The following is a 134,078-nucleotide window of genomic DNA, read 5'->3' on the forward strand; positions in this document are numbered from 1 at the left end:
TACAGCATCTGATGGACAATGGAAGAGGGAAGCAAGACTCTCCGAGTGAGGAGACCTCAGGCCCCCATGTCTCCTCCAAGGGGAGTGAAACAAGGACACCTCCTCCCCTGATCCTCCCACACTTACCACCTTGCCTCCTTGCTCTGTCTCCAGACCACCAGAACTAATTGCATGAAGCCCTTTAACCCTGACATGTGAGTCACTTTAAGAAGTCCCAGATTCCCAGCCCCAGCCCCATCTTGCCCAACTCCTGAAACCAGTGCAGGGTGCCCTGGGGAGCTCATAGACCACTGGGAGCAAATGTTCCTCTTCTCCCAGTACTCTCTCTCCTGCTGCTCTCACCTGGATCACCTCCGAGGACAAGCCTCCCTCATAATCTTCTCAGGAGGCTGTGCATGTCTCCCCCACAGCCCTGGAGGTGGAACAGATACCCTTTTCGATTCATGTCACCACTTCCACACAATTCTCCTTCTTTCCGCCCTAAAATCCTCCAGCTTTGAACATCCCCTCATCAAACTATAGCACCTGCTGCCCATCCATGGATCGCCATCTATTGCCCTGGGTCATCCATCCCCATTTCCAGAACATTGTTACGCCCTAGCTCACTGGCTCTCTCCCCCAAATGACTTTGCTATTAATTCTTAGAGATTTCAATGCCACATAGATGATCCTCCCCCCCCCCCCCGCCTCTCTGTTCCTTGAACTTCTCACTTCCCATGATTTTGCTTGACCTGAACTACTATCCCCACGATGATACACTAAACCAACACCGATAGTAGAGATATGATGCAATCCACATATGTAATTTTAAAAGAAACAGGTGCCATTCATTTTAATAATACGCTTGAACCCACTATATCCAAAATATTATCATTTCAACATGTAATCAGTAGCATTTTGAAAGATAAAGTGTCCAACTCCAGCCCCCATCAGAGAATGCAGAATTTGCTTGCACCCCCTCCCTCAACATAGCTTTCCACCATCAGTAATAACATTCAACTCTTCTCCCTGTAGCCATCTCATTGTATGTGTCTGAGTTTTTGTCTGTCTGCATTTTTAAAATTTTCTTAAGTGGGTTTTATTACTTGAAAGCAACACGTACACACCACCTGAAGGTAAAAGTTCCCAGTCTCTTTTGGGTTTTGCCATCTGGGTGGGGTGCCCACCCATTGGCAGAACAATCATGATCGACTCAGTGAGTCAACACCCCTCAAGTGGCTGGCTGACCAGCACCCAGGAGAGTAAAAGCTTTGTCCCCTGTCAGCTTATCACTATGAAAATAGTTTAACCAAAGAATGACCTGGACATATACTCGAGGCTTAGCATCACACACCCACTCTTAAACACAAAGAGTCAGGGAACAGTTATCTCCGGAACGCCTAGGTTAGAACAGTGCTCTTTTCTTTTAAATTTTATTGTGGTAAGAACACTTAACATGCAATGTGGCCACTTAGAACAAAGCTCTTTTTGCCTCATTTTATACAAAAGAAACAAAAGGAATATGGGGACTGATGATCATATTTCAACAGTATTAATAAAGCATTATTAAAATAAAACAGTATTAAAATAAAACTCAGAAAATAATCCAACATAGATTTAGGAGTGTGGGGACTAGTGAGCATATTTCAACAATATTTAGTATTATAATAAAGCTCAGGAAAATAACCAGACAGAGACTTAGGGAAGCATCCTAGGGTAGGGAAGAAAATGCTAGAAATGAGTTAGAAGACCTGAATGTTGGTTCCAGTTCAGCCACTTGCTAGCTGTGTGACTGTAAAAATCTGAGAGACGAATGTCCTTTGTGAAAGTAGAGCGCCGGCCTCAGCTTCTGAGTTTCCCCGCAGCTCTAACGCTCGGTGGTCTGCACTTAGTGCCCCGCACATCCTCTGCTCTCTCACTGTCAGGAAAACACTTAGCATGAGGACCAGTTGCAGGAAAGCAGAAAAGGTCCCCGGCAGTTCAGCTCTGCAGCAAAAACAGAGCCTCATCCAAGAAGGCACTTGCAAAGGGAATCCAAGCTGAGGTTGCAAGATATCCAAAAGCGAGGGGAGACCCGGGGATGGGGACCCCAGCGTGGAGGTGTATTCAGGAATTTGAGAGGTAGGCTGTCAGCCATCACCTGGTGACAGAGAAGTCGGGCAGGTGCTAACAGCATCAGCCACCAGGCTGGGATTCGGAGGCAGGACCAGGGGAGGATGCCTTACGAGCACAAGGCAGCAGATCTCCGCTGGAGGAACTGGGCATAAAGGCGGGGTTCAGGGGTCCCATCAGGGGAGGTAAAAAAGCTCCAGAACCACGATGTGACATCAGCTGCCCCTCAACCCTGACTTCATAAATACCAGCCAGGCAGCTACCTGGATGCTCAGGGACAAGCCTTCCAAGCCCAGGCTGTCACTGGTCCTGGACAGTATAAATTGACAGGTAAGGTCACTGAGGCTCGAAGAAGCACCCGCCTGATATTCCTGATACGATTCCTCCCTTTCTCCTTCAGTGGCTCTGGGGCTTGTGAGTGCTGAGTGCTCGCTTGACCTCGGCCGCTCCTGTCTGCTCCGGCTGCCGGGATTGATGAACTCCGCTTTTATTGCTCACCTGGCCTCCGACTCATGGTTGCTGGGGCTGCTTCCCTGGTCCTGGCATCCTGCCTGGTCAGCTGCTGCCTGTGACCTGGACGTAATGATGGCACCCCGAGGCCCTGAGGATGCTTTGGGGCCTCACTAGGACATTGCTCCAGGCCCTCTGGACCCAACCCTCCCTTCTCTGAGAAGAATGTGGAATCCCATTAGCCCAGAACCCCTAGCCTCACCTTCTGCATCAGATATTTGGGTGGATCCCCCAAATCTGAAGTGACTCTCTTCCAGGCTTGCCCACAGACTTGCTTTTCAAAGACAAGACAAATGCACTCCCTCGATAATCTAAACAACAGACTCTATTAGAGTCACCAGGGAGACATTTATTTGGGCACCCTCCCCTGTTGAATGGAGCTGCAGGGTGCTACGAACTATGGATTCAGTGATGCTAACCTGCCCCTGTGTCTCTGGGGACTGCACCCCGGGGGGGGGGGGGAGGAGGTCACCACCAGGGCCCATGTTGCCAAGCTTATCTCACTACGCTTTGCAATGAGCTCACCTTCGATCCCTAAACGTTTTGCAAACGTTTCAGACTTCATCTAAAAGTCAAATGAGCATTGGCCCACGTTGGCCTAAACCTTTTTTTATCTTCCAGAGTCCAAGAGATCAGAGATTGGTCAAAGGAAGCCTTTTTGTCCCCACCGCCAACCCTGGAACCAGAGAACTTCTGCTGTGGAACGTGCCTCCTTTTATAACCAGCTGTCCCTAGATGTCCTTTCTTCCTGCAAACTTGCTCTGCCCAGGAAAGGCCCTGCCTCAGCACGAAGGCCGGGAGCCTCATCTATTGATTACTCGGGGAACCCTGCTGAAGGTGGGGGGTGGGGCAGCGTGAGGTAGAGAACTCCACAGACCAGCCCAGATCCCGCGGCGCTTCCTCTGTGGAAATACAATTTACACACTGCCAGCACCCCGGCCCGGCCATGACTTAGCTCTCCGTCTGTCCCATGTCAGCAACCTAACCCCCAAGCTCTGTTCTTTGACTTGTTTCCTGGCTGCTAAGGAAATGATCCCGGCGAAGGCATACGGGCCTCCATCACTGCTTGTTCTCGACTCTTCTGACTTCCACCCAGACCTCCATGCCATTCCAGGTAGGCCTCCAGCCCTTCCCCAGGGTTCCCTGGTATCAGCATATCTACGCCGGGTGCCTTAAGCAAGCAGTGCCTCCGGTGAACTCCGAAGAGCAGCCCCAAAGCGGACTGAATGGGGAGCAGCCTGAGGCCCCCAGACACAGAGATTCTGATGCAATGCCTCGTCTTTGACGAGCAGGAGGTGAGACGCTCCTGTCCTCGGTGCTTCGTGACGGTGCCCAAGACCTAGGGCAGGGCTGGAAGTCACGCCTGGGAAAGGTCCTCACTTGTCCATTTCAAAATTTAGGAATGTAGGCAGGGTCGTCTCTCTCTTGGGCTTGTGGGCCCACCCTGAAGAAGGCGAGAGGAGAGAATGTGTACCACATAAAATGTCCCGGACCAAGTAACCCTAATATTTAAAAAACAAATGAGCGCACGCATAAGTAAAGCTTTTTCCCACAGCATCCAGGAGGAACTTTCCATTTGAGGGGCTGAGTTGAAGTTCTAGCTGCTTCTGTTTCCAACTGGGTAATTTTGGGAAAAGGAAAGTTAACCAGCTTTAAACCCAGGTTTTCTCAACTGCAATGCAAAGATAATGACCTCATTATTGGGTCGTTGTAAGAAGAGACTGAAAATTCTTTGCCAACTGTAAAGGGATATTGGCATATTATTTATTATTTTATTCTCTATCTTCCCCAGTCCCGGACTCTTAGATGATCTCACCTCCTACTTCTCAAAGAAAAGAGATGCCATCAGACAGGAATCCCATCTTCCCGACACCAAATGTGCAACCTACTGGCATCTGCTCCATCCTTGTTTCTGCTCAACTGTGTGTGTGCGTGATTTTTAAACAAAAATCGATATACTACAATTCTTATGTTATTACCTGCTTTTTGAATAATGTCACATCACGAATAATTTTCTGTCAAAAAATACAGCTATAAAATACTATTAATGGCTCCATAGAATTCTATTATAGACATATACCATAACTTATTCAATGAATCCCCAGGTTTGAACACGCGGCTGGTGTGCAATCTTTCCTTATTACGTAGTTAGTGCTCTGGTGGATGCTGCGGATGAAATCTTTGCCCACATTATTTTTATTTCCTTAAAATATTTCTATAAATGGAACAGCTGTGTCACAACTTAGTCACAACAACAACATCGACGCATATTTTAATGGCGTTTTTCATCGGTGCTGTCAAATTGTCCTCCGGAAAGGTTGTTCCTGTTCATATCAGAACTGGAACCTTTGACCTTGACTCAGAAGATGGCAAAGACGCTGGGAGAATGCCCCCAAATGGCGAAAAGTCAGGGAGGGGATCAGGCACAAGAAGCAGGGAGGAAGCTGGCCAAGGTCGTGCCCATGATATTCTACTTTCCTATGGTGCAAAAAATACAGGGATATCTTAAGACAGAGTGTGGGATGGGACCGAGTCTTCAAGACCTGGAATCCCTCGTGTTGATTTAAATCATTTGGCTAAATCCAGCCTCATACCGCTGTGCTAAGGGGACTGTGGGAAGGGCTTACATCTATGTTTGGACCAGTGGGAATAGTGGAATCAGAGCACCCCGAGGGGAGAGCTAAGTCAGGTGGGAAAGCATGAGCAGAACTGGCCACTGGGCCATTACCCCAGACCTGGAAGCTCCCCTGGCAGCGCCTTCTCCGCTCCAACCATAACGTTTGGGTGGTGCTGACGCAGGAACAGAGGTGGTTTCTTCTCTTTTTACCATCTTTCCTTTGCAGCTAGACAATACATTCCAGGAGGCCAGAATCCTGATACATCTTTTGTATAACCAACAACACTGGAAATGGGGAAAATACTTTCTAATTCTCTCCACCGTCAAAAGGAGATATCTGATCCTGCCACAAATTATACCGGACAATCAAAATCTAACCAGATATACAGTGGACTATTCTGCCTTCTCTCTCATGGTTTGATAGATGTAGATTTGGCTAATTTCTTCATGCACAGAGACCAACGATCATTCTCTCTCCATAATCCCATCTCCCAGACCTGCAATTAGATTACTAACATCGTCTCCCATCATCTCCCATGGGGGGTTCCACCAGATGTAATGGTTGTCACCCTAACACTTGGCTCTCCATCCATAACCTGAAGGTTAAAAGTTGCGTCCATAAGACCTGGTCTCTCTCCCTGTGTTACATGCCCACACTGGGGCACCCTAGGCCACAGCCCCACTGCTTGTTCAACCTCAGAAGGGACATGCAAGAAGGTAGGGAGCAAAGAGACCCTGGTTTAGGTCATTGGTGCTGAAACTCTGCCTTCTCACATTTGGGTTTTCTGGGTACCGCTTAGACAAGTCTCCTTGCCCTTTCTCATGAGACTTTTCTGAACTCCACCTCTTGTCTGCTGTAAATAGCTGCCCACTTGACCCTTGCCACTTAGATTTCTTGCGCAATCTCTTACCCAGGAGGCCCTTGGCACCTACCTGCCCCTCCCCACTAGCCTGAGGGCAATCCACCCCCCCTTTCTTTAAAAATATGTTTTGATTTCAGAGAGAGGAAGGGAGAGGGAGAGATGGAAACATCACAGACATCCACAGGCTGTCTCCTGCAACCTGGGCAAGATGTCCTTACCGGAATCAAACCCTGACCTCCTGGTTCATGGGTCCACGCGCAACCGCTGGACCATGCTGGCCCGCCGGGCCCTCCCTTCCTCGAATTGCACTGCTTCCTGCGGTCCAGGCTTTCATTTGCCAGAGAAGACCAAGGCTCAGAAAAGTTAAACTAGATTCCAAACGATGCCTCCTAGTCGGCCTGGGTCCTGACATTTTTGTTTCTCTCGGGATGACAATGGATGAGCTTCACTCTGCTCCCCCGTCCCCAGGCGGGCCTGGAGTCACGTTTCCCGCAGGGTACGTTCGTCCCCACACCCATCCCCGAATCCCAGCGAGCGCCCAGCCCCGGGAAGAGGCTGCCCGGTCCCCCAGCAGAGGCTTCGCGGTCTGTGCGTGGACGCACCGGGCGCAGGAAACCCAGCGGGCACCCCAGCCCCGCAAGAAAGCGAGTGTTCGGGGGATAAGGCCCTTCCTCCAGGCTCCACTCTCTCCGCCACCCCACTTTCTCCCTGGGCATCGATCCGCAGACTCCCAGGGTGGGCCCGGGGCTCTGTGCCCGGCCCCTGGGCCCCCAGGCGGGCGCTCTCCCGCGCTCCACCCGTCCCCAGGCGCGAGCCCAGCGGGGACCCGCGGGGAGCCCCAGGTGGGCCGGGGAAGGGCGCGGCTGAGGCCGGCCGACCGCCCGGCCCCGGGGGAGCGCGGCGCGGCGCGCGGTGCGCGGGGAGCGCGGCGGCGGGTCGGGGACGGGGGAGGCGCCGGGCGCAGCCAATCCCCGGGCCACCCCCTCCCCGGCCGCGAGCAGAGCCGGGGCGGGGGAGCCAGGCGGCGGCGGCGGCGGCGGCAGCGGCGGCGGCCGCGGGGAGGGATGGAGAGGGGCGGGGGGAGCGGAGCCGAGCGGAGACAGCCGCGGCGCTGCAGACAGGCTGGGGCGGCGGCGCGGCTCCCGGTGCTCCCCCCGCGCCCGCCCCGCGTCGGCGAGGGTCCGGCCCCGGAGGCCCCGCGCCATGGGCTGCATCGGCTCCCGGACCGTGGGTGGGTACCGCGGCGGCGGCGCGGGCTGGCTCTCCGGGCCCGCCCCTCCCCCACCCTCCCCGCGCCCCTCCGGGCACCGCGCGCCCGGCCCGGCCCGGCCGCCGCACTTTCCCCCGCCCCCCTCGCGCGCCCTCCGGGCCCCCGCGGTCTCCTCTCCGCCTCCCCCGCCTCCCCCGTCCCCGGCCCCCGGCGCGGCCCCTTCCATCCTCCCCATCAGCCTTCCCTCTCCCCCGCGCCCTCCCGCCTCCGCTCAGCCTCCCTCGGCGCCCCGCGCCCCGTCTCCATTCCTGGAGTAGCCCTCTCCCGAAGCCCGAAGCCCCGGCTCTCTTCCCGCACGCGCCCCCCCCGCACCCCGCCTCCATCGGCCCCCGTCTTTGCCTCTCCGTCGCCTTTTCCCGTCGTTCCTGCCTCCCGGGATTTGCTTTGTTCACGTGCGTCCTCCCTGCGGGGCGGGGGCGGGATGCGCCGCGGGGAGGGCGCGGGTTCCACGCCCGCGGGGGGTGAGCTCGGGCGGGCTCCTGGAGGGGGTGCGGCGTTACAGCCGGCGGACCCCGAGGCGGCGGGGGCTGGAGGGGCGGCTGCACCCCGAGCCAGCGCCCAGCAGGGTGGGGCCGGCGCGGGGAGGATCCCGGGGACTGGACCGCACCTGTCGGCGGGGGCGCGGGGCGCGGGGGCGGGGCCCGCGCTTTATTTACCTTTGACTGCGGGAGGCAGGAGGGCGCCTCTGACTTCTTCTAACCCCCTCAACCTTTGCCTTGCCATCGCCCCCCGCCCCCCCCCCGGCTCCCCCAGCCCCTGCACACTCCACTATCCTCTCCCTAACCCCCCCCCCCCCAGTTTTTCACGTTCCAACTCCCCATTTCTCCCGCCTACACGCCCCAGTGACCTCAGGCCGGGAGAATAATTCGTGTTATTATTACAAACAAACTGACTCTCCGGAAGCCTGATTTCTCTGAGACCTGATGTATTTCCATGGATACCCCCCTCCTCCGGTGCCTTCACCTCTCCTCCGGGCTCTCCGCCTCCCCTCCCTGCCCCCCGCGGCTCTGACTCAGCTCTCCCTCCTCTGCAAAGGCCCCCTCCCCCTCCCCTCCCCCCCTGCCTGCCCCATTCCCGCGCGCTCTGCCCAGATGCCCATCTTTCCTGGCCACCCCACCCCCCCCAGCCACGGCCCCAGGTCTGACCTGCCAGCCCCAAGGCACAGCGACCCACTTTGGAGGGGTCCTGCCTCCCTCCGACCCCTTCCCCAGGAGCCTTGCCTTTTGCACCAGCAATGCCCTTGCATGCTGGCTGCCTCCGCAGGCCCAAGACCCCACTCCATTCGCCCCCTTCTCCAGAGTGGACCCCTAACCCGAAATTCAGGACCATACAACTTCCTGGTAGGAAGGAACTATGAGGCGAGGCGGTTCACAGCCACCTGACTTGCGTCTCTACAACTCTCCAGGTGGTTCTTCCCCGGAGCCTTCCAGGAGGCACCCCCTGCCCTCTGTCTCAGTCTCCCTTCACCTGGAGCTCCGGCCTCACCTTAGCAGTGACCATCCTCTCCCCCTAGGCCCTCAAACCCCTCCCATCGTCTTCTGTCTTCCCTTTGACTTAAATTCCTATTTTTTGGTTCCTATTCTTAAAAGTCCCCTTCTCTCCTCCCTCGGTCCCCTTCCACGCCTCTTTAATCCATCAACAGTCAGGTAGGACGGCTCCATCCCACACTTGGCTTTCTTTGCTCTCACTGTTTCTGGGTGAACACACACCCAACTCCCAGCTCTGTCCCCTCCAAATTCACCTGTCAGACAAGTTCACCGACTCCTACGAGGGTCCCCGACCTCCCAACAGCTCACAAATAATAAAGCCCACACATGGAGACCTTAACCCCTAGAGAAGCCCCACCCTTGTTTGTGGAAAGCACTAGGTGAAAACCACAGCTCCCGAACTCCTACACAGAAACCCCGGCCGGCCCCTCAGGTCAGGAGGGACAGCAGCTTCCCTGCTAAAACCCAACCGCCGACCCTCCCATTTAAACAACAACAATAAGGAAGGTCATACCCCGCTTTTTCTGAGTGTGCTATTCTTGGTTGAGCTCAGACGGGATATTTTGGGTCAGTATTATGATTTCTTCTACCAAAAATGTGAGGAGAGTAGGGGCGTAAAAGGAGTGGGCAATGGGAAGGAGTGGTAGCTGAGGGTAGGGAGGGGTCCGGAGGGGATGCCTCGTGTGTGGCCCGGGCATCTGAGACCGGGAGGGGCTTTTTGGGTGGGGCACAGAGGGGTGAGGTGGAGCAGCTAACCCTCCGGCCTTTTCAGGGAATGAGGTGATTGCGGTGGACTGGAAGGGCCTGAAGGATGTGGACCAGATTAACATGGACAGCACCAGCTCGCTGCACGGAAGCAGCCTCCACCGGCCGTCCACGGAGGTGAGGCCCGGGCCCAGCTGCCCCTCACCAGAGGATCTCCAAAAGATCCCAGGGCCGTCCCGAACAAAGCCTCCCAGCCGCCCGATCCGATCCTTGAAATCTCTTCCTAAAGTCCAAGTCAACATCCCAAACACTCATTCAATCGCTCCTTCAATCGTCTCTCCTACATTCCTCAAGATAGGAGCCAAGCCTTTCGCCTTGACATCCTAATTTCCTATGCTAATCTCAGGAAATCCCTCCCTCCGAGGAAGGGGGTGGGGCTCCTTGCGTTTCTGGAAGTGCCTGGAATACCCACTCCCTTTTCTGTGTCCTCACAGCAAACCCGAACTGATTTCTCCTGGGACGGCATCAATGTGAGTGCGCCCCCCCACCTTCCCCAGACCACCCTAACTCCTTTCCTTTGTAGTCTCCCGGAACACAGCGCTCCCTCACTCCAGCAGGCACTGGGGGCCCCTCCCGTGCTTTACCTACCCCCCAAATTTTCAACGATGCTTGCTTGGGACCCTGGGTGTAAGGGTTTCCCCTATCTCCTGCCCTAGCTCAGATCCTTCCTCCTGGAAACCATGAACTTTCCCCCACACATAAAGCACCCCCAGGCCCTCTAATTCCTCGCCCCCTCCTCCCACTCTCCCGATTCCAGCTCTCCATGGAGGACACCACTTCCATTCTTCCGAAGCTTAAGCGAAACTCTAACGCCTATGGCATCGGGGCCCTGGCCAAGTCGTCATTCTCAGGTGAGCCTCCCTACCTGGGGTGCAGCCAGACGGGACATACTTACAGGCTCCTGGTCTCAGCCTCCCTGCTCCTTGAGCCTGAAGAGGGCCTCATCTTCCTACCCCTGACCTATTTGTCCTTTCTGTAAGCCTCTCCTATCGTCTGGGCTGCCCTCATATATGGAGACCTAGGGGAGCCTGCCCCCCACGGGATGGAGTCCCCTGGGACTGGGGTGGGGATATTGGGGAGACCCTGTTATGGGTATTGTGTGGTATTCTGGAGGATGTGTGCCCCCTCAGGGATTTCGAGAAGCATGAAGGACCATGTGACGAAGCCCACAGCCATGGGGCAAGGCCGGGTGGCCCACATGATCGAGTGGCAGGGCTGGGGGAAGGCACCAGCCATTCAGCCGCAACACAGCCACGAGGCCGTACGCAGGGATACGGATGCCTACTCGGACCTCAGCGATGGCGAGAAGGAGGCACGTTTCCTAGCAGGTACTTGCCCCCGAACCCTCAAGAGGCACATTTCCACATTTCGGGATGGCCAGAGACTGACCCTCCAACCCCAGCCCCTGTGGCAAGGTTGGCTCTGCCCATAGGATAACCATCAGATTTCATTTCAAGTACTTTGACTTGTTAATTCTGACAAGTGCCCTCAAACTTACTTTATTTTTAAATACGTCTTTATTGATTTCAGAGAGAGGAAGGGGGGGAGAGAGAGAGACATCAATGATGAGTCACTGATCCACTGCCTCCTGCACGCCCCCTGCTGAGGATCGAGCCCGAAACCCCGGGCATGTGCCCTGACCGGGAATCAGCCCTTCATCTCCTGGATCCTAGGTTGATGCTCAACCTCTCAACCAGGCTGGGCGAGCTATCATCTCAGAAGCTGAAAATTAACAGGGTATTGTGGGTCCACCTGATGCCATTTCTCTTACATGGTGGGACTATCCAATCCCTGGACTCCCTCAGTACAGGAACAAACAGCCAGGGGCTGTGGGCTTGAAAAAAGCTCTGTTCTCCTGTTTCTTGAGGAAAAAGAAAGGAAGGGCCTTGGAGATCTTTTCTAGCCTTAGCCCATCAGCACGCTGCAGTCATGGATCCCCACACTGGGCTCATTACTTGTGACAACCACTGGCTGAGGAGAGGGTGGTACATGGAGAGGTTTCCTTCCAGAAAGCGGTGTAGCTACGAGACAGGCATAGGCACCTACCACGGTGGCCCGATCCTAATGGCAGGTCTCGGAAGGAAGAGTGATAGATCTGGAAGAGAAGGGAGGTATCTTTGTACTGATTGTTGGTGTTCTCTTGGGGAGTCTCTGTTAATCTTGAGGCACTACCCACCTCCTCCTCTAGATATCTGGATTCCTCTGTCCTTGACTACCTAATACTAGCTACCATTCCTAAAAACTTCCAAAGATAAATTTCTGGAAGTCCCAGATTTCAATACCTTAGGATATCTCACCAGAAGACCCCTCAACTCTTTCCCCTAGGAATCCTAAATCTGATCTTCTGGGAAGTCCCCAATGATTTTGCCTTGTTTCGGGGCATGTTCAAAGGCTGTGCTGTCCCATACAGTAGCCACTGGCCACATGTGGCTATCGAGAACTTGACATGTGGCTGGTCGGAGTGGAGATGTGCTGTAAGTGTAAATATCAACTGGATTTCAAAGACTTCCTATGAATAAAAGAATGTAAACTATCTCGGTAATTTTTATGTGGATTAGATGTTGAAATGACCATCTTTTATACATATTGGGTTAAGTAAGATGTAGTAGTAAAATTAATTTCACCTGTTTCTTTTACTTTACTATGGCTACTAGGAATTTTCAGATCGTGCAAGTGGCTTGCATTGAATTTCTATCAGACGGTGCTGCTCTGATGTCCTCTCCCCGATGCACGTATCTCAGGGTTCTCAGAGGTATCTTGTGCTTACTGCATGTCTTCTCCCAGGCGTCATGGAGCAGTTTGCCATTTCTGAGGCCACACTCATGGCCTGGTCTTCCATGGATGGTGAGGACATGAGTGTCAACTCTGCCCAGGAGCCATTGGGCTGCAACTACAGTGACAACTATCAGGAGTTGATGGAGAGTCAAGGTGAGGGATGGTTCCAGAATCCAACCCCTGAGGCCTAAGAGGCCTCCCCAACTCTCTTCTCCACCTCTGTTCATCTCCGTGCTTCTGAGACTTTCTGTTCACGTCAGCTCCCCACTCCCCTCCTTACCCAGTGTCTCACCCTCAGTTCTCTGTGCTGTTGTTACTGCCTTTGATAGTTTGTGCCCCCACCGACCGCCACGACTCTCTTTACAGATGCCCTCACTCAAGCCCCCATGGATGGATGGCCTCACTCCTATGTGTCCCAGGGCATGTACTGTCTGGGGTCATCGGATGCCTGGGAAGCAAGTGACCAGTCCCTCATTGCCTCTCCGGCCACCGGATCCTATCTTGGCCCTGCTTTTGATGACTCACAGCCAAGCTTGCATGAAATGGGGCCTCCCCAGCCTGCTTCGGGATACTCGGCTCAGGAGCCTCCACCTTTGCTGGGGGGAGACACTGACTGGGCTCCAGGGGTGGGCGGGGTGGACCTGGCAAGGGGCCCTGCAGAGGAGGAGAAGAGGCCGTTGGCCCCCGAGGAGGAAGACGATGCCGGATGCCGGGACCTGGAGTCACTTTCCCCACGAGAAGACCCCGAGATGTCCACTGCCCTCAGCCGGAAGGTGTCTGACGTCACATCCTCAGGTGTGCAGTCCTTTGATGAGGAGGAGGGTGAGGCCAACAACTAGCTTCCTCCCACTCTGCGCCCTACCTTCCACTCCCACCTGAGGGGCTTGGCTGCAACAATACCCTCCCTTCCCCCAGCAGCACCGCTGAGGCCCGGGCAGAAGACGGCGAGGAACCCAGGAGCTGCCAGTCCTCGCCAGGAAAACGGAGGGCCGGGCTGGGACTCCATCCAGGCCTGTGCTGTAGGAACCACAGGCCCGGGGCCTGAGGCCCAGGCAACCAGATGGCCGTGAACTTGACTTGGCTGCGGGCTTCTGGGTCTGTCATGGTGAGGCTCCAGTTTGTATCCTGGGGACAGGAGCCACCGACTAGATCTGTTTTTCGCTCCCTGACTCGTCTTCCAGGAGCCTGGACTGTGGCCGCCTGAACACCTCCTTTCTCATGTCACTCTCGCTTTTTCCGACTCTGTGTTTTCTCTGGCTGTGGTCCCAGCTTGACCCTACCGTGAAGAACAGACCTCAGGGGCTGCCGGGCGAGGCTTGATGGGAGTGGGGGAGCCTGTCTCCTCGGTGGATGGACAGTCTGCCCCCAGGGGGTAGCTTGGCTTCTGAGATCAGGAGTCACGGGGTGGGGGGTGGGGAGTCGTGGCAGCCTGGGGGCACCGGGGCACAAACAGGATTCTTTCTATAAAGCCCACCCAGAGACCAGAGAGTCTCTGACGGGACCAAGGGCAAACAGGGCCACCTGTTCTGGGATCTTGAATATCCCGAGACTGACGGGTGGGTCCTAAGGGTCTGGGAAAGGACCCAGCGGGCTGGCTGCTCCAGCTCTTGCTTCCTTCGTCTGCCTTCTACCATCCCCTGCCCCAGGAGCCCCGCCCAGGGCGGGTGACAGAGTGCAGATGTCCTGCCAGGCGGGGAAGCGTGAGGACTATGCCTCCCTCCATCCACCCCCAAATTCTCTGGAGCTGTTTACACTTTTCTCTTTGCCTTTTCTACATTTTTATAACTTCTTGGGGACTCAGGTTGAGCGCGGTGGAGGGAGGAGCCTGGTGCTGTCAGGCCCCGCCCGGTGGGTGGTTTGCTGAGAAGTGAGGGCGCTCAGCTCCCTGCAGCTCCTCCCGGCTCCTGCCGAGAGGGCAGCGAGCCTTCTTCCTCCCAGGGCTGGCGGACAGTGAGCAGAAGCCCCTGAAACTCTTGCCCTCCCACCCCCCGTCCCCACCTCAGTGGGGACTTCAGTCTGCAGCACACGATGCCCCACACTTCTGTGAGTGATCCTGACGGCAGGGCCAGGCTGGAGCGAAGGAGTGGCTGCTGGGGCACACAGTAGGACCCCATTCCCTAGCCCCTGGCAGAGGGGGAATCTGGGCAGGACGGAGAAGCTAAGAGGTCCATTGCCTCCCTTTCCTCTTTCCTCTTCTAAGGCTCCAGCCCCGAGGCCTCATGTCCTACCCAAACTTTGTCAGGGGTCCTATTGCTTTTGCCCTTTAGCAGGAAGGGAGCACTGTCACCTCTCTCAGACCCTGGGCACAAACTACCCCATCCCCACCCTCATCTCCCAATGTCTCTTTCTTTGGAATGAGGAGGTTGAGAGTTGGGGGGGGGTCCCATGTCTTCGGGGGAGGGGAGGAAACCTCAAGTACGCCTGGTGGTGAGCACAGGTGGGGGAAGAGTTGCTTACCTCGTCTAAGACTGTTGCTTGTGTTTGATCGTGTGACCTGACTCCGGAGGCCCCAGGACCTTGAGCCCGGGAGCTCTGGGCAGTGGCCTTGTGCCCTCACCCTGCACTCCTGTGGCAGGTCTTGGGGTTTTGCATGCTCACGGTCCCCTCCTCCCAGGGGGCCCCTGTTACCTCGCCTTGTGCAGCCTGCTCTCCAGACGCATCATCTCCTAGTCTCACCCTCTTCCTGCCCCCTGTTCTGTCCCCAGACCGCAGTGGACACCCACTCGCGGGAGTGGGCGCATTCATTCCAGTTCCTTTTCGCTCAGGGCCCTGGGGAGCTAGGGAAGGTAGACGGAAGCAGCACTCTTGCCTCCCTCCCTACCTCGAGGAAGCCTTTCGGTCCCTGCCGAAAGATGACTGAATTGCCAAGGAATCTAGCGGATTTCAGACTCCAGCGGGGCCCAGGACCCTGTGCTGGCGGCTGGCACATGCGCAGACCAGAGGTCGGCTGGGGGTCTGCATTTGCAAGGAGCTTCCCTCCCACTTTGAAGAGGGAGAAGACCTGGGGGGCTGGCCTGGGACCCTCTTCTGGAGGGAGGAACTGCCTCTATGGTGCTGGGGGCAGGGTGCATGGGGTTTGCTTATAGCCTATTTGGGGGGAGGGGAGGGGCATGTGCTGGAAGAGGCTGTTGGGGGTGAGGGAGGGTTGCTTTTCCTCCGGGGTTCAAGGCTGTGCAGCACGATTTCCAACAGTCCTGGAACAGGGCTGTTTTTATATTATTGTGAATGAAACTGCTCTTGCTAAATGATTTTCTTTTGGTGGGGGGTGCACTTTTATTTTCAATTCATCTTATGAAAGGAAAACCCAAATCTTCCATTCCTCCCCTTCCTTCTTATCCTTGTGTGAAGGAGGGAATTTTGGTGAATGTGTTTTTGACCTTTCCCCGGCCCCAATTCATACAGCCCAGCCCCCTTCGTCTTCCAGGTCTGGGGAGTATCCATTGTTGTGCCAGTCTTAGCATGTTTTCTTAATGTGACATCCCCACCCCAGGCCCAAGAGAGATTCTATGACATATACTACAGAGAGAATTATATATAAATATATATAAATATTATAGATTATATACACGTGGGCATTGGGCTTGAGTGCCCACTGCCAGCCCCCTTCCTAGGCTACAGCCCCTCTCTTGGCCTGGGGAGGGGGCAGGGATGTGACGCTGGAGAGGGCTCCAGGCTGTGTTCATTGGCACTAAACAGAACGTGGTGGCATCCTCTGACTATGAGTGTCTTATTTGAGGGATGGAGGAGACCAGGCCCAAGGGAGGGGAAGGGGGAGAGGGGACACAATTGGAGGGCATAAAGGAGGGAGGGGAAAAGCTTGGAGTGTGGATGCAAGGGGTTTGGACGCTCAGAGCCCCTGGGACCGCTTACAGAAACGGCAGGCTCCCTGTTGCTGATTTGGGGAGTATACGGTTCTAACCTCCCAAGTACAGGAGCATGAAAGAGGTCTGCCATCTTGACATTGAAACCCCAGCTCTCTGCCCCAAGAACACAAAGAACCAGTCTAAGGGCTGGTGTCTGAGTGACCCAGTGGAAGGCCTGGCTGCCCCGAGCTTTTGGTTCGTGGCAGGAGAGGCCGCAGCCAGAGCAGCTTGAGGGCAGAGCTGACCCTTGGGAAGGACAGATCAACGACCACAGTGGGAAGAGGGGGGACGAATCTGCTAGGAAGCTGTGACATGGGATAGGGAGGGTTTCTGCTGGAAGGAGTTGGATGGGGCAGCATGACCGGTTGGCGAAAGGTGCCTGCCCCGTCCACATAGAGCCTCCTGTGACATTTTCTCTTCCAGGCTGCTCCCTGATTGGCTCTTTGTCCACATTTCACTGCTTACATCAGGGACAAAGGAGGGGGAAATGGGATTGGCCTTTCACTGTCCTAGTAGTAGCCCTTGCTTGGGGACAGATAGTGGGAGGCAGATGGAGTCTGGAGGCAAATTTTGGGAAGCGGGGAGACCACAGGGTGGGGGACTCTGAGAGAAGGGGCTGTGGACGGTCTGGGTATATTCTGGGGCCATCAGACCATGAGACCATGCGATGGCCCCATCTCTTCCTCTAGTGTGGCATTTGCAGGGCCACAGACGTCCTGGGCCTCCCGTCACCCACCCCTGTGGACACTGAAGGACAGTGTGGCAAGGCCAGGAAGGTGACAAGAAGGGACAAGAACCCTGGGGAATTGTGGGGGAGGCAGGGACAGGCAGGGCTCCCCACCTACACGGGCGGGGGCGGGGAACATTCCGGAAGCTCCACAGAACATAAAGGCCCTTCACTGGGGCATCTGGAAATAGGGAAACGGCCTAAAAAAATAATTGACCAAATTCTGACTCCTGGTCCAAGACTACCCTTGTCACATTTAAAAATTCCCAGGAGGACCCAGGATATTGGCGTGATCTCTCCAACCGTAGGACAGACCATCTGCCCCGCAAACCCACCATGGGACTGGGGCCTCTGGGCAGCCTGAGGAGGGTCCTGGCGGTGCTCAGAGGATCAGTTCATCCTCATCATCTTCCTCATCGGTGGAGCGCAGGCTGGGGCCCTGCAGGATGTCAGCCAGCTCCTCTTCCAGCCCCGGGCTGTCCACCAGCTCCAGCTCCTCCAGCTCGCCTTCCGCCCTGGCTGGAGCCAGGGAGAGGGGGGGCTCTGGGGTGGCAGGAGCCACATCTTCTGGCTCTGGGGAGGCAGGAGCCACATCCCCAGTTCCATCCTCAGGCAGGCTCCATCCCTCCGCGGGAGGGAGCGGGCCCCCGGGAGCCTTTCGGGTGGAAGTCGTGCTCCGGAAGCTGGCCAGGGGAGGGCGGAGCTGCACCCCAGCCTTGGTGTGCCCCTCGATGGCCTTCTGCAGCTGGGAGCAGAGGGAAAGGGGGTACAGAATTGGGAAGAGAAAGAAGATGGGACGGTGTGAGAGGAACAGACACAGGAACAGACACATACAATAAAAGGAAGAAGGAATGGGAAAGCCATAGTGGCAAGAAAGATGGATTCTGTGGCGAGATCAAAGACAGAAACAGAAAAGAAAGGGGCATAGCCAGCAGAGCAGTGAATCTCCAGCCCCCTACCCCAGGTCCTCCTTGGGCCCCTTCCTAGTGAGAGACCTTTGGGCCCCCTAAGCCACATCCTATCTCTTCCCTCTTTCCATGGCCCTCCCCATAGAGCATCCCTATGAAACCATGAGTTGTGTTCTGAACCCCAATTCCAAACCCACACCAGCTATGGAAGATCACAAGGGCTACATCTGGGGTAAAGATCTAGGTCCCCTTCAGAGCTTTGCAGCCCTGTCTACTTGCACCCCGATTGCTGCACCCTTCCCTCTCCTCCAATCTCTGCATGAGAAATAGAGAGGAAAATGGGGGGTGTGTGTGTAAAACAATCCCTCCCGCAGCCCCAGCCCCACACCCTTCGCCCACCCCTTCCTCCTGCCTCTCAAATGGGATGTGCTGCTGTTACCTCCTCCAGTGCCAGCACACCCCGGAGCTTCCCCATGCTGGTCACATAGGCGAGGTGGAGGCCGAGGAGCGAGAACAGCGTGTGAATCTGCAGGGAAAGAGAAGCAGGTCAGCGTGCCCAGCGGGCCCCGCGCCTCCCCTGACCTCCCAGCAGCCCTGAGTGGTGGGCAAGGACTAGCCTTGTGCAGCGACGTCTGCTCCACCAGCTGGAAAGGGGACTGGTCAATACAGCAGCAGTCAAAGCAGACGGGCTGGCTCAGCTGCTCCTGCTCCCAGGCCTCAATCTGTCGGGCGGAGGAGAGCAGTCACCCAATACCACGGAGTCCCCTTCAGCCTCCGGTACAAGGCCTTGACCCCAAGCAGCCCTCCTAGCTGGGAATCCTGAAATATGCGACTGAAATGCTCAAGGAACGAGCACAGACCTTCCAGATCACTAAACCACTCCTTTCTTCCCAAGGGACAGCTCCCCCTCTCTCATCAGGCCCCCAAATCAACCTTCAGCCTCAGGCATTGGTGGGATGCTCCCTCCTCCATCCCCCCACAGTGCCCCAAACACTTGTTATTTCCAACCTATCTTTCCAGTCTTTCCCCCCCTCCTGTCATTCCCCCTGCTCCAGTGAAACCCAACTGCTTGCCACTCCTCTCACACGTCTTCTGTGTTGGCCAGGCTGTACTTCCCTTACCTGCCCCCCCTGTACCCACTCTGCTCTCTATTTTTATTTTTATTGAGCTTAGAGAGAGAGGGGAAGGAAGAGGGAGAGAGAGAAACATGGTGAGAGAGAACCATCCAACAGCGGCCTCCTGCACGCCCCCAGCTGGGGATCGAGCCTGCAGCCCAGGCATGTGCTCGGACTGGGAACTGAACTGAGGACCTCTTGGTACATGGGACAGCGCTCAACCAACTGAGCCACACCAGCCAGGGCCCACTTTGCACTCTTGACGCTCCCAGGCGTTGTCCCCTTTTCAATCCCTGCAGCACCTGGCTGGCCTCTCCTTTCCAGAAAAGGCATGGACTCCTTGAGAGCGTTAATGGCATCGATGGCCACCTCTTAGGAAGGTACTAGCACATTTTCCTTCTACACTGTAGATCGTGGAGAATATTTGTTGGATTTAAAGCTCTGAGCTGGGTCACGTGGCGCTTAGTGGATCTGAGCAAAGCCATCTTTTTGTTTTGTTTGGTTTATGACAGAAGCCTTACAACACCAAGGCGAGCTCTGCTCTTGATTTAGATACGATGCTTGAGCCCTCAGGCTTCCATAGAATCCAGGCCGGCTCTGGCTTTCATAAAGGAATCTAACATTTTCTGAAACTCTCCTCCTCCCTGACTGAAGGTTCGCACAGGGACTGACCTGCTCTCACAGAACAGGATGGTGACCACCTCACAGGTATGTCATAGAGACAATTTATTTATGGCAGGCGGCTACCTTGCCAACCCCGGTTTGGCTGGTCCTGCCCCCGGGACCTTCCTATGATCATCAGGCCCTCCCTACTTCCATTTTTGCCTTCCCTTCGGGAACGAAAACGGAGCCTGTACCAAGCACGTCCTCTGTGCCAGACATCATTCCAATTGCAGGAGTGGAGCTGGGCTTTTGACCTTGACTGCTGGTGGCGTTCCAGGTACCCCCAGCTCCTGCCCAAGGGGAGGAGCGTGTCTGCCCTTGAGTTTGAACCTGAAAAAGCTCAGCCCCAGTTACAAACCGGGCCTCTAACTGCGTGTACTGACAGTGTAGCAGAATTAAGTCATAGCAGGGACTTCTGGAGACCTATAACTGGATTCTTTCAATATTCCCGTAGGTGTCATCTTGATACATCTTGTATTGCCACGGGTGTCACCTTGATCTAGTCTGAAAACCACGTTCAAAATAAGCTGAATTCTGACTCCAATTGGACCTCATTCCTCCAAAATGTTAGTGAGTCGAATGGTAGCTGGGAGCTGCCTAACGTCTCCTTCGGGAAAGATATAAACGAAAATGTAGACCTACTGTCTTTTTGTCCCTGGCGGCACTTTATTTTCTGTGGTCATCAAATAGCCTCATTGATCAACTACCTGTTTTTCTCTCTTTGGTGTGTTAACAACAACAACAACAAGGGCATCATTCTTGGTTTTAGCACCCTAGCACGGCACTCCTTAATTGCAGATATGACCCATCTGATTCCTGCTGTGGACAGAGGAATGATTCTTCTCCTGCTGTGATCATCTATTTGACTTTTCCATAAGTCATTTATCAGAAGCATATGTCTTTTGAGGGGTGGCAGGGGGACAGTGAGGTTTCCTTTCTCTCTTGTCACTCCCCAGCCCTCCCTCTAACCCTGGGGTACTTTTAATTTTCAGCACATATTTATTCTGGACGTCCAATAAGATGGTCATTCTAAAATAATATGCCTTATGGTCTTGTCAGCCCAGAGCTCGAGTCTGCATTCTCACGTACCGAGTGGAGGGGCTGCTGATGGATTTTGTCATTTCTGCACACCCTCTAGGGCGTGTCCCCACCACCACTGCTCCCAATCACTGTTCCACGTTCTGTTACTGCTCCCAACCAAGGCCATTTAGTGTGCTAGACTTTCTCGCTCATGGACTTGACAGCTAGCTCTTTTGGGAAACGGGTGTTTTTCCTGAGAGGCAGCACTGTGAACACTTGTCCTCGAGGCTGTGGTTCGGCCCGGCCTTGCTTCCTGGCATCTCCTAGTTGTCCGCGGTCCCAGGGCCCTGATGGGTCAGCAGAGTAACCTCGCCCGGGTGCTGATCTCACCGTCACTGCTCCGGTAATGTTTCTCCACATTAGTTTATGTAAGTGCTGGTGTCCGGGGCTATTTTGCTGCAGGTAAAGCTCAGCCTTCCTGCATAGCCCCTGCGTGTCCACAACGTCCCCAGTGTCTAAAAGACCTGAGGCTCATCTTAGCACCACAGGGCCCATCTACGCTTGGAGACTCCGAGCATCCCTCTTCCAAACGACCATGGGAAGACCATCAGCATCGCCACCTCTGCGCAGCGTGCCCGTCACTGTCTCTCCACAATCACACCTCCCGCCCAGCCTCTCAGATGCTTTCCCGCCTCGGCTCGCATGTTATTCTTACAACAGCACAAAGAAGGGGACAGGAAAGGATGAGCCCTGTCTTCCTTTGACAGAACCACCCGCCCAGGGGCTGTTTCCCTTCCTTACCTCTTCAGGCGACATGGTATCCACTAAATCCGCTGGATCCTGGAGAAGAAAGACAGAGGTCCCAGCTCTTGCCTAAGAGGGCCGCGGCCGCCCGCCTTCCAGCTCCTTGTCCCTTCCATGTGATGGCGCTGCTCCTGGTCTAAGGACCATGGGTTTCTCACTCTTTAAACACAGGTTCCCCCCTGTCCCCCCTCACCTGGCTTGTTTTCTTCTTTGTGGGGCGAGTTTTGCCCAGCAAGCAGCACAACAGAGACTGAAAGATGGAGCGTCTTTGACCTGAGAGGAGGGGGGAGAAGATGGAAACAGAAAGAAAGCAACTGCGAGGAAATAGCCAGGGGCTCCCAAGGGGCCCCCTGACACGAGCCACCATGTAGACACCCTCTCTACTACCCTCCTAAAGCAGCCCTTGTCCCACTCCCTGGGGCAGCAATGCGGAGACCCAGTGAACCCGAGCCCTCTCCCGCCGCCCCCCCTCCGCTCCCGTCTGAGCAGCCCTTAGGCCGAGCCAACTGCATGATGGGAGAATCTTCACCTGCAGGTTCCGGTGCTTCTGGCTGCTGCTTGGGGCTGGGCAGGGGTCCATTGGGCTCTTCAGGGGGCAGCGGAACAGTGGGAAGGGGGTGAGGAGGGGGCAGCTGTAAGAAGCAGAAAAAATTCTCAGTCCCAGAGAAGCGGCCTGCCTTTACCAGCTGGTGTCCTGGCAAATCCCTCTAATTCTGCTCTTCTTCCCCAGTCCAGAACTCCTACGTCCCTTTGAATGGTCATCGCACCGTCACCCGCAGCCTTATCGCCTTCCGTCCTTTGGACCTGGGGGCACTGACCGCTGACTTTCTCAGTGACCAGCATCCCCACTCCTCTTGCTACTCCCCCCCCCCCCAATCTCCCCTGCTCCCGGCCCTTCCCAGCCCAATCACCTCTTGTCTCCCAGAGAGGTCTTCATCTTCACCTTCGTCCACAAAGGCGAAGGACTCGGGGCGGCCCCGGGGTGAGGGGCCCTGGCGCCCGTCCCCCGCCTGCCGGGCCCTCCCGTCAAAAGGCAGCTCTGACAGCTTCCTGGCCAGGTCCTGGGCCTCCCGCAGCCTCCGCTCGGGACACAGGTGGCGCTGGAGGAGGGCTTGGAGCTCGGACCGCTCCACCGAGCCCAGCAGGATCATGGACTCTGGGGGCGATGCAAGCTCAGCCTGAGCACCTGCTCACCACCAGCCCCCCACTCCGCCCGGCTCTGCAGGACGGGGGCAGGGACGGAAAACCAGCGCCCCCACTTTTTTCTTCAGCTTTTACCCTCTCTTCCTAAAAACTCATTTCACAAATCATGCAGGGTTGACCTCACTCAATCCCTTTTATTTCACCCCTTTAGCACTTAGAGGCCCAACTGACAGTACACCAATTGGTGCTAATTTGTACTTATTTTGATATTGCCTGTTTGCGAATAGGTGAACTTGGTATTAAAATAGGCTAATCAACCCTGTCTCCAAAAAAGGAACACACAAAGCCATTCATATAGGCCGAGATATGAGTATACTTTGAAAGAAGTCTATGAGGATGTCTGATGTTTAATTATTTAAAAAGTCTAGGTCCTTCTAGGATATAAACAGCACGCCTACTTTTCCTGGGAAGGTTGAAATTCTGCTACTGTAATTAACATTTTCATTAAGTTTTTTTAAAAAAATATGTTTTTATAGGTTTTTAGAGAGAGAGAGAAACATCAATTGGCTGCCTTTTACATGCCTCCTATTGGGAATCGGGCTGGGGAATCAAACCAGCAACCTCTTGATGCATGGGACAGTGCTCAACCAACCGAGCCACACTGGCCAGGATGACATTTTTATTCAGTTTTAAGGACATAAAATTGCAGCAGTGTTATTGAGGTAAATCTTACTGTTCAGTCTTAGTCGTTATTGTGAAAACCTCGGTGGCTATACCCGTGTCCAGTGAAGAGCCCCTGATGTAGAAGCCACTTAGAAAGCATTTGGAATTTGGGAAAATATTAAAACTAACCTAACTTGAGCAATTTGGATACTCTGATCATCTGAAGTCAGGACTAACAATTTTAATGGCTCCAAATGGCCCGCCATGATTCTTCTCAATGACACTAATTCAAATATTAGGCAAGTATTTATTTAATATCTAGTAAATATCTGCAAGGAGGCAGTCTGACAGAGATCGAAGTTATAGTCTCTACCCTCAAGGACTACCCAGTCTAGGGAGGAAGACCGGACATAGACATATACACCACAGTAGGAAATAACCCAGGGCAGGATTAGTGCCAACGGAGGGCAGAAAGGGTGGCGAAGGAAGTGACGTGAGATCAGAGCTTACCAAAACCATTCACTCCTCTATATGCAAGTTCCATCTGCTCCTCAAGCTGATATTAAAGAGCCGCTATTATTTAGCTAAGTAGCACAGAGAACTATGCAAGGGGCTGTAAGACTTACAACTGAGCTCCATTATTCGTGGATTCCCTATTTGCGAATTCGTCCATTTGTAACCTAAAATCAACACTCACGATGCTTCCCCCGTCATTCACAGACATGTGCAGAGCAGCAAAACATCTGGGTCGCCCCACACACACATTCCTAGCTGAGGCTGAACAAAGTGATGCTATCCCTTCACCTCCCCACCCCAGCCCTCATAGTGCAAACAAGTGTCCTTTTCGTGGTCCATTTACTGCTACGTTTACCACATTTTTGTGTTCTGTGCCGGTCATATGGCTGGTTCAAATTGCCCCCGAGCATAAAGGCTGTGACGGGCCTCGTGGAGAACATAAGTGACTTAGGTAAGCTCTGTCTAGGCGCAGGCTAGCACGCTGTTGGCTGTAAGTTCAACGTGAATGAATTGACACTATCCAGTCAATAAGGCGCCTTTAAAGAGAGACAGGCACAAGACGAGCTTATGCATTGATTAGTGGAGAGACTGTTGTGACCAGAGGCTTGCAGGAACCTAACCTTGTATGTCTTCTAGGAGCACTGGTTCAGTGTGGTGCCCCTGATTCAGTGTCCGTGTGACTTTATAGAGCACAACTACAGTGAATGATGAGAATTGACTGTATTTCTTTACCTGGTTTTTAACTGTCTTGTGCCTGCGTTAGGCCTGTATTTTACCTTCCTCAGGGTGGTCATGTTCCCTGCAGCACAGGCTGGGTGTCCTGCAGCAGAGTGAGCGGCCCCTGCGGACAGGCCGGCACCGCGGTGCCTCGCCCACCTCTACGGAGCCCAAGTTCAGGCCACTGATTCAGCAGTCGGCTTCCTTCCTTCCCACTGACCTTTTGAATCAACCAGTGGTAGAGTCTTGACTGTGGTGGTCTGGAGCAGGGTTTGCAACTCCCCGTATGTGCAAGAAGCGGAAACAAACTTCACGTCGCGTACCATGATGTCTTCAACAAAGATTGTAAATTTGCTATGGAGGGAGAAAGCATGGGGGGGGGAGGTTAGCCCCACCATATGCTTGTCCCTTTGCTGGCCCTTCCTTCCCCCCCTCCATGAGGTTTGCCATTTGGTCATTCCCAATATTTATTAAGTACATGGGAATATAAAAAGACGTCAAAAGCAGTGCTTGCAGACATTGGCCCTACCTTCCATCTCAGCCTCAGAGTCGCCCACCCCCACCCCATCGAAGCTGAACTAATTCCAGCTGGTGCCCCTGACCTGAACTGGTTCCAACCAAGGTCAGGCAAGTAGGGTAGCTTCTTGACCTGGATGATGCTGTCATAGAGGGAGGGCTGCAGGCTCTGAGCTACCATGTTGGCCAAGATAACAGCCACCATCATGGGTAGAATGTGAGCGATCTGACCCGTTAACTCGAAGCAAATCACAGCTGTGGAGACAGTGTGGGACACTGCACCGGTCAGCGCTGCCGCTCCTGGAATGAGACGAGGAATGTCCTGCTGGATTAGAGCTGCAGTTCTTGGCACGCAGGGCTCATGGGACGTGATGAGAGTAACACAGAGTTGGTCAGTGGCAGCACGCCCAAGACAACCATTTGTCAAGAGTAGGAGCGTCACAAGAGTAGGAATTTTATCTAACCTCTTCTCTGATACATTCACTAGCCCCTAGAACACTGTTTGACACTTTGCACTCACTCAACAAATAAGTGAGGGGAAAAAGAGTAGGGGTTAGGATGCCGAACTGTTAGAAAGTCATCATTCTGATCTCATTCCATGACCTCTGGCAAGCTATGAAATCCTTGTGCGTGCCCAATATGCATTTATAAAATGAAGGTAGCGATGTCCTATCCATTCCTGGTTTTTGAAAGTTTGTATCATCTTTAACTGAGCATTTAAAAACCTAGTTACGGCATTCTACTCTGGACCTCAGGTTTTGAGCCAACAATTTATGAGAGAGTAAGGCCATCATCTGATCATTAAAGCTGGTTAGTGCTCCTAGATCTAGGAGAGGCCTGGCCTTACCTGCTATGGGATTTCGGTGAGGAGAGAAAGGAAGGAGGAGGTATAATAATTCTGTGGATTTATATTGGTTACTGTGTTAGACATGGGTTTTGGTTGGACGGGAGAATAGATTTAATGGAAAAACTAAACAGAGATTCATAGAATGTTAGGGCTGTAAAGTATCCCAGAAGTCACTTCTGAAGAAACTAAGGCTCAGAAAGGCAGCTAACTTGTCCATGACCATCCAAGGGACAAGTGGCAGGGATAGGTCCAGAGCCCATGTTTTTTAGCTTAGTCATGTGCTCTTAAGTCCCATCAATACTGGAATATCTGCAAGGTGAAAGTAGCTGGGCCAGTCACCTGCACTGTTGTTTCCATGATTCTTTGGGAGAAACAAAAAATCCTTACCAAACATTCAGACACAGTCCTAGGTGCTCTTATCCCTATTATCTCATTTAATCCCAATAATCTCTTTTCTACATGAAGAAACTAAGTCTCATAGACATTCAATAAATGTCAATGAGAGTCAAAACCAAGGGTTGATTATTTGGATACAAGTAGAATTAAATAGCATTAAATTAAAACCATATTGTATAGGCTCGAATGAAGATGTCATGGGAGAGTTGGAGTGTGGGCATTTGAGGGATTCAATATTTCTTTACAGGAGGGTGGAATGTATCTCACCAATTACTGCGTAGCCCCCAGGAAGGATCTTGTAGATGATGCCATCAAATAAGATACCATCAGGGAATATCATGGCCATGATCTCCCCTACCAGCCTTCCAAATGCAGCTCCTAGAGCAAAGACAAAAGGAAGGAAGGTGTGAAGAGATCCAAGTTCCTTATCCTCTGTATTTTCAGAGCCAATCCCTCCTTGGGTGCTAAGACCAAATGCAAGCCCCCAGCATTCCAGGCCTTTCCTTATTTTCCCAGTACCCTAGATTGCAGCTATCAGTACGATCCCAGGCTCCCCATCAGAACTCACCTAGCACAAATACAGGCATGAAGCCTCCGCAGGGTATGGGCATAGTGGTGGACACGATGGACATCCAGAACTAGGGTAAACAGAGGCATCAGGACACCCTCTCAGCTCTGCCCAACACACACACACACTCAACCCCCTTCCTACTATCCTCCTTCCTGCTTTAAGAGCCGCAGAAATGCTGGATGACTCATGCTCCTGAAAGCCATCATGTCTGCCCCTCTTCCTCTAGAACCAAAACACATGGAGTTCTCAGGCTAAGAGATCACCAAAGACAACACTATGAGAGAGTTCTTCCAGGTGGTTAACCCCAAACCCTCCGGAACAAGGAGTGGGGCCTCAGAGGGCCTCTGTCACTGCCCCCAAAGGGCCCCAGCCCACTGTAGCCTCTTGGCTTCGAATGGTCACCCCAGCAGAACAGCCTGAAACTCTTGAAGCTGAAAGATATCTTTTCCTGGTCAGATTATGTTTCTGAATACAGTCCCTCGTTGGAAGTGGCAGACACCTTAAAGTCTTAGTGAATTACTGTGTTGACTGAGCTTTAATGGAGTTATTTACAAAGCCATTTATAGGGTGAACCTCACAGGGGAAACTGAAGCAACTATCCTGCCTGAGCCATTTCCTGTGACATCAAATCACTTTAAACAAATGATCAAAGAATCAGATCCGTCCTAGCCACACAGGAAGGGCACCTTGAGAGAGCCAGGTGAGTCAGCCAGTGTAATAGGAAGGATCTTCAAGGCCACATTTGGCAGGTAGTATTCCAATAGAAACTGGGATAATTTTAGAAAAAGCAGTTTTGTGCCAAAGAATGCAGAAGAATTGAGAAACAGAGTAAAAAAAGGAGTAGTGCTTGAGCTTTTATGAGACATAGTATGTAAATTAAGCAATAGATTTGCATATCACTTCCAAAATAAGGAAGCCAATCTTGGAAAAAGGTTGGAAACTAACATGGTGAAAGATGGTAGCAACCAAAGATCAGAACTGCCAGGATCAAAATATTTACAATTTAAAAACCGCACCAATTGTATTTTCAAGTATTGGGAAATAAATGTCTTAATTTCCTGAACCTTAGAATTCCCTTGAGCCAGAGCTGACCTCAAGAGGAAGTGGCCAAGGCTCTAAGAAGGTTTCATCCCAGAAACTCTGAGATGAGGCAAAATGCATAGTTCTTCATGTCAGAATATGGCTGTTTAAGACAGTTGAAAACTGAGAAGTTAAATGTATACAGGGAGAGAATAAAGCCTGAGAAGTCCTTGAGTGTAAAGTATGAGTGTATCTTGTTATCTCTGCTTTCTCTCTGTCCTGGAACAGTGCTCAGTAAATGTAGGTAGGATGTAGGTAGGTAGGTAAGTAGGTCACTAGGAAGGAAGGAAGGAAGGAAGGGAGGGAGGGAGGGAGGGAGGAAAGATGAGAGCTTGGTCAAATAGTATTCGTGCAAAACAGAAAACACTTCTCGGAGCTGGTATTTGCTAAAATACCCAACAGGAATGTTCATGGAGAACTTGAGGTTAAAGTACAGATGATCAGACACCATCAGAGGCCACCATTTCAGACTGTCTGGAGACAGAGTTCTCGGCACCTGTAGTTTAAGCTTCTGTTTCATTGATTTTTTATTTTTATTTATTTTTTGAGTGAGAGAGGGAGGGAGAGAGAGAGAGAAACTTTGATGTGAGAGAGAAACATCGATCTGCTGCCTCCCACCCCCCACCCCCGACCGGGGATCAGTCCTGCAACCCCAGGCACGTGCCCTGAACTGGAACCAAACCAGCAACCTTTTGGTGCACAGGCTCACACCCAACCAACTGAGCCACACCGGCTACGGTTAGTTTAAGCTTCTTAAGTGACTCTGATCTGTGCCAGTTTGAGATCCCTTGAACTATCCTGTCCCATATCTTTGGAAGAAGTACATCAGGGATTTGGCAAAGCCATAGGGATTTGTAGGCTCAGAGCAGTCTGAAAGCTTCAGTAATACAGATAATAGGTGGCCGGCAGGTCTGATTTCAGAGGAAGAACTTTAGATTAGCCTCCAAAATGTGCGTAAGAACAGGATCAGGGTCAGAGGACACTGGAGTATCAACTCCTATAGCGTGAAGAATGACACATGAGATTAGCCAAACTTTGAGCTATTAGCACACGAAGGGGAAGGTGCAGAAGCAATGTAAGTGATTTGGAACACAGTGAACTCCCAAGATTTTAAATTCTAGGGAGCTGGGAAACGAGAGAGCCATAATCACAGATTCCACTTTAGTTAGACCTGTCACATGAAGGAGCGATGTTAAGATCAGGCCAAAAAGAATTCCACAGAGCCTTGGGCTGGGCTATGACTCCATGGTACTCGGTAATCATGTTAGACTTACCGAAAGGGAAACTGAGACGTAGTCATTATATTCACACTCATTGTGAAACCTCCTGACTTACAACATAATGACACTTTCCATGTCTTAAGATTGAGGAAGATGGAAGTTCACTTGGTCAACATTATAACCGAGAATCTTATCAGCCTGCACTGGGGCTGCCAGAGGACCACGTAAGTTTTAGATCAGACTGTGGAAAATAGTTCTAGTCACTTTTATATTTTGATTTGGCTATGTAGTCAATTGCCCACACTCCGGAAAAAATAAAGATATGCTTATGTGTCCAATGGTAGGACAGTGAAAAAGGCAGTGATAACTAAGTAACATCGTGGATTTATAGCCAGGAGTGGCTTTATGTTTATAAACATAGAAAATCATAGGCCTGATGCAAACTGTTGGGCTTGAAAAATAGCCCAGGAAGTGTGTGGATTCCTTTTCCTGATACGCCAATGACACAAACATTTTCAAGGATGTAATTCAGTGAGAAATGAATAATAGTGACATACAGTTGAGTCTATATAATCCAGTACATTTCTCAGAATAAATTTTAACCCGTGATGTGATATCCAGATATATACTTGGGAATCCTGGGAGGGGAGGTGACTTGTGGGAGAAATGTTGAAAAACATACAACATTTTGCTTCTCTGAAACATTTCAAAAGCTTGACATTTTAAAAGCATGTATGTCCCCAGCATTACCATATAGCTCAGTCTAGAGATATACCAGAAAAAAAACACTTACTATCATTGAACAATAATTTTTGAGATGCCATCTAAACTTGGACTTGGTTATGGCAGATGGGTTTGTATATCAACAACAATGACAGGAAGCTGAGATTTATAAATTAGAGAAGATGAAGTCTATAAAGAAAGTCCGCCCCCCCAAAAAAAATCCCTAACAAGACAGAGAGTTGTTTTATGATAAAAATGTCAAATATTTTGAAGGCAGGAACAAAAAATTGAATAAAGCTCGTATGCAAAATGCAGAAGCCATAAACTCAGTTAACCCATCTGAAGTGAAATAAGGAAGGGAACATACAAACACGGCTTCTAGAAACCAGAACAAATCCTGAGAGTGTAAGCCACAGAGTTGGAACCTGGTGTGAAGTGCCTGGTATCTCTAATCATAAGACCACTGACAAGTACATCAAATGAGCAGCAACAAACAAAGAAGGAAATTTTAAAAACTGTTTTTCAACCATAAGCATAAGATTTGTCAAAGATCAGTAATCAAGTATTATATACTTGGCACGTAGAAGGTATATAATAGCATTTGTTGAATCAGTGAACAAAGGGACCCACTATGGCTACTACAATATAAGTATTACTTAGTGGCTCATATCCTGGGGAAATACCGATTCATAAAAAGTATCATGAGTAAGTCGATAACAAGGTGTTCAAAAGCATGAAAGTTCAGTGTGGACAGACTCTTAAATGAGAGACCTAATATACAGAAGAAAATGTTGGACTATTTGGGCAAGACATACTATTAGTAATAAGGCAGCCGGGCCTGTGTGGCTCAGTGGTTGAGTATCAGCCCATGAACCAGCAGGTCACTGTTCGATCCCCAGTAGGGCGTGTGCAGGAGGCAGCCGATCAATGACTCTCTCTCATCATTGATGTTTCTATTTCCCTCTCCTTCTCCCTCTGCCTTCCTTTTTTTGAAATAAATAAAAACATATTTAAAAAGTAATAAGGCGCCCGGCCAGGCTTGTCTCAGTGGTTGAGCATCGACCTAGGATCCAAGAGATCGCGGTTTGATTCCTGGTCAGGGCACGTGCCCAGGTTGTGGGCTTGATCCCCAGCAGGGGGCGTGCAGGAGGCAGCCGATCAATGACTCTCTCATCATTGATGTTTCTCTCTCTCTCTCTCTCTCCCTTCCTCCCTCTGAAATCAATAAAGATATATTAAAAAAAAGTAATAAGGCAATCATCAATAAAGAAAATATATGCAATTGGCAATAGTAATAGATGTCACAACCAGGGTGGAAATGAAAATATCTTTGTCTAAGGCAGTAATTGAGATGTCTGTAAATACATGATCCTTGATGGGTAGGTATGAAAAAGAACTGAGATAAAAAGACATCGGCTTTTGTTTCCTAACTGGAGTTAGAAGAAAGTGGTTTGAGAATCGCAAAACCCTTGAAGCCTCACTACCTAACAGAGAATGGCAACATTTATAGAAATTGTTTATAGTCATTAATAAAATTGATTTAAATATTTTGTCTCTTTTCAATTCTAGAAAAGAGATTACGCACTAAACTGGGGGAAATGGGTATGTAAAATCAGGTAAAAATGGATCATCAGGTACACGGAGAATGGGAAGCCTAATTACCTAATATGTGGGGGGCTTTGGTTAATTGGCCTGTGCTTTTCACCCAGTCGTCTATTTTGCTGAACTCGATCTCGCCTTTGTTTATTTGGCTGCGGTGATGTCATAATAATTTAGCGAGTGGAATCTTTGGAAAGGTTGTAAGACTTACGGCAACATCATTAAGTTGCCACGAATGGAACAATTAAGCTACATAATTGTTCTAGATAATCGTTCTAGGTTCACCTACACACACGAGCAGCTTGTGGATGGTCCCCAAGCTAATCCTCGTTCGCCCGGTGAAGTTTCACGCTCTCCTGCCCCGCGCAAAGCCAAGCCTGGGTTCCTGGGCGAAACCGAATGGAAACGTGGGGAGTCAGGCGTGTGGGGGAGGTACCTTCATAACGAAGAACAGTAAAATGATGATGACGACGTTGACCTGGGGGTGGATCCACACGGCTGACCGGCCCAGGCTCGCGGGCTCCCCCACGTGTTTCACCCACGTGTTGTTATCAAACAGGGTGCTGATGGCTTCGCGAGGCATCAGCTGTGAGAGAGGAAACCAAACGGGGCAGTGCTCCAGGGGTGCTCGCTCCCCCCTCTTTCCAGGGAACCGACTCCCAGGCTCACTTTTCGGGGGGTCACATCTGCTCTTTTCTCAGGGACAGAGTCTACCCTTGGCCAAAAGTACATACGCTCAGAAGCCTGAGGGACATCTGCGCTGCCCCCCCTTTCCTCGTGGCCCAGTCTTGCCTTCGTCCCTGTCTTGAGCTCGGTGACCTGACCCCACCCTCAGGCTCCCCGGCAGCTGACCTCTCCGGCCATGAATTGACCCATTCCCGGTGGGAAGGTGAACGAGGCGATGACAAAGGTGACGATTCCAGGGTACAGCAGGCGGCTGAAAGGAAACAGAATGAGCCCTGGGGAGCTGAAGTTCCCCGTGGTCCGCTGTGTTCTTTATACACAGAGCATTCTCTCCGCCAAAAGGCCACCTTTAAAGGGGAAACCGCACCACTCGCCCCCTCCATAGAGCATCAGAGCTTCTGCATTTTATCACAAGCCACCGAAGGGCACTTGAGGCCTTCCTCAAAGATTTAAAAAGAGGAACTAACTGGTGGGGAAACCAGAAAGTAAGCGGGGAGGGCTAAGGAAGGGCAGTGACTCACTGCTTAGCGAGGAACTGGCTGAGGGCCTTGTGCTTTCGGACGCCCAGCATGACTTGGCGATGCAGATACACAAATACAGCTCCCAGGAACCCGCAGCAAATCCTGGGGGCGTCAATTATACAGAAATGAAACCCTCATCCCCGGGCCCTAGCCGTGGGGGAACCAATACCAGCACCTGCCTTCCCTTTCTACCCAGCTTCCCCCAACAATTTACGCTTCACCCGTGCACACCCTGCCTTCTTCTTCCCAGCTTGGGCCCCTTCCAATCCAAAGCCACCCCTGCCCCCAGCTCGCCACTCCCTGGGCAGGTGACCCACTGACCCGATGACAGCAAAGGCCGGCAGTTCCTGCAGGTCAAAGGGGAAGTCCATTCGGAAATTGGTTCTGAAGAGAGCGGTGATGGTGTCTATAGGATGGAGGGGCCAAGGGTGACGGTGGGAGCAACGCAGAAACACAGAGAGGGAACCCAGGGGTCATCAGCTCCGGGATCGACTCCTTCCTCCAAGCCCAACATCTCTTCTAATTTCTCTTTTCCGCGCACTCCCAGGACTCCCCTCCTCCATGGCCCATCTCCTTGTCCTGTATCCTCGGGTCTTGGTCCCACTTCCCATATAAAGCCATCGGCTCCTTTTCTGCCTCCCCGCAGAGCTCCCCTCCGCGCCCCACTCGGAGCCCCCACCCCAGGGCCCGCCGTTACCAGCATCCTTGTTCCACACGGCCAGCACTCGGAACACAAAGGCACTGAACGTGGCTGCAAAGAACCCTCGCCAGTAGTTGTGCACAGCGAAGTAGGTAGAAGTGACCTCGATGCTGAACAGCACCCCTGTAGGGGCGAGAACGTAGGGTCAGAGCAGGCCGACAGTGCAAGTCTCTCTCCCACGCTCCCACCCTGGGGACCCGCGCTGTCCCCGCTCGGTCCATGCTCTCTTGGAGCCCATGCCCTCAACCATATACCTAATCGTGGTAGCAGCATTTTGCAGGCCAGTGACGTGGTTCAATAAGATACAGAGAGGGCAAACCATGAGGGTGGGGTGGCCATGCTCTCTCCACCCCTGAGAAAGGGTTGGGTGAGCTTCACAGCATCAGATGGCCACAGGGGTTTAAGGGTCACTGGGAATTTTCTGAAGAAAAGTTATGAGGGAGAAATCGTCCACAGCGGGGGCTCACCAGGGTTGCCAAGCAGAACTCCAGATTACAGGGACTCTCCGTAACATCCCACCCATCTTTCCTCCCTCCTCCCATGTACCATGTACCTTAGAGCAACTTTATGAGGAAGAAATAAGAAAAATAAATAGGCAAGGTCTTCACAAAAACTGGCAGTGCTCAATATTCCAAGAAAAGAAAGTAGCCTGGCTGGCGTGGCTCAGTGGTTGAGCATCGACCTAGGATCCAAGAGATCCTGGTTCAATTCCCGGTCAGGGCACATGCCCAGGCTGTGGGCTCGATCCCTTTAGGGGCGTGCAGGAGGCAGCCGATCAATGACTCTCTCTCATTATTGATGTTTCTGTCTCTTTCTCTCCCTCTCCCTTCCTCTCTCTGAAATCAATAAAGATATACTATAAAAAATAAAATAAAGTAGAGGATTCGTCCACTTTTTAAAAAAATTAATAACTTGACTTAAAGGACCAAGACAAGGGGAAAAACTAAGAGGCTAGAAGAAGTTAAAAATAATTGTGCTTACAGAGGATGGCTGAGGTAGAAGGAAAGAGAATTAATCGTCCTAAGTAGTACTATTTCTGAGAGCAGACTCTGGAGCAGAAAATTAAGAGGTGGATACATAGAAAAATAGCAAGGGTTGGTAAGGACCAAGTCAGGAGCACTAATGAGAGCACATTCAGGCGACATGGAGAAAATGATCTTTAAACATATTAAGTATAAGGGAGTGGACTTTGATTAGATGCAAAGTAAAACTCAATAACAAAATTACCTAAAACCTAGCTAAGCCTCACCTTTATCTAAAACAAAGAAGGGAACCAGGGAAATGTGGCCCACAGTTAGACAAATGCAGAAGGGGCCTCGCCCCAAGAAAGACCATGAAATAGGTGAGGCTGGTCTCCTCCTTTCTCTCCACGGCGACCAATGGTTGATGTCCTATAAAGACAAACCCCCCCACACCTGCTTCCCTCTTCAGGTGGCATCTCACATCCTAGCCAGTTTCTTCCCCCTGTTCTACCTTCAAAGCCCCATCCCTTGAATCCCTCAGGACCCGTGCCCCTCTCTGCCAGTGGTGGAAGAGTCAGTAAGTCGCTTGCACCAGGAGGAAGGTGGTCTGATGGTTACTCCCTGGTGGAGTGGCCACAGCATTTTGGCAGAGGGCTCCTAGAGGTCCGCTCAAATGGCACCTTCTCTGGGAAGCCGCCCCCCATCTCCCTCCTCAGGTGGAAACAGTCCCTCCCTCACCTGGTTCTCTCAGGGTTTTGAACTATCAGCACCACGGGCAGATGCAGTCACTAGTTTACATCTCTGAGCTTCCTCTAGGACTGAAAGTGCCTTGGACCCCAACACCTAATGCAGTGCCTGGTACATAATCAGGGCTCAGTACCTGTTCTATGGATGAACAGAAGGGGGGAGGGAGGGCAGGGGAGGGCAGACGGAAGGAAGAAAAAGGACAGAAGAGAAAGGCATGGGTGGAATTTCAGCAAACTGAGTGAGGGAATGGGGAATCTGGGGCAGTCAGAGCTTTGCCAACCACCCTTCTGCCCTGCTCCTCAAATCACATCAGGTAAGGCAGCTGCCTTCTTGCCCTAAAAGGGGCATTCGACACAGTAGAGAATCAGGTGGAGAAGGCCTCTCTCCTTTACCAGTAACAGAACCAGCATGGGCTTTGATTTGTCTGGGTATAAATTCTCCAACTTAAGAATATTTTACAACAGTTTCTTAAAATCCTAGGCTGGATTTTCTTTCCCACGATGTGGTTCTGGGACGCTTCCCCTAACCGTCTGTCACTGCAGACTCAGGAATGAGAGCTAATTTTAATATTAGCCTGAGCCAGACACAAAATGCGCTACGGAAAGGAAACAAGGCAGTAAAAACACAAACAGCCTTCTGGAAACGCTCTGATCTCTTAGGTTCTGTGACATCCCTCTCTTTCCCTACCCTGGATGCTCCTCTTGTGTCTCCTCTCCCGACCAGGGCCTTGGCTTTGGTCTCCTTTTTTATTTTTTCAATCCTGACCCGAGGACATTTTTTCCATTGCTTTTCAGAGAGAGTGGAAAGGAGAGAGAGAGAAAAAAAAACCCAGAGATGTGAGAGAGACACATCGATTGATTGCCTTCTGCTTGCACCCCAACCGGGGCTGGGAATCAAACTTGCATCTGACGGCACGTGCCCTTGGAAGAGTCGAACCCAGGACCCTTCCGTCCACGAGCCAATGCTCTAACCCCGGAGCCAAACTGTCTAGGGCTTGGTCTCCTACTCTTGCTACTCACAGATACACTTTGTCTCTCAAGTTCATTTATGCCCATAGACTCAACCAGCACCTACAGGCTCCCGGTTAACAAAGCTATGGTTTCAGCCCAGTTCCCGAGCTTCAGGCTTCCCGACCTGGCTGCCTATTTGATATCACTTGGATATGCCACAGGAACTTCAAATTCCACACATGCAAAGTGAAAATGACCATCTCCCCGGACCTGTTTTCCTTCCTGCATTCCCCACCTTGGTTGCCACCGTTGGCCACCCAGTTTCCTTGTTGTAAACTTGAGAGTTAGCCTAGATTCCTCCTTCTGTCTTATCCTTCGTATCCGCACATAAAATCAACCACCGGGTCGCATGAATTTTACTTCTTATAGCCCATTTATACCATCTTCGTCTCTGTCTCTTCCGCCTCTGCCCAGTTCAGCCTCTCGTCACCTAGCATCACGACAGTGACAGTCGTCTTCCTGTTCATCTTGGATGAAACCTGTTAACCCACAGGCCAGTTCTAGCCTGCACACATATGTCAGAGGGACTGGATCGCCCTGCAGAGCTGGCCAAGTCACTTCCCTGTTCGAAATTCTTCCATGGCTCCCTTCACTCGGGACAGCATTTCCCAAAGTCAAGTCCTTTTGATGCTATGAGCCCCGTGAGAAGGTCCTTGCAGATGGGATTCCATGGGGTTGCCAGGCTCCCGGGAGGGGGGGTTGGGGGACTGGGTGGAAAAGGGGAAGGGGTTAAGAAGTACAGGTTGGCAGTTATAGAACAGTCTTGGGGATGTGAAATACAGCATAGAGAACATAGTGAATAATATTGTAATGACTACATATGGTGCCAGGTGGGTACTAGACTTATGGGGGGGAGGGGGGAATCACTTCATAAGTTATATAAATGTCTAACCACTATGCTGAACATCTGAAACAAATATAACATTGAATTTTAACTGTAATTGAAACATAAAAAATGTTAAGAAAAGTAAATTTAAAAAGGGATTCCGTGGGAAATGCTGAAGTCGAGCCACATTTTGGATATTCATGCTGCATGTCAGCATAGCAAACATTCTGGTGATTTTTCCAGTTTAAAAAACACAGCATTTTCCAGCGTATTTGACCTCAGAACCCCCTTTACACGTTCCATCTATTAACACTATGAACGTTGTGTTCTGTAAAAACACATCTGGGCAAATTCTAGCCTAGGGGATAAATAAAACCCACTTTCTTGTGCAAGGCCTACAAGGACCTGCATGAGTTAGCCCCCGTTTACCAGTCCAGACTCGTTTCCCATCGTTCCTCCCCCTGCACCTTCTGGCAATACTCACCGACTGCCATTTCAGCCCCCAGAGCTTGACTTTGCAATGCTGTTGCTTCTGTCCAGAATACCCTGTCCCCACTGTCTCCCTTAAGTGTCAGACCAAACACCATCTCCTTTGTAAAGCTCCATTGCCAATCCCCCAACCCCTCCCACGCGGCTGAGCAGAAGGTGCCCCCTGTATGGGCCCAGGCTGCCATGGAGACACTTCTGTGAGCGATGCCCTGCCTGCCCGTCTACCCTTTCAAGGTGAGCTCCTTGAGAGCACAGGACCCAGCCCAGTGCCCAGAGCACATGGAACGGAAGCAAAAAGCTGTCTGTCATTTTGGTAGAATGTTGAAGTCTATTTCTTTCATCGGTGTAAGCCTGTAAAAAATTAACAGCTGACTAGACAGTGAATACATTATCTTAATACTCATTTTTTCTTTCAGAGTTAGACTATGTTCATGAAATGAAACCAGCCAAGTAATGTTATCTGCAAGTCCACGTGATATTTGCCACTTCATACAAACATTCTGAAAACGGCACCTTCACTTTTCAATGCTGAACCTTTTCTTGTGTCAAGAGCCACATTTTGTTGGTTTATTTCTGTGGGCTTTAGAGCTACATTTTGTCTGGAACTTTCCTATGGTCTTTCCCATCCTCTACATAGGGCTGAGAAAAACCGTCTTCATTCCTCGCAGAAATTCCAAGTTTATGTAGAAGATTCAGATTCTCTTCACTTTAAAAGAATCTTACTTTTAAAAAAACTTTTTTTTTTTTTTTACCTGTCTAAAAATCTTCCTTAGATCTTCTGGATTTGTGAGGCAAAAGAGTAAATAAAGGCAAAAGTGGGTATAAACGTTAAGCGTGAAATTTAGCGTGTGCAGAAATTCCAGCACACTGCCCTGCACGGATGGGTCCAGTGACTCTGCTGACAAGAGCTGACAAGAGCAGGGCAAGCAGGGTGCCAGCTGAGGCGTCTGCTGCCCTCACCTCTTGCGCCCACTGGCACGGTGTCAGACAAGGGAACACGATACATTTTCATTAACTCTGAACGCTGATCCATATATCATTCCTGGGCCAGGCCGTTTTAGCCACCGGAAGACTCCTCTATGGAAGGCCTGATGGCATTTTCGTCATTGAAAAGCCACCTGTAACGGCTGGTACGTTCAGGAAGCATGTGCATTTCCTGCAACTTTGTTTTTCCAATTGTCAACTTGGTGTCCTTTCTGTCACCGGCGAATCCAATGACTGCTCGGCATAATCCCTGGCCTGTGGGTCTGGTTACAACGGATACTGGTGAGTAAACAAACACATACACCTGCTTTCTCTGACCATGCCTACTTGTTACTCACCCCAGACAAGGAAAGTAGCCTGTTCTCTCCTCTCTCCCCTATAGTCTCAGCCTCCTGCAGCTCTGGGCAGGAACACGCGTCCAATGCTCAGAACTCTGCCTGCACACAGTAGATGCTCACTAAAACTTAGCTATTCTTGTTATACGCTTGTTTTAACTAGCAATACTCGTATTTTGGACGCTGACCACTGCTTGGGGAGCAGGGTCAGGCACGCGGACCGGTGTAGGAGGGATGAGTCACTTGCCTCCAAGTGGGGTCCCAAAGCAACAGCCGACGCCCACGGCACAGCCCACCGTCAGCATATCCGTGTAATAGTACGGCTGCTACTAGGGGACAGACAGACCAAGAGCGAGAAGGGAGGGGCGAGGAAGGGAAGGGGGGCAGAGAGAGGAGAGGAGAACAAACAAGGGTGGGAATAAGGCAGGAGGAGAGGCTTAAGTCACGGGGAATCATAGTGGTCCCATGGCCCCCCCGCAATGCCCAGGCCGAGACAGGAAGTGGCCTCATGGCGCAAGGCCCAAAACACAGAAAATGAAATAAAAGTTAGGTAAATACATGGTGAGCGGGGAAGCCAATTAGTGATCGCCAGAGAGAGGCTGGAGGTGGGGACAGGCAGGGAGAGGAGTGTCAACAGCAAGAGAGACAGGAGAGGACTTCAGACAACGGCACTAGCAATCAGGCCTGCATGACACAGCGCCGGCCTCGAAGGAACACACAGACCTTCGGTAGAAAAGTGTGGGTGCCTGGAGACCAGGGGCTGCGGGCCCACCCGCCAGTCCGTTCAGCCAGCACCCACGTCCACCCCAAAGCTCTGGCAGCCACCCAGGCCCCCCTTCCAAGTCATGCTCAGGACACAGGTGGGGAGGAAGAGGGACTTGCCTCCGACAGGGGCTGCAAAGCAGCATCCCACGCCCGTGGCGCAGGCCGACACCGCGAAGTCAAGCTGCTCAGGCACGGTCTGCAACAGAGAAGCGCGCGGGACAAGGGGGGCAGGGCGCTGGGGGGCGGGCGGTCATAGGAGAGCCGGGGTGGGGAACCAGGAACCACAGAGGGACAGGGGCGGCACAGGAGGGGACCGGGGAGGGACACTGACACGGGGGGCGGTGGACTGGCAGGTTTGCAGGGAGCGGGCCATGTGCAGGCTCTGAGGCGGGGGTGCAGAGCAAGAAGGAGGGGACGTTACTGGACAGACACGAGCTAAACAGAGGCGTCAGGTGGCGAGGACAGGCGGTGGGGGGGGGGTGGGGAACAGGGGAGCCTGGATTAGCGCCGAGCCCCGTTTCAGCATCAAGGCCAGCCCGGAGCGAAGGCAGCCCTCCTGCCACCCTGAACACACACCGCCCGCCCTCATTTGACTTTCCCAGCCTTACCTCGTACACCCCCGAGAACACGGACATGAACTTGCTGAGGACAGCGGCACAGATGCTGGCGATGTGGACGAAGGGGCCCTGGGAGAGAGACGGGGAGGGGTCAGGAGCAGGGGTCCCGGAGGGGGCTCCGTAGCATCCACTCACTAGCATGCATTGCTCCAGGCGCTGTGCCAGGTGCTGGAAACCCAGGTGTGAGTGGCAGGGAGTTCTGCCCTCGTGGAGCTTCATCCCAGAGAGGGAGGTGAGATGCTGGCGTGTTGACATTTCAGAAACTTCTAAGGGCCAGGGAGAAATTGAGGGAGGGCAAGGGGACAGAGAGAGATGGAATAGACAGCCGGGGGCGCAGCAGGTGCAGGAGCCCTGAGAGGGGGACAAGCTTGCGTGGTGGAGGGACAGGAAGAAGGCCTTGTCACCCCGAAACAGTGAGTGAGGAGCAGCCTGAGGGGACAGAACAGGGACAGAGGGGAGCCAGGTCACCACAGGCCTCCGAGGCCCAGCGAAAACTTCGGGTTTTATTTTAAGAATGGAAAGCCATTGGGAGTTCTCGGGCAGAGGTCAGACATCACTGATTCCACTTTGAAAAGACGACTCTGGCTGCCGTGTGGATTATCGACTGGAGCAGGACACGAGTGCGCATGAGCATAACCTTGAAGCAAGCACAGCCTCTCTCCAGGTCTCGGTTTCCGCATATTAAAACAAGGGCATTGGGCGAGTGTCGCTCAGGCAGTGGTCTTCAAGTGGGGAAGATTCCCCCCACCCAGGGGACGTTTGACAATGTCTGGGGACGTCCTGGTTGTCACAACTGGGGGCTGCTATTGGCATCGAGGGGGTAGAGGCCAGGGATGCTGCTAAACGTCCTACTACGCACAGGATGGCCTCCCAGGACCAATATTATCCAGCCCAAAGCGTCAACAGTGCCCAGGTTGGGAGACTGCTCTGAGGCCCTCCCAGCTCTGACGCTTCTGTTACTCTGCCCCAGGACGGGGACCTCCCCATGTATTCCCGCCCCTCCTCCACCCCGTCTCCCCTTGTCCTCTTGGGCCTGGCTCCCGTCCCCGTCCCGTGTCCACGCCTGCCCCCAGAGCCGCCCTCTGCCCAGCTCGCACCTCAGGGACTGCCACCTACCTCCTTCCCCACAGGGATGCCACTGCCCAGCCCCGCAGTCAGGGCCACGACCTTGGCTACGAAGGCCTTGAGGGTGAGATATTCCTTCAAGACAACCCCCCGAAGTATTGTCTTCATCTCAGGGATCCCAGAGCCTAGAGGGGTCGCGAAATGATTGTGTGCGGGTTCAAGCTGGAGGTTACAGGGGTCCTGGGGGGGGGGCAGGGGGGGGGGGCAGGGGCTGTGAGTGGGGCGGGAGGAGGGAGGAAGTGGGGCGGGAGGTCAGGAAGGATGGGGCAGTTCTCACCGACCGCCTGGGGAGAGATGAGGTGGCAGAAGAGGGCACTGAACAGGATCAGGACGAGCGGGAAGGTGACCCAGACGAGGAACTGCAGAGGCAGGCTGGGCTGCACCTGGGAGTAGGTCCACTTGTAGGCTGCAGGGAAGGCCCGCGCTCAGCCCCGCGCCCACGGCGGTGCAGCCACCCCACCCGGTCCAGGCCCGCAGGGAGGAGCAGGGTCCCTGGGGCTGTCCCGCCGAATCTCGCGAGATGCCGCTATAAACCCGCGTGGCTGGAGATGCCCTGTCCCGTTCCAGCTCCCAGCGCTCCTAGGAGCTGGGGTCTCTGCGCAGACCACACCGGAGCTGGGACTGCGGCCACCACATGACAGGCCCCGGGGGTGACCGGCCACCCCGGTTTGCCCAGAACCGAGGTGCTCCTGGGTCTCAGGATGTTCGGTGCTCAATCGCAGGAAAGTCCTGGGAAAACTGGGGTGAGTATCAGAGGGGCTGGTGGCAGGTGGAAGGGGCAGGAGAGACGGGTCTGGGTCTGGTCTGGTCTGGTCTTGCCCTGGGCCTGATCTCCTCTGTGCAATGCCCCCTTCCACCACACACCCAGCGTATCCTAGGTAGAAACTAGGCACGGGGAGAGGCCGAGTGGCCAGGGCCAGGTGACACCTACCCTGGAGGGTTTTGGCGCTAACGTAATCCATGCACCAGCTAACCAGAGCCATCAGCAGTCCCAGGAGCACCAGGAAGATCCAGTCTTCCCCCAACTTCCTTCTCACCACGCGCCCCAGGCGGTACACACAGTCTAGGAAGAGAAAGGGTTAAGAAGGGTGGTGACTTGCCACTGCTCAGCCCAGGACTGAGGCCCAGAGGGGAGGTCTTTTACGTCTTGTCTCAGTCACTGAGGGTCTGGTGTATGGGTCTCATTCACTGAGTCTCTCTTCACTCCTCTGCCAGCTGCTGCCCCGCCCCTGCCCCTTCCAGGCACTAACGTGGTTCCCTACTGGATCCTTGAATTCCCTTCTAAAACCCATTTCTTGGGGCTGAGCGGGACAGAAAGTGGGGAAAAGGCAAGCGAGAAGGAAGCGGGGAGAGATGCCTCTCCTTAATGCTGGGAGGAGGGCTTTGGGGTGCACTCGGGGAGGCAGAGCAGGGATATACGCAATGGGACACCCAAGTTATTGTCCTAAGGCCTGTCGCTCCTCCTGTTCCAGATTCCTTTCCTTCTCAGTCCCCATCACCTTGACATTTAGAATAGTGGTCCTCATCTGTGCTGTCCATGGTCGCCCTGGAGCCCATCTTCTTGAGCATCCCCGCGTCCTGCTCCTTGTCTGAGAATTGCTCTTTGCGGTGGCCATAAATCTGGACAGAGGAGAATGGGAAATGTCTGTCTTGCGGAAAAGTTAGCGGAATAGACAGAGGGAAGCACATAGGCCCGCAGGAGCAGACAAACAAACAGCCTTTAAAATCCTGGGTGTTGAGGTCCTCGCGTAGGGTCACTCCACCGGTGCTCCCTGCCCTCAGCTCCCCACTCCCACCCACATATTCCCTACTTGTCACCCTTGTCTGTCCCTCTCACCCTCTCTCCATCTGTGCTCATCTTGGTCCATAGCAGCCTTCATCAAGAGGCCAGTTTCTACTCTGACGTAGAGCTAGGACTGTGCATCTGTCAATTAGTAGTTTTTCGTGTCACTCTGCTTGCTGTATCTCAGCCTGTCCCTCTAATATCCCCAGACCCTCCCCCTACCCGACTTCCCTCCTAGGAATCCTCACGCGGATGGGTAAGGATAGGCCAGCAGGTGACTCTTGCTTGCACTGTGCCTTGGTGTGTCTGGCCTTACTGGAGGCCCCTCAGATGCTCGGCCAAGCTTAGAGAACACCCACCCCTCCCTCCCTGGGGTGCACAGTCCTGAGAAGACAAGCCAATCCACTTCTTCCCAGAGCAGGGTAATTAGATGCTCCCCCAAATGTCTAGAGGGCAGAGGAACCCCTCAGGTCTGGTAGCCCTCGGCTCTCATCCCCAGGTAGCCTGCCCCACTCCCACCGCGCTAACTCCCTCCTCTGGGGCCAGGTCAGGCCGGGCCATGCTGCTGGTTCTGGGAGAGCCTGGGTGGAAGAGATCTGATTTCACAATATGAGCAGCGGAGTCGAAGCGGGAGTAGTGGGCAGGCACGCACAAATTGCCCTGCTCGTGGCTGTTCCATCTTCTGGAAGGAGGTTAGTGATCGAGGGAGGTAGTGTTTCTGTCCACGCCCCACGTGGGACACAGCGAGAAGACACTACCTACCAGTGGCGCTCAGTGCACACCCTTCCACAGACTGTCTCACTCCCTTGGGTCCCAGGTTGGTGGAGATGAAAAAGACGGGTGCTCCATACCAAACCTGGGAACACTGAAGGAGCCAGATCTGTGGGGGCTGGTGCAGGGCTAAGCACCACAGCAGAGCAGCACTGGGGAGGGGGCTGCGGCTGGGCTTGGCTGAGGTGGCGGATGCCGCCTGGGGGGTGCTGCGTGTGGGTGAGGGTGTGAGGGAGCTCTCTCGTGCACAGACGTGGGCTCCTGGGCCAGTCTCTCGTGTGGCTTATGTAAGCAGGATCTCGTCATGCATATGTGGCTTTGCTGTCCCCATAGGGTTCCTGAGATCTGCTGGGAGAGGTTATATAAAAGGACTTGTTTCTACTGAGCTGGGCCCAGGCCTTTGCAGGATCGTCATATTTTGAACACATTGCCATGTAATTTTTAAGCTAAAAAAAATAACCCTGCTCCTTCGTTTCACCCAATTCCTAATTTCCCCCAATCTGTCTCACCACCGGCTCCTCCAACCCACCGCCCCTCCCCTTAGGACTTTACCTGTGTGGGGTGGGAGTTGGGCCGGGCCCCTGCATCCCTCCGGGGCCTGTGCTGGAGGCCCCCATTCTCCGAGGGCAGTCCGTAGCTGGTGCAGTGTTCGAAGGGCATGTACTGGTACTGGGGGGCAGTACCCCACCAGGTTTTTTCCCCTCCACGCCGCTGGGACTCAGATGGCTTCATGCTCCCTCCCCTAGCCAGGCCTTGGCCTGCTTGCCCCAGTCCAACCCCCAGGACAGCTCCTTAAGCCTGTCCTCTTGTCTGTCCCCAAGGCGTCTGGGGCAGCATGCCCACCCCCAGCTATTTATAGCCATCTCTCCATCACATGACCCCCCCACTGCCACATCTGATCTGCTTGGGGTCGAAGCAGGTGTGAGAGCAGTGTGGGGGAGGGGTTGGGGTGAGAACCTGAGGGACAGCCCCACAGGGAATTCCCTCAGCTGGGCAGCAGCCCTGGCCCCCTCCTTAGTCACTAGGAGGCTTCCAGCCCCAAGCCACTGGTCCCTCTATAAATATTGCCCAGACCAGGACGGAATAGTGCTTAGCATGGTCTCAAACCTGTGTGCTCCCAGAGCATGTTCAACCTACACCATCCTAGTGTCTCATCTCTGTTCAGCACGGGGGAGGCGAGGCTGCGGTGCTGGACCGAGTGATTCCAAGGTCTGCAAACCCTGGGGAGTAACTCACCCGGGGGAGTAGCTGGTGCCTCTCTGCCATCTTTCCCTGCTGGGTTGTCCCCAGCTCCGTATCTTCCCAAGGTCTAGTCCTCACTGCCCGACCGCCTCTCCCAACCCATCCAGTCTTCAATTTGCTCCTGGAGCTCTGCCTTTTCTGTCTGCCAGGGGCTGCTAATAACGCTTCGGTGCCACCCCTTGACCCCACCTTATCTGTTACCCACTGGGCATGGGGCGCTGTGGGAAGCAGGGCGAGAGCCTTGGCTTCTGCCATGTCCCCCACTTCCCAGAAAGATGCATGTCCGCCTCACCAGCGGCCTGGATTTATGGGGGGGGGACTGGGCTTCCATGTGGACTGAGCACCCGCCTGTCTATCCAGTGGGTTAGATAACAGGGGGGAAGGGAACTGGGCCAGGGGCAGAGGCGCAGAGGGGAGAAGGGAGTGAGTGTTCCCATGAGAGCTCACAGATATAAGCGACGGTGGGGAAGTATTCTGCCATCCTTCCCTTTTTCAGGTCAATAAATTACTTTCTGCCAGGGACAAACTCCTCTATCTGGCATCCTTTTATGTTCTTTTGCCAATTTTCCTAGGGCATTCTTTCTCCTGTGAACTCCTCACTGTAGAGGACAAGTGATAAACATGAGCCAATGTGTTGCTTAGGGTCCATCACCAAGTGAGGTGGGTCCCAGGACAGTCCAAGTTCAGGAACCAGGGGGAGGGACACAAAACATCTGGTCTACAAGTAAATTTGGATCTAGGCTAAATGGAAATGTCCAAAGCAGGTGGGACGGTGGACACCATCAAAAGCACCTTTTCTAACATAAGTCCTCCAAGCCCAAAGGCATATAATCCCCCCCACAAAGTAAACCTGTGCCCGTCTGAGGGACTGAAGGTTCTGCAACACCCACCATCTCCGCAGGCAGAAAATAAGGAAAGAGTTCCAAGGGGTTGGCGTGAGATGAAAGGAATACTGTCTTAAAGAAAATACAGTGTCTAAGTGAAAATATTTTGTGGGGAGGGCATTTCAGAAACGGGAGAGATTTTCAACTGCTTGTGGAAGACGGCTGTCCTGAAGGTAGCCAGTTTCTGTAAGGTCTTGCGAGTCCCAGGACACAAATATCTAAAGCAATTCCTGTTTCCCCACTATTCTGGAGAAAGTCAGGGCCTGGTGATGGATTCCAGGATTTGAAGGCAGGACTGGGGAAGCCCTCGCACTGGACCGAGCCGAGCAGGAGCACTGGCCGCAGTTCTGAAGACCAGATTCTCAAACAAGGAGGGTCCAGGAAACGTACAGCTGCTAGTGCAGGATGTGAGCAGAACCACCTTGAGTTTGCGATGATGAATAGCTGAGATCTCATGGGCTATCATCCTGCAGAACAAGAGAATAAAATATAGACTATGCCCACCTTCTGCCCCTCCCTCCCCCTCGTGGGTAGTGAGCTTAGGTTCTTATTTGGACGGCCCAAGATGGATTTCTAGGGAGTTCTGTGAAAAGCTCCTAAATTTGGAAACAAATTCATCAGCATGCATGCATTCTACAGGGTATGTATACTATGTAAGATATATATTCTTCTGAGGTTTTAAATAGATTTTCTTAAGGCCCGTGACACTAAAAGGTTAAAACCTATAGGCTATGGAATTGCTGTTTGAAGGAAGGTTGCCAAGTGGCCAAATGGTGATCATTTCTCTTCTACCTACTCCTTGTTGGACTTGCCTCCCAGATCCTTTAAAAATCCCTGGTTCCTTCCCGTGTCCCCGCAGGAGGCCCTCCCGATAGCACTGGACAGGTCTCTTCCTCCCTCTTCTGGTTTCTCAAGCATGATACACTTTCTCCCCTATTCGCTACCTAACTAGGAATAACGTCTTTGGTCTCAGGTTTAGTCCCCCAGTGGGAAAGATCTAGAGCCCCCCAAAGTGAGGAGGGAGAATATCTCACGCTAGGAAAACAGTCACAGATGCAATATTGTTAGTTAAGGGCGCACACTCGAGGTGAGACTATTTCACATGCTGGCTTCAGAAAGGCAGGGACTTAGAGGGTTATGGAGATAAAAGAATGCGTGCAAAAAAATCACCATGGTGGCCCTGGTGGGGTGGCTCAGTTGGTTGAGCACTGTCCCACGTACAAAGAGATCACTGGTTCAATTCCCTGCCAGGGCACAAGCCTGGGTTGTGGGCTTGATCCCCAGTAGGGGGTGTGCAGGAGGCAGCCGATCAATGTTTCTCTCTCACATTGATGCTTCTCTGCCCCCACCTCTCAAATCAATAAAAACATAACCTCAGGTGAGGATTTTAAAAAAGTTACCACGGTGTTTGCTCCCCAGTAAGCACTGAATGTGAATTCATATTATTAAACTGAAGCTCATTTTGCGAGACAGTTCATGCGTCAGCACCAGGCGCTTTGCCTACACACATCGTCACGTCTGATCCTCACGGGGACCTTTGAATGTAGAGATAATTTTTCTCATTTTTAGATACGGGAGACTGATGTTCTGTGAGGTTAGGTACCTTAGCCAAGGTCTCTAGTAAAGACTGAGCCAGCATTCAGAATCTTTTTTTGTTTCAAGCCCATGCCCTTCAAGTTGTATTTCTTCCTTTTTTTGTATGATCGGAGTCTCTGAGCCTCATTGTGCTCTTCTGTAAAATGGGAAAGTGACTGCCTCGTGGGACGGTGGGAAGATGGGAAGCTCCCGCCTGGGACACAGCGTCAATTGTAGCTGTTATGAATAACTTCCTCCCCAGGTTAGAGGCCTTCCCCCAGGCTTCATGCCTTCCCCACTGGAGGAAGCAGGCTGGAGGGGGGCAGCCCCCAGCTCAGGAAGGAGATAATTTTAGAAGAGAATCCCCTGGCAGAGGTCAGCACGGGGGAAGGGAATGGACTGAAATTCAACCTGATGCCCTATTTAAGGGTGAGGGTGGGAAGGGCATGGAACCGGGCTGACACAGGTGCTGCTCTATAATCGCATTTTTAAAAAAATCTTTAAAATTTTAATTTTAATATGTCTTTATTGATTTCAGAGAGGAAAGGAGAGGGAGAGAGATAGAAATATCAATGATGAGAGAGTCACTGATCGGCTGCCTCCTGCACACCCCCAACTGGAGATCAAGCCTGCAACCCAGCATGTGCCCTGACTGAGAATCAAACCGCCATCTCCTGGATCCTAGGTTGGTGCCCAACCGCTCAGCCATGCCCAGCTGGGCTGTAATCCCCCAATTTATCACACCCCCTAAAAGCCTTCCTATCCTGAAAATGGGTATGTTATTCCCGCTTCAACAGTACTGTCTCAACCTCCTAGACTTTGTATCCCTCCCTTGAGGATATCCCACTGTTCCTTACAGTACAGCCAACCAGCTCCAGTCCACTCCTCTCGCCTTTGCCCCCAGTGCTCTCCTCCAGCCAGGTCTCCCTCCGTCTGGTGATGTGCTTCAGCGTGACTTGGTCCCTCTCTGCTCTTCCTCCCCTACACCCAGCCTCCCCCCGTCCCCCAGCTGCTTCCCACCACGATGCTCCCCCAGAACTTCCCGTCTCTTGCTGAATCTTCATAGCCTGTGTGCCTGGCGCACTTGCCTGGCCAGGTCTGCCCTTCAGGTGCATCACACCCCAAGAACTCCCCAATTTACACACAGCCCACTGCCTAGATCCCACCCTGGCTGCCCTAGAATTCTCTTCGAACCTACACCCACTCTAGGAAACCTGAATCCAAACTGGACAGCGTGGGCTAAGGAAATCTCCACGCCTCACGGCCCTCCAGTTCCAGCCCAGTCTATTTCTCCAGCCTTCACCCCATACTTGCAATAACCCAGAAACAACACTACTTACTAATGACTCTTCTGTCTCCTGACATGAGAAATCCAGTGCTGGCCGTATTTTGGGCAGCTGCCTGTAGTCATGACAACTAAGATAGGCTCATCTCAGGTGTGGACCTGTTCATATAAAAAAAGATCTGGCAGCAAAATAAGAAAGGGTATGCTGTGAGGTGGAGAGGGATGCTGTAAGGGGCTAAGAAAAATATGCGGGCATCACAGGATTATCCATAGGCACAGAGAAGTCAGTCACACATCAGTAATAAATACAAGCATTTATTTGGCACCTGATGGCGATACAACATCCTGGCAGTGGGCACTGGAAAGGTTTCATCACCCAAATATTCCAAACAATACTGACCCAGGGGCAGGGAGGACTTGGCCACAAGTCTCGGAACCACCTGGCTCACAGAACGAGCATTTATTGAGCACCTGATCTGTTCTATAGGCCGAGCTCTGTGCCAGGCTCCATGGGAGATGTGGAGGAAGTTGTCCCAATGAGACATCTTCAGGGGTTAATACCAGTGGATAAAACAAAACACATGAAAGAACACAGAGTACAAACACCAAACCGTGTATACTGTCAAAAAGTAAGATTCTAGCTAGGGTTGCTGCCTTCAACTTTTACTGAAGCCCTAACGTGTGCCAGGCACTGGGTACAAATTGGTCAACATAAAAGATTTTGCCCTCATGGAGCTTACAACCTCGCAGAGGAGACAGAAATGATCAAGGGAAGCAAGTTAATACATTACAAGTTGTGAAAAGCACAATGAAAGGATTAAACAGGACACAGTAATAAACACAGACCACTTAGAGAGAGAACGGCCTGAGAAACCTCCACAAGGAAGTGGGATTTAAGCTGAGACTTGAATAAACCACCGATCAGGAGGTGAAGAGTGGCGCTCAGATCCCAAGTGTCTGTGACGGTTCAGGACAGGAAAGAGCTCAGAACGTGTGAAACTGAGCAAGCCACTAGGGCTGTTGCTTAGAGAAAAAGCAGCACTTAATGGAATTTAAGGGGAAGGTGGAGCCCAGTAGGCCAAGGTAAGGAGTTTAGATTTTTTTAAAAAATATTTTTACTTATTTTTAGAGAGAAAGAGAAGGGGATAGAGAGAGAGAAGCATCAATGATGAGAGAGAAACATCGATGGGCTGCCTCCTGCACACCCCCTACTGGGGATCAAGCCTGCACCCTGGGCATGCGCCCTGATGGGGAACCGAACCACGACCTCTTGGTTCCTGAGCCGATGCTCAACCACTGAGCCACACTAGACAGGCAGGAGTATGGATTTTACTTGAGGTGTAATAAACCAAAGGGCTTCAAGAAGGGCAGCAACATGATCATATGTATATTTAAAAACCAAAAGCTGTCATATAGACATCAACTGGCGGGGACCAGAATGGAAGTCAAAGAGGCCTTCGAGAACAGGCAGGTTTCCTGTAAACACAGATAAAGACTGCTCCTGGGTAAACAACATATATAATCATATAGCAAAGGCCTCCCTGAAATAGACGGGGAAAGGGAACTAGGCCACATAAAATCAAAAGGGGATTTAACACTGAAACAGAAAGCAGGAACAGGTACTACATTACTTCCCTGAACAGCCAAATGATCCCACTAAGTAGTATGTCAGACAGATTTGGAGGCAGCAGTAACCAGGACGACATGAGGGAGGGGAGAAACAGGAAGCAGGGAGCTAACAACTAGGAAGCTCTATACAAAGGGACATTTCACAGGAAGAAAAGATAATGTGACAGGTTCCAGAGTATGAGTAAGCACCTCACCCTTACCCACCTCTGCTGACTGTGCCAGGCTCATTCCAGTGACAATCAGAGAAAATATCCTGGGAACCTCCCTGTGCAAAGATCATCGAGTCCCAGATACAAGGCATCAGACCCCAGCCTCTGTGGGAAGCTTGGATTACTGCTGGGGAAGCTTGGATTACTGAGTCCAAGGAGCCAGAGGGGGCACTAAGACTGTCCTTCCAGGGATGGCCGTGACGCACTGAAGGGACACACAGGTCATTCCATGCACATAGCAGCAGAGCATGTCTCTAGTCCTGTGTGTCCTTCCACAGACACAGGAAAAATGCCTATATTAATGAGGACACCATCCAAACTCACTCGGGGACAAATGGGCTGGGATACGAAAGAGGAGATAATCTCTGAGACATCTTAACTGATGTAATAAATCAATGACCATAGTGCTACCTACAGAAGCTCGGGCAGGAAGTGAGCACACATGTCGAGGAGACCTGCATGCCTCTCCCCATGAAGACCACGTGCTCACATCACCATGTGCCAGGTTCCTCGGTGGCAGCCAAACGCTGCTGGCCCCCAGGGAAAGCCTCCCGCGGGAGGAGCCAGCCTGCGGTCCCGGCTTAGCAGTGAGGACAGATGGTAGGCTGGGAAGCCAGCCGGGGAACTCCCAGTCCCTGAGGGGAAGAGCCGAAACCGTGACCCTGCAAAGGCCCCGACGTGCTGCCTGTGGTCCTCAGCCCGCCGTGGTCCTGAGGCCGGCCTGGGCGTCACGTGGGAGGGAGCCCTGGGAACAGGTAGAGGTGGCGGCACAGGGTGCTGCAGTACTCAGACATCTCCTTGCAGCGGTGGAACTCTGTGCCCGGGGCGTAGCCTTCGCGCTCCTTGATAAGGCCGTTCACCTGGAGAGGCCAAAACCAAGGGTGCAAAGTCTAAGGCTCTGGTGTTTTCGTAGGAAGGGTGGAGGCTGTGGCAACAAGGCAAGGGGGGGACAACACTGTGGAGCAAAAGGTCCACGGCCCCAGACTGGGCGACTTACCTTGACGAGCATGTCGGCCACGTGCATGTCACAAGCCCTCTCTGAGAAGACCTGAGCGAGGGCCTCGATGTACCAGGAGCCCCGCTTGGTGTTGCGCATGGCGGCCGTCCCTGCAGTGAGGACAGCAGTCACCCCAGTGTGGTCACGGGATACCCTTGCACACAGACTGCTCGTCTACGGCACCTTGTTCCCGCCCCTGTGTGCGTCCTCCATGAAAAAGTGCGAGTCTCTAAGAGTGTCATCGTTGGGACTGTTCTGGAACTCACAGTACCTCTGAGGCAGGCATAGCCACATATCATGTCCGAGCGGGTGGGCAGTCGCATCTTCAGCAACTCCTGTCTCCCAGCATCACCGTCCTCGCACTCAGGGGCCCGGGCGTGGCCCTTCCCATCCTGCTGGTCGACCCCACGGTCTGTTTCGTCTGTAGGGAGGCACACAGAGTGAACAAGGACGTTATTTCCTCCCATCACTCTTCGGCCTGTCACAGGCAAGCCCAAGGTCCCTACCACCTTGACTGGGAAGAGCCATTTCCAGCTGTTGCCTCCAACCTAAGGCTGATGAATAAAAACACAAAACAGTCAGTCCCACTCCTCTCTGTGCCGCATCCATCCCTCAGGGGGTCGCCCAGCTCAGAGTCGGAGCTTTCTGCCCTGTGCCAGGCAGGGAGGGTGCTGAATCCCACACGCCTGGTAAATCATGAACCAAAGCCCGTCTATGTTCACGATTCACTTGCTCACTCAACAAAGTACTGGAAGGTCAAAGTACTGGAAGGTTTTTTTATTGTAACTAATAGAATATTGATATATTTAATATACTGCAAAAAGAAAAAACAAGTTAATAAACCAAAAATGTGATTACTACATGCATGCCACATAAAAGTCACAACCTGAAATCTACGTATCAATAAAAAGATTATAAAGCTAAGCATGACCAGCTGCTTCCAAGGCATTTTTAGTATTTTTAAATCACTTATTACTTGTTTATTAATTCCATAAGCCAAATTGTACCAGGCATCCAAGGTTTAAGAGCAATGTAAAAGAGGGAAAACTTAAATCGACACTATATATTCAATAGTTTTAGCAGTAGTTTCTCAACCTGCCCTGGGCACGTGCCCAACCTCTTGACCAAGGCCTTACCTACTCCCAGACATAACATTATTTTGATGCTGTTTCATTTTGGGGGTGGGAGGAGGGGGGTGTTGATAGGAAAGAGAGACAGGGAAGACACACACCTCATCACACAAGATAAAAAGTATCTCTCACAACACTGCCTGCTCCATGCAACAGTCAAGGAAGCCTAGAAGGAAAGAGAAGCTTGAAGAACTGTGGGAAAACAGCCAAGATTCACCGATCCAATAGAAATTTATTGGGCAACTGCCGTGTGCCATGTACTGTTTTTTTCAGCCCTAGGGTATAGTGAAGAGAGTCTCTGCCCTCATAGAGCTGACACCTCAGTTTAGGAGCCAGTCAACCGCAGAGGGGGTGGTACTTTGGACAGACATCGATTGTATCAACTAAATACAGCAGAAGACAGGTGAGCACAAGTTTTCAAAGGAACAGCTGACTGCTGGTCATCCCTGAAATATTTAATTTTAGAGAGAAGATTCAGATTTAGAGCGATGTCTCCCTATCCAGGTCTAGTAGTGCATGTGACTCTGAATATAGGAGGAAATGATCATGAATGTATTTATTCATTTTATTTTGCTGGTGATACCTCCTGAAGGAACTAGGCCAAGCTGATTATGTCCCTCAGGAGAAAGGAAACTCTCCTCTCTTGCCTTCATGTCTCAGATCTATTAATCAATAAATGTTACTGGTTCTTTCCAACACCCTCATCTCTGTTTTCTGTAACAGTGCTAGAATCTCCATCCATTCTTTCACTATTTAGTAAGTGCTACCATGTATCTATCGGGCAGTGCTCTGGACCTAGAATACAACAGGTGAGTAAAAAAGTTAAGTTCCTGCCCTGGCTGGTTTGGCTCAGTGGTTAAAGCATCGGCCCGTGGACTGAAGGGTCCCAGGTTCAATTCCAGCCAAGGGCATGTACTTCGGTTGGAGGCTTGATTCCCAGCCCCAGTCGGGGCATGTGCAGGAGGCAACCAATTGATGTGTCTCTCTCACATTGGTGTTTCTCTCCCCCCGCCCCTCTCTGAAAAGCAATAGAAAAAATATCCTGGGGTGAGGATTTGAAAAAAAAAAGTTTACGTTCCAGCCCTCACATACTCTTTCCTTATTGCAGCTTCCTGCCAGTGATCGTCCTGGAAAAGAAATCACATAATTTCTTTCTTAAGCTCCTCCAAGCTCTGTACTATTCTCTGCTGAAGCCCCAAATCTCAGCCATGACCAAAAGTTTATAACCAGCTGGCTCTACCTCACGTGGCCAGCCACTTCCCAATATATACTCGCAGACGCTCGGTTTTTAAATGAGGTCCGGGCACACTTCTGACTCAGTGCACCACTTTTTTGGGGAAGGAGCAGGGTCCTTTTAATCTTGCTGTGCTTGTCACATATATTCCCCCTTTTCCCCTGAAAGGCTCTACCTGCTACTCCACACCTCTGTAAATCTTATCATTCTAGGTCAAAATGAAGCCTCACCCTACCCGCAAAACCTCTACAAGCGAAGCTGACCTAGAACGAGCGGTCCTTACAGCCTGTGTCTCCACATGTGCGCATCTCACTACTTCCACCCTGGCTTACTCGAGGCCTCTGAACTGTTCAAACAACTTTCTGTACGTTTGCTGTGTTGTCCTGGTAATTAGCAGGTGCTCTGGAGACACCACATTTTCTCTTGCTTTTGTGATAACACCTAGCGTAGTCCTAGTCATGTTGTAGGGCCTTAATAAATTATATTCTTTGGTGCTATTAGGGGAATAAAAACAGTATTAATCATTTACATGTGTTGAACACACAACAGATAAAAATTATTTGAATATTTGGACAAAGTCGCCTTTAAACCAACCTGAAAGCCCCTTGAAGGCACTGGTCAGGTTACAGCAGGCACGGCTGGCATTTTTGGTGGATTTACTAGGAGCCAGACACTGGGCTAAGCAGGCCCTTCATATATATTATTTCACTTAATCATCGCAACAACCCTATGGAATAGGCCTGGTGATTATCTGCATTTTATATCAAGGAAATGAAGATGGAGGGTCACCAACGAACGTCTCTAACTTGACCTAACCAGTCAGTGGTAGAGGCGGATGTGACCGCAGTTAGTTTTTGTTATTTCTGGCTCTTCCTGGTGGAGCCCAGTCCCGGAGTCCTGGGATGGGACAGCTGCATGCGAGAGAGAGGAGGGAGGGAAGCAGCTCCGGAACGGGCAGCGCCAGGGCTGACCTGGCACCTGCGGTCCTGCGTGGCACAGGATGACGAAGAGAAGGAGGGGGCAAGGATGGCAGGGAAGGCGGAGAGATGGAGGGAGGAAAAGAGGAAGGGGTAAAGCTCAAGGGACAGGAAGAAGAGACAGAAATCCCTTAACTGGAAGGAGTAACAAAAAAGCACATCAGCGTTTCTGATAAGCACAGGAAAAAGCCCAGAGTCCTCGTAAAAGAAGGCAAAGACACCAATAAAGAGTCCTGAGAAGGGCACGGCGGTGCAGAGCGCTGGCGGCCCCGGGAGCCACGGGCTGCGCAGGTCCCAGCACACCCATGCATCGGGGACACTTACAGAGCAAGAGAGGCGGTGGCAGCAGTGAACAGAAGGAGGTGCCCAAGGGATCCGATAGCACCTGAGAGGAGCAAATAGGAAAGTGAGAGCCAGGGGGAGGCTGCCCAGGAGCCACCACCCAGTGCTGTCTTCTGGGCACTCACCCCCACGGCAGGCCTGGATGAAGAACATCTTTGGCTTGTTCTGCAGGCTCGGGCAGTTGGCATTGTCAAAGAGCCGGAACACCTCCTGGAGCTGCCAGGGAGAAGCAAGGGAGAAGGGGGAGGTAAGTGGCCAGTAGGACCTCCTGAGTCTCATACACACAGCAGTAGCCAGCGCTGAACAGACGGCAGGCTGAGGGTGACAGACACGACCTGGTCTCAAGAGCATCATCTGCAGACAGCACCCACCTGAAGCACCTTGCCGTCCACACCATAGACACCACCCTCCACGCCGTGGGAGAGGAGGGCCACGATGCAGGAGTCAGTGACGCGGTGAGCGGGCAACTGGGCAAAATTCTGGAGTTTCTCTTGCATTTCCTAGAAGAAACACACCTTTTAGTGCTGTTCACTGTAGTCAGCACCAGTAGAAGCTTTTCTGTGGTGTCTGAAACCTTAAGTCACCAGAAGATAAAATGTTTTCTGCGGTTAATGATAAGTGAGGTCAGAGACCCTTTGAGAGGCTAGAAAAGGCATGGGCTCACCAGAAAATGCCCAACTTCAGACACAGAATTCTGAATATAATTGCACAAAATTCACAGACTGAGATATGCTAAGAACTCCTGGATTAAAGAAAGTAGCTAATGAAGCTAATCAAGAGCTAGTTAACTTTATCCACCTCCTATCACCAACCAGATCTTTCTTTAGAGCAAATGGCCTTGTACATAAATGGCACAGGGGGACCACCTGCTGAGCTGTGAATGAGTATCACCTATGGGGCCACAAGAAAATAAACTGCTCCATGACAAAGGGCTAACAGGACCATGATGCCAGAGAACAGCAGCCCTTCTATGCTGTTTTCTGTCTGGGATCTGAAATGCCCAGAGACGGTGATAATGTCTGTATAAAATGACTGTTCAGGGAGGAGCACACTGTCTGGAAGATTCTGTCTGGGCCACGACTACATGCATAGGCCACGGGATCAGACAGACCAAGTTTGACCCCTGGATTCAAAACTGGTACAGGCTATTAAGCCCCTCAAGGTTCTAATTCCCATTCTGAGAAAATAAAGGACTTATAGCTGTGTCTGGCACATCCTGCAAAGCCCTGCTATGATTATTCTGTGTGTGTCTAATGAAGGGTAACAATATTATCATTTTTTTACTTTTTAAAATGTTTTTATTAATTTTAGAGAGAGGACAGGAGAGGGAGAGAGAGGAAGATTGATGAGAGAGAAACATCAATTGGCTGCCTCCTGCACGCCCCCTACTGGGGATCCAGCCCACAACTCAGGCATATGCCCTGATCAGGAATTGAACTGATGACCTCTAGGTGCATGGGACGACCCTCAACCAACTAAGCCACATTGGATAGGCAATACTTTTTTGTTTTTTTAAAAAAACAACCTATTACTGGTCAACCTTGTAGTCCAACTTAAGAATCTTGCTTACCTAGCACCGAGTTGCCATACATGAGTACCTCTCTACCTTAGGCACCGGGCCCATCAATGGAAAGTTACACTATACTATAATAATCTGATACTGGCTGTTAAACCTACACCTCCCTCTACAACTCAAGATGCTTGAGCCATCTCTCCTATCAGAAATGAGCAGAGAGATGTTACTTTATAATGAATCCGAATAAACTGTTATCCAGGCAGAATAAGTCGCCATATACAGCCCCCTACAAAGAGCAGGCACTTGTGTAATATGTTGCTGTGGTTCTCAAAGTGTGGTTCCCTAAAACAACAACATCAGCATTGCCTGGGAACTTGTGACAAATGCAAAGTCTTGGACCCTAGCAATTGTTTTAACAAGCCCTTGGGGGATTCTGATATGTGTAGTTTGAGAACTACCAATCTATTTGTTTGCAATATAGTTGACCCTTGAACAATGCGAGGTTAGGGACGCTGACACCCCCCCAGTCAAAAATCCATGTGTACTTTTGACTCCCCCAAAAGTTAACCAGTCATCCTTCGGTATCTGTGTGGGATTGGTTCCACAAGCCCCCAAAGATAACATAATCCACAGATGCTCAAGTCCCTTATAACATGGTAGAGACATGGCATATAGCTGGCACATGCATCTTTGGATTCCCAATAGGGGATCGAAAATACTGTTTTTGATCTGAGGTTGGATGAATCCGGGATGCAAAACCTGGTGATTTGAAGGGCCTACTATATAAAAATCTGCATGTCACCCAGCTGGGCGTGGCTCAGTGGTTGAGTGTCAACCTAGGATCCAGGTGACTGGGGTTCGATTTCCGGTCAGGGCACATGCCCAGGGTCGAGGGCTTGATCCCTAGTCGGGGGCGTGCAGGAGGCGGCCGATCAGCGACTCTCATCATTGATGTTTCTCTCTCTCTCTTCCTCTCCTTTCCTCTCTCTGGAATCAATAAAGATATATTTAAAAAAACAGAAATAAAATAAAATAAAAATCTGCATGTAAGTGGCCCTGCGCAGTTTAAACCCGTGTTGCTCAAGGGTCAACGGTACTTCTGTCTGCACATAATTGAGACTTCACTATACAAGACTTGAAGATCTGCAATGTAACTGGAGTAAGTGGCTCTGTTGCAAAAGTATGTATATTTACTGGGCAAGCAGAAGCCAACCAGAATATTGGAAATCTTAAGGTAATAAAAGATATCCAAAATTAATTTGTTTCAAGACTATATAATCTCAAGAGATGATCGTACAGAATTTAACAAGTAGTAGCTGAAGTTAAGTTTGCTCATGGAAGGGAATAAAAATGTATGCGTGGTACCCACTCACGAACATTTTGAACTTCAGTGATACTATTAGGTCAGTAAACAGAGGATGGAGAAAGCCCAAAGTAACAATACACAATTTGTAACTGAACTGATACGACTAAGCCATTTGATAAATCGGGGTTAGTCATTTGGCGGAATTTTCCAAAAAGTAGCAAGCTTAAAAGTAGGATCTGCAGCTTTATTTCTGATAAAATTACAGTACTTCTCTAAAGAGCAGTCTTACCTTGCCTATGTTTTTGGCTGGGGGGTGGGGGATACAGGAGCAGAGATAACCTGCAAACCCTCTGAAATTATATGCAAAATTCTGTGGGGAGCTTCATGTTCCTGGAATGACCCGCAGCTGTCCCTATATTCTCACAGCATTCTGCAACCTGACTGCAAGTTAGAAACCAATACCACACATCAAAAGAAAACCTGCCACTTCAAAAGTTTGTCATTTCCTCATATATGATGAGCTGTAATTCTAGAACTAGCAGCCTCATGAGGGAGACACAATGAGAACAGACTTTCATGACAAAGAAAAAAACACGAGCAGTGAGAAGACCAGCAAGCACTCCAGTAGTGTCAAGGAAGGAGGATTCTTTAAGACTATATACTACTTCCAATTTTTAAATGGAAGTATCTCTAAAGTCAAAAAGGTATAATAGAAGGAAAAATGAGAAGATCTTAATTTTGGGGGTTCTGTTTCTTTGCTCACCAAATAATTATATAGTAAGAGTTGCGTTTCTTGAGAAGTCCACATTTTAAAATCTCTGGTACCTAACACTGTGCCCCATTCTAAGGTACTCAAAATTTGATGCTATTGCCATTGCAGTTGCAGAAGAAGGTAACCAGAGAATGAGAATCTGGCAGGTCCTTGAGTCTGCACCAGGTTGAACACAAACAGGAATGGTGTTTGTGAAGCGGGCCCATGGGTCCCCACCCATTCTGGTTGTCTCTGAAAGTAACAGTATACAGCTGACTCGGTGACTCAGGGCTGCATCTTTCACGATGCATGGAAGATCCCCACCGACTATACGTGATCTGGAAACCCAGGACATCATAAATTCCTAGGAAAAGGAACAACCAGAGCAAAACCTATACAGAAGCCTGGAAAGCATTCGTTTTGCAAAGTGACTTTCTAACAGCATTCCCCCTGTAGGTATCACGGCTCATGTCCCAGCCTTGCTCCCTTCCTGCCCGGCAGACCTCTCAGGAAAGTGGGTAACCTACTTGAACACTTGATGACTGAAGCAGCTGCTCAGCCACGGCTTGGAGCAAGGGTGGCTTCACTTCTCTGCATGGGCTCTTACTGGAAAGCTGGCAAGAATAACTGCAAAGGACACCTGACTACCTGCTGATGACACTGGCCTTACCAAGTACAGCAGATACATCCCCTTTCTCCCAGAAGCCGAGAAACAGAAACGGAGACCGCAGACAACGCTGAAGACAAAACGAAGGGCCCCACCTCAGCAGACCAGAGTGATCTTCCAGAAACTTTAATCTCACCACCGCCCTTTCCAGAGGCAAGTTTAGGAAAGTGCTACTATTCTGGAATCAAAATGAAGAATTAGTATTAATTCACCAATAGACTATTAATCAATTTCAGAACAGAAATAGCCAAAGGTGACAAACTTGGAAGTGCAGCTGGTAACTGAGGTTAACGAGGAATAACCCATAATGAAAATGCTCGTGATCTGCAGGAACCTGATCGAGAACTCATCTACCCTAAGGTCTGCCTTGTGGCCACACAACTGATAAAAACAAGGAATCTTTCCATGTTAATTCATTAAACTGCCACAAAATGGTATTTACAAGGGCAATTCCAGCAAACTTTCCTTTGTAAGAATTTTATCTGCCAAAGTAATCTTTGCAACAATAACTAGACTCCTGTCACAATTCACCAAGAAGTAAACGTCCTATGTAGCCCTTGGCTTAGAAGTATCTTCCTGAGCTGGTTGGGTGCAGCTCAGTGTCTCATCACTTCCCAAGTGACTGGGAATTAATTTGTTGAGCGTGAAAAAATGAGAACCCAACTGTGGACTTTTATTACTCAGCAGGGGGAGCACAGCCACCCAGAGAAGTCAACATTGACGCAGCTGGCTGACCTTCATTCTTTTTCTTTTACTAAACTGCAAGGTGAGAGGCAGAACAGAGCGAGCAAATAGGTGCGGAGTAAAGTAACTAGTAAGACACAGCCAGCAGGCAGGGGAGCAGCAGCGGTTTCTGGCCCCAGATGCTGCATCGGGTACCTGTGCAGTCTGGTCCAGTAGAACATGGACTTTGTAGCCCAAGAGCTTGAAGAGGGTGACTAGGCTGCTGTGGTCCACATCCCCTCCGGAGCGGAAGTCCAGGTCCTTCTCTCCGGTGAAGTACACGTTGCTCAGGACCAGGGCCAGGCCACGAGGCCGAGACTGCAACCTATAGGCCTGGGGAGGGGGTGCCAGTTAGACCTCGAGCTTCTTGAGGACAGAAACTATACACCCCCCCCCAACCCCCCGGTGAGACGTTTCCAGAAAACAAAGGCATCATACTCTTGAACCTACCAGGTCAAGACAGCAACGTGCCCACAAAAGACATCCCATCAGCAAAGACTTTCTGACTGATAAGCAGGGAGAGTGTGCATGCAAACTAAGTTCACATGCCCAGGAAGGGGTCTCACTGCCCAACTCCCCCCTCATGCCATTTTGCCAGACTCACCAGCTGGTAGTGGGCTTGATAGAACTCAGGGGTGCAAGGCTTCACCTGAAGGCACGGTGGGCCATCTCTATTGTCCAGGGAGTGCTCCACAGTATCTGTGGCACAGAAAGTCACAAAAGCTAGCACATGGTCTATGCATTAATCCTAGCACTTGTAACTCCAGGCACCCTTTGAACTGGGCTTTTAATAATTACTGGTCTTGTTTACTCCATTACTGTAAGATCCATGAGTGCAGAGACCTGTTTACTTAGCCTGCACATAGCAGGTGCTCAATTCACTGAATAATGGAATGTTCTAATCACAAAGCAACTCAATCAGCAGGCTAGTGGCCCACAACCTCATTCTACAATAACTTGGCTTCATAGAGGAGACAGGCCAATCATATACAGGAATTTCCTACCTACACAAGTTGCTCCAAAGGCCAATTACCATAAAATACCATCTGTGATGGAAGGGAAATAGGCCTAACCAATACCCCATCTAAACTGCCCTGCTAGTCCAAAACAAATGCAGCAAGGAAACTATTCCCAATATGAGTGAAAACAGGCAAAGTCAGATACCAGTTAAGAAAAGGGAAGCCGATCTGTGGGGCCTGATTTATCCCATCAATTCTCACCTGTAGACAGGCGGAGCTTCTTGTGAGGGGGGCAGGACTCACACACCGGGAAAGACAGACTCAAGTCGTAGTCACGGCTCAACTGTAAGACATCAGGAGCCCCAGTGCCAGGTCTTAGGGGGATGGTTCAGTCCCAATAAAACAAAGATCTAGTTTCCCCACCCGTCTCAAAAACTCCTTTCCCACCAACTAAGCCTTTCAACACACCACGTGTCTAGGGCTCCATACCGGTGGGAGGACATGCTGAAGACCAGAGAGGGTTGAGAGCAGCAGATCCTCCAGATGACACTGCTTGGTCTCCCTCAGGGCCATACAGAAGGCATCAAAAGCCTGGGGACCCCTCTTGGGCAGCAAGTTGAGGAGTTCCACATTCTGGCTGAAACTGCCCACTTTGGCCTATGATACAAGAATAAAACACGGAATTGTACATACTTATCTAGCTACAATTCTATTTCTCCAGACGATCTTCCTAAAAATGTCATCGTCCACCTCAACAATTCATTTCACAGGAAAAACAACATGGGTGAAGCCCTTCCCATTATTCCTGAATGATATATCTTTGCTGTCCAATGCTCTAGGGCAGGAGGGCATTTTCAATTCCTTGGTAGGGAACTGCATCCTTTCCCACTTTATCCAGCTCTGTTCCTACTTCTACAACCAATTTACTGGGCTTCTGTCTTGCGCCTCCAGATACCTGAATGTGCTCCCTCATTTCCAAGGTGATGATGTCTTGCTCCAGGAGATGTTCTAACAGTTCACTCAGCAGCAGCTGCTTGGCTAGCACCACTCGGTTCTTTTTCAGAGCTTCCTGGTGGTCAGGATGCATGCCGCACACTCTCAATACCCTACGGATGAATGGCAGAGAGGGGGGCTGTTAGCACAGAAGATGTGGCCCAGAAGAGTGGAGTGGAAGAGGTGTGGGTAGAAAGAACAAAAAGAACTGGACATACAATTACCAAGATGAGGCCTATTTTATCGAATCTCCTTAAAACCAAAGAAGTAGTAAGCAGTAACACAATGATCATAAGGACATGATGTATATAATTCTTTACCAACTATGTTCAACTGAGAGCATCTTCTGAGACAAATGGTCTAGGAGAGGGAAATGGCTACCTTAACAAAAATACACACAAGCACACATGCATTCATGAAAAGGAATATTCCTCTGACAGACCAACTGCGGTTAAGAGATTATTCCAGAAAACTCTTGGCACTATTTATCTGGACTGCGGAAAATGATGTAAGTTTTAAATGATCCTGGGTGAGGAATAAAATAATTTGATACAATGGCAAAAACTCAAACCAATGGCTAGCTCTAATGGAAAATAAATGAGATAGATACAGACACAAACACATTCTCTTTAGTCTTATATCAATTATAACTATGGCTTTTCAAACCTTAAGTTCCTGTGGAAAAATGGCACTAGAAATGATCAGAATCCTCTAAGAACTGCATGAGGAGAAAGTATGACAGGAAGTCACAGTAGATAAATACCAGTGATGGATACAATCACCGTAACCTGAAATCGCTTAAAGAGTTAAAAGCACATAAAGGCTAAATTATTTTGGTAATTTAGTTTACTAGGGATGTCTCTATTTCAAGGTTTCCTTAGTTTTGCTATTGGTTTGGAAAGAGACCATTTTCTGTTTATGAACTAAAAGAATCCCAATTCAGTGTATATCATCTATGTGCCTAGTTTATATAAATCTAGAGCTCACTAGCCTGCTTAGTCAGTTTCCAAATATATGACAACACTAAGAGCCTGACGGCAGTGAGAAATATGGTAATAGCTTCAGTTTATAACTTAAAATCCTATTTAAAGATCTATCCTGATTTCAAAGATGCTACGATGTACATCTTAGAATCAGTGAAATACCATGCATTTACAGGATGTACCTGGCTTACCTCTCAGGTAAAGATTTATAATTACAGGAGAGAAAAGCGTGGTGTTGGAAGAGCTGAGAGAGACCCAAGAACATAAACACACCCTCTTTAGTCTTATATCAATTATAACTATGGCTTTTCAAACTCTGGCATATGGGATCCCAAGGCAGAGGAAGTGGTCAAGGAAAACATCCCCAGGGTTGGAAGCAGCCAACTTAGTTAAAATTTAGATTTGGAACAGTGGTGATGTTTTAAATTCCATTTTAACTTCCTGTTTCTAGAAATACTCCTGTTACCCCAAACTTTCAGTAAAAACCTGCTACGATAACACAATCTAGAAAAATCAAAAACTCCAATTAAGAAGCACCTTAGGCCCTAGCCAGTTCGGCTCAGGGCTTAGAGCATCGGCCTGTGGACTGAAGGGTCCCAGTTTTAATTCTGGCCAAGGGCACATACCTCAGTTGCAGGCTCAGTCCTTGGCTCTGGTAGGGCATGTGCAGGAGGCAACCAATCACTGTGTCTCTCTCACATCGATGTTTCTTTCTCTCTCTCCCTCTCCCTGCCACTTTCTCTGAAAAGCACTGTAAGAAATATCCTTGAGGAAAGATAAAAAAAAATAAAAATCACCCCAGAACACACCAAAGCAGTAACAATGATAACCTATATAAGCTCTGGTAAAAATAAGTGTAATCAGGCCAACCACAAGATAACATCACACGCAGCTGGATGCTATTTCCTTAGGACACACACCAATGGCAGAGCAGGTTTACCCAGGTTCCTTCCCTTAGTTTACCAGTAGCATTTTCTCCTTAAAACTTTCTCCTCCCTGTAGGTAGGCTGAAACAGACTGCACCAGTTGCTGTAAACTATTCACAAAGCTAAGTGACCAAACTTGTTTTGATTTGAAAAAAGTGCAGTTTTCTCATCCCTCCCCTTGATGAAAGGTGACTCTTTGAAGCGCCTTGGACCTGAACAGATGTTTTCTAGGATGAAACGTGAAGACTAATTTTATTTTTTTTTTAATTTTAATTTTCTTTTAAAAATATATCTTTATTGATTTCAGAGAGAGGAAGGGAGAGGGAGAGTTATAGAAACATCAATGATGAGAGAGTCATTGATTGGCTGCCCCCTGCACACCCCCTACTGGGGATCCAGGCATGTGCCCTGACCAGGAATGGAACCGTGATCTCTTGTATAGCAGGTTGATACTCAACTGCTAAGCCACCCCGGCAGGGAGGAAGGGCTAATTTTAAAAAAAACCACTCGGCTTTCGTAATGTTTTAAATTTATGTATAGTAAGCACAACTGTAATCTAGTTTTAAGAGAAACCAGTGCTTTTAGTTCAATTGTATGTCCCTTCTTACTGTAAAAGATGGCTTGTTCAGTTTGCAGCAACAGCCATTTTCTTGGGAGAAAGTCTGAGTGTAAAGCCATTGGTAAAAGGCTTTGCCATACTCACTTTAACATGTGCCTGTTGCTGTTAACTTTTGATGAACGAAAAACTAAAACAAACAAAACATTTTCCCCCTCCCTTGAGTCCCAGGACACCATTCTCTCCAGGTCTTCCCTCTGCCCGCTATGTTCCTGGTTCCTCCAAATAGGACCTTTTTGGGCCTGCCCTTAAATGCTGATAGCTCTTAAGGACCCCCACGAAAGAACCCCCTCCCTCGTCTGTCTCATCCGTACTCACAATTCTCTAACTGACTCTTGGTTCTTAACACTTTCAAGGTCCAGACTTGAATTTTCAATCAGAAACTCCTTGGGTTTAATCTGAAGCATCGCCTGCTCCCCCACACACCTGCTCCTTTCTGCATTCGATATTACCCCCAGAATCTCGAAGGTGGGCTTTCCAAAAGTAACCCCCAGCACCTAGAACTTTTAGGACACGTCAGGAAGGGGAGGAAGGAGAAAAGTGCACAAAGGGAGTCCTGCCGTCTGGACTCTGTGTCCTGCAGGTTTCAGATCTGCAGTCTTAAGTGCATCTTCTGGGTCTGGACCGGGAGGCCTCTAAATGTTACCCCAGGTGACGCCTGCAGTCAGATGCTACAACGGGGGGGGGCAGAGGAGGGGACGCACTGGGAGCCCTGTCCTTGCGAAGGCCTCACCCCCCAAGGCCCGTGCTGACCGCCGTGCTGACCGCTCTGAAACCCTGCCCGTTACACCTAAAGCAATGCCGGTCAGGATGCAGTCGATGCAAACCAAGCGCACGTTTAGTTGAGGTTGGATCGCAGGGTTCTGCGGGTCTCACGGGTTAAGGGGACCGGGTACAGTTCCTCCGAAGGGGGGGGGGAGAAGGAGTCTCCGGAAGATTTAAAGATGGAGAATCTTGACGAGGAGCCGAAATATGGCAGGGATGGAAGAAGCTCCCCTGGTTCAAAGCCTCCCTGGGCTGGGCGAATCGAGGCTGGGCAGGGAGGACCGAGGTCGAGCAGAGGCCCGCAGGTCTCCCACTTTTGTCTGGAAGCGGGGACCAGGCTGCTTCCAGGGGGTCCAAGGCGGCGGGGGGGGCGGCGCCAGGGGCCTGCGATCCCCTCCCTGCGCCCTACGAAGGACCCCTGGGACCTTCCCGCACTCACCGGCGTCCCCTGTCAGAGGTCATTAGCTCCTTCAGGGGGAGGGCGGGCCGGCGGCCCGCGGTCGGCGTCGCCATTTCTCGCTTTTCCCGGGCTGAGCGCGCACCGCCCACAACCCAAACAAACCAAAGGCCTCGGCGGCCCCGGGTCCCGCCCCCGCCTGGCGGCGCCCAGCGCGCCTGCGCCCCACCTCTCTAAGCCCCGCCCCCAGGCGAGGCCGCCCCGCCCCGCCCGCCGCCGGTTGCGCGCGCAGGCGCAGAGCCTCTCGGCGAACGCGCCGTCCAATGGGAGTGAGAGCGCGCTCGGCGGAAAGGGAAGGGGCGGGGACAGCGCGAGGAGCCGCCCGCCGCACGCGGGAGGGCGATTGGTCGCGGGTTCCCGCGGAAATCACGGTTCCCTCCCCCGTCCCCGCCTCCACGTCCCATGGCTAGAACTCGGCGGAGACGGGCGTGGCCGGGCTTTTTTTTTTTTTTACTTTATTGAAATCTTGGGCCTGGGTCCAGAGGCGAGCGCGAGAAGGCGCCTGACAGGTACTCGCGCCGGAGCTGGAGGCCTGAGCGGGGGGCGCACCCCAGAGGAGGGTGGGTCAGGGGCGGCTGAGCAGCTCCCGGCGGCCAAAACCTGCACCGACTGGACAGGATTCCAGACAGTCGGGTGTTTCATTGGGATCAGAGGAAGCGGGGGCCCGGGGCTGGGTGAAACCCTAGCGGTCAGAGCGCAGGGCGAGGCGGAAGCGATTAGAGCCAGTGCAGGCGGGTCCAGACTTCAACAATGGATGACTCCAGAGCATCCTTAGAAACTCCGCCGCCCCTGCTGGCCCACCTGCCCACCCGTTCTCAAAACGGGAAGACCCTGACCGTGGGGCAGTTTTGCTCCACTGCACCCCGATAGGAGGTGGACCCTTCTTGGGCACCGCGTGCGCACCAGCCCCTGGGCAGTAACCGCTTCTCACGTGTTGCAGGTGATCCCAGCTTTGATTGATTAGCTCTGCGCCTCCACGAGGCTGGGCCCACTGCCGGTCACCCTCAGCCCACGCTGTCTGCGGACGCAGCTGGTCCCCCATTCCGTCTACACGGAGTCTTGCACCCCCTCACCAGCCATTGCCCAAGACAGACCGGAGAGGGGTGCGGATGGCCCGGCTACCTTGTTTTCAGAACGCACGTCATAGGCTTTGGGGTCAGAAGAGCAGAGTCCAAGTTGTTTTTATGCTATTTACTAGCATTGTACCCCGTGCAAATAATCCAACTTCTCTGACCCCTGGAATCCTCTCGGTTTTTTTCAAATGAGGGTAATAATAATACCTCCCGAGGCTGGGAAGCCTGAGTGATCTAATAGAGGCAAAGCACCGGGAACAGAAGCAACGTAACTGTCGCTGAGATGTTGTTTCTTTTCTTCCTTCTCTAGGTTTTCCGGATCACCGCCTCATCTCAGCCTCCATCTAACTCTGAATACAGCGAATATGGGTTAGGTTTCTGAATGTTGCAGGAAAATTCAAATCGTACCACCTGCATCTCAGCTGGGAAGGGCTTACCTTAGCCTGACTCCCCTCTGGCTTAAAGTCCCCATTCGTGACGTCCAGTTCCTGATGCGTAGCAGACACTGGGGAATGCGATCAGGTGAATGAGTGGGTCTGGTGCAGAGAGATGATATATCCTGGGAAAGTCTTACGGGGGTGTCCAGTTATCTTCATAAAAAACATTGTCATTATCAGGGTCACCAAAGCTGATATCATAGTCAGGGGGTGGAGTAAGAGGCTCCAATTTTGGGAGCGACTCCAATATGGGGAGTGTGCCCAAGCTCTGCAGGTCCGGAGCAGTGGATACGACTCGTGGTCCCCGAAGCCGAAGGCTGATTGGAGCTCCTCCAGGGCTTCCTGGGGTCATAGAGCCCTCTGAGCCCACTCGCCTTTCTGTTCTTGCTCTCCTGGGCCCCTCTGGATGGCCAGGCTGACCCTCTACAAGTCCTGGGGGGATCACAACGCTGCTGTAGGGAGGTGGTTGATCCAACTCTTGGGGGCGACGCTGTGATTCCAACACCACAGCCTCTTCATAGGGTGGCACCTCAAAGGCTTCATTGTCTCTGAGGGAGAAGAAATAAGGTCATCGGTGGCTTACTGAAAGGAGCCCTTTTCTATCTACCAACAAAAGTCCCCTCCATCAGCCCCTGACTCCTCCCCTCACTGATACCAGTCACAGGTGGCAAGGAGAGCCTGTATGTCTGAGAGACTAGAGAGACACAGGGAGAATGGGCACCGTGCAGCGATGTTCAACCAGAGTGCCACGAGGATTGTTTAAAACATGCAATACCTGACTGTTTATTTAGTCAGAGGCACTGACCTCTTTTACCTTAGGTTGTCAAATTTTAAAAAATGACAAAAGCCAACACAATAGCCATCCAGTGTGAATGAATCAAAATTATACCTATTTTTTTCCCCGTCAGATCAGGAAAAAATATATCTTTTGGTGTGCCACAGAATTTTAGTAATTAGTGTATGTGTGCTGTGAGATGAAAAAGGTTGAAAATCGCTGGCACAGTCTATTCCTTCCATCCTGCCCACCCCTTGACTCACCGAGCATTGCCTGAGGCCCCTGGGCTCTCCGGCTGCATTGCTGGCTGCACCGATTGGAACACCCATTTCAGAAAACAGGCCAGGAGGCAGGCCAACAAGCAGAAGCCACCCAAGGTCAGAAAGAAAGAAGCAACGGGGACGATATCTGGCCATATGCCCAGCAGAGCCAGCCCCAGGAAGAAGGAGACGCAGCACAGGTAGAGAAGTGGCTTCTCCAGTCTCCCCCACAACTGGCTCGGCACCATGGCCCCACCCCGGGCTCCTGCAAAAGATACATAGCTGTTGTATCTGAACCAGAAACGGGCATGCAGCTGGCATCATGGCTGGGTCAGATTCCAAAGTAACTGTATCAGACGACTTCTTGGGGTTTCAGGTACTTCAATCTCAAGTCAAATAAATGGCCAAAATAAGTGATCAGCAGTGTCCTCTCCAGTTCTGTAACTCTGCAGGGTCACACTGTTGTCCCAGGGTATCGGGGTGTGTGGAATAAGCCAGGAAACCCGCCCAAGAGTTCTGACTCCCAGCCATCAGGCCAGTTGACTGTGTCACGGCCCTGCCTGCCTACCTTTTTCCTTCTTCCCTGGGCTCTCCCAGCTCTACCGTTCCACATCAGGATACAGTCCTGGGTGGGCCTTGGAGCCCTGGGGTTCACTGGCATCTCTGGAATCCAGGTGATGGAGCAGGCCCTGCCCTTTCTCTGCTATTGCTTGCACTGGATCTCCACCCCCTAGCTTCCCAGTCAGAGGTCCTCAGTAAGGGGGGAGGGAGCACTACTCACCCCACGTCTGACGCCCCCTTCCCATTTCCTCCAGTCAGTCCCTGTAGGTTGGAGGGGGCAAATGCAGACACAACATAGCCGCAGAGCCACAGCTACAGGAGGGAATCTTGCAAAGGCCTGGGGCCAAACTCAGATCTCTAGTTTCCTGCCTGGAGTTAACAGGGCCTGGGAGGTAGGTGGGGAGAACACAGTGGCAGCTGTATCCCAAAGCCAGCCAGTCAGGAGTTCCCTGAACTCTGCACGGCAGGGACTCAGACTCTACAAAGGGGCCAGGACCCCTCCTTACACCCCAGCCCCAATCCCATGACCCTCGCACCACCACTCACCCGCCTTAGGAGTTCCTACCTCACCTGTCTCCACCAGACTCCAGAGAAAGTAGGTTGAGGGGGAAGTGGGAGGCGGGCAGGAGGTGGAGCCCATTGGCCCCACCCTCTTTTCTGTCCCAGTCCCTCAGCTCCCGAGATCTTTGTACTTGGGACCAGAGTTCCGTTGCCCTGTGCTTTTCCCTTCTCAACGTGAGCTGTGCTCAGAGCAGCCTGCCTGATATTTAGGGCATATACACTGTGCCTGGGAGTGGAGGTCACCATTCAGTTCGTTCAGTGTCTGGAGATCACACAGTGCTCTGCAGGCTGCGCGCACTGCTGTGGGCCTGGGATGGTGGGTCTGCTCCCACCGCCACAGCCCCTTCTCTGTGGACGGCTTGTTTCCTGCAGACCTGCAAGACGAGTCTGTGTGTACGCTCCTTGGCACCGTTAACTCTCGATTCTTCAAAAGCCACCTGCGAGGTGATTCCTGCCGTGGAGGCCGTCCCCTCGGTGTAGCCACAGCATTCCTTCCTACCCCTGCCCCCAGCCTTTGCCTGTGCAGGTAGTAATTTTCTGTTTACGCACCTTTCTTCCACTGTGAGCTTCTGGAGAGGGATTCGTTTCAATCATCTCTGAATCCCAGCCACTAACTCCGGTCCTGACACATAGCAGGTGCTCACTAAACATAGTTGAAAGCTTTTATTAGAAGGTGACTAGTTTGCTGGGTCTCACCACACACTGGAGGTCCAGGACCCACTCTTTTCAGTTGTGGGTGAGACAGTAAATCTGGGTGGGGCAGGTGCTGGGAGGTGCAGATGCAGAGTGGCTGGAGGCACACTTTGTCCTTAAGGCTCAGAGAGGGATAGACAAGGCTGGTCGGCATGCCTTCAGAGAGTTACCACTGGACACGTGGAGGGAACAGCTGGTAACGGGGCACATGTCTAATCCCAAGGACAGTTGTGGGCCACAGCCTGGGCTGTAGCAATAGGCAATGTGAAAGCCTGTGTGTGTGTGTGGGGGGGTGGTGCCTGGAGTGGTGTGCCAGGGCGTATAGTGGTGGGATGCCGATGATGCTGAGTCCCTGTCCCAGACTGACAGAGAGGAGAGGGAGGAGATGGGCCAGGAAGGCTGCGGTTCTGTAAATGAGGTGCGTCTCCATCAGAAGTGGAAATGGAGAGTGAGAGGAGAGCTAGCTGGTGGTTATTTCCTTTCCACCAATTTCCTTCCTATTCAGCTCATATGGGAAAAGTGTGGCTGGGATCAGAAGAATTTCAGCCTGCAGTTCACCTAATAATAGAAGGAAACTGGCCAGCAGTTGTGGGTACGTATAATGAGTGTAGACGTAAGAATGTCTAAACCTGTAGAGAATTTTTACCAGTTTATTTGAGCCAAAACCGAAGACAGTTGCTGGAAAGCAAGACCTAAAATGCTCTGGATGACGGTTTTGCAGTTTCTTTTATGCATCTGAAATTAAGAGGGAACGTAAGGAAGAGTACGCGATGGTGGGAGAAAGCAAGGCGGGCAGGGATGGCATTGCAGGTTACGTCAGTTTATGCGCTTCTCGGGGGTGGTTATGTCTTCAAGGGGCATTACTTCTGGTATCTCAAAGGCGTGTTTAACCTAGATGCACCGAGGGCTGGCTTCAAGCCTTTCACTAAAGCAGTTACAGGCCTGGGGCGTGACTGCCCACTGTGATCTGCCCAGTTAGGAATTTATGATCAGATGCCCCTGGGAGGTTATTTCCCATAGAATCCCCTTTTCATTTACAACATCTTGCAACATGTAGCTTTCCCTCCTTTTTTTATTATTTCCTCTTTTCTTTATCAATTCAGTATCCTTAGCAAAATATGAATGCACCACTTAATCTGATTGCCAGCCCATCTTCTACTTGCCTACCTTCCAGAGACCGCCTTGGTGGAGGCTCGTTCACCCCTTCCTGCTGTGCCCCCCTCATCTGTGGGGGTGTTGGGGAAGGGAAGTGGGAGGACAGGGGAATGGAGAAGTGGAGATAATTGACAGACCTCCAGTGGAGGGTAACGGAGGTCTACCACCGAGTGTCTCTCTAAGACCTTATATTTCTGTGGTTTTGTGTTTCTGAACATGGGTCTACTTTATACGTGCAGCCAACACATGTGCAGTATTTTGTGTGTGATGTTCACTGTGCTAAATTCACAAATTAAGTAACTCAAAATATGTGTAATGTAATAAGAGGTATTGCTATTATGTCTATTTTATGGGTGAGGTCAGAAAGTCGAGGGAAATGCATAGCTAATTAAGGTGGGGCCAAGAAACCACAGTCCCAGTCCAGAACCCCGGCTCTTAACGGCTCTAAACACTTTGGCTGCTCTTGTAATGATGATTTAACAAAACACCTGTGATATTCTAAGATCCTTATTCTGGTCTTCTCTGGAGAAGGGGTTCGATGCTATTTCCCCATTGTTTGGAGTCTTTTATATATATATATGTTTTTTTTTATTGATTTCAGAGAGAGGAAGGGAGAGGGAGAGAGAGAGAGAAACATCAATGATGAGACAGTCATTGATCGATTGCCTCCTGCACACCCCCTACTGGGGATTGAGCTCACAGCTGGGGCATGTGTCCTGACCAGGAATCGAACTCTGATCTCCTGGTTCACAGGTCAACACTCAACCACTGAGCCACACAGGCCAGGCTTTTTGGAGTCTTAATAAAAGGCTGATCTTCAGACAGCAAAGGTAGCAAAAGAGAATATCAGAAAATGAAATAAGGTTATTGACCTAAAAGGCAAGATTGGGAAATTAAGATCGCAGGGTCTGTATCAAGACACTTATCATTTATGAGCTCATTAAGACTGATTGTAAAAGCTAACACTTCTAACTGAATGGCTCTGAAAGCGCAACGTGCAGGTGACTTCTTCTAAAAGAGAATTGGTGGTAATATATGTGTGTGAAGAAACAGCTTGGCCCGCACCGGTGATCTCATTTGATCCTGAGTAACAATCGTGTGGGGTCAGTCTGATGATCATTTTCATGCTCTGAGAAAGTACATGATTTGTTTAGTTAGAATCAAACGCAGAATTTTGACCTCTTAACTCAGTTGAGAGTTTTTCTCCGTTAGTTGCTTACAGCTCCTCCAAATGTGTAGGGAAGGTGGGTAAATGATTTAACACAAAGTAGGTCAGAACATCGATATTACTGGATGGAAACACTTCCGAAGAATCATAAATCCTCAAGTATGTCAGGATAAATACACTTCATCACCCTCACCGACTAGTCATATTGTACAAAGTTCTCACGAGCTGAGTGGAAAACGGGGTTCAGGCTGTCACTCCCAGTCAGATATTCAGCACTAAGCCACAAAAAGTGAGTCTGGAATTTGGGAAATCGAGTGTGGTTATTACCAAGTGACAAAAATGCATCGTGTTTATTAGAAATGCCTGATATGTTATGGTATATTATAAATGTCAGATAGTGGTAACAGGTTCCCACATGAACATGTCCCTAAATATGAGAAAACAGGGAGGCATTGTGATTGTGCTCAGTCGCATACTTTTTGGAGAGGGCCAAACCAGGACGCAGATCTCAGTTCTATTATCTATCAAACTTGGATTCCATATATGCTTTTTTAGCATTTAAAATATGTTAATGAGAACACTTTCACACCATCTTTAAATAAAAATGACTTGTACTTTTTGATCTGATAGGCTCTGGCGTTAGGACCTACTCGCTTCCTGGTGGACAGGGCTGAGATGCCAGCGCGCTCAGTGCTCTGGAGGGAGGGGGGAGCCGGGCCCTCCTCCCCTGGAAGTCCTGCAGCCACCTCAGGGTCTTCTTTCCTATCAAATGTTTAATCACTTTCAATTTTGCATTCACTGAAGGGGTACTCTTGTGAACTTGAATATATGCATTTTCCAACCCAAGCATATGTACTGTATCTTCCCCCCAATATGGGCATCTTTTTGTATTTTATTGTGGCAACTGTGCAGTTTATGGGGGTGCTGCGGATCCCCACTGTACTTTTCATGATCTGCAGGTGAGGGCTGGAACATGTTATCTAGAATTCTCAACGGTAAATTTGTGATGAGTCCTTTCTGTACCCACAAGACACTCCACACCTTTTGTCACAACTCATGGTCTGCCTGGGGCCTCGGAATTATTGAACTCAGAAGAATCCCAGCCCTGAGTGGGGTGGCCCGTCCTCTGCAGAGGCATCGATTGCTAAACGTTCAGCCTGAACTTGAACTTGCCCACTGACCAACGCATCTTTAATTGTTCACTTGCTGTGTGTGACCCTCCCAGGGGTGGACTATAGATCCCATAGGAATGTCAGTCTCAAGGGGCTTACTGTCTGGCAGAGGAGAGACATGAATAGAACTAACTGTAAGGTGAGGTACAAAGTGACAAATGCTGGTGGTTAAGCCCGCAAGGTACAAAGTGCTGCTGGGGTCAAAGGCCAGACATTGTGCTGAGGAGGGTGGGGATCAGGAATGCATGGTGGATAAGAAGTGGGGCTTGTTTACATTCCTTTACACCCGCACCATTACGAGGCAGGCGTGAAGGAGACAGTAAATACTTGTTGCATCATTTATTGGTAGTTAGTGAATGCTTAATTGGTTTAATGATTCATGACCCTTTGCTCCCTTGATCTTCCCTCAGTTGCCTGCCTCTGCCCCTGTCCCCCACCTTTCCCAGTCTTTTCTAATCTGGCATCAGCCAGAGCTGGCCACAGCCTTGAACTGGCTTGGCCGAAGGGGGTCTGCTCCAAGCGGAGGGGTTCAGTTTTCCCACCCCTCTCTATAGACATGGGAGGAACTGTCCAGGCTGGGGTTAAGGGCCCGGGACAAACAAGGAACAGTGGTCCAGTCGCTCCCCCAGCCTCCAATCCTCTTTTACCCTGGGGTCCAAGTGGCTGCTCTCTCTGCGTCCACTTTTGCTTGCGCTTTGGGACTTGCCGTGGAATGAGGGGCTGATTCCTCCAAGAAGGGGGTGATGAGGAAGGGCCCCACACTCTTCCACTTGGGTTCCCCTTTTCCTCTGAACCTCCCTGGCCCTCCAACAGCATCATATCCCCGAATCTCCATTGAACTTTTCTACTTGGTGCTTTATCTGCCTCTCCTTTGGCCTTCTTACCTCCTTTTTGCGAAAGCCATCCCCTTTTCCTTCTCTCACTTCTCTTTTCCTGGCTCTGTTCATTTGATTAGCACTTACTCAGTATGTAGTGTTATGTGCTTACAGGAGCAGCCGCAGCTTCATAATTTGTGGGATCCAGCGCAAAATGAAAATGCAGGGTCCTTATTCAAAATTATGAAAGATTTAGCTTTGGCTGGTGTGGCTCCGTTGCTTGGGCATTGTCTTGCATACCAAAGGGTTGCTGGTTCGATTCCCAGTCAGGGTACACGCCGGGGTTGTAGGCTTGATCCCCTGTAGGGGGCGTGCAGGAGGCAGCCCAACCATGTTCTGCTCTCACATCGATGTTTCTCTCACTCCCCCTCCCTTCCTCTCTCTAAAAATCACTTTTAAGAATCTTTTGGAAAATTATTAATGATTTCGAGGCAGCGATAGCAGATCATTAAACTGGTCGCAATGCCTTATGTGAATGCAGAGGCTACAAGTCCATGGAGCCGACCTGTGTGCACGTACTCTGGGGGATGTGGTGAAGATATGTACTATCATAGAATTACATTTTCATTACATTATCTCTTAAAAATATTTTAATCCTGGAAATATTCTAAGGCCCATAAAAGAGGAAAGGATGGTGTAATGAACTTTCCGAGCACCCCACACACAGCTTTGACAATTATCAACATTTCGTCACTCTTGTTTCATCTATTCCTTCCACCTTCCCATTTTATATTTCATTTTATTTTTGTTTATTTATTTTTAAATATATCTTTGTTGATTTCAGAGAGAGGAAGGGAGAAGGAGGGAGAGACAGAAACATCAATGATGAGAGAGTCATTGATCAGCTGCCTCCTGCAAGCCCCCGAATGGGGATCAAGCCTGCAACCCGGGCATGTGTCCTGACCGGGAGTCGAACCCCGATCGCCTGGATCCTAGGTCGATGCTCAACCTCTGAGCCATGCCCGGCTGGGCATCTCCCCCATTTTTCAAAAGGCATCCTGCCACCTCTACCATAAGTATTTCAGAACATAATTCCAACCAGTGAGAACATGGTTGGAATGCACATTAAAATCACAGCAAGGAGTCACCACACCCCTATCAGAAAGGCTAAAATAAAAAATAGGAATAACACCAAATGCTGGCGAGGAGGCGGAGAAACTGGATCACTCACTCATTGCCGGTGGGAAGGTAGAACGGCTCAGCCACTCTGGAAAAGTACCGCAGCTTCTTATCAAATGAGATACGCACTTACCGTATGGCCCAGCAACTGCACTCACGGGCACTCACTCCAGAGAAATGAAAACTTACTCTCGCATAAAAACCTGTACACGAATGTTCATGGCAGCTTTATTTGGAAACAACCTAAATGATCTTCAGCAGGTTCAACAAACTAGCACACCTGTACCACGGACAATGACTCAGCAATAAATGGGAACAAACTACGATATAGCACATGCAACAGCCTGCTGGACCTCCGCGGAATGATGCTGAGTGGGAACAAGCCAGTCGGATTCCGTTTCTCCAGCACCCTTGGAAGAGGGAGCTCCGTGAAGAGCAGATAGTGCTCCAGGGGTGAGGGAAGTGAGGAGGGAGCTGTAGCTATAAAAGGGTAGCCCAAGGGATCCCTGTGCTGGAAACATTCTGTATCTGCACTGTGGCGGTCACGGGAGTGTTCAGGTGATAACATTATGTGGAACTAAATACAGACACGCAAACGAGTTCACACGAAACTGAAATCGGAGTACGGTTGATGGGTCCCATCAGCGTCAGTGTTATTGTACTATAGTTGTGCAGGATGTTACCACTGGGACACTGATGAAAGGGAGCGTGGCATCTCTCTGTGTTATGTTTGACACGTGCATGTTAAAGAATAGGGGCATTTCCGGGGGGGATACACGAAAAACTAAACAGCGACAGGAGCGGGAAAGGGGAGACTCTTCACTTCTCACTTGACACCTTGCTTTGTGTTTTTGTTTTGTTTGTTAACCACATGCACGCAATCCCTTCTTGCTGTTGTTAACTACCGCTTGCACTTTGGATCTGTAAAAAAACACCACTTCTAGGAAATTTACCTAAGAAGGTTGCGTTTTGGTAAGCTTGGAATTTGAACTACAATGCAAGAAAGTGGTCACTATGGAATCCCAGGTGTTGACATGATTGCAGAGTTTATATTACATTACGACTATTGATCAGAAGGGGAGGAGAGGAGGAAACTAAGTATGAAACTCTTTGGATTAGAAGAAGAGCCTTCCTTTATTTAAATAAATGCAGCTGCTTTGGGGGGCTTTCCCCTTTCTCACCTTGTTGGTTAATTTTACGTGTCAACTAGACTGGGCCAAGGCATGCCCAGATGGCTGATAAAACGCTATTTCTGGGTGTGTCTGTGAGTGTTTCCAGAAGAGGTCAGCATTTGAATGGGTAGACTGAGTAGAGGTGGCTCTCAGGGATGTGGGCGGGCACCATCCAATCCTTTGAGGGCCCAGGGAGAACACAAAGGCCAAGGAAGGGGAATTTGCTCTCTGCTTGAGCCAAGACATCTATCTCCTGCCCTCAGGTATCGGCTCTGGGTTCTTAGGCCTTTGGGCTCCACTGGAACCACATTGCCGCTGTCCTGGGCCTGGGCCCCCGGCTTGCAGACGGCAGCCTGTGGGACTCCTCTGCCCCTTAATCACGTGAGCCAACTCCTCACAATCTCTTTCTCATTTCTCTATCTCTAAATATCCCATTTGTTGTGTGTCTTTGGAAAACCCTAATACACATTGTTTTGGATTCTGTTTGGGTGAAGTTGTTCAGAAATTATAGTCTAGATCACGACAGTAAGGATTAATCTGTCTCTTTTCCTCAGAGAACACTCAGTTCTGCCACCGGATTAGGAACACGGGATGCTATTCTTTGGAGAAGTCTGGGCAGATCGGGGAGAAATGCAGCTGTGATAAGAGATTATCCCACATAAGCCTGGGGTAAGATTTAGAATTAAATTAAGCAATTGATAGGTTTAGAAAAACAATGGGACGAATGCACAGTTGTCCCCAAATGTGAATCTACAAATTCTTGGTTTTTCATTCATTTAAATATATGTTTGTTTACCACAATAAAAGATCATTTAAAAAGGTATACAAATAAAATGGAAACATTGTGACATATTTATTCCAGGATTAATATGTGAACATCCTCGGTAAGGTAATATACTTTAATGTATGGAGACATAATGAGATCACGCTATATAGCTTCATCTTCTTTCCCGATCAGTATAGTAGCCTAAGATTTCCAGTGTTCTTCATAATTCTTCAGACATAGTTTTGAATGGCTATAAAACATTACATCTTGGATGAAAACCATAATTTATTCGAGCGTCCTCCTGCTGTTAGATACCTACATTATTTGCTATCATGAATAATGCTGAGACAAGCATCTCAGGAAACGGGCTTTGAAGGAGAGAGTGATTATTTGTACATATACTTCAGGCATCACTTCACTGATAAGCCCGGGAAGGATGACCTGAAATCTGAAGTCCTGGAATATGCCGGAATCATGGAAAACGGGGAGAGGGGAGGAAGCCAGAAACTGATGGGGGGAAAATGGATGTGAGATTGGAAACAGCCAGAGGGAGGGGAAAGTGGAAGATGGCCTCTGCTCCTAAAACCTGTCATGTCACGCCCCACACCAAAGCGTCCAAGTGTGGCTTCAGCAGTTGAATAAAGGCTATTCTCAAGGAAGTCCAAATACTGAGCGAACCCAAGGTATTCTGATTACTGCACAGGGGGAACAGATGGAGCAGGGGCTTTGGGTAAATAATGGCAGGGGGTGGAGAGTGGCAAGGCTATAGGTCTGTGGGGGGCAGCAGGGCTTACAGGAGGCAGGGAGAGAGGCCCGGGGCTTTCTCAGGATCTGTACTGTGGGTGAGAGGAAGGAGCTATGAGGGGATGAGCAGCTCTCACAGAACGAGGCAGCTCCAGCCAGTCTCCCTGCACTGCCTTGCCCCGGCTCTGCTGGTCGGTGTAGCCGGACCCGGTTTAGATATCTGGGCTCAAGCTCAGCCTCGCTCCAGTTCCCCCAGCCTCCACTCCCATGGGCCTCAGGTCCCAGCCCCATCTCAGGCACTGTGGCTGGTCACAAAACAGTAAGTGCTAAACTGGATAGTTGCAAAATCCACGTGGCTTAGTTTGCTGCCCCTGACAGAGAGACTGAGCAGTTTCTGCAGAAGAGGGACTGTTTCCTGTTCCTTCTACACAGGCTGCCCCGAGGAGGGTGCGGAGCTGGGAGCACAGGGACAGCTGCTCTTCTCAAATGCCTGGAGGAGGCGGAATGTGACTGCAGCAACAAGGACACACAAACACCCAGAGGTAGTGTCTCTAACGGCATTAGGTTTATTCTGTGGGAAGGCAGAGCCTGGGGCTCTCGGAAGGCACCTGAGAGGTACAGAAGTAAGAGCAGCTGTGAGTGTGACACAGATCATGCACTGCAGCCAGGGCCACAGAGGAACCCCCATCCCATGGGGACAGCAGGGTCCCAGTGCCCCTCGGTGCAGGAGGGGTAAGCAGACGGGCTGCTTTCTATACCATCGGTTTTGCTTCCTCTGGGCATCCTTATAGTCTGGCACTGACTGCTGGAGGCACGGGGCCCATCCACTTCTCTCCTGGATGGAGAAAATCACGCATGTCAGAGGCTGACTCCACAAGTCCCCGGGTTCTCTCAGAAGGGCTGCGCTTGGCTTCAAGGTGCAGAGGCTTCCTTCTCCTATGGGGGTGAAGGTGGCCCCCCCCCATTCAACCTCGAGCACCTGTGCCTACAGAAGGCTTCGTTGTTGGAAATGCCTAGAAGAGTTTTTGTTCCAAATCTGTCCTATTCAACGGATATAATGGCAGTAGGACTGGGGTCAAGGGAAGCTCAGCATGAACCAGTCACTTACCCAGCAGGTGGGCCAGCAACTCCATCCGGTCAGAGCCAAACAGCATGTGGGTTTGGCCATCCAGGTGGGCCACGGTGACAGGCAGCCCAAAGGCCTGGGGAAAGCAGTGACAATGCAGGGAGGAAGGTGGTTATTAGGCTGGGGTTGAAGGCTATGAGCCAGTACTTGTCTGAGGTCACAGAAGCAGACAGCCAGAGGGCCCACCGCTCTAAGGAGTTTTCTAACGCTCAGATGTTCTTTTATCACCATCTACCTCCCCTTTCCCTTTCCTTGGGCTCAGGGAGAGGAGGGTCATCTGGGAGGGCTACGGAGGAGCCTCTTTGGACAGGAGTCTGGGGACCCAGCAGGGACTCTCAGGCTCTGGTCAGCCCTGGGGTTGTGGACACACATCAAGAGTGACTCACCCCATATTTGCAGGCTGCGTCGGTGGTCTCCTTGAGCTGGTTCTTCACCTGTGGCGTTGACGACTTTTCCAGAAGTGCCCGGGCTTTTTCTATGGACATGCCAGCCTTCTCTGCAGCCTGAGGGGTTGTGGCAGGGAGCACAACTGTGTCTGCATTAGTGGGAGTGGGGATCTCAGGAGAAAACTCGGGTCTTTCTACTTTCCGCCCCCAAGTTCTCCCCGCAAGGCCTTTACCCACCCACAACTGGAGGTCTATCCATACCAAGAGGGGCTATTCCTTCAAAATTTTGAGTTTCGTGGAAAAAAGCAGGTGGCAGTTATAGTTGCATAAACTGAACACCCAAGGGCGCCTCAGAGGCAGCTCCTGACCTCTTCAGTAAACAAGGACACCGAATCCAGGTGGTACCCACTCTATCAGCCTTAAGGAGTTGTTAGTAGCAGAGCCAAAGCCTTCCTGCTTCTCAGAAGTCCTGAATATCTTGTGTTTTCCTTTGTTGTTGTTGTTTTTTTTTTTGAATCAAAGGCTGGGCTCTAATTCCCATGGAATTTCCTGGGGACTTCTGAGCGCGGCCAGTGGCTGTAGCCACCTGTCTGGCTTTAAGAGAGTGATCGAGGCTTCAGTTTGGGTTTGTTGTTCTAGTTTGGGATCAGTGGTTTGGCTGCACGTTAGAATCTCCTGGGGGGGGGCTTTTAAAAATCCCAATTCACAGTCTATTCCCTAGAACAATTACATTGGAGTTTCTGGGGGCTGTTGCCCAGCTGTTCCAGGTGATTTTGATACACAGCCCGGTTCCAGGGCCACTGACACCTGACCTCCTCTGCCTGGAGTGGAAGCAGATCGGGCAGCGCATTCTAATGTGGGATTTTTTTGACTTCACTGCATGGGAGGGCTGCGTCCCAGACCAAATGCCCAATGCTAGGGGACTGGTTAAGAAAACAAAAACAAGTCCGCTGAGTGGAATGCTACCAGGAGCTAAGAAACACACTTTCGAAGAGTTCACAGTGGCACGGAAATGACCGTTAAGTATTAAGTGAAAAGCAAGCCTATGATATACTTTGCAGGAATAAAAACACTGGAGAATATACCAGCCATTCTTTGCGTGCTTAACTTTTGTGACTTGCCGTTTTATATGTTAAATTTGAATATGCCTCAACTATCTTTTGTAAACTGGAGGGAAAGTGTTGTTTTGAGCTTCCCGATTTACTCCCACAGGAAGATGTGCTGTGTGGCACAGGTTTTGATGTTTTGAGCTATTTCCATTGGTTCCGCTTTAGGCTCTTGTATAATTCTGGCTTGACTCAGCTACCTCTTTTTGTCTTTTTATTTCTTTATAATTTTTATTTTGAGAGAGAGGAAGGGAGAGGGAGAGAGAAACATTGACGAGAGAACCATCAACTGGCTGCCTCCTGCAGGCCACTACTGGGGAGCCCGAAACCCGGGCACAGGCCCTAACCCTGGGAATCGAACCAGCGACCTTTTGGTGCATGGGACGATGCTAAACCAACTGAACCCAACTAAACCAGCCAGGCTCTTTTTGTCTTTTTAAAGTTTCCTGCTTTCTACTTGGGACGCGTTGGTGAGATTTCTGTTGGGAGTGGTTTGGAGTCAAGACTTGCCAATACTTCATCCCTCACCATGGGAGGGGGGTGCTAACGGTTATTCTCTCTCCCACTGACCTCTTCCATCAAAGAAATCCAAAGGTAGAAGTCTGCCCTTCCCCTTTCAACCCTGGGATATATTTTAAGAGTCCTCTTAGTTCCAGCTTTTCAACACAGATGACCTTTCTCCCCAAATAACAATGATTCCTTCCATGTAGCAAGAAAACTATGTCTCCTCTGTCCCCAAATGCCAGCTCTTCTCAGATTCCCTATGGGGGGGGCAGGGGCAGGATACTCACTGCCAGGATGTTCTGGGGCTCCGTGATGTCTTCATCCTGGGAAGGAGAACACTCAGCAGGAAGGGGTGGCAGGGTGAGGGGTGGGATGGGCAGGAGCAGGAGTCTGAAATGGGCCGAGGGGAGGGTCACCAAGTCCTGCAGGGTCTCCCAGGTGGGTTCCCAGAGCCCTGCCCTCACCCGTGACCAGACACGCATCCACAGTTCCCTGGACACTTTCTCCAGCATCTCGGGCTGCTCCAAGTTCACAGCGGTGAGGAAGCGCATGGCCGACAAACTCCCTGGGGGGCAGAGGCACTCAGAGGTAGGGCTCCCCTAGCTTGTCTCCCCGGTGGCGATGGCAGAGTTGCTCTTCCCTGCTCCTGACACCCTCCAGAGCTCAATCACCCTCAGCCTCCCACCCAAGTTTCTCGTAACAGATCTGTCCCGCTCTCTCTCCTCTTATGTCCCCTCAACCTTCTGTTTGCTCAACTCTGAGCCCAGCTTTTCCCAGGGGTTGTTTTAGCGAAGTTAGTCGCCCAGCCCCTCCTTCTTGGCCCCACAGTCTCCAACTTCACTGCCTTCCACTTGCTGTCCCATCAGAATCCCACTCTCTTCACCTTTTTCAAGGATCACAGAGAAGAAATCCTTGGGGAACTGGATGGGAACCTGGATATGCTGTCCCAAGAGCTGAATGTCATTTGTCAAGTATTTGGCCTTGCGGGGAAGCATAGCTGGAGGCTTGTTACCTGCAAACGGAAAGTTGGACCCGATGTGGAGAGAGGGCCTAAGGATCCCAGGCTTGGGGGACCCCTACTGGGTTTTGGGCAGAGGGCACATTGCTAGCTGCTGGTGCCCATATAAAGACCCATTTGAGGGCAGCCCCCCAGGGCTCTGAAATCAGCCCTCCCCCCCCTCAAGTCCCTGCCCCAAATGCTGCTTCCTTTATACCACTGTCTTTCATGATCCCTGCAATGAGGGTCGGGCGCAGCTGCAGGCGGATGTTCCAGATGTTCTTGTATCGGCACAGGATCTGCGAGCCAGTGTGCAAGACCGAAGGCGTGAACGTGGCAGAGGAAAGGGAAAGGTGTTGCATGGCAATGGATTAGCCGGAGGCTCTAGGCTCAAAGTAGAGGTTAGGCGGACACCCTACATTGCTTGGTTTGAAATAGCAAAACTCCTAGAAATCGGTCCCAGGGCCTTGGCTCCTGGGGACGGCGTCCTCCTGTTCTGCGCTCCACCTCCCCGCCCCGCAAACTGACGCCAGAGCGCTAAGAGGTGGCGGTGCCCAGGCTTTCCCCTCGATTCTTTGGAGCTGCCCCTTGGAGTTGTCCCTTTGGAGGTGTCCAAACCGCTGTGGGAAACCACCGTCTTAGGGCAGAAGGGCTCCACCTGGGGCCAGCGACTGCATTCGTTTTGCAAACACTAAGTGACCTTCAGCGCTGGCTCTCTACCTGCGCGTCCTCAACTCCTCTGGGCAGCGCCAGGAGCTGCGTGGGACCGTGGGCCCTGCGTCCCGCGCTCGCCCTTCCCTCCGCCCTCGCCGTCCCAGCCCCGGCGTCACCTCGAAGCCCAGCCAGGAGTAGGGGGACAGCACGTCGTAGAAGAGCTCCAGGGTGCGCGGCAGGGGCCCCATGCTGCGGCGCGGAGCGGCGAGCGCGCGGCCCGGAGACGCGGCGCCCGGTCCCTTTCCTGCAGCGCGCGCTCCGCCCCCTTCCCGGCGGAGCCAGGGCCGCCTCCCGCCCTCACCGCGCAGCCTCCGGGGCGGGGCGGGGCGGGGCGGGGCGGCGGGCCCGGGGGCGGGGCTGCGCCGGGGCGCGGGGAGGACGGGGGCGGGGCTGCGCCGGGGCGCGGGGAGGGCGGGGGGCAGGGTGGGGTCCCCTGAGGAGCGCGCGGGCTGCGTGACCCGCTCGCCTCCGCCTCGCCCCCCGGCCTGGGGGTGGAGTCAGGGGCGCAGAGGGACGGTTGGAGATGCGCGATGCGTCTCTCGCTTAGCTGTGCGCTCTTGGCAAGCCGCGCAACCTCTCTGAGCCTCAGTTTCCTCCTCCGTCATGAAAATGGGGGTACTGAATGATAACCCCTACCTCCTGCAGACTTGGGAGGAGCGAAAGGGTTCAGATTGGCAGTTGCACGAACTTCCCAGGACTGGGGCAGAGTGAGAAGTGGCTAAAAAAAAATATATATATATATATATATATATACACACACACACACACACACACACACACATATTTCCATATATACATATATATTTGTATTTCTCAGAGCTTAGCACAATGCCTGGAACATATGTGACCATCAATAGGTAGCTTGTGAGCTAGTGAAGGAGAGGTGGAGGCCTTGCTGCAATGATAAGTGGAGAGAGGATGGGGACTGGTCTGTCCTATTTGTATTTGTGAATGTCATGTGGTCTCATTGGGATTACCTTTACCGCATAGACAAAGACTTTTTAAAAGATTCATTAATCTAAAATCATTTCTTAACATTACTGCTTTTGTGAATTGGAAAATGCATAACAATAAAGGTTCCACTTCTCGTTTGTATTTATTAGGAAATAAACCTAGGCCATCAAGAGCACGAAGACGCAGTATTAAATATTTACGTAGAGTGGAACATGTAAAATGCAACGAGAAATGATGTCATCACTGCCCACTTGCAAATCTATTGCTTGATGATCCCTGGAGCTGAAAAATTATACTTTGTTTTTCTCTATAATATTAATTTAAGTGTATCCAAGAGCTAATTTAGCCTGGTAATAATAAAATTTTATTTAAAAAATAGGCCACTTATTTTTAAAATTCTTTATATTTGGAAATAATTTTAGACTTACAGAAGAGTTGTAAAGATAGTACAGAGAATTTCTTCATGGCCCTCATCCAGCTTTCTCTCAAGTGAACATCTTTCGTAACCATGGTATTAATGATTAAACTATGAAATTAATGTTGCTTCGTTACTGTTCACTAGATTACAGGCTTCGTTCAGATTTCAGCACTTTTCCCACTGAAGTCTGTTCCAGGATCCAGCCCAGGACACCACATAGAGTTTAGTTGTCATGTCTCTTCAGTCTCCTTCCGCCTGAAAGTTTCTCAACTGTTTCTCACGTGACCTTGACACTTTTGAAAAGTATTGGTCAAATATTTTTCATGTCGTCTCCATTTGAGTTTACTCATGACTAGGCTGGGGTTATGGATTTTGGGAAAGCACTGTATACCACACAGATAAAGTGCCCTTCTCCTCAAATCGTTTCAGGGGTCCCTGATCAGCATGTCTTATTACTGGTGATGCTAACCGGATCACTTGGTTAAGGTGGAGCAACTGTCAAATTTCCCTACTATAAAAATCACTATGATATGTTTTCATCTATTAAGTCATCAGAGGTCAAAAAGTTGGATGACTCAGGGTGTTGGAAAGTCATTGTCTTATGTAACTGGTGGGAGTGTATATCTGGACAACTTCTAAGAAGGGCAGTTTAGCAATATCTTTCTGTTTTACAAATGCATTCACCCTTTGACCTAGCAATTCCATTTTTAAGAATTTACACTCTAAACAGGTTTGCCAACATTCAGTATCATGTGCTATAAGGTTATTTATAACAGCAAAAATTAGAAACTACTCAGATGTTCATCAATGTGGAACTAATTCAATACACAAATATTTATAATATTTTCAGCTTTCAAAAGAATTTGGAAATTCTTTGTGTGTGTGTGTGTGTGTGTGTGTATATATATAATTTATTTTTTAAAATTTATCTTTATTGTTGAAAGTATTACAGGTGTCCCATTTTTCCCCCTCCACCTCGCTCCCATCCCCTCCCCAGGCCTTCACCCCGTCATCGTCTGTGTCCATGGGTTATGCATATATGCATATAACTTCTTTGGTTAATCTCTTCCCACCCTCCAGCCCCCTTCCCTCTTTCCTCTGAAATATGATCGTCTGTTGCATGCGTCAATGTCTCTGGATCTATTTAGTTCATCAGATTCTTTTGTTTATTAGCTTCTTCTTAACAAAGACCCTTCAACTTTTCCTGTAGTGCTGGTCTGGTGGTGATGAACTCCTTTAGCTCTTTCTTGTCTGAGAAGCTCTTTATCTGACCTTCTATTCTAAATGATAGCTTTGCTGGGTAGAGCAATCTTGGTTGTAGTTCCATGTTTTTCATCACTCTGAATATTCCTTGCCACTCTCTTCTGGCCTGCAAAGTTTCTGTTGAGAAATCAGCTGACAGTCATATGGGGGCTCCCTTGTAGGTAACTAACTGCTTTTCTCTTGCTGCTTTTAAGATTCTCTCTTTGTCTTTAACCTTTGGCATTTTAATGATGATGTGTCTTGGTGTGGGCCTCTTTGGGTTCCTCTTGTTTGGGACGCTCTGTGTTTCCTGGACTTGTAAGTCTACTTCTGTCCCCAGGTAGGGGAAGTTTTCTGTAATTATTTTTTCAAATAGGTTTTCAATTTCTTGGTCTCTTTCCTCTCCTTCTGGCAGCCCAATAATACAAATGTTGGGCCTCTTGAAGTTGTCCCAGAGGCTCCTTATGCTGTCTTCATATTTCTGGATTCTTTTTCTTTTTTGCTCTTCTGGTTGGGTATTTTTTGTTTCCTCATGTTCCAAATTGCTGATTTGATTCTCAGTGTCCTCTACTCTACTGTTGATTCCCTGTAAATTATTCTTCATTTCAGTTCGTGTAGCCTTCATTTCAAATTGGTACTTTATTATGTCATCGATTTTTTCAACTGTTTTCATAATAAAATTCTTAAACATCCTTATAAACAAAATTCTGAACTCTGTATCTGTTAGCTTGCTTGGATCTATTTCATTTAGTTCCTCTTCTAGAGATTTCTTCTGTTCTTTCCTTTGTGACATGTTTCTTTGCCTCCACATTTTGGCTGCTTCCAGGTGTTTGTTTCTATGTAGTAGGTAGAGCTGCTATGTCTCCTGGAATTTGTAGAGTGGCTTTGTGTAGTAGGTGTCCTGTAGGGTCCAGTGGCTCAGCCTCCCCAGTCACCTGAGCTGGGCCTTCTAGGTGCTCCCCTGTGTGGGCTGTGTGCACTGTCCTGTTGTAGTTGAGTCTTGGTTGCTGTTGGCGTCACTGGGAGGAACTGACCCCCAGGCCAATCAGCTGTGGGGACCAGCTGCAGCTACAGCCAGAGAGCTCCTGTGCTGGAGACACCCCTATGGAGCAGGATTTACTTCAGTGGGGCTTTGGGGTTCACCAAGTGCGCCCCTTGAGTGTGTCCCTCGTGGATGCGGTAGGGTTGTAATCCAGCGTGGTCGAGTCTGACCACCGGGTGCACTGTCTCTGGGGCCTCCCGGGAGGTGCACAGTCAGCCTGTGCCAGTGCTGTGCCCAGGGCCACCCAGCATGAGCTACTCAGCAAACCGTAGTTGGCTGCTCCTTGTGCTGGGCTTGGAGGTGCCCAGGAGAGGCTGAGCTATGAGCCAGTGCAGCTGCCGCTAGTGCCAGGCCTGGGGCCGCTTATCAAGCCGTATGGGGCAGCTGCTGCTTGTTTGAGAGATTTTAGGAAAGTCCTAAGCATGAGGCTCAAGGGGCCACTTGCACAGAAAAGCCCCTGGAAATGGCCTGGATGAGCTGCAGGTGGGGGGCGGGGCCTCCGGGAATCACGGGGCGGGGCCAAGGGTGCGAGTCACGTGCTGGCGACTCAAACATGGCGCCTGCCTGCTGGCTGTGCGGGGAGGACGAGCCACAGGAGCCATGGCCTCCGCCAGCCCTTCTGCCCGGGAGGAAGCCGCCCTCCAGCTCTCGCCCCGACTCCAGGCAGGTCAGTTCCTCCCCGAGTGTCCCTGGTCCTTTCCGGCTGCTCCCGGCGCTGGGCTCAGAGGGAGCGTCCGAGTGAGTCCGCGCCGGGCCCTTTAGAGGAGCTGCTGGGGCTCCCGCAGCCTCCGCGACCCTCAGCGACAGTCCCCGCTGGTTTCACAGCCCGGAGTTGTGGGGACGCCTCTTCCCGGCCCTGGAGCCCTGGGCTGGGACCCCTCGCTCTGGGAAACCCCCACCACAGAGATGTCCTCCTGGTTTACCTGCGGCACTGGGTGTGGGCCCGCCACCGCGTCTCCGGGATTCAGCCCCGACCCGCCCGCGTCTCCACCCCTCCTGGTCTCGGTGCTTCCTCAGCTCCCTGCTGTGGGGCTTCTGCTCAGCTGGGTCTCAGGAGGCTCTGAGTGACGGTGGGTCTGTGGTTTAGTTGTGATTCCTATGTGGTTGCGGAGGCGGCGGGGACCGCGGTTACCTGCGCCGCCATCTTGTTTCCTCCCCTCAGTTCTTTGTATATTAATATTGAATGATATCCTACATATTAAGTAAAAAACAAGCTGTAAAGCAGTGCATATTTTTTGCTCTCCTTTTTTAGGGATTGAAACGCTCTGTGTGGGTAGACACCTGACATTTACGCTTGTTGATATGCTGAATGGAGAGACAAAAAGCTGATAGAAATTGGTTGCTTTGGAGGAGGGAAGCTAGGTGACTGGGGGTGGGGCATGAGAGAGTTTCGTTGTGTATAACGTTCAACACTTTTTAAAAAATTTATTTTTATTGATTTCAGAGAGAGGAAGGGGGAGGGAGAGAGAGTCATTGATCGGCTGCCTCCTGCACGCCCCCGACTGGGGATCGAGCCCACAACCCAGACAGGTGCCCTGATCGGGAATCGAACCGTGATCTCCTGGATCCTAGGGCGATGCTCAACCCCTGAGCCACACCTGCCAGGCACGTTTAACACTTTTTGATTTTTTGACTCATGTGACTATATTATCTACCCAGAAAGAGACAGGCAGGCAGAAAGGACAGAGGGAGGGAGCTAGGAAGAAAAACCAAGACAGGAAGGAAGTTGCCTTTGGGAACTTGTTCAGGCAGAACGGGAAGGCGGGGGGTGCAAGGAGACTCATTTATATAACCTATTTCTATTTGTATATTTTACTTAGACTTAAGGAAAATGTCAACGATGAAGGCCATGTAGGAACACATGCGATGGAGTTTTAGGATAAAATATTTGCCAAGATACAACTGAGTGTTTACGTCACTGGTTCTAAACGCCTGGCATTTTCCTAGGGATTCACCAAGGGCTATGCGAAATTCTGTGAGCTGGCTTTCGCGTTGAAGAAAGCAGACCAACATACGAGACAGTGAGGTTGACGTTATTATGGTTCTAATCTTGGATATGCTATGCTGTATTAAAGGGGGTACACGTTGGCAAATCAGGGTACTTTAAACATGATTAATAAATTTAGTTGGAACATGTCACAGTTGATCAGAACATAGCAGTGTGATAGCATCACAGCTGGGAACAGCTAATATACTCTGTCACGATACTGTTGTAAATATGTGCAAAACATATTGGACATGTGGACCCAAAAATGAAAATAGCTGTATTAGGGATTAGATACAATTTTTCTTAATTTCTCAGACTTCCTTTCAGGCTTTGATAATTTCTCTGTTCCTTTCCTTTTTTATAAAACAGCTTCATTGAAGTATAGCTGACGTACAATCAACTGCACATATTTAGAGTGTACACTGGAATAAGTTTCTACACGTGTATACACCTGGGAAACCGTCACCACCATCAAGACCATGAACATATCTAGCATCCCGCCCCCCACGTTTCCTGGTGGCCCTTGGCAATCCCTCTGTCCAGTCCTTGCTGCCCTCCATCCCTAACAACCAGTGATCTCTTTTCTGTTACTAGGGGTGAGTTTTCACCAATCTTTTTGTCACTATTAGATTTGATTTTTTAATATAATAAAAACCTTTATGTCCCCAAATAAATGTTAGAAGCCAGAGGCCATTGTTTCCTGGTGTCACAGTGAGGAGACGGAGTCCTGAAGGTTAGAGAGGAGGCATTTTTTCAGGGATTGGCTTTATGACCCCCACCTGTGGAGACGAAGGGACAGAGGGGAAGAGAGGAGAGGAAACAGCGCCGGGCTGAGGGAGACGTTGAGCTGTGATGTTCTCTTAACCTAGGCCTCAGCCACCCCCACGAGGAGTCTGGAGCTGGGGTGGCCCTGCAGAAGTGCCCCATGTTGAGTGAGTTGGCTGGGCTTTTACCCCCCTCATGCCAGTCATGGGATGTGGCTGCCCTGGGAAGAGGGCCTGACCTTGGCTGAGGTGACTTCTCGGCTTCAGGCTCTCTGGGGGTAATAACTCCAGGAACCAGGGGTCATGTCTGCAGGGGGATCTGTGCAGACATCACGTTGCCCCTGACATAATAATTCGGGTACTTCTCCCATCCTGGGGAGTTCTTCAAAAATAATATCAGAGAAACAAATTTCAAATTGTTGAAAGGAAAGGGGCGTTGAAATACTTTGAGATTTTTTTTGTTTTGTTTTGTTTTTAGAATTTGAAAGGACAATGAGAACAATCCTTAAATTCAGGTCCAAAAATGATTCATTTATTCGTTAACTCGTACTTTAATTCACTATGCAGGATTTCTCAACCTCAGCACTGTGGACCCGGGTAATATTGGTTCAGGGGCCTGTCCCGTGCATAGTAGGATGTTTAGTGGCATCCCTGACCTCCACCCTCTACAAGCCAGTAGCAGCCTCCAATCCCAGTGTGACAATAAAATATATTAAGTGAAAGAAAACAGGTGCAAAGGACTCTGTATCATATGATTCCATGCACATTACATTTCCAGAGAAGACAGCACATCAGTGGTTTCTCCTGAGGCTGGAGTGGGAGCGGGCATTGACTGGAGAGGGGCATGAGGGATCTTTTCGAGGTGATGGAATTGCCAGGAGTCTGCTGAGGGGTCAGAGGCACCCCTGGCTGAGAACCACCGCACTAATGTTTATTCAGTGCCCCTTATGTCCCCTGGGCTGTCCTGAGGACTTGGGGGTACAAGCACTCAGTTTATCCTTTGATGTGGGGATCAAAAGGCTGAAAGTTGGTTGGCAAATTCAACATAAAGTGTGTGTGTGTGTTGGGGGTGGTGTGTTGGGGCACTGAGAAAGAATCAGGGAAGCTTTCTATGGAAAGCGACCCTAAATGAAGACTTGAGGGTCACTAGGAGTTACGCAGGCGTTTGACCATTGAGAAGAAGAGCAGGTGGATTTCCACATAGAGCCAGTGACGCTTGTAGAAGTGCTATTGCCGGGAGTCTGGAGAAACTAGCAGTTCACTTCTGCTGAGGGACCTGGAAGAGGGCAGTGGCAGGAGGTAAGGCTGGAGAGGAGAGGTGGTGGTTACGGGCCAGGTCACGTGACAGGTTTCAACATCTCTACTTGAGCGACCTCAAGCTGAGTATGGTTTTTTTAAATGCATTTTATAGAAGAAGAGTAATTCCACTGCTTAAGTACTCCAAAGTGCCTCCTGGGATATAGAAAAACATACTGGGACTCTTAGTAATTTACTCTTGCTGAATTGTAGAGCCACAAATATTTATTTTTATTATTTAGTAAATACACATAGAACACTTAGAGCTTACAACCTGCCAGACATGAAGTGTGTTATAAAAAATTTACTCATTTAACCCTCATAATAATAGCAGGTACTAAAAATAGTGTGTACTAAAAATAGGTACTAAAAATAGCAGGTACTATTTTCTTAGCAGCTTTATTAAGGCTTCATTTATGTATCATAAAATTTTTCTATTGTAAATATACCATTCGGTGATTTGTTAAAAGAAAATATGTCTTTATTGATTTCAGAGCGAAGAAGGGAGAGAGAGAGAGACATCAATGATGAGAGAATCATTGATCGGTTGCCTCCTGCACTCCCCTTACTGGGGATTGAGCTCGAAACCCAGGCATGTGTCCTGACTGGGAATTGAACAGTGATCTCCTGGCTCATGGGTTGCCACTCAACTGCTGAGCCCCACTGGCTGAGCCCATTCAGTGCTTTTTATTAAATTTGTAGAGTTGCACAATAATTACCACAATGCAGTCTTGGAATATTTTCATCAGCTCAAAAAATTCCCTTATGCCAGTTCGCAATCAGTTCTGCTCCCACCATAGTCACAGGAATCCACTGATTTGCTTTCAGTCTCTATAGATTTGCCTTTTCTGGAAAGTTCATAATAATGCTATACATAAGTGTGTGTATATATATATATATATATATATATATATATACACACACACACACACACATACATATATATGTATATAGCGTCTAGTTCCTTTCACTTAGCATGATGTTTTTGAGGTCCATCCATGTTGTAGCATCTATCAGTAGCTTTTTACTTTTTATTGCTGAGTAGTATTCCATTGTATGGATGTACCACATTATGTTTATCCACTAACCAGGTGATGAGTGTTTGGGTTACTTCCAGTGCTTGGCCATTAGAAGCAATGCTGTTGTGACGACTATATGCATGCAAGTCTTGGTGTAGACATATATTTTCCTTTCTTTTGGGTAGACACCTGGGAGTGGGCACCTGGCGCTAATGGTAAGTTTGTGCTTCACTTTTTAAGAAACTGGCACTTTTCCACTTTTCCAAAGTGGCTGCTCAGGTAGGTACTGTTATCACCATGGCTTAGCGATGGGGAAAGTGAGGCACAGAGAGATTCAGAAGCTTGTACAAGGTCATAAGGCCTGCAAGTGGTGGAGCTGGGAATAAAGGTATAAGTGGTTGAACCTGAACAATCTGGAGCTGGCCTCTGTGACCCTGACACTAAACTTTGGCAGCCACTTCCTGGGTTGGAAATTGTTCTCAGTTGCAAAGAAGGAAGCTAGTCTACGTTTCCTTACTTGATTTTGGTTTCAAAGTGCTCGAGAACATGTTATTCAGCTCTGTCCGTGGGAACTGGGCTTGAGAGAATTTCTGTGATGTCGTTTTCCTTCTTTACTCCCAAGGTCACTCCCTAAGCAGATTTCAGCCCACTCAAGTATTTTTATTTTCATGTTCCTTCCGTGAGAAAAATGAACAAACCCCGTGAGTGTTTGCAACTGGGATTTGTAAAGTCTCCTGTGACCAAGTCCCCTTTCTTGGACCAGGAACCACCTTCTTAGGACAAAATAACATTCTAGCAGCTGATTCAATGTGTGTGCCTGGTGCTTCCTTTTAATGCAGCAGCTTGTAGCCCACAGTGCCCATGCCAGTGATGGCCCGTGGGCCGACCTGCAGGCACTCAGGGGCCAGCTAATTGCTTAAAAGACCCTTTTCTCTGACTGGCGATTACTTCCTCCTGGGTTTAAAGGCCAGCACAGTCATCTCCCTCCCGCTTTCTAGGTCTGATGTGACCACCACCCTCTGCACCCTGACATTCCTGAGGATTAGGAAAGGGCAAGACTGCCTTAGGTTAACTTACACTTTAATATACAATTTTAGTGATTGCTCTTTTCTTCTTAAAATGTTTTTGTTAATTTCAGAGAGGAAGGGAGAGGGAGAGAGAGAAACATCAGTGATGAGAGAGTCATTGATCGGCTGCCTTCTGCACACTCCCGACTGGGGATCAGGCCCTAGCCCGGGTATGCGCCCTGACCAGGAATCGAACTGAGATCTCCTGGATCCTAGGTCGATGCTCAACCACTGAGCCACGCCAGCCAGGCTTTCTCTTCCACTCTTGATCCCCCAGCTGTATTATTATGAATAATAATAACAATGCTGCTTAGTGAGTACTTGCTTCCAGGCATTGTTTAAGTTCTTTATATTAATCAGCTAATCCTTACAATTCCCAGGAGTAGTTACTGTTATTATCTCCCGATTTTCAGATGGAGAAACTGATTAAACAGAGAGGTTAAGACACCGGCCCAGGCTTAATTACTATGTTACGGGCCTGTCCCAGACGCTTGTGCTGTTGTAGTTAATAAGTATAGAAGCGAATACCTCCTCCTGGAAGGCACAGTGCTGTTCTGTGTGGGAGGTGTTTTCATACAGCAGATGGTGTTTGTACTAATAGTTCCGCTGACTCCGACTGCGGCAGGACATTCCTTTGGCACTGGGCGTCCGTCACACCTCACTGACCTATTCTCCCCGTGTGGGGGACCTTCAACTCCCCACGTCCACAGCAGTGCTGCAGGGAACATCTTTCTCTCTGTCCCCGCATGAACCTGTGCCAGGCTTTCCCTTGGGGACCTGCCCGGGAGTGGATCTCTGAGTCAAAGCAGATGTAAATGTTTCATTTCACCAGGTACTGGCAGGTTGCTCTCCAGATTGAGGGAGTAATTTCACAGTCCTGCCAGCAGTACCAAGGTTTTCCTTCCTTCACTTCCTCGCCAACGCCCGGTCATTTTTGGCTGTTCTGATGAATGTGAAAATAGTATTTTTTTGTTGTTTTAATTTGCACATTCCCTGTTACAATGGGGATGAGCACTCTTCTGTTTGTTGGCCCTTTGAGTTTTCTCTCCTGTTTGTATTTGTGCGTGCATGTGCACACCGGTTTTTCGTGTATTGTTTAGCTGGTGGTCAACCGTAGCTTTTTAATTTAATTTAATTTTGTTATTTTATTATTTTAATTTAATTTTATGTTGCTTTATTTTTTCCTTCCCATTTTATTTATTTTTATTTTTTTATTGTTCAAAATATTACAGATGTCCCCTTTTTTCCTCATTGACCCTTTCCACCCCGCCCCCACTCCCCTCCCCAGGCCTTCACCACACTACTGTCTGTGTCCATGGGTTATATATCCCGTAGCTTTTAGATGTTATAAAAGTCCTCTCCTGACTGTCACCTGCGCCTTTCACTGAATGGAACTCCAATCAATTTTCGAGCTTTTGGGGCCTTGTTTGATAAGCCATTCTCCACCCACCAGTCCCAAAATGATTCTATATTTTCTTCTATTAACTTCATAATTTTACCTTGCACATTTAGGTTTTTTACCCATTTAGATTTGCCTTTGTATGAAGTAAGAGAAAGGGATCCAACTTAATTTATCTCTAAACAGTGAGCCTTACCCCCAGAACTGATAAATAATCTATCCTTTGCCCACCTATACCTGGTTCATTTTTTAAAAATCATATCTTAAGTTCTGATGGATATTTTATGGTTATTTTCCTGTTGTATTAGTCTAACAATAACTCAGTAGTATGCTTAATATCTGGTAGAGATTAATCTTTCAAGGACCTTTATTCTTCTATATAAGTTGTAGAGTAAGCTGTTGAGTTCATTAAAAAATTAACATGTTATTTCTGGAAAGATCTGGTAGATTTGTTAATAGGTAGACTTTTGATCATATATGATTATTATTTACCTTTATAGCCTTACTACCTGGCACAGTATCTCACATCTATAGTGTCTTGATAAATATTGATGGAACTGAACGGCTGCTTGACTGACTTATGGTCTCCTTTCAGTGACTGGGCAGGGAAACAAGTGATGTGATAATGGAGGTCACATCTGAAGCAATCTTGTCATCTTTTGAGAAAATGAGAGGAAAGATCTGGGAGTTGGCCCCTTCCATTAACTAACTGTGGCTTTGGTTTTAATTCTTATAATTACTAAATAAAATGAGCAACTCTTGATAAAGAATAGCTTCAGCCTGGCCGGTGTGGCTCGGTGGTTGAGCATTGGACTATGAACCAAGAGGTCATGGTTTGATTCCTGGTCAGGACACATGCCCAGGTTGCGGGCTCAGTCTCCAGCAGGGGTGGGCATGCAGGAGGCAGCTGATCGATGATTCTCTTTCACCAATGATGTTTCTATCTCTCCCTTTCCCTTTCTCTCTCTGAAATCAATAATAATTAAGAAAAAAAAATTAAAAAAAAATGGAATAGCTTCAGCATAGAGTTTTAGAGGTGGCTACGTATGGGTCAATAGCTAGGTTTTTGGAATTTCCAAGGGAAACATGGAGCTTAAACGAAGAGGTGAAAGGGGAGGATGTTGTCAGTGAGAGTAATCAAATTAGCGATGTGTTGAATATTGAGTCGGAAATACCTCTGCTAAGAAAAAGTTTTCTCTAATGGAAATGAGGAGGCTGCCATCTAGTGGCCAATGTGTTCAAATAACACCGTTTGCTCTTCAATCTATAAGAAACAGTGCTTACAATACGTCAGGCGCTCTCCTAAGAATTTTGCCCATTGCAACAATTGCCCCACTAGACAGAGATATTTATTACCGCTATTTTAAAGGTGAGGAAATCAAAGTTTAGACGAGTTGAGCTACTTACTCAAGAGCCACAGACCTAGTGCTGTGTTGAAATCCATACTGTGTGGCTCTAGAATCTGTAAATTCAATCTCTTTGCTCTTTTGCCTGAGAAGAAGAGCAGGTAGTGTGCTGGGGTTGGCCCCGACCAGCGGGAGAGTGTGGATGGTGTCCATCTCTTCCCAACTTCCGATCTAGTGACATTGTGTTGGCCTTTTGAATTCCATCTGATGAGTATTTACACAATGGAACCCAAAAACTCTACCTCAGGGCTTTTATTTCCCTTTCTCCCACCTCCCTCTCCAACCCCATAGCCCTTCGCCTCCCAGAGACCTGGTTTGCTAACACTCTCTGGTGAGAAAGATTGAGAATTCAGAGACACAGCCTTAAGCTTTCTTTAGAGAAGCTGGAAAAGAGATTTGGAAAAGAAGTAAACCTAGTTTTTTTGGGGAAAAAAGGAAAGAGCGACCTTAAAGAGTTCTTCATGATTTTTCTGACTACAAGAGAAACAGGCAGTGTATGGCTAACATAGAGCCTCTTAAAGAAAGGCTTGTTGAGTAATGTGAGATTGCTCAACTGCTTTCTGAGGAAAGAAAAGAGAATAGTGGCAGGCTCTGTTGTGCAAGGCACATGAGAAATGGCCAAAGAGACAGTTGAGTCAGGAGAAACAAGCAGAACCATTTTTATTCTATTTTTATTATTATTATTTTTTAAACTTGAAATTCCACCATTAGAAATTTATTTTTTGTTTTATTTATTTATTCACTCATTTACTTATTAATTAACCCTCACCTGAGGGTATTTTTTCCATTGCTTTTCAGAGAGAGTGGAAGGGGAGAGAAAGAGAGAAACAATGACGTGAGACTGACACATCGATTGTTGACACATCGATTGTTGCCTCCCGCTCTGGCCCCGACTGGGGTGGACCCTGCAACCGAGGTACGTGCCCTCGGCTGGAATCGAACCCGGGGTCCTTCGGTCGGCTGGCTGATGCTGTAACCACTGAGCCAAACCGGCCAGGGCCAGAACCATTTTTAGAGGAACTTAACGCTAAATACAGCAAGACCTATTTAAACATTGTGGAATTGGGCAAAGTAGATGAGGAAGAAGGGAAGTTTAGAGAACAAACACAGATATGTCAACTGGAAGGGATCAAGTCACACACTGAGCATGGCCGTGGCATTTAGGAGAAATGCACAAAGTTACCATGACTTCCTAATTTAAAACCCAGAATATATTTCAGCCTAAAACTACTGGAAATACAGGATGGGCAAAAGTAGGTTTACGGTTGTATGTGAAACACAGAGTTTCTTCTTCTTCTTCTTCTTTATTAATTCCTCTGTTACTTTCCATACGAGCCGCGGTGAACCTACTTTTGCCCCACCCTGTATCTGAACTCTCCTCGAAAGCCTTAAATAGACAGGACTGGCAAGATGCTGACCGTTGTTGAGGCTGCGATACGCAGAGGATCATTGTCCTGACTGTCCACTTTTCTGAGTGTTGGAAATTTTCCACAATTAAGACTTCAAAAAAGAACCAAGCCATGAGGCTCTTTAAATGATTATACTGAGTCAAGAGAATAAAATAAAGATTCAAGATCTGGGCGAAAAGGTAGGCCTGCGAGGCCATGTGGAGGGGCGACTGGAGGATTTTAAGCAGGTGGCATGGATGTGTGTGCATGAGTGTGTGTGTGAAGTTCGTGTGTAAGTATGTCTGCTCATAGAGGAATGGAATTGGAGTGAGCGTCATGGATGTAGTTGAAAGGCAATCCTAATGCACGACATCTGAAGACAGTCTTAGTCCCTTGGGTGGTTACTAGGGTCATCAACTATTCAGCTTTGCCCTGGACCAGGGGGTTTTGTGAGGTGCGGCACTTTCAGTCCTGGATGGTTGTTCACCTTAGTGGTGGCAATAAAGTCTATGAATTGTGAATGAGTTTATGTTTGAATGGTGCTTGAAGGATAAAGAAACAGGAGAAAAACCAGGCAAGGGAACAGACACAGAAGCCTATGGTGGAGAGGGCAGTCAGCAAGGTGCTACGTCCTTGGGGACCAGAGAGGGTGGAGACTCAGGCCAGAAGGTTTGGCTTCTCAGGGTGGCCTCTTCAGATCAGGACTGGCCAGACCTACCTTCAGACACTTAGGCTCTGAAAGCAAAAACCAAAACAGAACTTCTGCCATCGGGTACTATTTAATATAACCGGTGCTAAAACTCAAAATGGTATGAGTGCTTTCAGATATTAGAGTACAGGTGTAGGAATTAATTAGCTAAATAACTCATGGAAAGGTAAACTGCAAAGGCATTTCCATCATTTAATCAACAGCTCAATTAGTTCGCAAAGAAGTTAAAAGCAATCTCTTGCAGTATTTGCAGATAATTAATTTTTATTATATTAAGATAAATCAAACATAAAGTTAAACAAATCTTGGTCAAAAATATAAATATAAAACATAAACATAGCTAACATCATATACTCCCAAACAAGTAATTTTACCCTATTTACTCATCTTATTGATCTTAAGAGTCTTCCAATGTGATAAGGAATGTTTTTGTTTTGTCAGAAGGCTGCCTCAGGCAATGTGGAGGGCAGACCCCAGGCCATATACAGGGTGTCCCAAAAATATGGATACACACTTTGAGTGATTATTCATTCCAATGGGTTCAATCTGAAAAGAAAGAAACATCAACTGAGCTATCAGCTGTTAAGTGTGTGTACATTTTTTGGGACACCCTGTATTCTCTCGGGTGGAGCTTGGACTTGGGGGTTGTTCACTGAGGTTGCCTGGGCTCTGATTTGCTGGAGTGTTGTCCTGTCTACTCAGACACGCCTCAGCCAGGGACCTGCCAAGTCACCAGGCCTTCTCTTTCTTTTGTGCCTCGGCCACTTTGTACCTCGACCACTTCATGGCCAGAGCTTACCTTTGACTTTCCTACTCCTTGCTGCTATCTCCACACACTCCATGAGCACAGAGAAAATGCTCCATCCAGTTCTACTTCCCGGTGGCACTGCCTGTTAGGACCTGCTCAAGGGGGTGAGGCACCTGGGCTAGGTCCCCAGCTAGGGCAGGGAAATGGGCGGAGGTGGCAGTTAAGTCATGGTTGACTTTTCACAGTGCCTAGAGAGGAACAAGTGAAACCTTCCTTTTTATGGTAACTGGTTGTGAGCCTATAAAAAAATCAAATGGGGAGCCCTTGGACCCCACTGCTCTCTGCGCGGCCCCTTCAGGTTTATACAGTGAGACTAGCGAGTAAGTTCAGGGTGTCAGTGCATTGGTATTTTTGAATGGCTGACAAGCATTTTCCAGCTCAGTGTACGCCCAAATTTACATTTACCTAAACCCCATGTAGACAAATAATTTCCAGAGTATTTTATTACTAATTACTTCCATAAGCATAAAAGAAAGTAAAAAAGTATAAGGTAAAACTACATCCATTATTTTAAGATTTTTCTCATATTATCTCATATGAGCTTGGTAGAAAACATGTTTTGGCCACGAGTGATAAAAGGCATGTCGCAATTATGCAATATTTTGTACTTAGGAGCTGCGGTGTTGCCCTGGCTGGTTTGGCTCAGTGGTTAGGCAGTCGGCCCTTGGACCAAAGGGTTCAATTCCTGGTCCAAGGCACGCGCCTCGATAGCTGGTTCCCCGCCAGGCTGGGTGGCTGTGGGAGGCAACCAGTCCATGCGTCTCTCTCAAATTGATGTACCCCCCCACCCCTTCCTTTTACTCTCTCTAGAAATTGATGGAGGAAATGTCCTTGGGTGAGGATTGAAATAAAAAAAGAGCTGTGGTGTCAATTATATGAAAACATTGATAACTTTAATAACTGTGTGTGGGAGGCCCTCTGTGTATAATGGATGATGTGGACCTTACATGTCAAGTGATTCCTGTTGTCGTTCATAAGAAACAAAGCACCTCTCGGGCCACATTCTGGAATTAAGAAGACAGCAATAGATTAGAAACAAAGTGGAAATTTGCACCTTAATATGTAAAAAGATATCTAGGAAGGAAATTCTGAATAGTAGGTGTTGGGATAGCTACTTCTACGTGGAACTATTTTGATTACGGGTAGTAAAAAACACAGACAAACGTCCCACAAAGTTGTCATCAGCTCCTTTAGAGGGCAGAGAGCTCAAGGTTGTAAACAGACTAAGAGAGACAGGTTTCACCCAGTAAACAAGAAGCTTCCTACCTCGTAGGCAGATTCTACTTAAGCTTCCTGAAGCCTCACTTTCTGTGAACTATTCTCATTCTTTCTAGGTATTTAATAGGAAGGTGAGGTGAGGATGCACCTGAGGAAGGACATTTGACACCAGGTTTGACGAAATTGTTTTAAAACACGAGGGTCAGCATGATAGAAGCTGAAAAGCTCAAGTGGGACACATCCTAAGGAATGTGAATTTGAGATTAGAGTCGTGATTGCTAAATTAGACACTCATTCCCACAGAGGGATCTCTTCCAATGATGATGTGTCTGGATGTTTTTTTGATAGCTTGCTTCTTATAGATAGAAACGTGATGTTGATGATGATGGAGATAGAGAGGTGATAGATAGATTTGACTGAGAGCTTCCATGTCTAGGGGTTTACTATATGAAAATAATAAAATAGCCCTGGCTGGGTGGCTCAGCTGGTCAGAGCATCATCCCCATATGCCAAGGTTGTGGGTTTGATCCCCACTCAGGGCACATATGAGAATCAACCAATGAATGCATGCATGAGTGGAACAACAACTCAATGTCTTCTCTCTCCCTCTGTCTCTCATGTCCCCTCTCTTGCTAAAATCAATAAATAAAAAATTAAAGAAAATAATAAAAGACATACACAGAAGTATACACTTATAATTTAGTCATTGTAGTATTATATCACATATAACTTAGAAGGTAATATACAGTATAAATTAAAATGTTTGTATGCAATGGTATGCAACTGTTGAAAGTATGTTGTGGATAAATATTTTGACATGGAAAATGTACTTGATATGATTCTAAATGAAAGAAATATATAAACAGTACTGTTCTTATGATTTTAATTATGTATATGAAAGTATATATACAGTCAACACTCGAACACTATAGACACAAATTAACAGGGACCACCGTTTGCCATGTGTTTCATACACATATTATCTCTTTGCCCTTTTATTGAATTTCATGTTCTTCTAAGATACTTATGAAAACTTGATGTGCTCCCTTGGGCAGCATGTGGACTACAATTGGAATGATACAGAGAAGATTAGCTTGGCCCCTGAGCAGGGACAACACCAAATTCATGAGGTGTCCCATGTTTTTGAGAAGCACAGATTGTAGTTCCAAAATAGTCATGGGAATGGAAAGCACAGCGTAGGGAACAGAGTCAATAATATTGTGATAACTCTGTACGGTGCCAGGTGGGTACTGGGGATATTAGGGGAAGACTTTGTAAAGTATTTGATTGTCTAACTGCTATGCTGTACACCTGAAACTAATACAAGATAATATTGAATGTCAACTGTAATAAAAATAATTTTAAAAATTAAAAAAAGAAAAACCCCCACAATGTCAAATCTAATTTGAGGTAGGTGCCATTTTACTTACACAAGGAACCAGACCATTAAAAGTTTAATCTGCCAGTCTAAAGTTCAAGAGCCTGTAATTGCCTAAATATAAATAAAACCAAGAAAAAATGTAAACAAGATAATTAATAAGATCCTGGGATTATAAATATAGTTTTGTCTAAAAATAAACTACCGCATAATATCGAGATAATTTTCTTTGATACTAATGTTAATTTAGTAAAATAGATGTGTCTCTAAAGGAAGTTATAAAAAATGAGTTAGGATTAAAGAAGTAAATTTAACAATCCATTATCTTATAAAAATTTATGTATTGTCCCAAATTATACACTCTCCCTATCGAATGAGGGTATTAAAAATTTAGCAACGATCATGATGAAAATATTAATTATTTAACATCCAATCAAATCAGATATTGCTTTGAAAATACGCTTCTTCAATAAAAGGAAACAGACATTTTTAGTGAAACAACGGATTCCAAGCTGAAGTGGGGAACATATGAGATGAGCGTAGAATAATTTGTTACGCCAGAAGTAACAGAGTGCTTAAAAATGATGGATTAATGCTTTTTTAATGGAGATAACTTGGAGACACTACCTTAGCCAAGTGATCCGTCCACATTAGCATCACCAATATTGGGATAAATGAACACGATCTGTGTATTAATGAAAGGCATTAAGAAGGACACATTTTTCTACGCCAAATTTATACTCTGAACTAAAACAGAACATTACTACAAAATATTTCTGAAATTACCTGGTGTGTTTCAAAGTGACCCAGTTATTGGAGGGGCATGTGTCTGTATTACTTGTACCCTGAGTGAAAATACCCAAGAAATATAGAAATTTGATCACTAAGTGGAGACAAAACAGCAAAGAGGTAAAAGTAAGTGGGAGCCAGGCCAGACCATGGTATAGCATCTCTTTCTAAAGCTAACAGAAAAAAGAGCGTCACAGCCAAGAGAAAGGATGCACACGTGCTAAAGGTCTAAGTACCTCAATATTTACATTGAATGAAATAGATTCTGTCCTCTGATTTTCATATTGATCTTTTGAAACCCTTAAAAATGCAGCTATAAAAAAAATAAATAAATAAAATAAAATAAAAATACAGCTATATATTGTTTATAAGAGCAACTAAAACACAATCACCAAGAAAGGCTGGAATAATGAAAATGAAGAACATACCCTATGCTAATATATAATAAGTTGATGCAACAATAGAAATACTAGGCCGATATTTGTATTTATGTTTATGTAAGGCAAAAAGAATTCGTATCAAGAGAGAGACTATCTAATAATCAAGCTAAGAGTCTACAAAGAAGATGTAACAATCGTTAATATGTATACCTGTAACAACATAGCCACAATATAGAATTAGAAACCAAAAAAAAAGTTGGAGAATTCTAATGAAAAGGTTTGTAAACTCAAGTTCATAGTGGGGAACTTAGCAAGATGCTTTCAGAAACAAATTGATAATGCTGGAAAAAAAAAAGAAGTAAAAACTCTGAATAAGAAAATTAAACAGGTTGCTCTAATAAATATGTAAATAATCCTATACCCAAGAAATAGAGAATATATATTACTTTCAAATAAATATAAACATGGCAAAAATTGACTATATACAAAGCAATAAAAACTGTCAGGGTTTTCAAAGAATCAATGTCACAAGGATTTACTATTTTATACCACAGTGGTTATAAATTTTAAATTAACAATACAGATACCACAAATATTTGGAAACCTCAAAATGCACTTCTACATAATTTGTGTTTTACTGGTGGAGTTAATGGTGAAAATTCTAAATATCAAACTTGAGATGTACAGCTAAAATGGTAGATAAAAAGCATATTTAGAGCCCAAATTACATTTACTAAAAAATAAGACACATTTAATAAGTTCAATATTTAACTAAGGAAGTTACAATGACCAAGAATTAAAATAAAGGTAAGATATAATTTATATAAGAGCAAACTTTATTTTTTAATATTTATATATTTTTAATAATATGTTTTTATTGATTTCAGAGAGAGGAAGGGAGAGGGAGAGAGAGAGAGAAGCATCAGTGATGAGAGAGGGTCATTGATCGGCTGCCTTCTGCACGCCCCCTGCTGGGGATCGAGTTTGGAAACCCGGGCACGTGCCCTGACAGGGAATCGAACCGCGATCTCCTGGATCCTAGTTTGATGCTCAAACTTGCCCGGTGGGACAAGAGCAAACTTTATTGACAAAAATAAAAAAATTATGAAGATCATTAAAATATAAACCTAGGTTTTTTACAAACGCCAATAAAATAGGTAAGATGAACGCCTAAAAAGGGAAAAGGTCTGTATTAAAAATGTTAGGAATAAAAAGTTATATGATCAAAAAGTAGAGATTTAAAAATGATCATAGTAATATCTTTCAAATATGTGAGGGTATAATCTGGACTCCAGTCACCGATGAGCCCCTTACTGAATGGATTTAATGGGGAAAAGCCCATTTCGGGTCTACCGCAGGTCACTGCTCTCGAGGTAAAAAAACAGTCATGCAGTTATTCTCTTAGTTGGCGTGTACACTCTCATAACTTTAATTTAGGAAATTATCTCCTATGGCCTCCACGTTTGAGTATAAGAATAGATGTAGATAAAAGAATAAAGGAGACATTTAAATCACAAAGGCACCACAAATTGTCTCAGTTGCATCCCCCAGAATTGTAGAAGGAGGTTATTCCCATTTCAGAAAAGGGAGAATAACAGTTGGAGTTACAGTCCTCGGGGAAACTTGGTATTTCTTTCTCCCTTGACTCAGAGTCTCTGGAAATGATAGACTAGAGAGTGTTTCCTGGTGAGAGTTTCCCTTCCCTTTGGCTCCTCATTTAAATCCTACCAAACAGGATTTAACAAGTCCCCTTGGGATGGCTTACCCCGTTCCTGACTCCTTCACATGGTCCCCATGGCTTCCAGAGCTCCTGCTACCGGGTCTTACTTTATGAGTTGATGGGAAAAAAAAATATAGGACACATGTTATGGGCAGACGTAACCTACAACTCAGCCAGTGCTAGACAGGATGGGAAACGTGGATGGTTCCATCTGCCCTGTTTGCCACTTGCTCTTTTTGGGGGGTTAGTAGGTGGGGAATGTTGGAGTTCTTGAAGCTATAATAAACCCAAGTGTGTGGTATTGTAACTTAGGAAGGAGCCCAGAAATCATTCTGGTGCTTCTAAGTGGATGGTCATGGACCCACAGAGAGTGAAAGAATCATCAACATCACCGTCTTGTCGGAAATGTCCCTCTGGAGAAAACCAGAGACAAGTCCCTGGAGAACCCCTTGTCCCTGGAAGGAAGCAGATGGCAGTGTGCCTGGTGGGTCTTCATCTGCCCGACACCAGGCACTCAGTCTACTGAGAGGTGGTGGAGCTAAGCAGAGAGCAAATCTCTTCTGGGCGGAATCCTGTTGCTTCTGTAAGGGCACCTTTTCCCCTAAGAGATCCTTCTGGGACAGGAATTTCAACACTAACTCACAGATGCTACTCACTTTATTGGGGTACTTTTGTTTACCCTAACTCACATTCCCCTTGTCTTCTCGTTTTTAGCTGTAAGTCTGTGGTAAGTTTCTCATGTTATTCAGTCTTTTTTCATGATACAATTTCACAGAAGCTCTAATGAAAAATCACAATGCAAATGGAATTGTTATTGTCTGGCAATGCCAGATGTCTGCTATTTATGGACTTACCTAATAGGATACTTTAAAGGTTATCATCTCTTTTAAATACACAGAATATGGATTTTTTTTACTTGGATGCATTTAGTGTTGAACTTCATGTTTAAATTATGTGTTAAGATAGCTGTTGGAGAGATTTGCTTGAAAATCTTTCCATTGTCCCATGAAATTAAGTCATGTTTTTATGAAACAATGGTCCTAATTGACCACAAATGAGATTGTTACAGAAGAGTGTCCTGAAGGTTTTATTTTTGAAAGTGAACTTCTATTTGATGTGTTATTTAATATGAGAACTATCACCTTTCGAGTTCTTGTAACAGTCTTGTCATTCCAAGCAGGTTCTGTACGCCAGCAGATAGGAATTGTCCTGTATGTACTCAGTCAAGACCTGTGGCAGGACATTGAATATGTTTAGCAAGTGTCTGTGGATTTTATGTGTTGTGTTTTAACTACTTGCAGATAGAAGGAAGGTGAGATGACACTCATTGGTCTTTCTAATTTAGTTTATTGTGTTTCTTGATGAAGAAACATTTTAGAAATAATATTGTTGTCTCCATTGGCCACAGATGCTGCTAGAAAGCTGAAATGAAAATGGGTAACACTTTTCTGTACATTTAGGGCCAATGAATCCTATAGTTGGAAGAGACCTCAGCATTCTTGTTCAAGTTCTCACGTAACGTGGGAATCCCACCTAGAAGTAACCATCTATTGATGGTTAATCCATCTCTGATTTAAAACATTCACTGACATGAAGTTCAGTCCTAATAAAACAACCAGTTTCCTTCAAGGAGGTGATTCCAGTTGTTAAAAAGTTATTTCTTGGACTAAGATGAAGTCATCTCCCAATATTTCTACTGTGAATTCTGATTCTGCCTTTGAAACAGGGTAAAACCTTCACACTTTTGCTTATAAAACCTTGCAGATATTAACATATCAGAAAATTTGAATGGGTGACTGATAGATAGGAACTCGGTTATGAGTTTTCTGGGATTCTTATTTTAGTGAACTTCAGATGGATTCCGGATTGAGAAGGATGTGTAATCAGACAGACAAGGAAGCAGAAGCGATGGTTTAATTACAAGTCAAAGTTCAGAACACCCACGTGGTAGAAGTGCTTTCAAATAATTGATAAGCTGCAAAAAAGTAAAGATTCATGACGAATGATATCTTTATATTAGAGTTAAGCTATAAAACACGTTGAAGGTTCTATGAACAGGAGTATATAGGTAGGGCTTTAGCTCTGGTCTTGGATATTGATCAGGATTTAAAAAAAAATCTCAGGCTATGACCCATCAAGAAATTCAACCAGCATTTTTACTGATGAAATAGAGTAGGAAATAATAAAGAAAATACCCAGTACCTTGCACACTTGCACATAATAAGGGTTCAAGTGAATGCAGACATACATATAACTCTCTCTCTAATATATACATCATGCACACACATGCAGATGTAGAATATAAATATTTATTAGAGGCTAATAGGTGGCAGGTAACATCTGATCACAAAACAGCATGATCAGAGTAGACTATCTGTGGGTACAAAAGTCAGAAGACAAGGTTCTTTCTTTTAAATTTAGCTAAAGGTGTGGCGGTCTGCCCGCCCTTCTCTCGACATAATTCAAGATTATGCCGCCGGTAAAGACCACAAGGCTAACAAGAAATCCATGTAACGGAGGCACAAATTTGTGAGGTCACCTGATGGGAGGGTCTCCGACGTGCTCCTCGTGCAGATACAGATGCAAGGCCACAGGCCACACTGTCCCCCGTGGCTCTGTGTGCACCGTGACGCGGGAACACACTCGGGCGAACCTCAGACGTGGCCACACCGACCGGGGAGCGTCCACTGCTGTGAAGGCAGGTGGAGGATCAACGTGTTTTGAACTGTGGTCAAGGTTTGGAAATACAGGTAAGGTTCCCGAATGCTGTCAGAGGATACTAGCGCTTAGCTTGTCACGGTGAAAAAATCCTGTGTCATTTGCAATGTGTAGTATTCACTTAGCAAGGGACAAATGTCATTGGAGATGTTTTCTGAGGGAGGAAGCAGTGACACACAGATCCCCCGTGTGGAACACGTCCCTCAGGCCTTCAGACGTGCTGAGCTCCCTTGTCTCTCTCCCAGGGAAATGCGGGGAAACCAGACTTCTGTCACCGAGTTCCTCCTGCTGGGGTTTCCCCTGAGCCCAGGGACTCAGATGCTCCTCTTCGGGCTCTTCTCCCTGTTCTACGCCTTCACCCTGCTGGGCAACGGGGTCATCCTGGGGCTCGTCTGGCTGGACTCCCGCCTGCACACCCCCATGTACTTCTTCCTCTCACACCTGGCTGTCGTCGACATGTCCTACGCCTGCAACACGGTGCCCCAGATGCTGGTAAACCTCCTGAGCCCAGCCAAGGCCATCTCCTTTGCTGGCTGTGTGACACAGACCTTCCTCTTCTTGAGCTTTGCTCACACTGAATGTCTTCTCCTGGTGGTGATGTCCTATGACCGGTATGTGGCCATCTGCCACCCCCTCCGATATGCTGTCCTCGTGAGCTGGAGAGTCTGCATCAACCTGGCAGTGGCTTCCTGGACGTTAGGGGTCCTCCTGGCCCTGGCACATACAGTGTTACTCTTACCGTTGCCCTTCTGTGGGCCCCAGAAAGTGAATCACTTTTTCTGTGAGATTACAGCTCTTCTCAAGCTTGCCTGTGCGGACACCCACATTAATGAGATTGCGGTTTTGGCTGGGGCAGCGTCTGTGCTGGTGGGACCGCTGTCCTCCATCGTGGCTTCCTACGTTCACATTCTCTGTGCCATCCTGAAGATCCGGTCAGGGGCCGGGCGCCAGAAAGTCTTCTCCACCTGCTCGTCCCACCTCTGCGTGGTTGGGCTCTTTTATGGCACAGCCATTGTCATGTATGTTGGGCCCCGACATGGGGACCCCACGGAGCAGAAGAAATATCTCCTCCTGTTCCACAGCCTTTTCAACCCCATGCTTAACCCCCTGATCTATAGTCTGAGGAACAGAGAAGTCAAAGCTGCCCTGAAGAGGGTGCTTGACAGGGAGAGATCTGCATGAAAGCCTCAACAATAATAAAATAGCTGAGTTTAAAGGGCCCCGAGGAGTCATCTCATCCAGTAGCCACACAAGATACATAGACATGCTCCAGGGCATCCTTCTCATCTTCAAATGCCCCTATGACTCCCTCCCAAGAGAGCCCATTCTGCCCAGGAAGCGAGAACCTCTGCCAACTGCCTGCCTGGAGCACACACTTTTAATATGGTGTGTGAGCTACTCTGAGTAAGAGGAAATGAATGCATATTCCATCATCCGGACTTGTAGGCAAAATGTAGAATAAAGCAAGGTTTCGGGAGAATATTTCAAATATAGGGGTTGAGAGAGATTGATTACATCGCAGTTAGTTAGATATTTTAAATTTAGCAACTGTCATCTTCAAAAATACTTACTTTCCTTTTTTCACTCACTATGTGAGGTTCATTCAGGGTGTTCCATGCAGCCCTATTTCATTAATTTTAATAGTTTTACAGCATTACATTGTATACATTGATCACAATTTATCTGCCATATTTCTGGCTGTCTGCAATTTTCACTCTAATAAACAGCTAGTCCCTGAATGTATTACACACATGTTTGGGGAACAGATGCAATCATTCTGTTGGACATGTTCTCAGGGAAGCTCTGGGTTATGAAGGCCTAGACTTGGATCTGCTTTGGCTGGACGTCTGAGGGGCCGCCTATACCATTATTGTCATCGTTTACTCATCACTTACAATGTCCCTCGCACCGAGCTAGGTGCTGGTAAGACAAACATGAGCCAAATACAGTTGGCCCTTGAACAACACGGATTTGAACTGCATGGGTCTACTTTTATTCAGATGTTTCTCAATAAATACTGCAAAGTATTTTCTCTTCCTCGTGATTATCTTCACTTTTTTTTTCTTTCTTACTTTATTATAAGAGTGTAGTATATAATACATATAACATACAAAATATGTGTTAATGGGCATATTTTTACCTTCCAAGTGGCAGAGAATGCCTTTACGTCTTAGGCTGAGTTCTCTCTATCACTTGCTTTTGGCAACTTCAGTGGTTTCATTAGCCTGGGTTCTCCCAATAAAACCCGATGTAAAAGCTTATGTACCAACATTTAATTATAAATGAGGAAGTAGAGGACTGAAACGAAAGAGTAGAGGAAGCAAGTTCAAGGGTGACTTGCTGATGCTGGTCACCCTGTGGTGTTAGAAACAACTACCTGTTGCCCGGCCGGGCGTGGCTCAATGGTTAAAGCATTGACCTAGGATCCAGGCGATCAGGGTTCGGTTCCCGGTCAGGGCACATGCCCGGTGTTGCGGGCTGCAGCCGATCAATGACTCTCTCATCATTGATGTTTCTCTCTCTCTCTCTCCCTCTCCCTTCCTCTCTCTGAAATCAATAAAGATATATTTAAAAACAAAAACAAAAACAAAAAACAACTACCTGTTCCCCCAGTGGGATTAACTAATGAGAGGCCTTATGCAGCTTGTATCTTAAGACAGTCACGTCCAGGAAGAGTTAAAGCGAACAGCGTCACTGCTCACTCTTACCTCTCACTGGGAAAAGGAGTGTTTCACTCCATATAGTTGTACATCATGGCCACCAAGTCACTCAGGGTGACCTTCCCCAGGGGCAGAAGGAAAGCCGTGGGTCAGGAAGCAAGAGGCATGGGAAGTGACGTGAAGTGAGGTGCTCTCAGGTTCTTCCAGGTGAAGCCCAACAGGTCAGAGCCCAGGGCTGGCCACCGTGATGGCTTAGATGGGGTCGTTGGGTGAGGGTCCCAGAGAGTGGAGGCCGAGAGATCTGAGGAGGTGAGTGAGAGGTGTCTGCTATAAGGGTTAAGTCCCAGAGAAATAGATCTTGATTTGTTCATGAAACATGATGGATTTAGAAGTCTTCCTTGCAGACAAAGCCTGAATTATATGACTTCTATATTGTTATGGACTCAGAAATTCCATCTTAGCTGTCAAAGCAGAATATAGAATGATTGGGGAAATTGCCTCAAGCTGGTCAGTTGTTTTTTTTTTTTAATAGAACATACTTAGGTATTTAAAAATGAAGTTAAAAGGATGTAATATAAACTATATTGATTGATTTATTAACTTCAGAACATTTTAGAGGAATTCATGTTCACTTTCCAAATCAGTTGCGAAAAACCCCAGAGAAAGTCAAGAGGAGGGGATCACAGGAAGGTGCGGCTAGGTTGAATATGGGGGCTGTCTGAGAGGCTGGCTGCTATGGTGGATATATAGCTATGCAACTTCAGTTTTTCACTTAGAAGTGCTCTGTGAACATTCTCCCATGTCCATATAAATAGGCCTTAAAAACACACACAGAGAAAGTCAGCACCATCTCTAGCAGCAAATAAGCTCTGTGAGACCACATGATAATGTATTCACAATGATAAATAAGAAAGAGAACTTCCTTAGAATGAAAACTGCTTGTCTGATTAACATTTCAATATTCTTTATTAAGCCTCCAGTTATTAACTGGATATCTCTGCTAAGTGAAGTTTAAAAAAAAAAAAAAATCTTTATTGATTTCAGAGAGTGGAAAGGAAAGGGAGAGAGAGAGACAGAAACATCAATGATGAGAGTCATTGATCGGCTGCCTCCTGCACACCCCCTGCTGGGGATTGAGCCCCCAACCTGGGCCTGTGCCCTGACCAGGAATCGAACCGTGATCTCCTGGATCCCAGGTCGATGTTCAACCGCTGAGCCATGCCAGCTGGGCTTTTCTCTGAGTTTTAAAAATATTTGCTTTATCTTTGGTTTTCAGAAATGTCACTATAATATGATCAAGTATTGCTTCATATCAATTTATCCTACTTGTAATTTGATGAGATTTCTGTATTTATGGGAGCGTATCTTTCATCACAATTAGAAAATTCTCATAAATAATTTCTTCAAAATTTGCTGTTTCCCTATTTTATTTTCCCTATTATATTCTTCTTGAGTATATGTTAGGATTTTTTTTAGCACTTCCCAAGATATCTTTCTGACTCAATTTCATGTTTCATTTTATGCCTTTTTTGATAGTTTTCTGTTAATCTTCATACGAGTTTATTGGTCCTGCTTTCTGTTGGGGGTGGTCATCTGTTATTGTATCTGATGTTTTTGGGTTTTTTTGTTTCTTTTTTATTCTTCACCCTAGGATATTTTTTCCATAGCTTTTTCAGAGAGAGTGAGAGAGACACATTGAGTGGTTGCTTCCTGCTCGAGTCTCCACTGGGGCCAAGCCCGCAACCGAGGTACATGCCCTTGGCCAGAGTCCAACCCAGAACCCTTCAGCCCGAGGGCTGACGCTCTAACCACTGAGAAAAACTGGCTAGGGCTGATGTTTTCTTAATATATTATATATTGCTGTTTCAAAACGAATGATTGATTTTGTGTAGATTCTAATACTTCACTGAAATACTACATTTTTTCATTTTTATATCTTTATTTCCCTTCCTTGACATAAACCGTAGTTATTTGAAGTCCTAATTTTTAACTTCCATTACCTGTGTTATATCTGGGACTTCTGCTTTTGACTCCTATGTTATGCTCCTATAAAGATTATTACCGTTTTGTGCATTTCCCCTGAACAAGCACTTTACATGGGACCTCATCAGTCCCAGAGACTTCAAAACATTTTATATGCTGATAGCACATAAATCAGTATCTCATGCTGGGCCTCTTCCCAAAATGCAGTGCTCCAGGTAAATGTTTGCTGCTGCACATGGATGTGACACAGCAGGGCCTGCTGACTTCCAGTCTCAAGACAGCACCCTCAGTGTCCTTGAAGTCACTCAGAAGGCCCCGATTATAAGAGAACAGGCTTCAATCTGTACGAGCTTCCAAGTCAACATAAATATTTGCAATGGAAATTTTTTGAGAATTTACTTCACAGTAACACTTTTCAGCAGACAAAGATTGCTCACTCCCTAGAGACGACAGTCCTTTGAGGTGCTTGCCTTAACAAGCTCCGTGGGGGCCCCACACATCACAACATGAAACTTGTAAACCATTCTCAAGGGGGAACAGAGGCAGGCACGACCTCAAGATCAACTACTCAGAAGCCCAAATGCCTGGAGGTTGTACTACGACATAACCTATAAAATATGACTTATCTCTGCTAAATTATCATGCCAAGAGCCTTCTGAGTAGGATCACCCCTGCCATTTTTCCTGAGTTCTCACTTTTCTGCATAAGCACCACACACACACACACACACACACACACACACACACACACACACACTCACACTCTCTCACACACAGATTCACACTCGGATAACAGAGCTGGAGAGTCAAGAGCAGAGGGGCAGGTTTGCTCTACTCAATAGGGAAGACACAGAATGGTGGGAAGACGCTTTGTAATTTGCTCCCTGGACTCCACAGGTATGTGTCCGGGGAATGGGTTGGCTCTAGGTGATCGGAGTATAAAGCCCTCACATCTAGAAGCCTCCTGAGCGCCTTTACATCCTGTCCTTGTGGTCAGGACAGAAAGGGTGCCTGGGACTTGTCAGCTCCTGAACCCGCTCCAGGCAGTAGGCACTTCAGCTCCAGCCTTTCCTTTCTCTCTGAGTTTTCCTCTACACTCCAACCCAACTCTAGGAAAATACCCTAAATAGTACCCTCCTTTGTACAAATTAGTGTATATAAGCTGCTTAGTGATTTACAGGAGAGCAGGACACGGGGCTGGCAGAAATCCTCAGGTTTAGGAAGAAGGAAAAGCCGCCCTTCCGAAGGCCCTTTCCTTGCACTGCGCCAGGGAACTCGGAGTAACATCTGATCTCCATGCTGTCAAGACAGGTTTCTATTTCTCCTAGTCAGAGCCCCTCTCTGGTCACATTTATAGGGAGGTGCTGGTTCCACTAGATGTCCCTGTCTCATGGTATCAGAAAGGGGCATAAACGCCAGCTACTACTGTTCCCTCCTTTGACCCCTGAAGGTGAAGCTGGAGGTGTTGCACGGTTTCCTCTTTCATTTCTTCCTATGCTGACAAGCATCTTCTACCAGCTCCTAGAAATCCCTGGCCAGGGAAGAGAAAACACGTGGCTTCTTTTCTTTGGGGCCCAGTACGGGGGTGTGAACGTGTGGCAGAAAGCAATCCTGTAGGGATTTGATAACAATTCCATGGTATTTTTCTTGTGTCAATGAAGCTGGTAGAAGTGCCAGATTAGCTTTTCCTGATTGGGGGTTCCAGGCTTGCTGTCCAGGGACGGTTTTCCTGACCCTGGGGAGACCCTGTGGCAGATCCTAGAATGGGATTCTGTGGCTACCACTGTCACTCATCAAAGTCCAGGGAAAAGCATTAGCTGGAGGAAATATGGCAAGATGATTCTACTATGAACACGATTTCTCTGTGTCACTTCTTTTCTGTAATCAGTGAAAACATTAGCTTTATAAAAATTTTTGAATTACATATCCTTTCTCAGGTTAAAAGTATCCCTTCCGAATTAAAGTTTGCTGAGTCTTTTTGTACTGAATAGATGCCGGGTTTTATCTTTTTGGTGGATTATACCTTTATCATGCCTATAAATGCTTTGAAATGATATCTGTATTGCTACTACCAGTTCGTCTAGTTTGGATCCCGGAAGGTTTGCTTTTACCTTTTGTATTTAGAATGACAGCCTACCTGAAATGTATTTTGGGCATCCGTTGTGGCAGGGGCCAGGTTTCAGTCTTCTTCCACGGACAGACACCCGACCCAGGGTAACTTATTGAAAACACCAGCATCACCTTTGTCTTAGGTCAACTGTGTGTGTCTCTAGATTTCCGAGTTAACCAGGCTGTTTCTTTGTTTTATTTATCTTTTCCCCAATACCGCACTGATTTAATTCCTGTGGTTTTATAATAAATGTCAATAGCCAATAGGGTAAATCCTTTTACCTCTTCTTAAGATTTCCTTGGCCATCCTCGATTGTTTGTATTTTCATATGTGACATTTAGAATAAGACAATTTACTTCCACACATAAAAACATCTGATTTGAATTTCATGTAAAGGATAGGTCAATTTGGAGAGATATGGACTCTGAAAATTTTCCAGCCCTTGAACATAGATATTTTTCGTTTTCACATCGACCTTGAATTCACAGTTTTTATAAATTCACTCATCAGTTTCAATAGTTCACCTATAGGTGCTTCTGCTACATACACAGTTGTGTATTGTGATTAATGACATTTTATATTCTCCATTTCAGTTCTTAGGCCTGACTTCTTCTTTCTGCCTTATTGCTGGCTAGCTATCGAGTTGACATTAAACAGAAGTTGTGTTAGGAGAGCACATTGAGTTTATTTGCTAACTCAGAGGAAAAGCTTTTAAGATTTCACCATTAAATATACTATTTCTGTAGGTTTGGGAGATACTCTTTCTCAGATTAAAAGCTTCCCTTTCTAATTAAAGTTTGCTGAGTCTTTTGGTACCAAATAGATCCTGAATTTTATCTTTTTTGTGGATTATGCCTTTCATTATTATTGTATAGTAGCTGAACGATATCAATATTGCTATGACCAGTTTTTCTATGGTTAGAACATGTTTTATTTTTTAAATTTCATCTTTAACCTTTGTGTGTGTATGTGTGTGTGTGTGTGAGAGAGAGAGAGACAGAGACAGAGACAAAGACAGAGAGACAGAGAGACAGAATTTATGTTTAGGTAATTCAGGTGTCCTTGTAAAGATTTTGTAACTTGATTTTTTTCTTCTACTGTGATTATCTCTTTCTTTTAGTGTCTTACAGTAACACGTAATGTGCATAGACATGTTAATACCAGCTTATTTTGTGTTTTTTGTGTATCAAAAAATTTTATTGGCTTTATTTCTTATTTTTTGCCTTCTGCCTGCTGTTGGCTTAATCATACTGTTAGTTTCTCATATTTGTCATGTTATTTTGAAAACTATACATTCTACGTCTGTTTTTATTGATTTTAGAAGAAGGGAGAGAGAGAGAGAGAAAGAGAGAGATTGAGAGAGAGAAACTTTGATAAGTTGCCTCCCACATGCACCCCAACCGGGGATCAAGCCGGCAACCTGGGCACATGCCCTGACGGGGAACTTAACCAGGGACCTTTGGTGACGCCCAACCAACTGAACCACATGGCAGGGCGAGAGTGCTAAGATTCTTGATGAGAATTAAAACCCTGAATACTTTACATTTGTTAGAATAATTACTTACACTGGAATTGTTATCAAATCCCTACAGGATTGCTTCCTGCCATGCGTTAGCACCTCTGTACTGGGCAGCAAAGAAAAGAAGCCCCTGTGTTCTCACCTTCCTGGCTGGAGGAGATTTCTAGGAGCTGGCTTCAGCCCACATGCTTAACTTCAAGGAACCATATTGATGCCCCACCTCCCCAAACCGGCCTCGACTCCATCCAAACCGAGTTCCAGGTATGACTCTCTGCTTTCCTACTGGGAGCATGTCGTCGTGTTTCTGATTTATTTCTGGTGTGTGGAAGAATGGTCTCATTTTACAGTCTGGCTAATATTCGGGCGTTTGCAGTGCATATTTGGATCTGTCATTTTCATGTGCTTCAAGTAGGAGAACCAAAGAACTCATCTTGAGCATAACTCCTTACTTAAAATTAAATATGTAACCAATAGAGTGTGATGATAAAATTAAGTGTCACAAAGCTTCAATTTCTGGGAGAAAACAGAGATTAGTAGAAGTCGTGGTAAATGAAAGACATGTTCTGTCTCTTCATTAGCTTCAGCTGATTATTGCTTACAATACATTTCAAGGAGCATCAGATCTTTTATTTTTTTAAAGGAAGCCAGAGACCCCAATTTTTATGTGAAATCTCCCAATTTTTCATATTAGTCAACAAAGTTTTAAAATATCCCTAAAAGACACATCAGCAGACCAGCATCACAGGGCTCAGGGCTGAATCGAATCCATGAATTATGGGTTTGTGGTTTTTGGCATAAATTCGCACTTTGTGTGAGCATATCGTTTATTTCCTTTTCTGCCTCTCAGCTCTGAAGTTTCTGTCCTAAGCACAGCATCGTGTTTACCTGTCAAAAGGACATGGGGAGCAATCAGACATGGATCACAGACGTTATCCTGCTGGGTTTCCAGGTGGACCCAAGACTTGAAGTTCTCCTCTTTGGGTTCTTCTCACTGTTCTACAGCCTCACCCTGCTGGGCAACGGGGTCATCCTGGGGCTCATCTGCCTGGACTCCCGGCTGCACACCCCCATGTACTTCTTCCTTTCCAGCCTGGCCATCATTGACATGTCTTACGCTTCAAACACTGTTCCCAAGACCCTGGCAAATCTTGTGACCCAGAAGAAAACCATCTCTTTTGCTCCATGCATTCTTCAGACTTTCCTGTATTTGGCATTTGGCATCGTAGAGTGCCTGATTTTGGTGGTGATGTCCTATGATCGGTACGTGGCCATCTGCCACCCCCTCCATTACTCTGTCATCATGAGCTGGAGAGTGTGCACGGCCCTGGCCGCCACTTCTTGGGTGTTCAGCTTCCTCTTGGCTCTGGTCCACGTGGTTCTCATCCTGAGGCTGCCCTTCTGTGGGCCTCATGAAATCAACCACTTCTTCTGTGAGATCCTGTCTGTCCTCAGGCTGGCCTGCGCCGACACTAGGCTCAACCAGCTGGTCATCTTTGTGGCCTGTGTGTTTATCTTAGTGGGGCCCCTCAGCTTGGTGCTGGTGTCCTACACACGCATCCTCTTTGCCATCCTGAGGATCCAGTCTGGGGAGGGCCGCAGAAAGGCCTTCTCCACCTGCTCGTCCCACCTCTGCGTGGTCGGGCTCTTCTTTGGCAGCGCCATCGTCATGTACATGGCCCCCAAATCCCGCCACCCTGAGGAGCAGCAGAAGATCCTTTCCCTGTTTTATAGCCTTTTCAACCCCATGCTGAACCCGTTGATCTACAGCCTGAGGAACTCAGAGGTGAAGGGTGCCCTGAGGAGGTTTCTGGGGACAAAGAGATCACTGGGAGGGATGGTTTGGAGTATTCTGAGTGTGTGAGCTCATCCTCATGATTCTGGGACCTTCAATGCCCTTTTGAGTCCTTTAATGTAACCAACGCAGGACTCTTTCTCTTTGGATTTCTTACGAAATGAGAAAATAAATACTCTTACTGTTTAAGCCATTGAAACTAAACCTGAGATAAAGTGTGAAACAGAAAATCACCGTCTAGGCCCGGCCGGGTGTGGCTCAGTGGTTGAGCATCTACCTAGGACCCAGGAGATCGTGGTTCGATTCCTGGTTGGGGCACATGCCCGGGTTGCGGGCTCGCAGCGGATCAATGACAACTCTCTAATCATTGATGTTTCATCTCTCTCTCTCCCTCTCCCTTCCTCTCTCTGAAATCAATAAAGATTCATTTAAAAAGAAAAAAAAGGAAATCACCGTCTAATCCTACTCATGAAATAAATGCAAATATCTTGAAAGAAAATATTAGTAAAACAAGTCCATAAAAGAAAATAATTTTATATTTTGATAAAATTTTTATGCTCCTCATGCAAGAATTGTCTGAAATAAAAACAATGAAAATAATTTGTCACATTTGACAAAATTTAGCATCAGTTCATGATCAAACTCTTTACATGTTAGTCTAGCAATAAGCATTTCTAAAGAGGATCTACCAAGAAAAAACAAAAACAAAAACAGAAAACCCACACAGCAGACCTCATACTTAATGGCGAGATGCTAGTATCCTTCCCTATAAGATAAAGAGCGAGATAAAGATATTCACCGTCGCCTTGTTTTCAACTTTAACTAGAGACCCTAACTGGTGCAGTTAGACAAGTAGAAGAAACACAGGTACTCGAATATGCACACACACATTGGAGCGGGAATAACACTTTGTGGTTATATGCAAATGACATGATTATGTATGTTGTAAATCCAAAGGCATCTTTGGATATATTATTGTAATTATAAGAAAGTCTAACAAGGTAGCTTAGTACAAAATCAATATGAACATTGATTATATTTTTATATAGCAATAACAAATGATTCAATATGGGATTTTACAGAACCAGCCATAAACAGCAGGACTTAATTTTTCAATGCTTATGAGTAAATGTAACAAAGGATGTACAAAACACTGTAAAGAGATAATTAGAAAAATGTATTGAGGCACTATGGTAACTTGGTTCGCAGATATTCAATGGGGGATACGCTAGATTCTTGGATTGGGAAACACAATATTACAAAGATTCAGTCTCCTTCAAATTGATGAATATGTTTAATGTAATTTAATCAATTTCCTACAATATCCCAGCAGAATGTGTGGGTATCTTCAGAACTTCGACACACTGATTCTAAAATGCAAAGAGCCAAGAACAGCCCAGACACTATTAAAAAAGATAAAATACAAGGTGGGAGGACTTGAGTCCCCAGAGAACAAAATATACCACAAAGTGCCAATAAAGAAAACAGTGTGGCACACACTTACCAAAAAACTGAGCAGAATACAAAGCATAGAAGCAGATTCATGCCTTTCTGACCACTTGCTGGATGAGAGGTGTGGCAGGGCAGGTCCCTGGGAGAAGGAAGGGCTTTGCAGGAATGGTGCTGGCACACTGAGTAGCCGCATGGATACTCATGCATGTAGAAAACACAATTCCTAGTGTTTTCAAGACCCAAGTGTCCGAGGAAAAGCTATAAAGCTTTTAGAAGATAGGAAGGGGAAGGATTTTTAAAATAATACACAAAATTATTAGTCACAAAAGAAAACACTGATGAATTTGACTAAATTGAAATTAACAGTGTGTATTATTTAATAAAAGGCATAAAAAGAGTGAAAAGACAAGACAGAATCCTACCAGACCTTCTAATTTATTAGGTCTCAAATATGACGACCTCAAAGACCAGCATATTTCAGAGTCCCACTTGTCACGACTAGGTGACTTCCTAACGTATCACTCCAGTTTATCTTTTTACCCAAATCACTTTACAAAATAAACACACTTAAGAATGAAAGCAGAATAGAAACTGTTTTTTCTAACCGTATGATGGATGAGCCATTTTCAAATGTTCATGGGAAAGCGTTCTGACGTAACTATTTAAAATTGATTTTAAAAAGCACAGAGAAATTCTTTTGTCCATCTTTTCTGTTATCAGAAAGAATGTCTTTTAAAAAAATATTTTTTTATTGATTTCAGAGAGAGGAAGGGAGAGGGAGAGAGAGAAACATCAATGATGAGAGTCATTGATTGGCTGTCTCCTGCATGCCCCCTGCTGGGGATCAAGCCCGAAACCTGGGCATGTGCCCTGACTGGGAATTTAACCGTGATCTCCTAGATCCTAGGTCAATGTTCAATCGCTGAGCCATGCCTGGCTGGGCTAAGGTTTTTAGTTATATAGTAGATACTTTTCTTGCTGCTCCATTAGAAATAAATATACTTAAAAATAGCATGTGGAGTATGAGCCAATTTATATAAAAATATCTATCATCTGTTTATACTTTTCTCATTATATTTCTCTAAGTGCACAGAGATATTTGGGATTCCACTAATCAAATGTGTGGGTCATATGCTTGTATTTTCCTGAATTGCTTAACTCATTTTCATATTGGGAAAATATTCCTTTGGCACAAAAAGTAAGTATCAGAATACTTTCCTAAAACATCATGCAATTACATTTTTTGTTAAATCATTCATCATGTTAGCCTTGAATCTATGTATATATTCATCCAGAAATCTCTGGGATATTGAGCCATTAATCATAATATGGTTACTGCAGGGTGCTGAGATAGGCAGTGACTACAAGTTTGACAAGGAAACTCTTTAGTAGGCCAGTGTTTGCTCTCACCTGGCTTTCTAAGCTGGAAGAGTGTATCGATGGAATGCTTATAGCTGCAAGTAATAAAGGTGATGTTAACTAATTGCCCTGCTTTTTCTGGGGTTGGATTCTTTGTGCCTATTGCTAAAGCTTTCTGTACCTTTAATTCTTCTTGGCCATCTCAGATAATTTATCCATTTCTCAGGAGATTTCTGTTTGCCTCCTATCTGGACTGGTTGCTGCCTAGCAATTTCATCTGCCTTTATCCTGTGTTGGACTCCTTAGTTCATTAATGTCATGTTTTCTTCTTTCTTGATTTACTCCCTTGTTTTGGTGGAGCACGTCCTACAGTAGCTTCATACAGTTAGAAGGGTGTACCGTGGCAAGTTATGGTGAAAACGGTCACGAGCACTTCTAATTTCTCATCATTGCTTACATTATTTTATCTTTTTCAACTATCCCATTGAAATTCTCTGTGCTGAGTGGACTTAGAGAAACTAAGAATGGACTCAAGCCCCGGGAAGGAGGAATTTCTGTCTCTGAGATAGCAAAGCCTTAAAAGGATCTTTAGGTGCAGCTGTAGGTATTGCATCTAACTGTGATCTGCAAACATTTTTATCCCTACATTTGACCTTCATTTAATAAAGGTCTGTCACTAATGACAGAGCCAAGTATGCCATGTAATACCCATTTTTACTAAAATATAGAATAGTAATCAATACAAATATTAGTAATACAAGAAGTCTAAGACTTTTGAGAGTAAATGTTTTTGCTTTTGTGTTTCATAGAAGCAAATAGAGATGAGGAATCACGATGCCTCTTTTATCCGCTGTAGGCTGTGTTAAATGATACCATATTGTCCCCATCCAACGAAATAAAAGTGGTAATTAGGCATATCTGAATGCACATGCACCAAGTTATTATCCTTAGCTCTAGCTGGGTATTGATAGGTGCCATTTATTTTTTATAATAATTTTGTTTTGCTTGTAAAATATAGGAAAGGTGAACAATATAAGAATATTAAAAGTAAAAAGAAATTATTTAAGCACAATCTTGAAGATTGTTTTTTTTCAAATCCTGACCAGAGGATATTTTTCCCATTGCTTTTCAGAGAGAGTGGAGGGGAGAGAGAGAGAAACATCAATATGAGAGAGACACATGGAGCGGTTGCCTCCGCACTCGCCCTGACTGGGGAGGGAGCCTGCAACTGAGATACGTACCCTTGTTTGGAATCGAACCCGAGACCCTTCTGTTGGCAGGCCAATGCTCTAACCACTGAGCAAAATTGTCTAGGGCTGAAGGGTATTTTAATAAGTGCATTTAGTCTACCGGAGAGGAGAGTCCAATTTGGGTTGAGAGATCTGGAGAGGGCTCCGTGAGTGCTTGGAAGAACAGGTATTACATCTGAAGCCAAGTGGGTGATACAAGAATAAAGCTGACTTGAAACAAGGAATGAGAATTTCAGGAGTGGGGGTGTGGGGGGCAGGACTTGAGTGAATAGAGAGTGTGTGCTGGGAGTAAGGAAGTCAGAGGAGTGAGGCTCCACTGGACACAGATTATATTTAAGGAAAGAACCCCAATTTCCCTCCTCTTAAATATATCTTTTCTGCTCTCCAGTAGATTAAAATTAGACTAAAATTATTGCTCTTATTTGGAAGTGCTCCTTCCACCACAATTTAAGAACTAAGATTTTTTTTTTTAGAGAATTTGACTAAGACGCACTTTGGAAGTTAGAACGGGAAGGACTTTACAATCAAACATTATCAGAGAGAGAGATTCATTTTTCATTTTAACTGTGGGCTTTTAACCCGGGATGAAGGAATAAAATGTGACTCAGAAATCTGGAGATGTTTGAAATGGGCAAACTAAAGAAAATTAGGGGAGAGGCCTATTTGAACTGCCAGGTCAAAAATACGTGTGAGAAATGTGTAGTGACTATTGGCAGCCACATTTGCTCCATCGGGAGACAACAATTTCTCTGAGATGATGTCTTAATTAACAGGGTCCGTAGAGCCCCTGCCACGAGAGATCAAGAAATCACAGCCTCTGCTCTACGATTAAACACGAGGCATTGGAGAGTGGAGCAACATTAAGACTGACAAATTAAGTATCGAGAGAAATTAATTTTATGATATGACCTTGAATTTTTACTTTCTGTGCCAGGGCTTGTATACTTTAGAGACATCCTGGCCTCACCCAATCCCAAGCGCGCACGCACGCACACACACACACACACACACACACACACACACACAACCCCTCTGCCCCCCTCCCCCAAAGAAACACACACAAATTCCTCTGGGATAATGAAAGAGCAGAATGAACGAACATGGGAAATGCATTCATCCGCTCACCCCCACAGGAGAAGAGCAAAGCCTTTCAATATCTCCGGCAAGAATGTGAGTGGATGTAATTCCACAGGGTCTGTCCCTGAATCGTTAATTTGTGTCTGTGGCGAGGGAGTTGGGTTCAAGTGGAGATAGAAAAAGCCTTCGCTTGCAAAACCAAGTCTATCATAAAGTTCCGTGATGAGAGCTGCGTATGTGGGCTCCCCCCTCCCCCGATGAGTCCCCTTTAGAGAGGAGCACCGATCCCATCCTTCTCAGTGAGGTTTCCTCTAAGTCCAAGGCCATGTCTGAAGAACAGAATACAGATTATACCGCTGTAAGTCATGAACGCTCATTGGCCTTGAAGGAGGGGTTTGCGGGTGGGGAATGGGAAAGGGGGTGTGAATGAAATCACTGGCTCTAAGTGCTGGTGATAAATGTCTTCCATGTGCTGTCCTAAGCCCATCTCCATACCTAGGGTCCTGAGGGGATCTCTAGGACCACTGCCGGTCCCCATGGTGTGGCCATGAGGCCTCTGACCCTCTAGGACCCTCCTCATTGTCCTCATGTGGCAGCTCTTAACTTTTCCATGACTGTGTCAGTAGAGGAGGCACCAGCTGGCCACCTGGGTAGGATGTGACCTGGCTAAAGGGCCACAAAGAACTTCAGGGGCCACCTGGCCCTGGTGCCTCTTCCTACAGTTGAAAACCCTGCATTCAGAGCTAGTTGGTTTGCTTGTCCTAAGACTGATCTTCCTTCCCCACCTGTTACCTGCTTGTCCTTGCAGATTCACGGGGACAGTGTCTGGCCAGAGAGGACCCACTTCCCACTTCTCCAGGAGGGAGATGGCACCGTCTTCCAGGTAAAACCCAGCGCCCGTTGGCATAAAAATTCTCTTTTTGGTCCTTATGTTAGCGGAGGATTATTAAGCATGTAACATGTTCCCTTTTCGTTACTGGATCCAGAAGTTACTCTTAATGTTGGCTTTTAAAATCCCTAACAGTATATCTCTAAGCACTTAGTGTCCTGCGCCAGTTAATCCATTTAATTCTCTCAACTGTCTTATGAGGTCCGGTCTATTATGCACCCGGTTTTGCAGACGGAGACAGGGAGAGGTCACAAAGCTCCTATGCACAGACAGTTGTGCTCAGAATCCACGTTTGTGTTTTAAACTGTGGTACTTGTTAGGATCAAGCTGTGTTAGAGTAACTATTGGAGACCGCAAATAATTTCTAAGGGCAAAAATTTGACCCGTCTGCACTGCCCCAAAATGCCGTTTCTGAGTGCTCCAGGGCTCCCACTCTGAGTTACCCACAGAAACTTGTTCTTTGGGTCAGTGTTAAATATCCTAAATATGGCCCCCTTTCATTTCAATAAGATTCCTCTGTCTCTGTCTCTCTCTCTCTTTTTCTCCCTCTGTCTCTCATGGGATATTTGCATAGCAGAACTGCCTGTTGAGTTTTAAATTCTGTATTTTCCTCATCAATCCAGGAGTGAAGTTACTTTAAAAGATTCCTCCACTTCTTTAAATTCCTTTTTAAACTTAATTTTTAAAATCAGCGTATAAAAACATCAATAGAAGTGGAAGTAAAATGGCATTTTTTTTTTTTAATTTAAACTTAAAAATTAACCAAAAAAGAAAAGCAAGGATCTTTTCTCGCTTTTCTTGCTTTTTTGAAAGGAAGAAATCTGAAAGGATTTCCTATACCATGATTCTGTTGGCTCTCTAATCCCAATGATCTGGATTCTTCCTTGAATTTTTTAAAAAAAAATATTTTTATTGATTTCAGAAAGAGGAGGGGAGAGGGAGAGAGAGATAGAAATATCAGTGATGAGAGAGTCATTGATCGGCTGCCTCCTGCATGCCCCCAATAGGGGATCGAGCCCGCAACTCGGGCATGTGCCCTGACCAGGAATTGAACTGAGATCTCCTGGATCTTAGGTCGATGCTCAACCTCTGAGCCACGCCGGCCAGGCTCTTCCTTGAATTTTATGGTCTCTTTAATATTATTAATAACAACTAACACTTCTAACATCTGCCAGTTTAATGGTATTTATTCTTCACATCAGCCCTCTAACTCCCAATCTGTAGATTTCATTATCTTTACGCCTCGCTCCAGCCCTTTAGACATCTGTTACCACTATTTTACAGATGAAAGCAGTGAGGCTTAGACTAGGCCACTCGCGTCCTTGGCATTCACCTTGCAGAGTGGAGACTGGGGCAATGGTCTGACCCGCACTGATAACTGTGCTGCTCTAATCCGCATTCAAGGATCTCGCTTCTTCTCCGTTCCTCTCATTTTCATGCAACGGAAGATCAGAGAAATGGATTGAGGCACTTTCCCCCTCGCTCTGTGCACTGTCCCTCTTTCTACAACGGGTAGCTCGAGTGGTCGCTTAAATCTTCATTTCAGATATCCGTCCCTTTATTGTATCTGCCCCAGGCTTTTTCTCAGATAAAAATACAAAACAAGAACATCTCGCTTCTTGAACTGGCAAATGCAAAACCGTGCCAGAGTTTACAAGGAAAAACATTGCCTTCCCCTTGTACTGTATTTTCTACTTTCCTTGTGCTCACAAATGAGCGCATGGATAGCTCGTGTGTGCAGATTGCCGCCGTTACAGAGGTTTCTCCTCGGGACCTTCCTACAAAACTGTAAAAAGTGCAGGTGACATCCCGTGCTAATCCTTAGCGAGTTGTTTCACTAAGAATTTTATTCGCCTCCTAATCTAGTCCTGCCATTTAGAAATAGTTTTTGCCTAGGCTACTGGTTTCTTCCAGAAATATCTTACCAAAATACGTTACATGTAAAACTCTATGAGTCCAGGTTGTTTTCATTACGAACTCTGATGAGCCTACGCTAATCATTGGGGGAAAGGAAGCTAACGACTTGCGTATCTGCCAGCTGAGGCACCCCGTGCCTGCTGTCCTAGGCCACTGGCCTGCGTGCGGTGGGGGCTTTTCCTCGGTTGCACTCCCAGGGTTCCCTCTCAGGCCCTGAGCCCAGCCTGCCGGCCCTTCCCCGTCAAGCTCTTGCCCGCACCTTGCCTCCTGCAGGTCTGCTAGGACTCGTTCAAGCACTGTCCTTGGAGAGAGATTTAGTCTGTCCAGCTTACTGTCCTTCTTAGCTCTAAAGACACCAGACAGGACTTTTTCTGAAGCCATTACCTAATTTTTTTATGATTACTTTTGTTCCTTACTTCCCATGATGACAGAATGTGCTTATTCAGGGAGAACCTTAAAAATTTACAAAATCCCCTTGTCTGTGGAAGTCTCAGGGAGTAAGAATCCTCTGAGCCCCCGATTCAGCTTCATCCAGGGGGACCCATGGACACCATGTTGGGTATGTCCACAAAGTGCCATATTCCATTCTGTCATTACATTTCTATCGCCCAGAGAATTAGTCAGTTTCCCATTTTCTGTATCTGCTAATTGGAATTTCAATATATATCCTTTAACTGTGCTCTGGTTTCATAAATTAAAAAATAAATCAGTTTATAAGAAGTCAAAAGTATATCTGTCGGCTTCAAGTAAATCAACTCGATAATATTTGAGCTGCTTTGTGAGCTATTTTATCGACCATAATTCGCTGTTTCCTGGGAGTCCCAGTGAAGTGTTGCTGGAAGTCAGTCTAAGCCGCTTCCTTTTAAGAGAAACAGCAGATGCATTAGGCGTAGACATGAGTTCACATGAGATAGAGCATACGTCTCTCACATTTGCAACTTTATGGCACTCAGATCAACGTGTCTGCTAGTTAGCACGTTGGCCAACCACAGGAATGTAGACGGGATTTGGGGGCCAGCTTTGGGACACATTGGGAAGCGTCACCCCAGCAGTATCGAGGGAGAGAGGAGGCGTTATGAGCGTGGGATACACAATATCCGCTGTAAGCAGGCTGGGTTTAAGCGACTTTTTCTAAGAAACGGACAGAAAGTTCCTGGACTAGATGACGGGTTAACTTCCTGTCACTTCTGATTCTGCACTGACAGGTCCTGGTTTTACTTGTCTTTGTCATGCTTTCGGCTTTCAACCTGGGATCCCCAGAAATGACATTCCCAACGAGGAAACCAAAAGGGCTTGACATGTGCTCCTCTGAGCGACGAAGGTCCCTTTCTCTGATCTGGGCCACCTCAGAACTTGCTTTGCTTGGGCTCTCCTTTACACTGGGCCGGGCGCGACAGTAATTTCAACCCGACTTTAGATGCTTCTTCATCTTTAGCCAATAGGAGATTTTGATCTTGTCTATCAGTACAGTTCAGGAAAAAGTCTCTATAGAGAACGCTGAGGTTGGGTCCTCAGTTTCCCTTCTTCCGTCACCAATGAGCTGTTTCTCATGAGGCAGCGACTTACTTACTCTCCCGTGTGACACGCTAAGAAAACGTGCACAGACCTGACGTGCCTGTTGCCATTGGTCAGGATGACTCAGAATGAGCAGGGGTCACGGTCTGCATCACATGGTGGGCTTTCCCCAGATGGAAGTGTGTGCAGTTATTCACAAATCACGTTCACCTGGGTTATAACGGGTAATACTGAGGACTGACGGCCGTGTGGGGAAGAGGCATAGTTCACACACGGTCGGAGGGAGAAGTTGGTGCAGATTTTCTGCAGGGAAGCTGGCCGTGGGTGTCACCAAAGCTTCTGAATGTCTGTACTTTTAGCATCTGCAGTTTTACTTTTAGAATACATCCTATAGAAATAGTCATGGGTATAGACAAAACTTCAGGTTGAAAGAATATTAATCACAGTGCTATTAAACATAAGAGAAATAAGAATTAAAAATATCCAGCGAGAAGAAATGAAATACATTGTGATCATAGAATATTGTACTAATTGTAAATAACACCTGTAAAATATCGTTTTAATACATAAAATTGTTCATTATGTTAAGTGAAAATGGTAGATGAAAAATAGTCTGTATAGAATGATCCCAATTTTAAAATATAAATATGGGGATCTAAATTTTTTTCTAAAAGAAAACATTGGAGTTATTTTTTAAATAGTCCGTTGAGTTTGAAACTTTAGCCTAATTTAACCATAAAGATAGTTCAGGCTGTTTCCTGAAAAAATGTGAAAAGAGTGTAAATGGTCAGCACCAGGCCGCATGGTTTTTCAGTGTGATGGTGCCGTCCAGCCCTCCTCTGACCCTTTCCCCCTCTGCTCCTGGACAGACCAGGCACTGCCTAGGGGGGGCTCGCTTGACAGAACTAACCAAATGACGCTCCTGCCGTTCCCATCCCTGCCACGCGCTCAGAATCCATCAGAACAGCTGTAGGCGGCCAGCATGGTGGCCGGTGGAGAGGAAGGTCTGCAGGGGACGCGATGGCAATGGGAGTTGCCCGATCTGGGGACATACTGTGATGACAAAGGATCCTGTCTCACCAGAAAATGAGAGGAGCTCTGATATTGGTTCTTACGTTAAGTTATAAACAGGAAAAGGGAAACGACCGAAACAAAATACGATTACAGTGCAGCCGTCGTCGCCTTTAAATGTACCCACTGTTAATGTCGGTCAGTTTCCCCTTTCGCTGTTCACACTTGAAACAACTACAGAAATGCCATCCCGTTGACCTGGATTTAAGGTACGTACCTGTGTTCACTGCGCGTAGCCACAGCTCTTTCACTTCTGCCTGTGTTTCAGCACCACGTGAGAGTAAGGAAATAAATACTATCCAAAAGAAAACGACAGACACTGGAGATGGGAGGGAGGAACCAGAGGTGCTGCTAGGAAATATCAGGCAGCTGTTGAAAGGAGGAGATGACAAAGTTTCAAAGACACTACAAAATGGAGGAGTGGTTTAGATGCGATTTCCAATCTGAAAGAAGTGGGTAGAAAAGCGTGTGGGAAGGCGGGTGGATACGTAAGCAAGAGGTACCTAATCACTTCTTACTTTGGACCCAGAAGGCGAGCCAGCCTAGGAAATGGGGCTGCCTCCTGTGGCAGATGCTTGGTCAGGGTCATCTTTCTTCTTTCTACATCAATAACCCAGACGCACAGCGTCGAAGGGCAGCCGGGATCCCTGGAATTCTCCCAAACCACATATGTGTGTAGGTGTGTGTATCCTATTAATTAGAGTACATAATAATATATCATATTATCTTATAGTTTATTATCTGTATATAGATACATATATATTCCATTATTTCATTGATACAAGGGGATTTTTTTCTGATTTAGATGAGTACACCAAGTTAGGTTTTTACAAAATATCTAAAAATAGATGATAGAGAATCCATTCAAAGTAATACATTTCTAACTGCCCACACTGTAACATTTAGGACGTATTTTGTGTCTCGATTGCCTCGCAGCTGTGACCTTCCTGTCCTGGTCGTGGACTTACCTGCCTCTGCCCCAGGAGCATGGGAGGCAACCAGACTTGGATCCCGGAAGTCACCCTGCTGGGGTTCCAGGTGGAGCCAGCCCTGGAGCTTTTCCTGCTTGGGCTCTTCTCGCTCTTCTATACCCTCACCCTTGTGGGGAATGGAGTCATCCTGGGCCTTGTTTGCTTTGATCGTAGGCTTCACTCCCCCATGTACTTCTTCCTCTCCCACCTGGCCGTGGTCGACATGTCCTACGCTTCCAACAACGTCCCCAAGATGCTGGCAAACTTAGTGAGCCAGAGTAGAACCATCGCCTTTGTCCCTTGCCTTATGCAGACTTACTTGTATCTGGCCTTTGCTCACGCAGAGTGCCTGATTTTGGTGGTGATGTCCTATGATCGGTACGTGGCCATCTGCCACCCCCTCCATTACTCTGTCATCATGAGCTGGAGAGTGTGCACGGCCCTGGCCGCCACTTCTTGGGTATTCAGCTTCCTCTTGGCTCTGGTCCACGTGGTTCTCATCCTGAGGCTGCCCTTCTGTGGGCCTCATGAAATCAACCACTTCTTCTGTGAGATCCTGTCTGTCCTCAGGCTGGCCTGCGCCGACACTAGGCTCAACCAGCTGGTCATCTTTGTGGCCTGTGTGTTTATCTTAGTGGGGCCCCTCAGCTTGGTGCTGGTGTCCTACACACGCATCCTCTTTGCCATCCTGAGGATCCAGTCTGGGGAGGGCCGCAGAAAGGCCTTCTCCACCTGCTCGTCCCACCTCTGCGTGGTCGGGCTCTTCTTTGGCAGCGCCATCGTCATGTACATGGCCCCCAAATCCCGCCACCCTGAGGAGCAGCAGAAGATCCTTTCCCTGTTTTATAGCCTTTTCAACCCCATGCTGAACCCGTTGATCTACAGCCTGAGGAATGCAGAGGTCATGGGTGCCCTGAGGAGAGCAGTGTGCAAGGAGAGGCCAACTTGAGGGACATTAGAGAGCAACGTGGGGGCGAGGGCCTTTGCTCCCCTTAAAATATGGTAGGTAGAATTTTCTGCCTTGTGCTATAACAAATGCCGCATTAAATAGACTATTATAGGCCTCACTCAATAACCTGAAACCATATAGACCTTTGAAAATAAAATAGATGAATATTTCCGAGATCTTGGGTAGGCAAAGATCCTCAGAGATGATCCAAAACACAAGACATAAAATTTGAAAACTTGACAGATATTGGACCTTTTCAAAATTAATCATTCTGCTCATCAAAGTCACTATTAAGAAAAAAGAAACGCAAGTCACAGACCATGTGTAGTGCATAAATTTTAAATGTGACGGTCAGTGAAGTGAGGCCACAAGAGGAGACAATGGAGAGACTTAAGGAAAAACAAAGTTTGTCACACTCACAGGGCCTAGAGACGGCGTGGAGCACCGTGCAGGGCCCCATGGGGCAGACACCAGGAGCCGGGGGGAGATTCAGACCACACCGGTGAACACGCAATGCAGGGTGTGTATACAAACAGGTTGGGGTTCTTATGATAAGTCTTGGCCGTGTAACGAAATGGGCCATGGAGACTTAGCGCTGGGGAATTCCACACTCAGAACCACCCTGCCACTCGGAGCCCGAGTGATCTTACACTAACAACCTCATGTTAAATCTATCTGGCCTCTCTTCTCCCTTGGAATATAAAGTGCTGTATAACTGTGTGGGCTGCTGTTTCCCTCTGCTTTTCTTGGTTCTTCTCAGTCAGCTTGGAAACCCACGTGCCCATTTCTGACCGTCAGGCACGTGCGTTTCCTCTCTTTCCTCCAATTCCCTGGTATTAAAATATTCTCCTGACAAACTGCTCTGCGATTTGATTGGGAATATCTTTTGACCACTTCTTACAAAAAGATTTGGACATTTCTGGCTTCCATCTGTCTGACTCAAAACATCTATTAAAAAAGAAATGTAATGAAGCGATTTGTAAAAGAAAGAACAGTTGGCAATTGTAAGCTTCAAGCCCATAAAATGATGACACTAAAAGCAAAATGAAACGAGAATAAATAACTTTTACAATTTTTGCTTATCAAACCCTGACAAACTAGACAATATCTTCAGATCCCAAAGGATTTTCAAACCCTGACATACTCGGTAATATCTTCAAATCCCAAAGCAAATTTCTAAAATATACTGCTTCCAATTGTGAGAGTAAAGTAAAAAAAAAATCAAAAAATCTTTTCTGTCACCAAATTGTGATTATTTGAGGTTAAAATATGAATGGGGATTTTTTAGTGTAGCTGCATGGAGAGAGGCGGGCGGGTGAGGCACCAGCAGCCGCAGGCAGAGCAGTGGCGTTGCAGGTAGGCAGGCTCTTCGAGGTGCAGCAAACCCAGGAGTCTGGAGATGTCTGAAGGTCATCAAGGTGAATGTTTCCAAAAACTTGTCCTAGAGGATGGCTGTGAAATAACGACCAAGATCACAACTGCATGTCACGAGAGGTACCAACGTTGACATCCTATGGTAGCTGCAGATGGATATTCGGATCCTTAGCCATGGTATTTAAAAATCCTTCACGTCCTCAAGTGTGGCCTACAACAGTGTGGGGAGGGAACTGGTTAAGAGCAAATGATGAAAATTAATATTTTATCTGACATTGATAACCTTAACAATAAATGATGTGTATGTGGGGGGGAAACAAACAAAACACTAATGGGAATTCTCCTTCTGGGGTGACGGCATGACTAGCTCTGTGGACGTGTTCCTCACTGGCACTGGTGAAAATTGTTTTAAACAACCGGTTCCAGTCTCTGGAAATGGCCCCAAGAACATACAGCAAATGAAGAGACATTTATGCAAGAAAACTTACTAAAACTCAGTAAGGAGAGCAAGAGTCTGTGATATCTGCTTCCAACAATAGAATTAAGAGCCATGTAAAGAAACAGGAAAGTGTGACCCATACCCTGGTAATAAAGCAGCAACAGAACTGCCTGTAAGAGGGACCAGACGTTGGATTATAAACATGTTTGATGACCTAAAGGGAACTGTGATTAAAGGAGTAAGGACTGTACCAGTTTGGTCCACATTTATTTAGACCGAAGAATGCATTTTACAGCCCATGTTGTCCAGCCGTGGGCAGAGAGGTATCCTGTGACATAGACACAGCACGTTGCATAACCTCCTGTGAGGGGTGGTGTGATAGAGAATTGAGTGGGCAGCCTGAGCATTTGTCATCTAAAATGGGAGGAGATGGGGAAGAAGGATCTGCTGACTTCCTTCGTGAGTGTGCTCACACCCAGCGCGAGCAGGGCCCAGGGGAGAGGTCCCGCTCACAGATATCTCTACTTTTCTGCGGGCATTTGAGGAAAAGGGGCATCTGTTTTCTTGCCTTACCTAGTTGCCTCAGAAGCAGGCACGATCCCTAAGCAAGAAACTGTAGCTATACCTTTAAGCATTTGTGGCAGGATTCCTCAAGTCTGCTGGGATGCCTGTGTTTTCACCCCATCTGGCAGAATCGGGGTTGACGGTGAATGCAGCTGAGTCGCCTAGTGGTTGAGATGGCCCACCAGTCGGTACCCATCCACCGCGCCCTATATGAACGGGGTTGGACTGACACTTGCTCAACTGGTATTCTGTCACAGGGGCTGAATTAATATCCCTTCCAAAGGTGGAAATCTGAGCAAAAATCAATGCTAAACGGAGAGAGGGAGAAGTGGTACCCGAGAGTAAACAAATGGAAATAAGGTGAATTAATATGGCTGTGGTGCCTGAAGAAAGGCTCACAGCTGCAGACTGACATTGTCCCTTTTTAAAAAATATGTTTTTATTGATTTTGGGAGAGAGGAAGAGAAAGGGAGAGAGAGAGAGACAGAAACATCAATGATGAGAGAGTCATTGATCGGCTGCCTTCTGCACAGCCCCTGCTGGGGATGGAGCCCGCAACCCAGGCATGTGCCCTGACCGGGAATCGAACCTTGATCTCCTGGATCATGGGTGGACACTGAACTACTGAGCCATGCCGGCCGGGCAAAAAGTGTCTAAATATTATTGTGAAAATAGTTTTGACCTCATAGTCCCTTTGAAATGCTCTCAGAGATCCCCAGTGGTCCCTGGACCACACTCAAAGGATTCATAACAGTGTATTTAAACTTCAATCTCCACATCTGCAAAGCAAAAGTTATGATCAGATTGAATTATGTGCTCAATATAAAGTATTTGGCACATTTTCTGAAACATAAAATGGACTCAGTAATTGTTGCTTTTGGAGATTACACGTCTTCATTTGTACTGTCAGCTGTCACTGCGGAGAGTCCTGGCTTGGGGGACCTGTTCTCTCTCAGGGCTGCCCCCAACAGCTTCCACGGGAACCCTCTGAAAGCCCCAGCCTCTTGTGTACCTTCATGAGGATTGTCCAGAAGATGCATTCATAAAACTAATAATTTTAAGAGTGCGGGTACTATAACTTGTGATATCTGTCTCAGGTTTAAAACCCTCGAGCTATCTGAAAGTTCATGTAGAAACAGCAGGACGCTAGCATCCGCCCAGCCTGTCCCCTAGGATTTTTCCTCTAAGGACAATCAGACCCAATCTCAGCTCTCCTCCAGAGAGAAGATTCAGAGATTTCCCTTTTCCTGCAGGGAGAAGATAACTAGGCAGGATATCTTATGATCCTCCTGGGAATTTGAACTCTCAGTAGAAACCAAAGGGTGTTTTTAATTCATCTGACTCTAGAGTAAAAGCTGTGCTCCCGGGCTTCTCTGAAGAACCTCCAGCAGGACCCGGGGACCCTCCTGCAGCTGGATTAAACCCCCGCAGGCTGCTGGGGCAGGAGGGTCCCACCCCCAGGCGAGGTACTCTCTCCCCCCTGTGGGTTTACTCCAGGTCAGAGGAGGCACTGGCGAGAAAACCCAGCGCTAGCATCTCCCTGTGCACAGAGGTGAAGTCAAGCTGGGAGGGGCTTTCAGTGCGGGTCGAGGGCGCCTCTCACGGTCACCTCCCGAGGTACCTGCGTGGTGGGGCCCGAGCTTCACGTCCAGGCGTCGATTCTGAGTGAGGCTCTGAAATAGCCAGGTCAGTGAGGTTACCCTTACCTAGCCCAGTGATGGTGGTGGTGGCTGGGGCAAGTTCCCTCCATGGAGAAGAATATCCTAGTAAGAGTTACGGTCAATCCTTCCCTTGCTGAAACAGTGGAAAGTGTAAGTATGCCACAGAGCTATTTCCTTTCCTGACCATCCCAGGTTATTAATTTACGGGGATGATTATCATATGGAAATCACAGTATTTAATGTAAATACCTTCCCAATCATTAAATAGGATAGGATGAGTGCCGAGACTCCTGACAAGAGCTGGAGACATATAATAAAGCTCCACAGATCTGGAGACACTGGGAGCTACAGGACTGCCCGGGGGAATTGCTCACACTGACCATGCAAACCTTTTGTTATTTGGCTGCAAGTGTTTTATTTACTCTACGGGGAGGTGACACTTTAGGCATCTCACCATGAGATTGTCTCCTCTATTCCAGCACTGTATCTGCTTAAGAGTTTTAATCT

General features: G+C 48.1%; 8 protein-coding genes, 1 long non-coding RNA gene and 1 other non-coding gene across 15 annotated transcripts; 6 read left to right on the forward strand and 4 right to left on the reverse strand.

Moving 5' to 3' along the window:
• The first annotated feature begins 7,233 nt into the window (after positions 1 to 7,233).
• FAM131B (family with sequence similarity 131 member B) lies at positions 7,234 to 13,602 on the forward strand. Its single transcript, XM_087820973.1, has 7 exons — positions 7,234 to 7,312; positions 9,611 to 9,720; positions 10,038 to 10,073; positions 10,361 to 10,454; positions 10,734 to 10,931; positions 12,388 to 12,531; positions 12,745 to 13,602. Exons 1-7 carry the CDS (start codon positions 7,285 to 7,287, stop codon positions 13,215 to 13,217), a joined length of 1,083 nt encoding a protein of 360 aa, XP_087677099.1. The 5' UTR covers positions 7,234 to 7,284; the 3' UTR covers positions 13,218 to 13,602.
• A 3,748-nt stretch (positions 13,603 to 17,350) lies between these two features.
• CLCN1 (chloride voltage-gated channel 1) lies at positions 17,351 to 44,520 on the reverse strand. 2 transcript variants are annotated; one of them, XM_087821364.1, is made up of 24 exons: positions 44,341 to 44,520; positions 42,734 to 42,854; positions 42,166 to 42,297; positions 41,512 to 41,640; positions 41,226 to 41,359; positions 40,101 to 40,178; positions 38,975 to 39,053; positions 33,372 to 33,497; positions 32,996 to 33,080; positions 32,675 to 32,776; positions 32,322 to 32,406; positions 31,906 to 32,055; positions 26,845 to 26,914; positions 26,544 to 26,654; positions 25,120 to 25,333; positions 24,738 to 24,871; positions 22,390 to 22,634; positions 22,283 to 22,291; positions 22,008 to 22,110; positions 21,672 to 21,751; positions 21,476 to 21,514; positions 18,494 to 18,598; positions 18,316 to 18,402; positions 17,351 to 17,713 (listed from the first exon to the last, which is right to left on the reverse strand). In XM_087821364.1, the coding sequence occupies exons 1-24, from the start codon at positions 44,518 to 44,520 to the stop codon at positions 17,351 to 17,353; spliced, it is 2,961 nt and encodes a 986-aa protein (XP_087677490.1). The 2 variants fall into 2 exon arrangements, with proteins under 2 accessions (XP_087677490.1, XP_087677491.1); XM_087821365.1 differs by lacking the exon at positions 22,283 to 22,291.
• A 4,553-nt stretch (positions 44,521 to 49,073) lies between these two features.
• Positions 49,074 to 66,052, reverse strand: CASP2 (caspase 2). Of its 4 annotated transcripts, none has more exons than XM_016195444.2 (11): positions 65,937 to 66,052; positions 62,170 to 62,320; positions 61,704 to 61,871; positions 61,476 to 61,557; positions 60,860 to 60,954; positions 60,412 to 60,588; positions 55,664 to 55,792; positions 55,418 to 55,508; positions 51,881 to 52,030; positions 51,610 to 51,719; positions 49,074 to 51,472 (listed from the first exon to the last, which is right to left on the reverse strand). In XM_016195444.2, exons 1-11 carry the CDS (start codon positions 66,008 to 66,010, stop codon positions 51,341 to 51,343), a joined length of 1,359 nt encoding a protein of 452 aa, XP_016050930.1. In that variant the 5' UTR covers positions 66,011 to 66,052; the 3' UTR covers positions 49,074 to 51,340. The 4 variants fall into 4 exon arrangements, with proteins under 4 accessions (XP_016050930.1, XP_016050929.2, XP_016050931.2 ...); XM_016195443.2 differs by lacking the exon at positions 65,937 to 66,052 and adding an exon at positions 65,051 to 65,155; XM_016195445.2 differs by lacking the exon at positions 65,937 to 66,052 and adding an exon at positions 63,817 to 63,877.
• Positions 66,053 to 66,392: 340 nt separating this feature from the next.
• Positions 66,393 to 67,505, forward strand: LOC107523818 (uncharacterized). Its single transcript, XR_001601900.2, has 2 exons — positions 66,393 to 66,463; positions 67,338 to 67,505. It is a non-coding gene; the product is annotated as an uncharacterized LOC107523818 (long non-coding RNA).
• Positions 67,506 to 67,582: 77 nt separating this feature from the next.
• Positions 67,583 to 68,747, reverse strand: TMEM139 (transmembrane protein 139). Its single transcript, XM_016195508.2, has 2 exons — positions 68,503 to 68,747; positions 67,583 to 68,012 (listed from the first exon to the last, which is right to left on the reverse strand). The coding sequence occupies exons 1-2, from the start codon at positions 68,745 to 68,747 to the stop codon at positions 67,598 to 67,600; spliced, it is 660 nt and encodes a 219-aa protein (XP_016050994.2). The 3' UTR covers positions 67,583 to 67,597.
• Positions 68,748 to 79,038: 10,291 nt separating this feature from the next.
• On the reverse strand, positions 79,039 to 83,564 carry GSTK1 (glutathione S-transferase kappa 1). 2 transcript variants are annotated; one of them, XM_087821367.1, is made up of 8 exons: positions 83,435 to 83,564; positions 82,822 to 82,903; positions 82,491 to 82,619; positions 82,072 to 82,172; positions 81,895 to 81,930; positions 79,998 to 80,114; positions 79,594 to 79,687; positions 79,039 to 79,320 (listed from the first exon to the last, which is right to left on the reverse strand). In XM_087821367.1, exons 1-8 carry the CDS (start codon positions 83,504 to 83,506, stop codon positions 79,271 to 79,273), a joined length of 681 nt encoding a protein of 226 aa, XP_087677493.1. In that variant the 5' UTR covers positions 83,507 to 83,564; the 3' UTR covers positions 79,039 to 79,270. The 2 variants fall into 2 exon arrangements, with proteins under 2 accessions (XP_087677493.1, XP_087677492.1); XM_087821366.1 differs by having other exon boundaries at positions 81,895 to 82,172.
• A 17,510-nt stretch (positions 83,565 to 101,074) lies between these two features.
• On the forward strand, positions 101,075 to 101,180 carry LOC148092170 (U6 spliceosomal RNA). The gene has a single exon (XR_015715246.1). It is a non-coding gene; the product is annotated as a U6 spliceosomal RNA (small nuclear RNA).
• Positions 101,181 to 107,260: 6,080 nt separating this feature from the next.
• LOC107523815 (olfactory receptor 2A25-like) lies at positions 107,261 to 108,202 on the forward strand. The gene has a single exon (XM_016195505.2). It carries the CDS (start codon positions 107,270 to 107,272, stop codon positions 108,200 to 108,202), a length of 933 nt encoding a protein of 310 aa, XP_016050991.2. The 5' UTR covers positions 107,261 to 107,269.
• Positions 108,203 to 116,189: 7,987 nt separating this feature from the next.
• LOC107523790 (olfactory receptor 2A12-like) lies at positions 116,190 to 117,152 on the forward strand. Its single transcript, XM_016195482.2, has one exon. The coding sequence runs from the start codon at positions 116,190 to 116,192 to the stop codon at positions 117,150 to 117,152; it is 963 nt and encodes a 320-aa protein (XP_016050968.2).
• An 11,448-nt stretch (positions 117,153 to 128,600) lies between these two features.
• LOC107523789 (olfactory receptor 2A14-like) lies at positions 128,601 to 129,533 on the forward strand. Its single transcript, XM_016195481.2, has one exon. It carries the CDS (start codon positions 128,601 to 128,603, stop codon positions 129,531 to 129,533), a length of 933 nt encoding a protein of 310 aa, XP_016050967.2.
• Positions 129,534 to 134,078: the final 4,545 nt, after the last annotated feature.

The sequence above is a fragment of the Miniopterus natalensis genome, chromosome 10 (assembly GCF_054644295.1).
Source record: "Miniopterus natalensis isolate mMinNat1 chromosome 10, mMinNat1.hap1, whole genome shotgun sequence".
In the NCBI taxonomy this organism is placed as follows: Eukaryota; Metazoa; Chordata; class Mammalia; order Chiroptera; family Miniopteridae; genus Miniopterus; species Miniopterus natalensis.

What these genes read in the sequence shown, in the direction of transcription:
- FAM131B (XM_087820973.1), top strand. Translation starts at nt 7,285, where the DNA reads ATGGGCTGCATCGGCTCCCGGACCGTGG. An exon ending in TCTCCTGGGACGGCATCAAT is followed by an intron (nt 10,074 to 10,360) that starts GTGAGTGCGCCC and finishes TCCCGATTCCAG; the next exon opens with CTCTCCATGGAGGACACCAC. An exon ending in GGAGTTGATGGAGAGTCAAG is followed by an intron (nt 12,532 to 12,744) that starts GTGAGGGATGGT and finishes CTCTCTTTACAG; the next exon opens with ATGCCCTCACTCAAGCCCCC.
- CLCN1 (XM_087821364.1), bottom strand. Translation starts at nt 44,520, where the DNA reads ATGAAGCCATCTGAGTCCCAGCGGCGTGGAGGGGAAAAAACCTGGTGG. An exon ending in GTCAATTCATGGCCGGAGAG is followed by an intron (nt 32,056 to 32,321) that starts GTCAGCTGCCGG and finishes CCTCTCTCACAG; the next exon opens with CTGATGCCTCGCGAAGCCAT. An exon ending in CATGCCTGTATTTGTGCTAG is followed by an intron (nt 26,655 to 26,844) that starts GTGAGTTCTGAT and finishes TCTTTGCTCTAG; the next exon opens with GAGCTGCATTTGGAAGGCTG.
- CASP2 (XM_016195443.2), bottom strand. Translation starts at nt 65,139, where the DNA reads ATGCTTCAGATTAAACCCAAGGAGTTTCTGATTGAAAATTCAAGTCTG. An exon ending in GAAGCTCCGCCTGTCTACAG is followed by an intron (nt 60,955 to 61,475) that starts GTGAGAATTGAT and finishes TCTGTGCCACAG; the next exon opens with ATACTGTGGAGCACTCCCTG. An exon ending in TACTGGACCAGACTGCACAG is followed by an intron (nt 55,793 to 60,411) that starts GTACCCGATGCA and finishes TGTTTCTTCTAG; the next exon opens with GAAATGCAAGAGAAACTCCA.
- TMEM139 (XM_016195508.2), bottom strand. Translation starts at nt 68,747, where the DNA reads ATGGTGCCGAGCCAGTTGTGGGGGAGACTGGAGAAGCCACTTCTCTAC. An exon ending in GGGGCCTCAGGCAATGCTCG is followed by an intron (nt 68,013 to 68,502) that starts GTGAGTCAAGGG and finishes CTTCTCCCTCAG; the next exon opens with AGACAATGAAGCCTTTGAGG.
- GSTK1 (XM_087821366.1), bottom strand. Translation starts at nt 83,506, where the DNA reads ATGGGGCCCCTGCCGCGCACCCTGGAGCTCTTCTACGACGTGCTGTCC. An exon ending in ACTCCTGGCTGGGCTTCGAG is followed by an intron (nt 82,904 to 83,434) that starts GTGACGCCGGGG and finishes ACTGGCTCGCAG; the next exon opens with ATCCTGTGCCGATACAAGAA. An exon ending in GTTGCTGGCCCACCTGCTGG is followed by an intron (nt 79,321 to 79,593) that starts GTAAGTGACTGG and finishes TTCTCCATCCAG; the next exon opens with GAGAGAAGTGGATGGGCCCC.
- LOC107523815 (XM_016195505.2), top strand. Translation starts at nt 107,270, where the DNA reads ATGCGGGGAAACCAGACTTCTGTCACCGAGTTCCTCCTGCTGGGGTTT.
- LOC107523790 (XM_016195482.2), top strand. Translation starts at nt 116,190, where the DNA reads ATGGGGAGCAATCAGACATGGATCACAGACGTTATCCTGCTGGGTTTC.
- LOC107523789 (XM_016195481.2), top strand. Translation starts at nt 128,601, where the DNA reads ATGGGAGGCAACCAGACTTGGATCCCGGAAGTCACCCTGCTGGGGTTC.